Here is a 144,179-nt window from a genome sequence, read left to right on the forward strand (position 1 = left end):
CATCTTGGATATACATGTGTACACCACATAGGGTGGTATGGAAGTCCAGCCAAGCTACCTTGAAGCAAATGCCAGATGTCGGTCACATGAGCAGACTGCACATTGCAGGTGGCGTTAAGCATCCATCCATCCATCCATCCATCCATCCATCCATCCATCCATCCATCCACAGCCCCTTTTTCCCATTTTTGCATATGGGATCAGGGTGTCACTTCAGCAGTGGCAATCATCTAGAGCCAAGGTTTACATCACCGGGTGGCTAGTGCTACCAAGGTGCAAGTGGCATTAAGCATGGCCATGTACAAATCACACACAAACAGCAATGTGCAATCATCAAGCAGCAACAGTCATAGGTACATAAAATACGAGTCAGTATCATATACGCATATATACTGTCATGCCAACGTACTACAAAAGGCACAAAAACACCTGTAGTGGTATATATCACTGACCATGGGCAAAGGACAGTCCTGTGAACAACAGTACACCACAGGAACATGGATTAAATGAATGTACACAGTCCAAAAGTAGAATGGGGTTTCCGTATTTATTAGAAAATGTGCAGATACTCATACATATAAGTAAATCATTGCATATGTACACCAATTGCTGAAATATGGACATGTATGTCAATATATTCATGCATGGTGTAATGTAACAGAAGGACAAAGAAGACATTCAGGAACATTGCTAAATAAAGCAGCAATTCCGTGTTGTATACACGAACATTAGAGTGGCAGTCTATGCAGTATGTGAAGGATGACTGCCCATGTATATCAGCCACAGTAATATGATATAACATGGCACCATTGTGGCCATTACATGCCACATACAAAACCAGTATGGCAGTGTGACGGCATGACAGAACAGTATCATAGAAAGCACAGGGGTAAGGACACATCATGAAGAATAGTCATGAAACAGCAACCTAAAAAACTTACCCATCTCACTGTGTTATATGTGAACTATGAGGACAATGCTGTTTGTGAGTTGTAATTCTACTATATATGTATGCATTGGAACTCTATTATCATTAGCAGCATGTTAACTGCAAAATTCATAAGTGTGACATACAGGGTCACAGTGTATTGGGCATAACAAGACTATGCTGCACTGCATGCAGAGGAGGACACACATACATAGAGATGTAAGGAGTAGCACATCTGCCCTCATGCAGCATTGTATGCACCAAGTACAGCATTTCATGGGCATCAACATGAGTACTGCATGTTTAATATGGCAATGTCTGTCATGCTTCTGGTGCAACATAATGCAAAATGTCACATGACATCTGCATTGTACGGTCGGATGTGTATAAGCATGGTGGAAATATGCTATGTATGTGCAATTGTGCCTACACAGTACAATTGGCTATATTGCAAACATCATGGTTGTAGCAGTACACAGTTGGATCACACAGGCAATACTAATGGTCCTGATGGGGCTGAACATCACAAATGATCTCACAGGCTATTTCTCTGAAGGATTCACCCATTACCCTCGCAATGTCCTGAAAGAATTCCCCATCAAGTTCCTCATCTGAGTTTGAAAGACATCAGTCATAACCTCCCAGATCTGGTCCCAAAAATCATCTGCATGTGGTGATGGTTGATGCCTCCAACTGGGAGCCGCAGGGATGATGGGACATGCAGGTTCAGGTCTGTTCTCATCATCATCATCAGTCCCATCATCATCATTGTCCTCAGACTCTGATTACTCATGCAGTAGTCTTGCAAGTTCTCATCTCCGGCACCTGATAGGAGAGCAGCCATAGGTCCTATGTTCTGTCAAAATGAAACACATAAAATGAAAGAAAGAACATAATACACATTTCAGCAACTATATGAGTACATAACATACCCACCAGTACAGTAAAGGTATGCCCATAGGCAACTCTAACCCCATATGTGATCTAAGGCATGAACCCAAAGCATAATAAGGAAGAGAACATCTTTAACAGTCTGCATATTTCTGCTCAAAACATGGCTGTCATAAATCACAAGCTGATGTGCACAGAAATAATGTTCTAGACAATATTTAGTATGTCGATATTATGATCCCCACATAATGGACACTGGTATACCACAATACATTACAGACATCATTAAAACCTACTTCTCACATGATATGGCCTATAAGGAGTATGCATAATGTGTATAATAAAAAATGAGGCTAGCAGGTGGAAAGTCATGCACACAGTACATTCCTAGTGTCCTATTATCAATACATAGAGATCAATAGAGGCCTATGTCTGAAGCACTGCATTCATCATAGAATGTCAGCATTTCACTCCAGTACATGACAAGGCATGTAATACACAACTTATCCAAGGAAATCCTGCTATTACCTGACCAATTAGGAACTAACCATCGCTACTCATAACAAAACAAGCTTGTACACAACCAGCACACACATACACACCATGACACTATGGCATACAACACAGACCTATAGCAACATTTCAAAACTTGATTGACTTTTTGCACAACAATACTAGAACACAGAATACAAATGTATTTTAACCAAAACAGCACCCTTCTTGTAGGTATAGGTAGTAGCCATGTTAAACTGAAAAACATGTCAGACACAGTCTAACAACAGCAACCCAAACACTAGGATACGAACACCCATCCAGTATGAAAACAGACAAGGTAGCCACCACAGAAGAGTCACTGAATACTAAAAGCAACATACACACATGAAACCTCATGACTGCCAGCACTGTGACAGTTAGACAAAACTGTCTGTCATCTAAGTTGTGATATACAAAGAAAAACACTACCATCAGCAGGCATGCTCTGCTCCTAACTGAGCAGTAAACTTATTAATTAACTATATACTGGTAAGCATAGGAAATGTATGGCTGTTGCAATTACCTTGCAGATGCATGATGGGTAGTTCTGCATTAATATTAGCATGCATGGAGCTGTAAGCCAAACCACTCCTCTAACAATGTTATGATCTATTCTAGGGAAAATAAAGTGTAAATGTGTAACACATACCTCTCTCCCACTGCTGACCTTTCGAGCCTGTGCATACACTCAATGCACAGTGCCCAGTTTCTGGCACAATCCGTATCACCTGCAAAAGATGCAAAGCACATATGAATACCATAAACTGATTGTGCAAGATCGATATATTATAATAAGATATGATCTTCATTACCTGCAAAAGGTACAAAACATGTATGAATGCCATTAACTGATTGTATAAGGTCAATATATGATAACAGGTATGTATAATATAATAGTGAAAAGCACATCTTTTCTATCCTTGACATTGGAACATCAATACAGATTCTGGCTATTAATTTATTGTTGTGTCACACTCAATACTTTACAGAGTGAAAGAGTACTAAACACAAATTGGAGAATATGAGATTCAAACTTGACTCTCAACTATGCTCACACTATAACCCAGACAATTGCCTTGGTAATCCATCCAGCTTGAGATTGCATATAGTAACTGCAGTTAAACAGCTCAAAGGTATCATGGTGCAGGGAATGAGATAAAACATGGATCAAGGCTTCCACATTACAAGATGGGTAACTGCAGTCCAACGTGCACTATGTGCTGTGCATTTCTAAATAAAAACATGTGAGCCTTACTACATGTCAACATATTGGCTACATCAATAATACACAACAGTAATATTTCATAGTTCAGAGTCTCAGTCCTTGCAATAGAACACATCACTGCACTGAACAGAAAATACACAGGACCAGGAGTGTAGTCAGGATTTTCAAATTTGTACACAGCTCCCATACTGCTGCCCAACAAGCCACACCCACATTAATACTACAGATCAGGCCATGACTCCTTCATATTACTGATCTCTGAACAGGTCACTGGCTGGTATAAACCAGGGTAATAATTACTTACATGTTGAAGCAGCATGAACATTTCATTCCTAAAGTTCATCTTCCTTGAGTCAAAAAACAAAATACCTTTTCATTTACACGTGGGTAGAGTGACTAGTTTGCACCCCAAGATTCTTCTTCTTCATCTTTGCAGCTCCCAACCCATGTAGTAGCTCATTAGAGCTCCAATAATGCTACCCAAATAAAGGGCTGGCAGCCTCTAAGTAGCACATGGTCCACAGTGTTGTGGTCTGTAAGTACAGCATATAGTATCCCCCCAGGTGACACCCAAGCTGTGAGTCACAACTACCTCCCTTCCACTTGTATGAGTCACCTGGCAATGGTTGCTCACTCCTATGGCCTACACTTACACTAAGCATTTTGGAATGGTAACCTTACATTCCCATGCTGGTTCGTTTTTGGATTGCTTTTTCAGGCAATTGGTTGAACCTTGCCCTCAGACTCACGTGCGTGCTTTTGGTTTTGGTCTGACTGTATTCCTTACATGCTGGGGACACCTGGTATGATGGCAGCATTTTTTGTGGCTCTACATCTATCTGGGATTTTTTGCCTTCTGTGAGTTTTGTTATTTGATTCGTGATGATGGTCTGACTGTTTTGGGTGTCGTGAACAATATCTAGTATCGTTTTCTTTCAAATTCCAACACTTACAGCCAGCATTGAGACTTGAGACAATTGGGCCTAACCTGCGGATACCGCCTTTCGTTTTACAATCAGTGCAACAGGAGCATTTAATCTACCTTTCCTGTGGACGCCACCTTTTGCTTTATAATCAGTGCAACAGGAGGATTTATTCATGCATTTATGGACACTAAGTTTTATCTAAAGTGCTTATTTGGATCTCTTTATGGTTAAACTGATTATTATTAAGCGACTGTGCAACTTGAAGCCACGGGATTAGAATTATACACAACAAGTACTGTCGATTGACTTTAAGCCTCGCTAGGAAGTCCATTTTGGGTCTACGCATATATTTGATTCATGACTCTGTTTACTTACCCTATTTTTTCTACCATTGGATCACTTATCAGGGGTCGGTTGGACTTGTGTTTTATTTTACATATAACTCTATAGTTCAAGTTGTGGCAACAGTCAATAAGGATATTCTATTTATGTTGTTTTACAAGTTTATACAATAAGTAGGAGGAATGAGGTAGCTTTCCTACGGTGCTACTATATACTGGTTTGGTGAACTATGGACTTTGGTTACCATTGACAGGTCAATTAACAGATTATAAACAAGTTTTCTATCATTTTTTGGTCATATTTGTCATATGAATGGTTGTTTAGCCTCGCTGGCCATTATTTAGTTTTATGATCTGTCTGATACCTCTTACAGCTGCTTGCTATATGTACATTTTCTAGGGAGTTTAATTGAGATAATATGTGTTTTATAGTGATGTTACTTTTACAATTTAACTAAACTCTAATGGCTGATGTCTTTGTAGGCATATTAAAACAACAATTTTGGATATAAGCTTTACTATTATGTAATTTTGATCCCTATTTATCAGGCCTCTTTTAATGTACTATCTGGGTGAATGTTTCAGAGATAATATTTTTTTGTAATCATATTCAAAAAGGTTCATAAGGCTGGCTCTACATTTTTGATAGCCACGTGGAATATGGTGTTTGTTTTCGATCTGACAAGATAGTATATTGTCTCTAGCTTTATATTCGGGTTTCAATACTAGTATAAGTTTCTTCTGAAAGTTGATTTAACATGTGAGTTAACAGCTAAGTATTACAATTTTCGACCATAAACATGGGCATAATAACAATAATATAATTTGGTTCATATTGATCCATTATTTGTGGAGTTTAATCTTTCAACTGTTTTTTATGAATCCTTTTTTTCCCACCTTATAATCATTCTTGACATCTAATGATGTTTCAGGATACTCTATGATATCTGGTGATTTGAGAGGTTAACATATTGGTCGGGATGTATGTCCATTAACAGTATATACCAAACTTTGGATATACAAGTTGGGGCTGATTTTTAGCAGAGACGAATAGTCGGCTATGAGAAAAAAATATATATATATATGAAGATTGTTTGGCTTATATCTGATACAATTATCAGTTGGTTAGGTCTTAGTCCATCAACCATATATAACTATGCCCCAGCTTGAATGGTTTGGCGTATGAGTAAATATATAGTAGTGGAGACGAATGGTCAACTACTAGAGATTATATTACTTGATATTTTCAGTCAGCTAATTCGGTTATATAATTACCTCTATGGGCCAACTTAGAATTTAAATCTTGATGGTTTCACTGCACACTATTGGATCAATATAACAGATTAAAAATATATATATATATATATATATATATATATATATATATATATATATATATATATATTTTATATATATATATATATATATATATATATTTTTTTTCCATCTTGTTATATAAGTTCTGTGTATGTTTATATATTAGCCTGTATTTTTGGTCCATATTGTATTTGGATATATTTCTAGTGACCAGTATTATGGATTTAAAGGGCATTCTGTCAGGATTATCAGCTGATAAAGACAATTTAGAGGTCTTTGGTCTCAATGCAGCAGGGACCATGAGTTCTAACAATGTGGAGGTTGATTCCAAGCATCGATGTGGGATAATTTTTAAAAAATTGACAAGGCACATGAAAACCCTTAGGTCTAACATTTGGCACTTAAAATTATTTAAGGCCTATAAACTTAAAGATATTACATGCAGAGGGTTAAGGATTCGCCTTCAACTCTTGGTAGGAGTAATTGACCCTCAGTTGTCACAGGACTGGGCACATGCACAGCATCAGGCATCGATGTTATTTGTTAATGCCCTGATCAGCTATTATGAACAAATTATTGAGTTGCAAGTGGTAGATATTCACAAGGTCTGTCTTGAGGCCCAAAGTTTTGAAACAGAAGAATTTTATAGGGATTACATTACCAATTTGGCCAAGGAATTAGCCATTCTTGAACAACAGCTGGAAAAGAGGAAAACACATAAATTTCCGAGGGATCTATCGGATTATGACAAGGGTAAACCATTTGTTACACAAAAGTATGTTAGGTTTACTGACCCTAATAACAAAAACAATTATGGTAGAAAACGACCAAGGTCAATACTGAGAAGGAAGGATTCTGTTGTCAGTGGTACTTCGGAAGATGATACATCCTCCGCCACAGAGTATGATGTTCCTTCCTACCAGGGGTCCCCAGGTGCTAAAAGGAAACAATCAGACCCTTTAGGTGTCAGAGATGGAGGGGTGGTAGAAAGCATAGAAACAGGCACACAAAGCTTACAACTTCTCCTACAGAATATTGTGAAACAGTGAACAATGTACACAACATATCCTCTTTTGAACTATCTCCTATACACTATAAAGTATTGAACAAAGGACTCAATTTTGTCCCGACTTCATCTGTTCCTGAACACAGTTTGGTAAAGGATATTCGTGACTTTTGTAGATTGGTTAATCTCAAGAAATTTTTTTCAGATAATGATTTTTCTCAAAGAGCTTCTGGTTTTAAATTTGGTAAGTCGGAATTTCAACCACCAATGGACAAACATGTTGCTATTTTTAAGGAATGTATCATCAAAGATTTAAATTTTTCGACCAGATACCAACCTACTACTACATACAATCTCACCCAAGCAAAAAAACTAGTGTTACAAGAACTTCAACAGAATCATGATATTGTTATCACTCCAGCTTATAAGGGAGGTGGTATTGTTGTTATGGATCATCAAATGTATCAAGCGGAAGCTTTGAAGCAACTATCTGATGCTCGATTTTATATCAAGATGGTTGTGGATCCGATACCTAACTTTAAAATACATATAGATTCTTTTTTGGATCTAGTTATGAATGAAGGTATCATTAGTAAACATGTTTGTAAACAACTTAAAGTGGCTGAGCCTATTGCTCAATATTTATATCTTCTTCCAAAAATTCACAAACATCCTACCAACCCCCCTGGGAGGCCTATTGTTTCTGGGAGAAGCTCTTTAACCGAACCATTATCTGCTTTCCTTACTTATTATCTTAAACCTTTATTGCCTAATGTTAGATCTAGGCTACAGGACACAAACGAATTTTTAAACATCATTCAGGATTCACAGTTGGAAGCAGATTGGTGGTTATGCACACTAGATGTCTCATCCCTTTACACGAGCATTCCCCATGACGCTGGTATTTCTGCAATCTCTTATTGGTTGGATAAGTTGCATTTTTATACTACTGGTTTCAATAATTTCCTTTTGACACTTACTGATTATGTATTAAGAAAAAACATTTTTTACTTTGAGGGACAAGCCTATTGGCAGATCAGAGGCATGGCTATGGGGGCATCTTTTGCCCCCATATATGCTGATTTATTTATGGGATTTTTTGAGCAATCATTCATATATGATTCTGATTACAACTTGTATATCAACAGCTTGGATATCTGGAGAAGATATTTAGATGATTTTTGGATGGTGTGGCGGGGCGATAAGACACAAGTATTTGATTTTGTTAAATATTTAAACAACAATCCATGGGAGATTCAATTTACTTTAAACATACAATATCAAGAAATTGTGTTTCTGGATGTAGTAGTTTCTAGACAGGAAGATCACACACTTGCTACTAGGGTACATAGGAAGTTCCCGCAATATAATACATTATTACATGCATCCAGTTTTCATCCCCGCCACATCACCCGAAACATCCCGAAATCCCAATTTTTACACATCAAACGCATTTGCTCATCTGATGAGGATTACAAAGTATGTGCACAAGATCTGTCTAATAGGCTTGTGAGTCATGGATATTCCAAATATCATATTTCCAAAACTTTTGACCAGACCAAGGAGACATCTCGCTCCACTTTATTACAATATAAACAACATAGGAATGAGGACAAACTTAATATTACTCAGCCAATCAGGCTTGTTGCTACTTTTGGGAATAATACAATCAGATTCAGGGAGATTATTAATAAACATTGGGACATTTTGAAGGCTGATGAATATCTTAATGAGATTTTACCAGAGAAATGTGCTTTCTCATATCGCAGGGGTCACACTATTCATTTTGAATTGACTCATTATAAAAGGTATAAACCTGCCACAACAGTTCAAACGACACTTTTTGGTGACCATTTGGTTGGATGCTTCCCATGCGGACACTGCAGTGCCTGTGAACATATCTTGAAAACTAAGGAATTTTCTAGTAAAACACCTCTAAGGTATATCAGATTAACATTTTTGGCAACTGCAGTTCAGATTGGGTCATCTATTTAGCGATATGCACCTGTTCTTCATTTTATGTTGGTCAGACATCTAGACTGTTAAAATTGAGAATTAGTGAACATCTTAGTGCTATTAGAAACCGCAGGTTGTCCAATGCTTTATACAAACATACTATCAGTCACCCCACTTCACAATTTAAATTTATTATTATTGACAAGATTTCTATGCATAGAAACTTAAGCAGGCTGGCAAGATAGACTTAACAATATGGAATCAACTTGGATTACCAGGTTAGGGAGTCTTTTCAAACCTGGATTAAATGAATTGGAATAAGCGTCAGCCTACTTTTCTACGCATTATAATATGCATATTTCCTATATATTATAGGATGCACCTTTTATGTATTATAATATGAATATTATCACATATCTAATATTGCATATATCATTCTATATGAATATAATACTGTTTTCAGCACCACTTGTGAATTATAATACTATTTTAACATAACTCTGGCTTTTGATATATGCATATTGAATATGTTTCAATTTAGGGGATATGCCTTTAAGACATCTTGTTATATCAAAACGTTTTTCTATATAAAGGCCATACCAGGATGGAGCTGTTGTTCATTATTGTAATTATTTACACTGAAGAAGGCTCAATACAGCCGAAACCGGTATGTTTTTGGATTAATAAATGATAATATAGCCGTATTCTACCTTGTGCTGGTTCATTTTTGGATCGTTTTTTCGGGCAATTGGTTGAACCTTGCACTCAGTCTCACGTGCGTGCTTTTGGTTTTGGTCCAACCTTACATTCCCAATAAAAAATACATTTTGGCTTGACTCTGTCATACTACCACTGACAATAAATGAAGATGTGTACCCATGGGAGTCAATCAAGCAAAAACTAAAGCTGTTGAAAGTTACACCCTTACTACCTTACTTACATTCTGTGAATCTCAAGGAACTTGGTTAAAGCATGATAAATGGCCTAAGCCTCAGACCCAATGGGACTATAAATGCCCTGAGGTGGTTTTCTGGAGCTTTGTCCAGTCTTATGATTCAGTGATAGTCTGAACATAATTATTAAGAAAACGAAAAGAAATGCAGTCTTATACATTTTTTTCCAAGGAAAAAATATGTTTTGCCTAAGGCTTAGTGTTCAAAGCTGACACAATACTACCCAATATCTTGAGAAGACAACTGCTTGTAAAGACAAAGCACATCTGCAAATGCAGCCTGCCTCCCTACCCTCCCATAAAATGAAAACATAGTCACCTTATGTATACCCCAGTGCTGTTACATGCTTTAGGAACAAATGAAGACACTCATAGGTTTGATTGTGAAAATGTTAAAAAAAATAATTAGCACACTCTTCCCAGTCTCCTTGTAAGCTAGTGTTAAGTGATCTTCTGTGCATATATCTGAGTAGTGCTGGTTTCTTACTATGTTGGGTACAAAGAATTAATTGGAGATGTGCTTCCCCTACAAATCCTGTTTCAAAGTTCCACTGTACAGAATAATTTACTGCCAAACTCTATGCATATGTAAATAGTTGCATAGACACATTTGTCCCTAACTGAAATAAATCCATCCCCAAATTCAAAAATAACCCCCACATAGGCAGCATAATAAAAGAAAAAATACTGATTGCATGCAAAAATAAATCTAACTCTCAAAAAGTCAGAAACACTCTTGCTAAACTAAACAAGGAACTCTGGATTGTGACTAAATCAACCAAAGCTGGATATGAGGTAAATATATAAACCCAGGTGAAAGATAAACACAAAGCATTTTAACTGTGTTAGAAATCTCAGAAACAGTGACTGGCACTAGAGTGAGCAGGTAACAAATGATTTCACATACTTGGACCAGAGGACACAGCCAATCCACTGGCCGACTAATTCAGCTCAAACGTCACCCCCCCATCATACAATATTCTCAGATCAAATACATGCTTCTATAACCCTTTCAACTCTCTCAACAATTTCTCACTACCCAAGGCCAAGAACATACTGTCTGTTGGGAGTGGAAAACAGTTGACTACAGGTTAGTCTGAAGCATGACTTATCGAACTCCCGACAAAGGCTATTCAATACTAATTTCAAAATAGGTTTCTGCTGAATGAATGAACTGCAACAGACACTTCCCTGATTGAAAATCGAACTTCAATGGGCCCAGAGAATTATAGATAAACAAGCCTAACCAGTCTCATCTGGGAACCTATGTCAAGAATGGACTGTCCCTTGGTCACCACATATTCACAAATGTAAGGAAATCCTTTTTCATTGTACAGCTTATAGTTAAAAGTATAACATGCAGATCCTGGCACAATTGTTCCACTCTAGTTGGCACTCATTAAACCAATCACTGCGTATAATGCCCCTTTTGGTATGTACCTGTCCAAACACCAGTCACAAGTAGATGCCATCTAACTCTCAAACATTTAGGAATTATTCCAAAGCAAACCTCCTACTACTGAGTTATACCATGGTAAAATTTCTATCCCCCAAACCATGCAAACTCAACTACCAATATGGAATTGTTCACAGAAACCCTATACCATCATGTAAACAGCTGCATTGAGGCAGCTATTCCTTATAGGTACAGCTGCATTGAGGCAGCTGTACCCACAAGGAATAATCAGATGACTAACTCAAACAACAAGACACCCTGGTGAAATCCCAATATCAACAAGTTGTATAATAAAAGGAAGAAAATCATGAGGAAAACTAGGAAGCGCAATACCCAACAAGGTGAGAAACCCTTTAAACTAAATAAGCAAATCAGAAAACTTATCAAGTCCAGCAAAGTCAAGTTTGAGGTAAAAATAGTCTCAAAGGCAAAGGATAGCCACAAGGCCTTCATCAGCTTTGTCCACAACCACAAAGGTAACACAGAACAGTGTGCTGAATCAGTTGTGAATGGAACCACCTAGAAGGAATCAGGGGATATAGCAAACCTACTGGCTGATAAATTAAGTCCCAATTTTACCCTTTCTCCCCCACAATACCTTTCAAGAGATACTGTTGATCTTAACTCCCCTTGTTATCACTGGTGAACAAGTCTTCAATGCAGTCTCCAAGGTAAAGAATACTGCATCAGTGGGCCCTGATAATATCCTGGGATGCCTGTTAAATAGCATGAAACATGAGCTATCAAGCCCTCTAAAATCACTGTTCAACATTAGCCTCTTAAATGGCTTCATGCCCAGTAAATAGAAGACCGCAACAGTTAATCCTCAGCACAAGTACTGACCTGGATAACTACTGACCCAGATAACTACAGACACATAAGCCTGACTAGTCTTGTATGTAAATCCATCGGAAGAATTATCATGGATATTTTAAAAAAAGACATAGGAAACCTTCATACGTTGATGAAACCAAATCATGCTGGATCCAAAGACAAACTGTGCATAATCAACCTGTTAGATATATATATTTTTTTGAGAAAGTGAAAGCTATGGACGAAGGCAAATTGGTACACACTGCCTGTCCTCACCTGTTCAAATCCTTCAACATTATTATCTATTAAGGAACTGTAAATAAAATCATGAAATTAAGAGTAATCCTATATGGCTCGGTATTTATCACAGAGAATAACACTCCTACTGAGCCGTCTTTCACACCATGTAAAGCAGATCACTTATTTTACTCTATTCAAATGTAATCTGGATGTGTGGATGAGTATCTGCAAATTCACCTCCAGTTTAGCACCACTGGCCCTCATGGATATGAGAAATATGTAATTACCCCAACATACACTTGCTGCCATCTTTGAATGGTCCTATCAGATAATTATAATAGGAATGCATAGCTAAGTTTCTTAAGATCCTCAAAGATCAATAACTTAGTAGGTACTTATAAATCTTTAATGACTATGTTGCAACAGTGGTCATGAAACTCCTCTATCTGGCACAGCTGACTCTACAGGGTATTTCCTTTAGCTCCAAGGAAGTCCTTACCACTTTATATTCTGTACTAATGAGACCCTAAAGATTCCTGACAAAAAAAGGCCATTGGCCTAAAGGACCTGAGCTAGCAAGAGAGATGAGACAGTTGTCTTAAATTATGGCTTAAAATACAAAAACAGTGGTTGGTTTTTAATACTGATTTTATATATTTAAAAAGTTGCTGGAATAACATATTTTGTGAAGTATATGCCATCCAAAATTGAAATATGTCTTTATTTAGTGACTGCAATCTACAACAAATTTTCTAGAAAGCCAAAAAGTTTAAGAAAAAAACGGAAATACAATGTGCAGTAACATTCTACAAGAAAGTTCAGTGTCTGTGGAGAGAAATGGGACAAAGCAAAAAAAAAATGGAGTACAAATGAGCAGTATCGAGGATAGATGTTAGATAGGGAACTTATGTATTACACTTGCTAGGGCAACAGGTTTTGCATTTGCATGTTTCCTGAAGGATATAAACTTTGATACTGTCTTGTTTGTCATCATTTAGTCAATAGTTTAGTCCTGAACACTTTACCAGAAAACCTCACATTTAACAAACATACCAAAATATGAGGCAAAGTCTTAGACAGTTGAAAGCCATAGGACAAAGCCCAAAAGGTACTGTTGGTCAAAGTTTCAAAATCAGATACATTTGAAATGTGTTCTTATCTTATGTAACAAAGTTCCATGCTGAATAATAAGTTTTGTATTACAGTACATTTTATGAAGGTTGTAAACTCTGGAACTCAAATATCTGCCAGAGTATTACTACACCCAACAGTTTGACATAACGTCATACATTTTTATAAGATACAGAACAAAAACATGATGCAAAACTATGCACATTGCCCCTCCCGCAGAAACCCCTACCCCTCCAGCACAGCCCCCTCCCCAGCCATTCCAATGTTCCATTACTTGGTTATTTCTTCCCAGTTACCATAAACACTGTTCAAACCTATGAGTGTGCATGGTGTTTTCTTATTTAGTCCTACAGTGATTACAGATATTGCAATAAAATAGTACAAACACTAAGCCATTTGCTAAACAAACAATAAATCTCACAATGAAAAGAGACTTAGCATGACCAGTAAACTTCTCTGTCCTTGAAATTCACATTCATTGAAATGGCATAAAAAAAACAAGATTCAAAGAAAATGCATTTGGCCAAAGGAGGATTAAGTTTACCTTTGGGCTATTTTCAAACCATAGGCTCCTTGCACACATTTTTAGGGCCATGCATACATGTATGTGTTTCTTTGATTCACCTTCTTGATTGTATTAAATTATATTCCTTGTATAATACAGTACCACTTGCTAGAAGGGTGTTTTAAATTTGTAGTTATGAGTATTCTTCTACTAAGCAATGAAACAAAATGTATGAATCAATAATGACAAAACTACCCATTTCAGAAAATTTCAACCATAAAAAGCCACTCAAACCTCTGTCAGTATCAATATCACTCAATAAACACAATCTCTGCAGAAGTAAAAGTCATCCAAATAAGTCTGCATTAAAGAGATCTGTAACTAATAAAGAGATTGCTACTGGCAAACAACTTTACATTTCAATGTTTCATCTACAAATTCAGTGCCTGCTGCCCTTGAAAAATTAAGTGTCTATGTTACATTGAAAAATGGTAAGCTGGTAATATTGCTACAGGGAATGACTGACAAACCAACAAGTTCATAGTTACTAGGCATCTCATACAAAGGAGGATGCACTCAGGGGTGTAGAACCCCTATCCCCCATAAAATTTATTTATTATTTATTTATTTTACATTTGTTGACCGGGCTAGTATAGCTGGATATATGTTCATTTTCAGTAGAGGCCCGGGGAGAAAAGCTCCAAACAGGAATAATGACAAAGTTAACAATGTACAGAACCAGTAATAATCACAATACAGAGGTAGTATTGGTCTACTGAACAGTTGTAATAATAAATTTGTATATTAAATAATTATAGTAAAAATTAAACTAAACAATTCTACAAAAAATTAAACTAAACAATTTTTACAAATCACACTAGAAAGTATGAGTAAGTCTTATGTAAGGGAAATGATATATATGTTATTCTCAATATAACAGAGTAGGAGTTGTGAGTAGAATTGAAGGCAAAGGTTACAGGAGTAGGGATAGGGTTAAGAATATAAAGTGGAAAAAAAGATGTCAGTGAGGGTTAGTACATGGACAAAAAAAAAAAAAAAATGCACCAAATAATCGGCAATCAAAATGTCACAGTAATATTAGCACTCCATCAACATTGTGTGAGAGTAGAATCTACAGCCTTCTGCAGTCTGCACCAAAGGCAATTATGCTACTAACACTGCTTTCAATTTCTACATCACAAACAGTGACTGCTGTTTGATAAACAAAACAGTAAATTGCACATTGAAAACAGGCTTAGCATGAGCAACACTAGATTTATCTTCCCTTGAAACTCACAATTCCATGAAAATTAAATAAAACTTAGTTCCTTGAAAATGCAATGAAACTCACAATGCCCTGCACATGTGCTGAAATTCAAACTTACAATTCTGTAGGCAGTCTGGTAGTTGGTGTAAAGGATCCAGGCTCTTGTCTCCACTGGAACTCACAATTCCTTCAGCAGTCTGGTAGTTAGTACAGAGGTTTCAGGCTCTTGTCTCCTGTAAACAAGTTACAGGGTCAAGCCTGATCAAGTTAATTGATTTACCTGCCCTCCCCCTAACTAGGGCATTATATACCGTGCCTGCATACCTTTCAACCTCTTAGCATAAGAAATCTGGACAAAGCTTAAAATAATGGGGGGACAAGGACCCCAAAATATGGACAGATTTTAAATATTCCTCTTACAGACTTAGTAAGTTGCTAGAATAACAGCATTTGTCCGTATGCATTTTTTAAAGGAAAAGGTCTGAAACTGAAATGTATGATGTTACTTAGTTATTTCAATTCTCTGAGATTTGCCAGTAAACCACAAATATTGAGGAATATGACAAAAGTATGAGGCAGAAATCAGGACATTCTGCAAAAATCTGGACAGTTGAGAGTTATGCACATCTCTCAATCTCTTAGTGCAAGAAATCTGGATAAAGTCTGAAATAATAGAGATATAATAGACCAAAATAGGGATAGATTTTAAATATTGCTCTTTTTAACTTAGAAAGTTGCTAGAATAACAACATTTGTGTTGGCATGTATTTTTTGAAGGATTTGAAGTCTGAAACTCATATATATGTCATTATATACTGACTTCAGTCCTCAGTGATTTCCTAGAAAATCACAAATTTTATGAGAAACAGACCAAAACTATGAGGCTAAATCTGGACAGTTGAGAAGCATGTCACACACACACACACACACACACACACACACACACACACACACACACACACACACACACACACACACACACACACACACACCATTTGTCTCTCATACAGAAACAAATATAACCACTAGTCTAAATTACACACAGACACACAGACACAAACACAGACACACACAGACATACACGCACACACACACACACACACACACACACACACACACACACACACACACAATCACACACACACACACACACACACACACACACACACACACACACACACACACACACACACACACACACACACACCATTTACTTACTTACCATCTCTCTCAACTGAAAGGCTATTATAAATTCATTGCACGATTGCAAAATACTTTTACACCCAGGAACTGAGAGCCCCCCCACACACACACACACACACTACTGCAGGGGTGTTAAAACTGTCACTGCACTGACAGACCCTTGCAGAATCAATTCCTATTAGACTACAAAAGAAAACACTGAACAAAGGCCAGCAATTTTGCTACTTTTCTGGCTATAGCTGTTTAACTTCTAAGTATAGTGTAAAACAAGGTCTGAACCAAACATGAATGAGGGTGATTAGAGAGAGAAAAGAAGCAGTCTTTTTACAGAAGGTAAAGAAAATAACAGTAACCCTCCGAAATCCCATTATATGTCAATGGCATGGGAATTCAAAGTTACTTCCTTATGTCTGACATGAACCATACAAAGTGTTATGGGAAAGAGACAGGATTTAGAGAGAACAGGATCATGTTGATACATCAAGCCTCATTGGTAGCCATGTTGTGGAAAACAGGCTTACATTACAAATAAAGCACTAAAGTGATTTTGAGGTGTTAAAATATGTCAGGAAACAAAGATAGAGTGAAAAAACATTTTTTTTAGTTCTAGGGTGGAGTTTTCCATTAACATTGTCTAGGACCTTAGTCTTGTAATACCCTTCACAGTAGTGGGTGAATTGTGAGTTGTTGCAGGATCTGTGCGTTTGTTGCACTTCTACTGCTTTTTACTTATTCTATTATACTTGGTCTGAGGGTCTTAATCTTGTAGTATAACTCACAATAGTGAGATAATTGTGAATTGCTGCAGGACATGAGTCCCATTTATTATATTTCTACTGCATTTGTCTTCTTGCATTTTACTTGTTCTGAGACCTTAGTCTTACAGTATGACCCACGAAAGTGAGAGAATTGAGAAGCTCTTGAGGATCTGAGCCTCATTTATTACAGTTCTGCTGCATTTTTTTTCTGTTTGCATTTTACTTAGTCTTGGAACTTTAGTCTTGTAGTATAACTTACAATAGTGAGAGAATTGTGAATTGCTGCAGAATCTGAGCCCCACTTATTGTATCTCTACTTGCAGTTTTCTTGGTCTGGGGACCTTAGTCTAGTCTTATAGTATCAGTCACAATAGTCAGAGCATTGGATCTGCACCTCATTTTAATATCTTTCTACTGCATTCTTTTCTGTTTGCATTTTACTTAGTATGTGAACCATAGTCTTGTAGTACCACTCACAATAGTGACAGAATTGTGAAATACTGCAGGATCTCAACCTTATTTTATACTGCATTGTTATGGTTTACTGATTGGATTCCTCTCTAACTCATCTCCCACAACCTCTGCTGATTTGTGCAGCAGTGGTTTACAGTGTCCTATACAGAAGCAGGTACTTAGAGTTGTAATTACTTATATAAAACTTCCTTTGCTATTTTCTCAGGTAGCCAGCTGAGTGTAGAGCAGCGAGTTTACCAAGTGAGGAACAATACCCAAGGGTGTTGCTTTAGACCAATCCTAGACCTTTACTCCCAATCCAACAACTCTAAACCCCAATTACACCACCTCTCATAGATCACAATAAGAGGACCCACAATCGTGGATGTACAATTTCCTACTGCCTCTGTAGCCAAACTGGTGGAAATGGGCATCTTGTGACAATGAAACAATTGGTTCATGTTTACCGACAGCCACCTTATTCTTAAGTAAACTGACACAGTATGCAAGAGATATAATTACACTATGTCTTTTCAGGCAAAGCTGTTGCATACAGACAATGATATCGCCAAACAGAACAGCTAATAACACACACTACACCTACTATGGATCAGCCACATAAACTCACATATGCTGAGGCTCTTAAATACAATTTACCCAAACCTCAAAGGCCACCATATGCTGCCTCAACAACCTCCTAAACACCCTACAAGGACAGCACTCCACAGGACATATACAGCCATATCTTACAATGTTTCAGCCTCTAAGCCCTTAAGGCAAACTGCCACACAACCCAATATATTTGTCACATGAGACTCTGTTGTAAGATACACTGATGCCATACTCAAAAGGCTGAGCAAGGAGACAGTCATAGTCAGTTGCCTAGTAAGGATCCACCAGATCACACATGCACTCAAGACATTGAGCCACAAGTACTAGTATGACTCATAGACCATGTCAGTTTTAATGACATAAGATGTACCTCCCTGGACTATATGAAGAAAGACATGATAAAGATTTCAGACTGTGTTCCAGGCAGATATATACCTAGTACTGAGTAGCATTCTACCTTCTCCCAGAATGATACCTCAATATAAACAGAAGATGAGTGAATTTAACAATTGGTTTAGTTACTGGTGTCATTCTAAGGGGATCCAATATTTGTCAGCTTGGAAGGACATGATCAATAGACCACACTGTTATGTCAGTGATGGTCTGCGCCTGTCCCCACTACATTTTCAGATATTGACCAAAATGTTATCCACCCATGTACTGCCTTTTTTTAGGCAATGCCAATATGATAAATTTTCCAGCTTCCATCAACTCTATGCAAGATAAGCTAAAGGTGTTACTGCTCAGTGTTAGGAGTCTCAACAAGAAGTTCCACTCCCTGGAAGTGCTCATCACACTGGAGCATGTTGACATCTGTGCAGTTACTCAGGCATGGTTTATAGCCATGGAAGGCACTCTGGCACTACAAGGCTATAATGCCTTCAGCACATTTAGACCAGCTACCACACAAGAAGGGACAAAAGGTGGAGGTGCATCACTCTACATAAAAAGTAAGCACACCTCAAGACTGGTCAAACAATATAACATGCTTGAACTACTCCATATCCAACTAACCTAAGGTAAAGTCAAATAATATATTCTTGCTAGTTACAGGTCCTTATCTATTACCCAGGATAACCATTCAACATACTTGAATTTACTAGAGTCACTTCCAATTCACCCTACCACCATATTCATGGGTGATTTTAACTATGACACCATAAACTAAGATACATACACAACCACTTACATGCAGGCTGAAAGATTATTTTATCAATACAAACACACTAGCACAGCTAATCAGCACATTTACTAAGGATGCAAATATCCTGGATCTTGTACTCACATATACAAGGGAACGTTGCGCATCCCCATTGTGTAATGTCCTCACTAGTCAGATCAGATCACAAAGTGTTAACCCTTGAAATATACATAAAAGCTGAACTCCCAGTAAAGCCCAGAACATTTAATAACTTTTCCAAGATTAACTACCTTCTATTATGTGAAGGCAGAACTAAATTCCAAGCCCCATAAATTCAGATAACACAGTGGCCTACTGGAAGTGTTTACAGAAACCCTGTACAAGCATGTAAGTAACTGAATAGAAACAGCAATTTCATACCAAAATAAACTTAGGACAAACTCCAAAAACAAGCCCCCCTTAGGTGGACACCCAGTATAAACAGGATATACAACAAAATAAAGAAAATCCTCTCCAAAAGTAGGAAGGGCTATGCCCAAAAGACAAAAAAAAGCTTCCTCATCGTTCTCAACAAGCTACTCGGAGGAGTGACAAAGGCCAGTAAAGCCAACTTTGAGGGAAAAATAGCCTTCCTGGCTGAGGATACCATAATACATTTTTCAGTTATGTATGCAATATTGAAAGGAACACACAACAGTTTTGGTATTGGAACATCCAATACCAAACCAGGGGATACAGCAAATTTGCTGGCTAATAAATATAACTCCAATTTTTCCCCCTATTACCCCCAGTTCCCCCAGGAAATACCCTGTACCATTTATTCCTCAACTATCACTTAAGAACAGATCCTCACTGCACTCTCCAGAGCTAAAGCACTGCATTAGTGGATCATGATAATATCTCGGGATCTCTCCTAAAAAGCTTAAAAACATGACCTGTCAGGCCCACTAGAATCTCTGCTTAGCTGCAGTCTCCAGACAAGCTTCATCCTTTGGAAAAGGAGGACTGCAACTGTCATCCCTGTACACAAAGCCAGATCATCAGAAGTCCCAGGAAACTAAATACCCAAAAGTTTGACTAGTCCTGTGTGCAAGGTCATGGAAAGAATTATTGTGGACCTAATAAACAAAGACAGAGGAAATATTCACACTCTGGACCCAACCCAGTTTGGTTTCAACTAGGGCAGGTCATACCTACTACACTTGATGGATGTCTTTGAGAAAGTCACTAGAGCCATGGACAAGGGCAAAATAGTACATACTGCCTACCTTGACTTGGCAAAAGCATTAGACACAGTACCTCACTCATGTATTATAGACAAACTTTCAAATTTAGGCATAAATCCCTGTGCCATAAAATGGAAAGCCAAATGGCTCACAAATAGGTTGGAGAATCGACCCCCACCAAGTGGCCTATTACTAGTGGCATCCCACGGGGCTTGTTACTGGCACCTTTTCTGTTTGGAATATACTTCTCTGTAGTCGAGGCAAATGTAGAAGGCCTTTGGTTGACCAAATTCTGAAGACTGCAAGCTGAGTGCAATCATAGAATCCTCCAAGAATGTAGATATCCTCCATGAAATTCCAATAGACACAAATAACTGGTGCAAGAACCTTGGCCTAAAACTCAATACAAAAAAAAGCATAATCATACCCTTTGAAAAGAGGACTACCCATGCAAATTACAGCATTGATAACAATATAAGAGTAGACTCAGTGTTAAGGGACTTGGGAACTCAGATTGACAGTGACCTGAACTATGATCTCCATGCATCCATGGTAGTGAGAAAATCTTTCTATGTGGCTCAACTTACAAGTAAGGGTATATCATCCAGATCTAAGGAGATCATAGTTTCACTATAGCCAGCCTTCATTAGGTCAATAATCAAGTACAATGCACCCTTTGCCATGTACCTGACAAGGCATTTGAAAAACCTGAAGCGACTATAGAGGTTTCTCAGTAAAATAATCTTCTTCTTCTTTCAGCTTTTTCTCGGTAAGGGGTCGCCACAGCAGATCACCTGTCCGCTCATGATTGGCAGTGGAGTTTTACAGTGTCAAGTTGCCAGGCCGGCACCCAACCTTCCACAGAATGCACACACATGCACACACTCACACCTAGGACCAATTTAGAGCATCCAATCCACCTACAGCATGTCTTGGGGATGTGGGAGGAAACCGGAGCACCCGGAGAAAACCCACGCGACCACAGGGAAGACATGCAGACTCCACACAGAAGGCACCCCAGCCGAGGATTGAAATGGAGAACCTCTTGCTGTGAGGCAGCAATGCTAACCACTGCACCACCGTGGCCACCCGTTTCTCAGTAAAATAATACAGGGTGTAAATTATATGTTCTATGTGGATTAACTCAAAGCGCCATTATGTAAAAAATGTACTGTGACATTTATGACATTTGCAACCCTACAACACAGTTACAGGGAATGAGACATTTTTTCAATATTTTTATTGTTATGAGGGAATCCAATGATGTCATGCTGAGCAATGATTAGACAGCAATACAGAAAGGTTGCCATCTGCCTAATCCCCAAAGATATGTGGCAGCAGTCATGGTAAAACATTTGATGTAAATTTAATATGAAACCTTTTCATGGTAAAAGATTTACTGCATGACATAGGGAAGAAACCATGTGAGGAGACTTTTTCAGAAATGTCTGGTTGTAGTTAAAAAAAATTAGAAGTTTTCAGACTTCTTTAAAATGTACTGCTGGTTTTGACTGGTATCATTTTTGAAAGTGTCAGTTGTAGATATGAGTCCATGAGTAAGTTTTCTTTTCCCTCATTTTGGTTAACATTCCTATCTTGTAACTTTTAAGGAATTGGGATAATGATTTTGGCAGAGAAGAATTATCACAGCCTGTAGCTTTAAGAAGATGCTATGAGCCTTTGTAGCAGAATGCATTAAATCTAAAGTCTAACAAGTATTATGGTGGTCTAAGATCACCATACAACTAAGAATTATATGGGAGATTATAAGAACCAGAAGACTCATTTTTTTTGTTTTATATAATTGTATTTACCAAATCAAGGAAATGAGTATGTGGACTTTAGGTAGAAAGGCTTTTTATGGGGTAAAATAACACAGTATTTGTTTTTAGATTAGAAAACATATTACCCCTCCTGAGATGTTTCAGTAATATAAAATTATATTAGCATTACATTTTATGCAAGAAAGAACATTTAATGAGCTTTTTAAATACACTGGTTTGTTGGAATTGTGGACAAATAAATGCTGATGTAATTCATTTTGGTGAGATTTTGTTCAGGCTAGGAGATGGCAGGTTAAATTTACATATATAACAGAATAAACTCTTCATGAATCTTTTTGGATTCAGCAAACACTATTATGTTGGAAAGAGCAACTCAAACTGGAATTCATCTTTTGCAACTTTTACCATACAAAAAGGTTTATTTATTTAATGGAGATCCAAGACACGTCTTTCAATTATCTGCAAGAATAATAACAGTTCAAATGTTTACTAAATTATTACTTGTGCAAAATAATTCTTGCATCACATCATACTTGTTAATCTGAAACAGTGTTATAACATACTATATAGTATATGAGGTTTCTGAGCCAGAAATTCATCCCTGGTTTGGCACCTGTGTCTCTAATGGACACAGGTCACCTGTAAATGGTTCATCTCCCAAGCCCATGCTTACACTTATCAAGGGTATCAGAACTTGTCAGAGGTTTGGGATGTATGCCTAGGCTTAAAAAGGTCCTTGTGGTTGTTAGCCTAGTAAACACGTATAAACTTATGAACTCCTCTGCATTTCCTTCTTTTGGTCATAACTGGTGCTAATCTACATTCTTTGTGCTTTTTTTTTCTTTTTACTTATTTCTTCATATTTACTCTGATACCCTTTTGCTTTCTTTTTTCCCTAAGTTAAAATGTTAGTTGTCATCATTGACCTAGTATTTTAATATTCATTAAAAAATAAGTGACAATAAAAGAGAAAATATATAGAAAGTATTATTAGGGGAACAACAGACAGCTCAGACTTTGTTAGCATGCTCTTAAGGCTGCTATTCTCAGTCCAGTAATTCGCAAATGTGCCACTATTATTTGCAGGTAGAGCCACTAGACATGTATGCAAATACACCGAGTAAGTTGTTTGCAATGAATAAGGAACAACAAAGCTATTTGTAAAAGCATGGCCCTTTAAGGAAAAAGAATAAAGTATGTAAAAGTCAGCATTAGCAACTTGTGAGTTAATAAGAAAAAGCCCGTGGATTCGTATTACTTTTTATATTTTCAAGTATTGTGGATAAGCATGGCTAAGTGCAGTCATGCTTGAAAGGTATAAAGTAACGTCAGACTGTGCAAAGTATATAATCAAAAATTAAAAAAAATAAAGGTGTTTATAATGTATTATATGGGAGTATTATTATGTGAACAGCCTAATGGTTTTACTAAAGGATAAAAAAGGGAAGAAATGAAAGATAAAAAAGGGCAGACAGAAGAAAAAGTCAAGAGGGTTTGTGATGGAGGAGGTGGGAGAGGAGGAACATGCTTTTGTCTGGGGACAGACCTCCCCATTTTTCATTTTTTTTTATACGAGAGGGTAGTGTGGGTGGGATATAGGCAAGAGGGTGATGGACAAACGATAAGGGAAGAAGAACTGAGTAGGAGATGGTGCAGGAGTTCCCAGGGCACATGGCATCAAACACTTCCATTGGCAGATGCTGGTGCAGTGGAGGTTCCCGATATTGATGGGGTAAGGGACTGTTGTAGTGCAGTGATCTGCACCAAATGGAGAGCGTGTCAAGAGCGCATAGAAGAGAGGCTTCAGCTGACTGAATACAAATGTCCACTACATGCTCCAGTATGTCATCTATCATTATCTTAAGCCCCCTTTCAGTGAAGCTTGCCAGGCTACAATGTACTGGGGTGACCAGTGCTACCACCCCAACCCAGCGAAGACATTCACAGGCAGGTAGTGGGTGAGTGCTCCCTAACTTGGAAGGTATGTGCCTGGGCCACACCAGAAGGATTTGAATCTGTAGAAAAAAGTTAAACAAACAGGAGAGAAACAAAGTAATAAAGGAGTAAGTAATGTACAGTAAACACAGAAGAAAATGGGGGGGGGGGGTAGAGGGTGAGTGCTCCCTAACTTGGAAGGTATGTGCCTGGGCCACACCAGAAGGATTTGAATCTGTAGAAAAAAGTTAAACAAACAGGAGAGAAACAAAGTAATAAAGGAGTAAGTAATGTACAGTAAACACAATAAACACAGAAGAAAACGGGGGGGGGGCAAAAGGGAAAATGCACAATAAATCCATACATCATGTTACATGTTATTTATTTTCTTAAAACAATTTTACATAATAATTCTTTATTGAATTAAAACTTGTGTATTGGAAGTGTTTTTACATACAATGGGAGTACTCATTTGTGAAATGGTAGTGCATTTGAATAGAAGGATATTAGCAGTGCTTATGCATAATTCAGATGATGCCGTTATATGTCTGATGAAGTGTCCCAGCAGGACACGAAAGCGCTTACAATATTAAAATAAGTTTTTACTCTCCAGTGGCTGTGGTGTGTTCTCTCTGCATCATTATACTGTTTGTTGGATTTTTATCAGAGGGACCCTTTATTCTCTGACCATTGTATGTTGTTACTACATAATTCAGATGAGTTCATATGGTAAGTGCTTGTGAGTTCTTGGAAGGGGAGTGTATTCCTCTCAAGTAATGTACATTTCATTATCTAATATTCAATGCAATACTAAAACTACCCTTTCTAAATATTAAAAATGATTATTTAAATACAAAATATTGCCATATGTATTGATATCTTTGTTACATTTGCTTGAAGTGTAATGGTTTCACTGCAGTTATTTAATATATAATGCTATAAAAATATTTGCATATAGCCATTAAAGAAAACAGTTTTAGACAGAGTACAGTAATTATACAATGACACATTTCTCACTCTTGTTTACAATAATGGAATGATTTCACTGTATTTGTTTAAGTTAAGTGGTATAAAGATTTCACAGGCATTAAAAATAGTTTTTAAGACAGAATAATGCACTGATTTAGTTAAGAGTAATAAAATAATAATTATATACATCTATGTCTATCTATATATATCTATCTATATATCTATACATATATATATATATATATATATATATATATATATGTGTATATATATCTATATATCTATCTATGTATCTATATATATCTATCTATATATCTATATATATATATATATATATAGAGAGAGAGAGAGAGAGTTTTATATATATATATATATATATATATATATGTATCTATCTATCTATATATATATATATATATATATATATATATATATATATATATATACATGCACACACACATGGTTTCACTTCATATCGTCAAAAGCTCATTTCATCGAATTTCAAAACAGTGAGACCAAATCATCGAAAACTCAAATTGTCGAAAACCCATAACATCGAGTCTCAAATCATTAAAAACTACAAAGCAACTAGAAATAACATCCCAGACACTGTTTACTACGCTTATGCAGGGGGCAAGACCCCCTGCACCCCCCACACTCCCCAAAATTAAATATACCAACTCCAAGGTCGCACTACAGTGGGGGGAAAAGGTAATTTCCTAACCACACTGTAGTGTGACCTTGGAGTTGGTATATTTAATGTATGAGGGATGTGGGGTGCAGGGTGGCTTGTCCCCCTGCATAAATGTAGTAAAACCTCTGTGGGATGTTATTTCTATTTGCTTTGCAGTTTTCAGTGATTTGAGATTTGATGTTATGAGCTTTCGACAATATGAAGTGAAACCACACATACACACACACACATATATATATATATATATATATATATATATATATATATATATATATATTTATATATAGTAATTAAATTAGTTACAAAAATTATTAAATGAGCAGTCCAAGAAATATCACTCCCCACAGGACTAATGCTACCTGTGCCAAACTCAGTCCAAGCACATAAACTAACATAAAAGGCACAGTAGCGATGCAGGCAGTAAACACAGCACTAACCAAAATGCAGGAAACAAAGCTGAAAAAAAACGCTGCTTCATGAACTTTAAAACTCAGATTTATTGTGATACAAACAGAAGACGTGGTAAGCGCTTTCACCTGGATAGGCTTCTTCAGACCAAAAGAACCCCCCCTCTTATACACCCTTATATGGCAAAAAAGGCACCAAAAACAGATAAATCATTAAAGGCACAGTACAACTATCATGGTATACAACATAAATGAAGTGCTTACTCTAAAATACATTAACCATAGTAAAATAAAAACACCTATACACACTCATAAAACATGAATGGAAATGTATAAAAACAAAAAACTGAATAAATTCATACTAATTGCACAACACTAAATCCTCTCATAAAAATTCTCTCATAAAAATGCTGTCATAATATATGCAAAAAGCACAGTCATACATATCACTTCAATCTCCTGGACTTCAGGAAAGGTCTCAATGGTACATTCTCATTCAGTCCAGGAAAAACATCTGCTCTAAGTCTAACAATCCATTTAGATTCTATACTCTCAGTTCTACCCCTCACACCCCCCTCCCCAAAACTAGTGTGTGAGATCTAGTACTTTAAAACGAAAAAAGTGTGTGGAATCATTAGACAAGACATGTTTGGACAGAGCATTGACAGTGGAATGAATCCTGATGTGGTAGAGATGTTCCCTTATTCTGTCCCTCAGCCTGCTCTCTGTCTTGCCTACATAAAACGCAGCACAGGCTCCACAGGAGGCCAAATAAACAACATGTGTAGATTCACAGTTTGCATGAACTCTAACTTCATGGTTAGTGCCATAGACAGGGTGATAGAAATGGACATCAGTGTCTATGGAACAACAATAGTTGCAACTACCACAGGGTACAGTACCAGCAACCCTATCACCTCCACCATCCATAACAGGATAACACAGCAATTTCTTTAGATTCGATCTATTCTTATAGACAAAACCTGGGGCAGCACCCACAATTTCCCTCACATTCGGGTCCAGTGTTAACACACCTCAGTGTGATCTAATCACATCCTTCAACCTACCTACATCCTTAGTATAATATAAGGGCACTCTGAAACCATGGTTTCTACTCCCTGCCAGAACACCCTGAGAGGGACCATCATGGTCCACTACAGTCTCAGAAAAAAAGGGTGCAGCAGCTTGTTCCCTCAAATTAATGAGGTCTGCCAATCCTCTCTCCATATCAGATGTCTGATATTCCCTGCTCTTAAACCTCTCACATAAATCCCTAACATCTGCCTCAAAGCCATCCTGACTGGGATTATACCATGACGTCCTATATACCTGACCCCTCGTAATATTACCAAAGATGTAACCTGGATGCACACTGTGTCTATGGATATAGGAATTGCATTGACACTCCTTTCTATACACTCCTGTGTTCAATAGGCCACTTTCCAATCTCTGAACATAGACATCCAAAAAGGAAATCCAATTCTCAGAAAGGGCACGAAAGATGAGTTATCTCTCTTCTTGGAGAGAGTTAATGGTCTAACGCAAAATCTGAAATTTACCCATGAGGTTTCTAAAAATTGGATTTCCTTTATGGATGTCTACGTTCAGAGATTGGAAAGTGGATTTGGAAAAATACCATGATAGATGTACTGTGCCTTTAATGGTTTATCTGTTTTTGGCATGTTTTTTGCCATATAAGGGTGTACAATGGGGGGGGGGTTATTTTGGTCTGAAGAAGCCTATCCAGGTGAAAGCGCTTACCACGTCTTCTGTTTGTATCACAATAAATCCGAATTTTAAAGTTCATGAAGCAGCGTTTTTTTCAGCTTTGTTTCCTGCATTTTGGTTAGTGCTGTGTTTACTGCCTGCATCGCTACTGTGCCTTTTATGTTATTTTATATTATTAAATGAGACCACTCATTCTTACCAGTGGATTCAAACAGCCTGGCTGCTCTTCTTTCCTGCTGCCTAATGTTGTGCCTTATGTCTTCCTCTGTAAATAGAATACATAAGAAAATTGTCTGTATTTCGAATTCTTATATATATATTCATATATATATATATATATATATATATATATATATATATATATATATATATATATATATATGTCTTTACTGCAGTGCTTTCTTAAATGTTCTTTTGCTTTATATATGCATAACTATATGAATTCTTACAAAAACGTGTGCAGATATTTCCTGTCATGCAACTGAAAAATAAATGTAGGTAGAACGTTGTTTTCAAAATTCTAAAGTGTGTGTGACTATGTTCATGTAGAACTTATTCATAAACAGACAAATACAGAAATTCATGGAAGTTTGCATTTCCTTTGCTGTACTAATGTGTCTGATTTGATAGGTAATGCAGAAGTAAGACAAAATTGGTCATTTCTCAGTAAAGTTTGTCCTCATCATTCGCTTGGCACAATAATCCCCACCTCCTCTCACCCAACCTGCACTCTAAGGTGTGGTGTCTGACTGAGACTTCAGCCATGTTGTATGTGCAGTTAAAATACGTTTGAGCAAACAACTGTTAAACAATTGTTATAAGAAATATGTCTGTGGCCTACACAAAACTGGCTTCGTGTAATTATCATATTAAGTTTATGCAACACTAATAAATTAAATTAGAATGTATAATTTCAAATGTTTTTGAGTCTTTATAAATAAATGAACAACTGCTTTTTGTAATCCAGCACATGTATAATGTTTTTGATTTATAGAAGTTCTTGACTAGAAGGAATGAAAGCGCTTAATCAATTATTTTGGTTTTAATTTTCAGTGCTATTTTTGTTGCAGCTGTGTGTTTCAAAGTTTTCAGGTCTACATATATAGATTATTTTAGTAAATATATGTCACATTTGCATTTACTAAGAAAATTATATCAAAATTATGCCAACCCATATCTTCTTTTTTTCAAAATATGCTTTTATGGGTATAGACATTTCATTAATAGCATTACAGGTAGTATTTGCAGTTACACAAATCTTTTTCAGGAAATACCTCAATCTGTGCAAAGTTGTTATACTTTTAAATGTTTAATATGACGCAATTAAATAGTGGCTATTCAGAAACAATGTTTTGCACTTAATGTAGAACACTGCAAATGCATGCTATAGCATTGCTAGATTTGCCACCGGAAACCCATTTGGAACTCACCACTGTCAGAATCTACAACAACTAGACTGGCTAGAACTAAAAAATACACAATTACTCTCCCAACTTGCCTTTGTTCATAGGATATTTTACCAACCAAAAAATACTCCTATACTTTCTGACCTTATTTCTCCCTATTCTAACCTAAATTCTTTACGCTCCTCTAATAAACTTCTTGTGAAGTTAAGCAAGTCCAATAACATAGCAGGTGACTCACTTTTCTCCAACACCATAGGTAAATACTGGAATCTTCTACCGACCACTCTAACTTCTACCTCGTCACCCTTCCTCTTTAAACAAAAGCTCAAACAACATCTAAAAACACTCTGGCTATGCCCATGCATCAAACCTGACTAATCTTATGATTCTACTAATTACTCTTCTCTGAATCACCCTCTCTCATCTCTTTCTACTCACTCTCCTTGAGTAGACATTCTCTAAATCACCCTTGTTAATTAGCCTCTGTTATGAATTTATATAGAACTCTCTATGGTTTATACTTACTTAATTAATTAGACTCTTCATTGAATGTTTTACTAAAGTATAACTCCCCTATCTTGTACTGTAAAGAAAATTAGAGTAAGTGTCCTTCCTAATATATATTTTCAACTACTATAATCTAGATTAAACCTTATTTCTGTTGGTATTTTACTAACTACTTACTTTTCTTTATGTAAATGACTTGTTTGTATTGACTTCAATGTGGAGCTTTTCTCCCCGGGCCTCTGCTGAAAATGGAAATGTATCCAGTTGGACTAGCCCGGTAAACAAATGTAAAATAAAATAAAAAAATAAATAAAATAAAAATGTAGAACACTGGCCTTTTATCCACTAACTGGTCTACCCACTCAGCCATCCAGTCAGAGCTGTGCTTCTGCAAATCATGATAACAGTGACGGCACTGCTGGCCAGAGCAGGTGATACCTGTCAGGGATGACAGCTAATATCCAACACCTGCCAAATATTGATGTTTTTCCATATACTGCAACATGCACATATCTTGATTTTATTCTGGTATGAATCATTGAGAAAATAGAGCATGGTAAGGGAGCATGGCCTTGTGCCTTCCCAGGTAATGCCGCGACGTGAAGTGCCAGAACTAGAATGAAGCAATTATGAGCAGGGCTGTTGTTCACAACCACTCTCAATGGGCTATGGGTCACTTTAACCACACCCAGTTAATTAGCAGGGACATTAGACCAGGTACTGAAATTATTGGAAAGTTTGGTTTAATTAAACATTTGTCATATACTTTTTTTAAAGGAAACCAGTCAAATTCCACTTACATGCTGGATAAAAAAAGTGAAATATAGTGAATAATTGTTAGGCCTATGCTTTACATCTATTACTACAGCTGGCCATTTCAATTTTTTGGAGTATTACACCTGAATGCCAATTATACATGCCTCATGTAGTACAGCAATATTATACTTTTAAATTTTTTTTACTTTTTTTGGGGGGGTTGAATATTATTGTGTGCTATGTACAAGCTTTAGGAAATAATTAGTTTTTTGAAGTGCTAACGTATGGCAGATGACATTAGATGGGCAGGAATTCCATTTCACATTGGTGGAAATTGTCATTCAAAGGACTCCATTTTTTTAAAATATATTTTGATTTAGGTTCATCTAGGGTCACTTGTGCATTACCGTGGCAAGCTTGGGACTGCTAGGATGTGCTGCGGACTGCAGAGCTGCCTGCAGCATGTTCATGTCAGTCTGGGCCTGGATTCATGTTCACCCATTACTGATGTACACCCATATGTCTCTGTACACATTTGTGTATTACTCTGATTCATAGAGGTACATGGAAAAAGGCTTCATTTGCATAAAATATGTCTAAGTGGCTCTGAATTGTATGTGGAAAAGTTGAACATCACCATATAAATTTCTAACACTCAAGTTAGGTGGCAAATGTTAAAGGATACTGCAGACTTCTTAAATTAAGAAAATATTTTTTAAAATTTAATTTAATAAGAAACACTTAAAATAAGTGGAATTACTGAGTTAAATTTAAGAAACATTGCTTTTACACACACATGTATGTGTATATATATATATATATATATATATATATATATATATATATATATATATATATATATATATGGGTCTACTTTGTTTTATTGAATCTCATTTCACTGAATTTCATTTCACCGCGACTACTTCGCTGAAAACACAAATGACTGAAAACTCATTTCACTGAATCTCATTTCACTGAACTGCAGTTATTATATATGGCACTGTGTAGAGCACTGCAAGGCAAGTAAAAGGTATATGCCCCTTTCCCTACTGTAGTGCAATCCTGGAGTTAGTATATATAGTTGTGGGGGTGTGGGGGAGTAGGGGGCATAGCCCCACACCTTGTTTGTTTTATATTGTATTTTACCAAAAATGTCAAAGCAATACATTTTAAACAATAGACATGCATAGTTGTAACACCAGTGACTACTCTCTCCAGAAGACAATATGCATTCAAACTAAGTGGGGGGCTGAGCCCCCACACACACCTTAACTATATATACTAACTCCAGGATTGCACTACACTGGGGGAAAAGGAATATCCCTTTTACTTGCCTTACAGTAGTCTACACAGTGCCACATATACTAACTGCAGTTCAGTGAGATTCAGTGAAATGACTTTTCAGTAATTTGAGTTTTCAGTGAAGTGGTCGGGGTGAAATGAAATTCAGTAAAATGAGATTCAACGAAACAATGTAGACCCATATATATATATATATATATATATATATATATATATATATATATATATATATATATATATATATATAATATGGATTTACCTCACTTTCAATATGTCAACAATCAAAATATCGAACCCCCACTCCATTGAAACAGTGGAACTATGAAGATCTTCCCAGGGTAAGTAACTGCTTACCAAAAAATAAACAAAATCCAAACTACACCATCCCTAACCCACCCAAGTTAGGGGGCTATGGCCCCCAATGTGGGGGACTGCACCCAACCTAACTAAATATACCAACTTCAAGATTGCACTACAATTCAGAAAAGGGCAAAGTTCACTGTCTCGCACAACAGGTTACTTACCTTGGAAAGATCTTTGTTGTTCCACTGCTTCAATGAAGTGGGAGTTCAATATAGGTTCATAGGTAAGTACTAGGCTATCTGCACGAGGGCATCTATAAGCCTAGCCAGCATGCGTTGGCTTTCGCCGCCCCCTTAGATTAGTTCCCTGTGCCTCTGTCCAGCAGAGCCATTAGTTCCCTGTGCCTCTGTCCAGCAGAGCCACTGCAGTGATCCCCGGGGTAAATATTCTGTTTCCCATCCACTCATCAAGGTTTCTCTTGAAGAGTGTTAGTGAGGGGCTCTGCCTAATGTAGATTGGAATCCTGTTCCAAAGCATGGGGAGTTTCTGGGACAGGAATCTATCCCTTCAGCACATCCTATTTATCATTGTGGTGAGGTTTAGATCCCTAGAGCGTGTGGCTCTTGGGGATTTGTTTTTTTTTTAGGTGGAGCATGTCCATCAATTCTGGATTGGTCATGGCCTTGTATGTCAGGCAGAGATCACCTCTGAGTAAGCAATATGCAACTGAGTACAGCTGGAGTTTCTTCAGTCGGGCTGCATAGGGCATCTGTTTGAGGTCAGTAATCCTCTTGGTGAGGTACTTCTGTGGTCTTTCCAGCTGTCGCAGGTGTCTTGTAAGGTACATCCCAAATGGGGTGTTGTACTCTATGATGGGTCTGATGAGTGATGAGTATAGGGGCACAATAACCTCTTTTGTTCTAGATGCAAACCTTTTTGTGATTAGGTGGGCCATATAGAAGGATTTTCTAACCACCTTGGCAATACGATTATCAAAGGAGAGATTACCATCTACTTGGGTCCCCAGATCCCTTACTACATTTTCAGTATTTTGGGGACTACCATGTATGTGGTAGTTCATGGGTACTTTGTTTTTTCCAAAGGGGATGACTATGCACTTTTTGGCATTTAGTTTGAGGCCATGATTTTGACACCAGGTATCTGTTTCAGTGAGACCATTCTGGAGTATGTCTGTATCAGCTGGAGAGTCATTTATGGCCCCCAATTTGCAGTCGTCTGTGAACTTGGTCAGCCATAGTCCTCCTGTGCTTGCTTATACCTCTGAGAAGTATATACCGAGCAGGATGGGTCCAAGGACTGAGCCCTGGGGGATGCCACTTGTAACCGGTTTAGAGTCGGACCTAGAGCCTGCAACTCTCACCATGTGGGTTCTGTCCGTGAGCCAGATGGGAACACATCTTGTGACATAGGGGTTTATGTTCAGGCTGGTGAGCTTGTCTATAATACCAGAATGGGGAATGGTATTGAAAGCCTTTGCGAGGTCTAGGTAGGCTGTGTGGACCTCTTTTCCCTCATCTAAAGCCTTGGTAACTGTCTCAAAGAAGTCCACCAGGTTTAGGAGGCATGATCTGCCCTTAAGAAAGCCAAACTGGGTAGGGTCCAATGTTTGGAGGTTCCCAATATCTCTGTTTAATGAGTTCCATGATGATGTGCTCCATAGCCTTGCTGACCAGGCTAGTCAGGCTTATAGAGCGATAGTTCCTGGGGTCCGTTGTGGCTCCACCCTTGTGACAATGGTGTGTGTAGAGGAAAGATGCATTTTGTAATAAAACATTGTCATAAAAGTAATTGCTTTAATGCCCTAAATGCACTGCAAGTGATATTTTATATTTTATTTGGCAAGGATGAGATGTCTGTATAATTATGCTGCTTGTGTTAGCTAACATTTTCTTATGAGGGTGGCAGGCACACTTGGCCAGTGTTTTGTAATGCAAAAGCTGATTACATCAAACATTTTTCACTATGTGACTATGGCCGTTTTTTTAACATGGAATAATGATGAAAAATAAGGGAGAAAAGCAGAGAAAAGATAATTTCAGCCATAAAGATCATGCTGTCATGGCAGCCATTCAGACATATCGGAAATGTCTGTTTGATAAAGGAGGGCCAAATAAGCCAAGAGGACCAAAGCCTGGAATCAGTGCATCTTAACATTAATGCAATGGGTGGCAGAAATTGAGCATTAGCATAGTGCAAGAAGAGGGCAAATAAATGGTAGGATGTGCTAGAAGCAAGGCCAGGCAGAATGCAATTTCCATACCAGTGGGTGGACACTGACAACTATTCAATTAAGACCAGATGAAGAATAAACTTTGTATCTTTCCATGGGTATGACTATGACACAGAAGATGGTGGAACAGGAATAATCAGAGATGGTGTGGACACTGGGTATTATCAATGTCTGCAGCAGCAGCAGCACTTCTCTACTCATGAAGGTTGGCCTAAAAACAGTAGCATGTATTTATATAGACAACTGAATGCTGAGAAGGAATGATCACATTAAAAACGTGACAATTAATTGTTAATAGGTGAACTTTGTACATCAACACAGAATGACAATGAAAGCAGTGAGCATGGTAAATGTCCCACGCTCCCCTTTTTAAGCATACAGTACTGTATGCTATTTCATTATTAGAATTGTTTTCAAAAATGTTTTTACAGGGTCAGCATCAGAAATGAACAGTTCCACTATCCCAATACATTTGGAGGATAGCAGCAGAATGGGTGTTGGTGGTGGTGCTGATGATGATGATATAGCTACATTTAAGAGGAAACCTGTGGAAAGTGGCAGGCAGTCCCAAAGTTTTTAGTAGGATCTCAGACCCCACAATATATTAGTAACTCTGCAGGAAGTGTCAGTACATCAAAAAGTCACAGACATGAAGACATTACCCTCACCCTTTTACAGAAAGAACAACCATGCCCCTCAACAGTAGTATCTCCAAACTGAGAGGAACACTTTCAGGACAATGGAAGACATTTAGAAGTAACAGTTTCCAAAGAGACACATATACAAAGGGCAGCTAGGTGCAGGAATTTGTTACAGCTACCTCACAAAACACATAAAATGTGCTGTGGCATTCTTAGGGCTCAGAGCACTGCCACAGAGAGTCAGCTGGAAATGGGCAGAATCCTCCAGGGTGTATGTGAGGATTTTCAGCACTACTTGGAAAGGGCACAGAGTAAGGATGATGCCATGATCACACTCATGCATAGTATGGTGGCACACCAGGCATTAGTGGCCATCTCCATTCATACACTCGTTAGGACATACAATTGTTAAGCTTGAGTTGGTTTTGCAAGGAGAAGAGGACAGGATGCTGTCCAGACACATGTGAGGAGATCACACGAGAATATAACTGCTTCTCAGAAAAGTGCAGTAAGTAGTTTAGGTGAAGAAGTATAACAGACTTCATGCCGGTCACATCAGCATTCATGACCACCTAGCACAATCTACCATTCAATGTCACCATCATGGTCTTGCAGCACTGTCAAATCAGTGTCTGTGGGATAACCCACATCAAGTAGGTCACAACACACCTTACAGTTTTCATGGTAGCCCTTCTTCAAAATGACTTGCACCATCACCTAGTCTATCATTAGAAGATATGTATGTCTCAATTGATCTTTAACTACTGTGAATCATGTTTGACAATTCTGTAACTTTGCACTTTCACATTCAAAGACATGTCTGAATGTTTAACTTGAAAGAGAATACCATAACTCTCTCTCTCTCTCGCTCTATATACATATATATATATATATATATATATATATATATATATATATATATATATATATATATATAAAATATCTTGGTGGGGGAGGGACCAACTTTGCAAATTTATGCATTTCATCCCTTTAAACCTACTACATAATCCATCAAAGAAAGATAAAAAAATCAATGCTATATATGTATTGCCATTGTTACAGGTGGCAATTATCTACAAAATAAAAGTATTAACACAAAATGTTTCATGAGAAATATAATAAGAGAATTATAGATTAAAATGAGTATCTTGCGATGTAAACTTACACTACTGCCTCTTCACCCTGCTCACTGCACAAATTATATTTTTTATGTCCCTGAAGTCGCAAATTATTGTATATTATTGTGTATTATGGCATAAAAATAATCTGATGTGCAAGACTGCAATAAACAGAATTTGAGAAAATATTACATAATATAAAAACAGTATAATGCATTTTCATTCAATCGCAATGCATTAACTCATGAAGTATTGAAATCCCAAGGACATTCAGTGCTTCCATATGTAAATAAAAAACTATAGGAGAATTTATTTATCAAAACAGAGAAAATATGATTATTATTTATATTATGTCTTACGACATTACTGAACATGAGTCGGTGCTTACTCAGGCTTGATTTTAACCAACAATAATATGAGTAACTTTTGTAAAGGAAAAACAAACATTTTAAGCTGAGAGAGAATGTCAGACAAATAGTGACAGCAGACCATGCACTACACAGTATTGCCCACAGATATCACTGCATGCAACAATTATTATCTACATTTTTTTTGACAAGAAAAAAACACTAACCTGAATGTCATGGTCCTGGACTAGACACTGCCTCTTTACCTGAGCAGCCATATGCCATGCATGAGCCTATTGCATGTGGTCCCTTACTACTGCTGCTGGCTGGCTATCATTATCCAGTCAGAGTGGGACTGGAACTGGATGCTGCAGTGACAGTAAGGGTCACTTCACCACCAGACTGGCACATGATCATGTTTTGCAGAATGCAGCATGCAGTAAATATTCCTGCACACAGTAGCTGGGTCATACTTTAGGATGCTACCAGCTTCATCAAGGCACCTGAAATGGCTTTTCAGGAGGTTGAAGACCGTCTCAAAGACAATATGAGTGTGGGACAGGGATGTGTTGTTGGTGTTTTCTGCAGCTCCACTTGAATTTCTCACTGGTGTCACAAACCATGGCTCCAGTGGATATCCAGCATCATCTGAAAAAAGAAAGATTGAAAAGGTGTGGGGAGAGACAAGGCAACAAACATTGTTTAGGCTTCAGCAATGCATTGCATTTTAATATGAACAACTACTTAACTACAATATAAAAAGAAAATTATTTTGCTGCTTATGAACAAGATGACCATTGGGCATCCTACCATGCAAGAAGAGGTAGTAGAGTGATCCAGATAGGGGGATCATGTGCACTGACAGGCCACTGGGCAGAGATATTGGTGATGCATCACCATGCATCACGCACTATCTGGAAATTGATGGAGTAGTACCCATTCCTATGGCAGTAGTGTTCACCCTGTGGAAAAGGAGGGGCCCTAATTGCAACACTAGTGCAATTTATCAGACTGAGTACCTCAGAGAAACATGCCACCCTATAAAAGGCATGCATTTTCCTGGATCTATCCTGAGCTGACATTTGGAAATAGATCTGCTGATCCATACATGCTAAGAGTGCATCCAGGAACTGCTACAGTATTCTTGGGACAGAAGCCTGTGAGATCCCCAAAGTGTATGCATTCTGCTTCTGGAAGTTCCCCAAGGCCAAGTATAGAGAGGGCTCTACATACCTTAGTGTCCACATGGATAGGTAGTCCAGACATTCCTCCAGTACCTCTATGAGAGTAATACATACCCACAAAGACCCTTATTATGTCCATATCCATTCTGAAACTATCAAGGATTTCCTGATTATCAAAATTATATTGAATTATACTTTGTTTATATTTTCACCTCCTTAGACTGTGAGCACTGCACCCTAGTGTCCCCAATCTATATCTGGATGGTCCCCAAGACAAGTATAGTGAGGGCTATACATATATGAGTGTCCACAGGGATTGGAAATCTGCACATTCCAGAAGTTCCCCTATTGGGGGGTCATGCATGCACACTAAGACCCTTATAATGTCCCTGTCCACTTTGAACCTATCAAGGATTTCCTGATTATCAAAGTTATAATGAGTTATCTCTTACTTATATGTTTGACTTCTTGGCAGGAGAGCACTGCTAGGTGTAAGTGGTTTTTTTTCCCATATATAATGTTTATCGATTTTTTGATAGAAATAGATAATACAAAAAAAAAAAACATGATCAAAGGGAAAAAAAAAACTCACACACATTATGTGCATATACAATGAGATATGAATACAGTTGAACTGTTGTAATACAGGTGAATAAGAAAAACATTGAGAAAGATACACTAAACACATTAAACTGTATTGATATTCCTAGTTACAGGTTTAGTTACAGATAACCAATAAAAATAATTTTAAGATTTGAGGTGCACAGTATATTTTTTGTTTGTCAAAGAGATGCTGTAAGATTAACATGTGTTACCTCTCTAATCACTAACATCTTGTGGGTTATCCTTATTTCTGATGTTCCCTAGGAAGCCTGAAATTATCCATATTGATGCTAGTATCATGTGACATGAGTAATAAAACTAAAACATCAAAACACAAAACTATGTACATCTATTTACACTTAGATGCCACACTTTATTTTGCATCACCACAGAACAAAATGTGAGGGTATATGAAAAAAATAAGTGAAATAATCAAAGGCGAGTTATTCTAAAAAGCTAAATATAATATGATTAGTAAAACTGGATACTTTGGGTTTATATACGGTCTTCATTTGTGATGGTGATAGACTATTAGTATACGAATACGAAAGAAAAAAAAGTTTTGTTAGTGTGGGGGAGATTAGTTAGAAAAAGAGAAAGTTTGAGGTTATATGTTCTGTAGTTTCATCTATAGTTAAAAAAATATTTAGCTTTAGTCTTTTAGTATAGTATCTAAGAGACAGCTCCAGTATTTTTGAAAATATATAATTTTGTTTGGATTTTTGTTTGCTAGTTTATTCGATGATATGAATTTTATGGCCATGGTTTAAAGTTTTCCCAAGAGATCTTAGATTTATCTAACCAGTTTTCACATTGTAATAAGGACATACTGATGTATACTAAGTAAGTTTTTTTGGTGTAATGTGCAGAATTGCTGTTTCCCATGAAAAAGTAGTTTTCTCATATCCCATTTTATCAAGTTTAACTTTTAATGAACACCATAGTTTAAATACTTTCTTGCAGCTCCAAAAGATGTGCAATATGTTGACTTTTTCCTTAGGGAAGAAAGGACATGATGGTGAATACTTATAATCAAATTTGTTAAGGACAGTGGGCTTGTAATATGCATTGTTATTAATCATGAGCTGGGTATAGATTAAGCTTTTGAAGGGGGTTAGTTTAAGCATATTTCTTATTGCTTGAAATTTTTGATCAATAGTGATATTTTATTTTTTTTCTTGCCGTTAGGTTGAATATAAAAGAGCATTTTGGGATTTAATTGCTAGTATTAATTTGTAGATTTCGAAATCATTTTGTCCTGGTCCGCTTCAATAAACACACAACACTGAATGACATTTGATGACCTTTATTACACTTCCATAAACATGATTGTTAATCAATAGCTTAATCAATAATTATTAATTTCCACCAAAACATGACACAGGTGATAACATCCATGAACGAAAACATAAAATAAATAACCATAAAGGCAGCATAACCCCTCACACTTGAATAAGCAGCTTCCACCACTTGCTCACTTATCCTTGCACTAACAAGGCAGCATACCGCTCACCTTCAATTTATTGAATTACACCAACCAAATAAGCAGCTCTGCTTGCTTATTAACTTATCCACAGAGCAATCGCTCACTTTCCTTCCCAACTTATTGAATTGTACATCCAACACCAGAAGGGGAACAGAAGAGGGCAAACCTGCCTCTCTTTTCCACCCACCAGCCTGACCAGGCTGTTCCCTCTCTCTCCGACCAAACTTCCAGCAATTTAACCACCAGTAAGGCAGTAGGTCAAACATCATTTGGTATACCCATCCTCCCTAACCAAGCTGTATCAAAGTCATTACCTCCTAACCTAACCAATCTGTATCAAAGTCATTACCTCCTAACCCTATACAACTTTTTTTCTTTTTTTTTTTGTTTTGACCAATGAATGTAATACCCCTCTTAGATCTCTTTTACATTCCATGTAATAAAATGCTTCTGTCATACCCTTTACCCATTATAAACCATAAGACACTTAAACCACCATCATGGCCAGTAATAGTACAACCTCAAAAACACCACCATCATGGCCAGTAGCAGTATGACCCAAAAAAACACCACCAACAATAGGCCTAGCCAGGCCAAACTAACCATCACAATATACAAACAAACTAGATAATGCCTGATACTACCAGGTCACACAATGTCCATGACATGCTATTTATCGACCAGAATATAGTGAAGCAACCCAGCCCAATCCATCCTGAAATTGCAGTAACTCAAAAAGCTAAATCCTCCCATCAAAACCTCCCATCTAGCTCAAAAGCCTAAATTATGCAATGCAACCCACTAAACCCCTACCCTGGGTGTCTGCAATAATATCTGACCCATTACAAAGAAGACCCCCCCCACTACCCATAAAATAGTGTAACAGTCATCTTTGATGGTCCCCATACAAAATCAAACCAAGACAAGACATTACCTTGTGGCTGCAGGAAGAAAACACAACAAACCAACAACTCCATCTTCAACCACACTGCTCGCAACCCATGGCCTCCTTTCATCCTGCCCCATCAGCCGAAAACCTTCCACATCTTCTTCTCTCACCTGTCAAGTCCACCTTCTTCAGTCTCCAACATACCAACTCTGCATGTCCCAATCAGCATTCAGAGTGATCTGTAAAAGAAAAGACTGTAAATACTCCACACACACATAAACCAATTTCTTAATGACCAATACACACCAACAAGGGCATATCTCATTTATCAACTGCATAAAATGCAGACACTAGCAGATGCAAAACAAACCTCAAAATTATATGTCCTGTCAAAGATCTCATAAATTTATCTCTTACCTCCCCTAGCAGTGGTACAACAGATACCCCTGCAAAACAAAACAAGGTCTTATTTTATAGATACAATTATCACACTTCTAGCAACACAGGAGATCTCAATGAAATTAATGACTAGACAAAGAAAATTAAAACCATCCAAAAACCTGCTGTATCATTCGGTGTACCTGTCCACTGTAGACCAGACCAAAATGGATCCCAGTCAACCAAAACCCCCATCCTTTAATTAACAAAGACACCAGTTGACTAACAGTTAAAATAATCCAATAATCCTTCCTGCCATCCAACCACCAAACCAACCCCCCAACTTATACCCCCACAACCCAACACCCCAGCCACAGTTATAGCAAATGCAAATCCCAATGAACCCTCCTTACAATGCACTGCCTAACCCTTCCCTTAATCATAAAGAGAAAGCCGATCATATACATCCTTCTGACCACCAGCCCCCTCCCCCAGATGCCACATCCAATCAAATTAACACTGGCCACTGAGCAAACCCTCTGCTTAACCTTTCCACAAAAATATCAGTCCAACTATCATGCCCCCAACATCCAACCCATAAACCATATCATTACTCCACTCCCCTTGTGGACAATTCCAAACTCCCCTAAACAACCCCATCTATCCCCTCTACTCTGCCCTTAACTCATCTCAACCTCACTTGCCTCCATACTGCTCCCTACCACAGCAAGCCTAACATAGTATAATGAGTACCTAATGGTAATTCACTGGTGCCCTTCTTGTAAAACCACAATTCAAACATCCTGGTAAAAAATGTACAGTGAAAGTATACACCTTTCACCCAAGTCCCCCATGAAGTAGGTCCTGAAAACTCACCTATGATGTGCAGCCAAGAACTCCTCCAACATATTATCCCTGAAGGGTAAAACTAGATGGGTAACTGTAAATGCACCCCAAGAATTCCACCCAATTCTGAGAAGCCTAACTGTGTACTTACCAAAGTAGTATTACCTGAAGCCCCATTACTCACCACTCTAGAGGCCAAAAATTCCCTCTCACCTGATCTCTGAATTTCCATTTCTCTATACCAGTGACTGCTGCTTACTCCACAAACTGCCATCTGTGATCTCATCATGACCACTCGGGTGACTTCCACAGCAAAGCCACCGTCACCTCTCGCACCCATTTCCTTCAGCCACCAACTGCTGCCCACTCTGTGCTTCCCCACCTGCTAAAGAGAGGGAAATGTAAATTCTCAGCAGAAGTGTAAGCAACTCTTATCAATGGCAACAGTACACACTACCAAGGGCCTACCTCGTTCCTCACTGCACAGCCGCTACACTAGCCCACAACCCCCTTCCCCAAGAGAGTGCATCCTTGGCAGCTTCACCACATACCTTGCTCTATAAGCATCTGAAACCCAGCTGGCACACAATAATGACCAGGTAAGTTGCCTGAAACAACAAGTGAAATACCACCAAGAACATGCCCATACCACGCTGGTGCACTGCATACCAAAATTTATCATTTAGAGTCATAGCAGTGCCTGTTCAACTGAATCATTGTTTCCTAAAATACCTCCCTAACATACCCAGCCACATACCTATACTGCATCCTTAGCATATATAAAAGGCATTGTTCTGAAAAGAACTGTGTTCTGCAGACTCTAAGACCCCCCCCCCCATGACCTCTAACCAATTATGGAAATGAAGTCCTTCACCCTCTGTGAATGAGCAGCCTTATCCTACCCACCTCCTACCATCTGGATTAAGGTAGCTATCAGGTTTTGGGACTCACCCTGCAGAACTCTGCAGAGTTTGTAAACTGGCCCCTCAGGAAATCGAAAATACATTCCTGGTTTGACCTATGTCTCCGATGTAACCAAGGGTAACATGTAAATGGTTCAAGCCTGGAAAGCTGAGAAGCCACAGAGAATCATAATTTCCATGATCACCCCCCCCCCATGCTCTGCTCCTTTAGATTTCCACTTCTTCTATTAAGTACAACCCCAACTAAATTCTGGACCTTCTAAAGGGTCCATAAATTTGCACCATATGTACTCAAACTGCACCACAATTCAGCAGTTATGCGACTGGCTATTCATGCACGACACCGAGCTGCTACTTGCACCGCTTCCAGTCTAAGCAGTCCCAGCAACTGCTGCTTATTCAAGTGCTCCATATCTAACAAGGGTAGGAACAAACTGTACCATTCTGAAAACTCAGATCAATGCTAAATAAATATATATATATATATTTTTTTTTGTTAACAAACTTTTGAATCAAGTATTAAAATGTGAATTACAATGGCCCCATCTAGAGACAGATCAAACACTGCACCTTGTGGCTGTAAGGTAAACATCTTAACCATTATGCTAACCTCTCCCCAAATATTATTCAGAACTCTGTACTCACATGTCTGTCATTATTTATTATTGCCTCTTCTCTGGTATGCCAACCGGAAAATAGCTAGTGTACCAGGTAGAAAATTTGTTATAAGCCAATGATAATTTTGACAGTGCCAATGATTTTAAGAGGCAAAAAACTGAGTCATGTGAAGCAGGCCTGCTGTTGTTGTACCTGCAGCTTGCCCAATAATGTTGTGAAGTGGTGACTTTAATGACAACAATATTCTGTCCATTGTTATTACTAGCTCTAACTATTAACTCCAACTATTAAACCTTGATTGTGTGTAAATAATACTTATGAATGGAGCTGCCAATGTGGGGCACTTGAAATTACGGTGTAGTTATCGTGCACAACACTGTCTGTGTGTGGTATATTGGTTCCTACTATGGCATAATTGGCTCGTGGCACCACAGTATGCTGATGAGAAGTTCCACACAGAGAAGCACAAGGAGTAACTGTCAAGCAACCTTTAATGTAACTTGAAATAGTTAGCAGTGATTAAAGCAGCCGGACACCAAAACTTCCCCATTGCAAATCCTAGTAAAAGCTACCATGGGACAAAATAGTCAAGACCTAAATTAGAGTGCAACTACCACAAAGAGGTATATTGCCCCTGTCAGAATAAGCATAACTAGCATTACCTGGTGACAATCTGTCAACAGAAACGGCATGCTCGTAACATTCATGTATGCCCTTTGAACCCTCTATGGTATGCAACCAATTTGCAGAAGCAAAAGTGAATTCTCAACTTTTTTTTTTTAATATATATATATAATGTATGATACAAAGCAATATGTATACACAAGTTACAGCCCCCAAACTGGCCTAGAATACCACAGCACACATCCGCACAATACCACCACCTCCTGCAGCTGTCAATACCATATTGCACCACCCATTAGCTGCAACAATTTCACAGCTTGCAAAACCTACCTCTGACATTAGAACATTGTCCAGGCTTAGTGTAAAATGCCACCTTGTCCCCAAACATCACTATTTAAGAGTGACTGAGCTAAAATTTTATGCCAAACCACTATCTGGAGCTTTTCTCCCTGGCCCTCCATTGAAAATGGGCCAATTGCTCAGTTGCACTAACCCAGTTAACAAATGACAGCTAAGTAAAATCAAGTCAAGAATGTCTCAGAAATCAAAGCCAGTTGATAAGTATGCCAGATACCCAGGGAAAACCTTTCCAGTACATGTTAGCAACTCCACCGCCAACCGTTGATCACACTATGCGCATGCGTGGCCAACCACCCTCACTTGTGGTCATCTCACTGCCAGCAACACCTACTACTACCACTACTGACTTGGAAAACCTCCCAGCTACAAACAAATCCTATTTGTCTTTACTGCACCAACACCACCACCGACGTGACTGATCAAACCCAGTGATTCAAAACAAACCAGCTGTTCACCATTCCCAAGTACTGTTCTTACCATTCAGAAAGTTGGTATAATGGGTATTGCATTAGCCTAGCTTGACTGCATTGTCTGAGCAGGAAACTGAAAATATCCATCGCTACTTCCTCCTTTAATCTGTAATGAGTTAACCTTTCTTAGCCGGCACCACAGGTGAATTAAAATCGGGCTAAATTATAATGCAAAATTACCTTCTGTAAAATCAGTGCAGTTAAACTGGTATGATGCCTACCTTACATGCTGAACCTCATCACCTTCCAGCACACACACATAAACTTTGAGCAGCCAGACATGTGCTCCATTGCAAGAACTCCCCCAAGCAAGTCAAGTGAACCCACAACAAGCGCACCCAACAAAAACCTGCAAAATCCTTCCAGCCACCACAACTGCTCCAGCAAGCAGAATCTAGCTCCACATGGCCAGGATCACACAAATTCCCACTGACTTACCTCCATGACCACCTCTGACCAGTGGGGAAATGAAAAATCTCCAACAAACCACAGCATCCTTTAAATGACTGCTAATCGGCCGACAATTAGAGAAAAAAAAATGTAGCACCTGGACACAGTATCTTCCCCAGCAACTCAAGTGAACCCACAGCAGCATCACACTTAATTCCAGTGCAGCAAGCATGCCCCCCACCACCAACAAAAGCCACAGAAACCTTGATTATTAAAATGGGAGTAGCACTGGCCCAATGCAAATCTAAGCACTACTGACCAAATGCAAAGTTAACAATCCCACAACCTAAAACAGCCCTTAAATCACCTCAAAACCTTAAGTACCTTGTGTCTATACTGTACCACATACACAGAGATAAAAATAAACAAATACATAAATTACTACATACCCTAGCATTAACCAAGGCCTACCTGTCCACCATAATATCTACAGGTCATCAGGATATAAGCTTGCAGTAGCAAGTTCACATCAAAATGTGACTCCTACCTCAGTTACACTTGACAAAATCCTATAAGCCCCTCCCTACCCTTACCTCATTTTCTCCTAAACATCCCTCCATCCCATTTCACCTTATCCCCCCTTATTAATTTAATTCCTGCTGCTCTATGTATCTAACCCACTTGAAGATGTCCCTGGACAAAATGGTCTGTTCCAAACCTGATTTACCTTTGTAAGATAAGATTCTTATTATTGATTGGGTTATTTTGATTTTTTGTTCTTTTATAGTTTTTGCAGAGAATTTTGCATTTATGAGTAATATGAGTGGTCTGAGCATAACATCATATTTTTTGGTATTCCCAATTTAGTTCTTATTTCAGCTATAATATATTGGTTTAGTCAATATATTTCCCAGATCATATTTTTTTATTAAGAGATATATTGTTAAGTGTATTGTTTGGTCATTCCGTTTCAAGTTTGGATTAAGGTGAATAGGTTGCAGGAAATCCAGTGTATTTATTAGGTGAAGTGATGTTAATAAGTTTTAGAATAGATTAATTTTATTTTTAATCATAGGATGAACTTTTAATGTATTAAGGTTTTTTAAGTTTATAAAAGGGAAGCTTTTAGGGTTGATATTGAGAGAGTTTATCTGATTGTACCTGATTTTTGTCCATAGTGGGGACCAGGTTTGGGTAGTTGTGTCATGGTTTGCTATTTGAATTATTCTACTGGAATTTATAATATCATAATAGAGTTTAAAGTCTGGTAACCCCAAGCCACCCTTTTCTTTTGGTAATAAAAGTTTGTCGTAGCTGATTTTTGTAGATTTCAGATGCCGGATGAAGTTAGAGAGAGCAGCTTTCATTTTTTGGAAAAAATTTTGGAGAATAGATATGTTTACGGCATTTAGTTGATACAAAATTCTAGGTAGAATATTAATTTTTATAATGCTTGTTCCAGATAGGAGAGAGAGAGGTTTATGTTTTTCCACCTAGATATTTCACGTTCAATGTTTTCCCATGATTTTTGAAGATTTGCTTTCAACATTTCATTGTGTGTGAGTATAATTTATGTCTAGATATTTTAGTTGGTATTTGAGTTTTATTTCACTTTTGGGAAAATAAAATTATTTGTGGCCAATAGGGTTTATTGGGAAAATATAGGATTTCTTAAGACTGATACTATAGTTCGATATATTGGAGAACTTATCTATTGAATTTAATATTTGCATAAATCGGTATTGGGGAGCTCAAAATAGATATTGAGATCATCTGCAAATATTGCAAATTTGAGGTCAATGTTTTGTAACTTAGGTATACGATGGAATGTTTTTTGGGCTATGTAGAGGAGTAAAGGTTCAAGGTAGAGATTAAAGAGGTAGGGAGATAAGGGACACCCTTGTCTCATCCCATTGCTTATATTCAAAGATTTAGATTTAACTTTGTTTATACATATAGTGTCATAGATGCATTTTTGTAAAGTGTTTTTACTTTGTTTATGGAATCTTGTGGTATACTGAAGCAAGATAATATTTTAAATAGGAAGTTTAAATCCGTCATCTCAAAGGCTTTGCTACCATCTACCGTTGGTGTATATTTAGGGTATTTTTTTTTTTTACAGGAGTTGCATCATAGTATCTAGAGCTAGGGTGTTATCACTTATCTGTCTGTGTTGCATGAATCCAAGTTGCTCTTTGGATAATATATATGGTAGTACCTTTTGCAGTCTGTTTGCTAATATATGTGCTAGTATTTTGATATCAGTATGTATAAGGGCTATTGGTCTATAGTTATAGGGGTTAGTTAGATCAGAATTGGGTTTGGGGATTACAATAGTTTTTAAGTTATTCATATATAGATCAGTTATGCCATATGTGATAATAGTATTAAAGACTCTTAACAGTACATTAGAAACTGGTGTGGAGAATGTTTTATAAAATTCAGCAATTAACCCATCTGGATCAGAGGCTTTATTCACTTTCAGTTTGTTTATAGCAAGTTTTATCTCTTCTAGTTTGAGGGGTGCCTTTAAAAATTTTTGTTGTGTTTCATTTAACTGAGGAAATGTTAAGTTTTTTATGAAATCCTCATATTGCTCATAATGTATATGCTTATGAGAGTTATAGATATTGTTGTATATTTCCACAAAGGAATTTATTATGTCAGAGTCTTTAAGCAATAATTTCCCTTTGTAGTTTAGTTCAACTATTTTGGGGGTTCCATTTTTTTTTACATTTATTAGTCTGGCTAGCATTTTGGAGGGTATTTGCGCCCATTCTGCATATTTGTGTAGTAATCTGAGCTCAATAAGAGAGTGATTTTCTTTTAAATGTAAATTATATAGTTGCTTTTGTAAGTTTGTCATAATTTCTTCAAGTTCTGCAGAGTATCGATTCTGGAGTTCTTTTTCTACTCCTTTTAAATGCATATCCAGTTTAGCTTTTGTATCATTTTCTTGTTTTTTTAAACCATGAGGCTTTTTGAATGAAAATACCTCTGATACGTGCTTTTGTTGACACCCATTGTATGTCATAGGGGATGATACTTTCTGTAATGTCCTTCTCAAACTGGACAAAGATGTTATGTATTTCTAATATTACTTCTTCTTTTTGGATTATGTTAGCGTTTAAGGTCCACTTAGTGTAAGTAGTATTTATTTTGTTACTTCTCAAGGTGTTGATTTTGATTTGTAGTCTTGAATGATCTGAGATAGAGCTGGGAGGTACTTTACAGTCTATCTCAAAATTTAAGTTTTCAGAAACTAGAAAGAAATCAATTCTTGACCATGCCTTGTGTCTTGGTGAGAAAAATCTGAACTTATTTATTGATCTGTCATATTGGTGTAGTGTATAAGGGTCTGTCAGACTAAAATTATTTATTAGATCTTCTAATGCTAGCGAGACCTGTGGAGATTGTTTATTTTCCTTATGTGATCTATCTTTGTTGGGGTTTAATAGGGCATTCCAGTCACTGCCAAAAATGTAATAGTAGTTATGAAATTGTATTAATATATTAACGATTTTGTAAATAAAAAGGTACTGATTGGAACATGGACTATAAATATTTAGGAAAATGATAGGTTTATCTAGTGAGGAGTGGGAACTAATAAAAAAACACCATCTGCCATTTTATTAGATTTATAATGTAGAATTTCTCCTTGAAAAGATTTACTGATTATAGTTGCTGTCCCTTTAGAAAAAGATGTATTATTTTCTGATGTTATGATTTGTTTCACCCATTTTCTATTTCGGTCATTATTCCACTGCTCATTTGTCATATGTGTCTCTTGGAGGTATGTTACGCTACATTTGTTTGGTATGTTAAGTGCATGACTAAGTTATTTATTTATTTATTTATTTATCCTGAAGACCATTAATATTCTATGAATTTATTGTAATCATTTCGCTGTATCATTCCTTTCTTCTCTATTCGGTTTAAATGCAGTTGCATAAAGCTTCATGGTTAAAATAATTGTGTAATGAGTTATGTGCATATTAAGTAGAGTGGCGTCTATTCCCCTTAATCCTACCTTGGTGCATAACCATCTATCCCTCTGATTGAAGAGTGAGAAGTGTGGAGTATCCAGGGGGTAATGATATTGCATTATCCCTGATGAGGTTTTGCTACATAACAGAGGGATATAAAAAAAGTCTTACATTCTTTCCAAATGTTGACAATCATTATCTAACACATGCATGTTGCAACACTCCTGATCACAAGTTAATTTGAATGAGGTTAAATCTAGTCACTTATCTCCCATTGTATAAGTTTGAGTTAAAATCTTATGATGTAACTTTAGATTTTCTGCTATGGTTAGTTTTAACATCAGTATTGCACAGGTTGATTTCATTTCAGGTAAAACTACAGGTACTATATATATAAGAGGTCCATGCATGTTTTTATATTGTGTATGTAACTGGTCACATATAGCTATGAACATTCATACACATATGCCATGTAGTTAGCTTAGTCAATAAGACTAGTGAAGGAGGTGTAAGGGATTGTTTCTGATAAGCAGTGTTAAGTATCCAAGCATTTACACCTCAAAACAGCAAGAAAAAATAGTTAAATAGTCTACTTCTGATTTAACAGACAAAAATTGCTAGGTGTATGTGCTTGTAACTGCTTGTAATATAAGATAACATCAACAGTCCATAGATCCATTAGTAGATTATTGTATAAATTTCAAATAGTACAAAGGGAAAAAACCCTTAAAAAGTATTAGCTTATATACAATGAAAGTAGCTTGTACTATTAAGTACCCGTGGAAATGGTTAATTCACAATTCTGGTGTCAATCTTTCTTTTCTCTGAGTTACCTATCTTTTTCAGTCATATCATAGAAAGCCACATAAGTAAAAGTCACTATCCATTATGTAAAAGCATCTGTTTCCTTTAGTTAACTGTTTATTCCTGACCTTCTCTTGGTTTAAGTTGGCAAACCCCTATTCACACTTTTAAAAAACAGTTGAAAACATTCTTGTCACATATGTTTGCCTTCAAGACATCTGAATAGGGCTGCATTTAGGTAGTTGCTTTAGAATTCTACATTTAACAGAATTTGTTACATTGTTTTATTTCATCTTTTGAAATGATCTCCATCACCTTTAAAATTTTTCCATACATTTTATTATTTTCATTGTTTTATTCCTGTACTCTTTCTTCTACATTGTTCCTGGAGTATAGTTATTATTAATAACTCGCCCCGTTTTTTTTTTTTTTCTCCAGAAGACTGCAAGTGTAAGAGAAAAGTCCCCACATCCATTGATTACACTATAGTTGTGCAGGGATTGTTCAGAAGTTTCATATTTACCTGGTAGTTACTGCCTTTGCTTTTTTCTTTTGTTTTGCACTTCCGATCCACAAAGAAAACGTAGCGGAGTTGTGTGATATGGCTTAGTTTTATTTAGCCAGGTTTTTGGGTTGTTAGCCGTGTCTGGGTACAATATAGCCACTATGCTTTTTATGGCTTAAAAAACAGCAGTTTTATCGAAACAAAGTGGTATTCCTTACCTCTATTTTGCGCTGCTAGTAAGACAAATTGGTTTGGATCATTTTTTTCAAAATTTTTTTCAAATAAATCATGGTTTGGGTGTAAGTGATTTTGACCCAGCCAAGACAAGCAACTCACACCTGGAAATAACCAACAGCAAGTGGCAGCAGGATCATGGATTCTAGCACAGATAGATTTGGTGAGACTTCTCTTTATATAACTTATCTGCCAACAGTGAGAACAAGTAGGACAATTTCTCTATGAATTGCAAAAGGTATAGGGAACACTTCATTGCAAGTTATATTGTCCTCATTTACATCTCATTATCATAGGCACACTGGAAGTCATCACACTTTGAGTAAATGGCATCTATGAATCACAGCTTAGCTGTGATCATTTGTGGAATTCACAGATAGCCTAAATGTAAATAAATAAATGACTCTGAATACTGTCCTTAGTCTTAAGCTGTACCTGCTTTGATTTATTTATTTATTTTTAAAACAATGGTGGACATTGCTAATGGCTAGTTAACCACTCCTCATTTTTCATTGGGTGCTTCCCAGTGTCATTTACTATAGAAACTGCAGACAAATAAAAAAGCACACTGATTATAATGTGCACTTAGTATAATATTATTATAATGTTCTGTGCAATAAAGGTTGAATGGTGGACACTATAAATGTAGTTTCATTAAATGACATCACTAAAATGAACGCATTGAAAGAATACAGCACATTTTATTTTGTTCTATAACCTGTTTAATAACTTCTATTTAATATGAGCATTCTAAAGTCTGTAAATCTACCTAACTGATAATATGCAATAAAACTTAAATAAAATGTGTCACAAAAACATAGGATACCTTGAATGTAACTATTACAGACTGAATTTTAGTACGTCTACATAATATACAAGAGAAGTTAAATGCATCATCCAATGGAGTCACTTGCTGAAAGCATCAACAAGGCAGTTTTGTTTTATGTTGCTGCTTATTTTCTTTGAAGTAATCAGTGACAAAAACTGCCTAAATGCTTGATCAGTATTATATTAGTTTAATATTTCACAATGTTGATTAGGATTGTATAGACTGGATATGTATGTAAATATTTTCCTATACTTGTAAAGTCAAAGCTTGGTTCACAATATTAAAATAATAATAAAAAAAAACAAATGGCTATCTACTGGGAAAAAAAATGATCAGCGAGTCCCAATTAAAATGTTATTTTTTGCTGTTGTTTGTGACTGCCTCTTAAACAGTAAACTTTAGTTTTTGACCCAGATGCTAAACAAGGAGGGACAGTAGTGATTTGATCACAGTGAAATTGCCCAATGTTTCCAAAAAATGACAATGGTTTATATTCTTTACATTTAGAAAAGAAATATAAATACCTACATTTATTTTAATTTCATATTATTTATTTATTAACTAGGAAGTCAGCTGGTCATTTGCATACTTCTTCAGCCATGATCTGGACCACAAGTTCAAGGGTAATGGAACATACATAGGAGGGAGTGTGTGTGTGTGTGTGTGTGTGTGTGTGTGTGTGTGTGTGTGTGTGTGTGTGTGTGTGTGTGTGTGTGTGTGTGTGTGTCTTAGCATGCATGCATGGAAAAAGTCCTCTTCTTCAACCAGCAAGTTGGTCAAAATGATCAATGTGTTTTGGTGACTCACATGCTAATCAGTACAGTACAATGTAGAAAGTTTCTGTTTTTTTCCATTGTACAGTTTTGGAGCTAGTATGTATGCAGTTACAGGGAATGCAGGAGCACCTGATAAAACACTTTATTTAGGAAGTTAGTGTACCTTCACTGGTATTCTTAAGTTCAACTGAGGTCTTATGATCAACAAATAAGGATCTGATGACAAAAGACCATTTGAGTACTTGAGATACACACACACACACACACACACACATATATATATATATATATATATATATATATATATATATATATATATACATATGTATGTATACTAATTCTGAGCTCACACAATCTGTGGAGAAAGTGAGAAAGTGAATATTCCCTCACCCAGGGATTGTCGATTTGTCGATCTAGGACAGCTGTTGACCTTCTACATATGTTAACCTTTCACAGTAAAACCATATACAAAAAAATAAATAAATGACGGCACCCTGTATGGCTGTAGTTGCTTCAGCTCGTGAATGCACTGCTCACTCTAGCTCCTCTTCATCGATCATTTTTCAAGAAAATGCAATTTTCCCAATTTTTTGAATGTAGGAAGGATATATGAAAGATTTATCTTCCTGAGTCTACTAGAATCTGGCTTACCTTGTGAATTATTTGCAGGGCTGCTGTGTGCAGTCCCTGTCATGCCTGAAACACTCTGTGAGCCTGCAATAATGACTCAGATTCATCCAGTGTGCTGCACTTGTTTTGTTTCCTGGATTAACTGCAAAAAAATAAATGAATAAAATGCAGGAGATGTGACAGACCAAAGAAAAGAGAAAAAAGAGCAGGTATTAGTGTCAGAGTACGAAACACACCACACAGGCCTGCAGTTCTATCCATACTGCTGGCAAATGATTGATCTCTGGACAGCAAAATGGATACATCAGGATGGACTTAAACAAAAATCACAAGGTAAGAAACAGCTGTTTAATCATTTTTACAAAGCCTTGGCTAAATTCAAATATTAGCGACTACGCTGTGGGAATACAGGATTATACCTTATTCAGAGCAGCCAGGATACAGGCCATCAGTGGTAAAGCCAGAGGTGGGAGAGTTTGCATATATGTAAACATCTGCTGGTGTAATAACAATGATACTGCCTTCAGCCATTGCTCAGCAGACATTGTATAGCTTGTGCTTAAATGTCATCCATTCTATCTGCCTAGGGAATTTGCAGCCATTTATATCACAGCAGTCTCTATGGGTCTATACTATATCATCGACAGGTGAAAATGTTGACTCTGACTTGTTTCCATTGGAAAGAAATCAGTGATTTCGCCGTTCGCTAATTTTGTAGTTCGACATTTTGGTGTCAAACAAGTCAGAGTCGACATTTTCACCTGCCGACAATATAATATAGACCCGTCTATACACCTCCAAGTGAAAACACTAAAAATTTACCTGCTAGCCTGTACAGGCTATCCTGTCAACTACAAAACAAAACACCTGAGTATGTGAATATTATGGCTGAAAACAATACTACCACACTACTATCACTATGTGAACTTTGCCACAAGGGGAGCAAATACATTAGACCAAGTGTATGCAATGTGTTGAGGACATGACCACCTTGAAGGATGTAACTATAAAGGCAAACCAAAAACCATGGCTCACTAGCGAAGTCTATGAGCTACTAAGAGCATATAATGCTGCCTTCAAGTCTGGAAACAAAGCTGCCCTGAAAGATGCCAGGGCCAACCTGAACAAGGGAGTAAGGGCAGCAAAACATGTTCATGGACTAACAATACAAGTAGATCAAAAGGACCCCAGGCAGCTGTGGAAGGGCATCCAGTGCATTACTGATTGCAAACCTCCATCTGCACAGTGTGTAGATAACACAAACTTTCCAGACAAACTTAACACCTTCTTCAGTGGATTTGAGGAGACAAACTACCCATGGATGGGGATGTCACACCACTATGTCTCAGCCTGGAGGCAGTCTAAAATGACCTAAGAAAAGTCCACCCAGGTAAGGCAGCAGGTTTTGACATTATTCCGGATCTTCTACTCAAGGACCGTGCAGACCAGCTGGCACCTGTCTTCAATGACATTTTCAACACATATCTTATACAGGCCAGTGTGACAAGATGCTTCAAGTCTGCCATTGTCATTCCTCAGCCAAAGAAGTCATCCCTAATTATATTAAATGACTACCGACCCATAGCAATCACACCAGTGCTGATGAAATGCTTTGAAAGGATGATCAAAGAGCATATATCATCTTGTCTCCCTGCATATATTGATCCTTTACAGTTTGCTTACAGACCAAATTACTCCACTGCGGATGCTATATCCCTGACACTACATCACACCTTGAACCATCTTGAAGACAAAAATTGCTACGTACGTGTGCTGTTCATAGACTTCAGCTCAGCCTTCACCACTGTAATACCACAGCAGCTGTTGTCTAAACTAAGTCAACTAGGCATAGAAATAAACTCTGAAAATGGATCTTTGACTTTCTGACCCACAAGCCCCAAACCATACGAGTTGGCAAGAACCACTCATGATGCATCACCTTGAACACAGGGGAGCCACAAGACTGCACACTAAGCCCACTTCTCTTCACAATACTGACCTATGATTGCCCTGCAAAATATCAGACAAATTACATCATCAAGTTTGCCAGTGATACCACCATGATCAGCCTCATCAGAAATGACAATGAGGGGACGTACGGAGAAGAAGTGAACCAACTCACCAGATGGTGCACCAACAACAATCTAGCACTAAATGTTGACAAAAGAAACAAAATCATTGTTGACTACAGGACGAAGCAAGGGTCCCACGCACTCATCACTGTTAGTGGTACGACAGTGGAAATAGTAAAAAGCACCAAATTCCTTGGGTTGCTCAACTCAGATGATCTAAGCTGGGCAACGAATACCTCCAGCCTTGTAAAGAGAGCCCAACAATGTCTCCACTTCCTCTGGAGACTACAAAGAGCAAAACTCCCCTCCCATATCCTCATAATCTTCTACAGGGGCATGATCAAAAACATACTGACTAACAACATCACAGTCTGGTATGGAAACTGCTCATAAGCAAATCGCAAGGCATTAGAGAAGGTTGTAAAGTAGGCCAGGAGAATCACAGGATCAAACTTCCAGTCCTTACAGGACCTTTACTCTTGCAGATGCTGCGGCAGAGTCGTGAAGCTGACAAGGGACAAGTATCATCTGGAACATGGACTCTTCCACCTCCTGTCTTCAGGGAAATGATACAGAAGCATCATGTGTAGAACATCAAGATTCAGGAATAGTTTTTTACACAAGCAATCAGACTGTTGAACAACCAACCTTAACAATGTCAACACTCCCTCGGTTCATGAGAAGATCGTAAGTGCAATATGATTATCTTTACTATCGTAGAATTAAATTATTATATTTATCTAAGTTATGCAATCTGAACTAAATTATTACTTGCTGCTATCCTATCATAAAAATGGCGGTGGGTAAGTTATCTATGTGTGTATTTATATCTGTACTGTCAAGTATTTCTTCCGTTATATGTTTCCTTCACCCTATTGTGAAAACTGTTTTCAATGCACCCAAGGCTGAAGTAACAAAATTTCATCCAGTGATAAATTGCATTTGTTGATCTGAATGACGATAAAGTTTACTTTTACTTTTATATATTTTTGCAATGCATGCTAAACGTAAACATGCACTAAGCCATAATACACTTTCTGTAACAGTATCATTATAGATTTGATTTTTCTGCTGCACCTTACCAATGTATGCAACCGTAACCCTGCCATAACCCTAGCCATACATTATATTATACAACGACCCCCATGAATATTCTAAAACGTGCATGCTGATTAGTCAGCATGCATGTTGTAAATGAGAGTTATACTTATGGAAAAAGGTCCGGTCGCCCGGACTTTTTCCATTAGTATAACTCTTTTTTTAAAGCAACGGAGAACGCAAGATCTCCGTTGCTTTTTACACACTGTCTCACTATGTTAAACGAGTTTAACATAGTGTGACAGCTTTAAAAAAAGTAACAGAGATCTTCCTATCTCCATTGCTTTTTTTAAAGGTGTCTCTCTATGTTAAACTCCTTTAACATAGCGAGACACTTTGTAAAATGCAACGGAGATCTTGCTTTCTCCATTGCTTTTGCCCACAGCTTTGATGTACTGCGTAAGCATACGCATGTGCAGTACATCAGAACTGCCGCAGAATACCAGACAGCTGCGGAATGGCAGCAAGGAGGCATTATACAATGCCATTATTTAAGAAAAGTAATCATTTTTTTTCTTAAATAATGTCATTGTATAATAGCAATAACCCACTTCTGGGTGTGGGTAATGCTGGATTTACCCACGGTTTTCTTTGTATGGCCACCGGGCTTCGCCCTCGTGACCAAACCACACCAACCGTGGGTAAATCCAGCATTACCCACACCCAGGCATGAGTTATTGCTATATTAACAAACCTTTCTGTAACACTATTATTACACTAGACAGCTCAGACACACACCTAGCACACATATAAACATGCACACACCCAAATATGCCCACAGGACACTAACTCTATCCACTTAACTACAGTAACCCTCACTGACACACACTCACACATAAACTAAATTTGTCACCTCACCTGACCCTAACTCTAACCCTAACCCATATACATGCACATACATACAGCAAACCTATCTTCTTTTATCTAGCCCTTGCTCTAGCCCTAAAACGCAAACACCTGCACACAAATTTCCAGCTCTACCACATAGCCACTTATCCCGTATCAACCAACCCAGAAGTTGCCCATTCTGTCATTCACACAAATTGCCCTTTGCACAAAATGCTCCATAATTCAAGTTGTTTCACATGAGTATTTCACCAAGTAAGTTGTAACTATATATGTAAATATTGAGAAAAAGAAAGAAAGAAAGAAAGATGGGGGTCTGGTAGAAGTGAAAGAAAGAGAAGAGGAAAAAGATTTTAGAAAGCAGTCACTCAAACACTATGATATTTGAAATGTGGGAGCCGGAATTATAGTGCCTACAGAAACTCCATGCTGACATGAAGAGAATATACAAAATTTTAGGCAGACAATGACCAAAGTTTAGATTTGAATCAAAGTATTCTGGTGCTGGGATCCTCGAATGGGATAAACAACTTTAAATAAACACTTTAAAATAGGATTTATTACACTGCTGATAAGCTGATGATTTGTTGGATATACAAGAGTCAATATAATTAAGACTCCTACTTATTAATTGTTTTTAAATCCAGTTGTCATCACTACTGACTGAGCAGATTATTAAAAGCACTCAAATGAATGGCCAAGGCATTGATTTTTTTAATATATTTTGTAAACTGAACACTGTAGTTGTGCTTTAAACAGAAGATGGTTGTCTTTATTTTGGGTAGACATTGCAGGACTAGACATTCTGTGGTAATGCTAAACTACTAAGCTATTGCTGGAGGGCTGGTTTCTTCCTTAATACCTCATAAATAATGTAGAGCTAGGCATGAGCAGGATTTCTGTAGGGATGGTATTCTTACATCCCTCCTCAAACTTCCTGCATTGAGTGAGTTGTGCACATTAATGTCACAGACTCTCTCTGATGAATAGACATGCTGACAACTGTTACATGCAAATGTACCTTTTGCAAGACTGGGACACTAAGATTTGCATTCATGTTTTTTCCTGACAATCCAATATGTTTTTGACATCAACTTATCATACGTGATAAAGTATTGTGTCAACAACAGATTGGTTCCAACAGCTGATCATCTACTAGTGCAGGGTAAGCAATGATGGAAAATTAATCACTAGGCATCTGCTTAAAAGGCAGCTCTTGAGAAATATTCATAGGTTCATAGGTAGGTACTAGGCTATCGGCCCTGGGGCCTATACAAGCCCAGCCAAAAAGGTACCCTGGCTTTTGCCACCCAAGAAAATTATTTTCCTGTGCCACTGTCGAGCAGAGCCACAGAGGTCATTTTGGCAGCAACTTATTGTGGCTGCCTCAGCCTTGTGATTTAAATTTTAAACAAGCTAGCAATTGCATTTTCCTGTCTTGTAGTTCATTAGCAGATTTTTTTTATATATTTAAGTAACACTGCTCAATGTGCATTCTCCACCCACTGTTGTAAATGCATTAGTACTACTCAATATTCATGTATGATATTCTCAGAAAAAAATTACAAATTAATTTCAGGTGTTGTTATACCATCTAATAGAGAGTATACTCAAAAAAATGTCATATGTTTTTTATTCTAGACCAAGTGTTTTCTCAAATATCATTGTAATAACTATTTTGTCTAAATTGTGCTTTTATCCACATGGAAGAATAATCTAGTAGCAATGCACTAATAAAAAAAAAATACTTTACATCCAAAACAGACATCCTTCTTCAACTTACCACTTACTCCATCAAATCTCAATAACCCTTTCTGCATTTATCTGAGACTCCTCCAAATGTCCACCCCATTCTTATTGTTATATAAAAAGAAGTTATGTCTTACCATAACATTCCATCTGTGCTGTTCATCTTCAATTACTCATCACTGGTGGGTTTCAGTTCAATCCTCAGAACAGACTTGGTCATTGTAACAAGCTTGCACCAGCCAGAAAACTCTCAAGCTAAGCTTTACCCATAGTTCCCCTCAACACATTACCTCAGATCGAGTTTGCCCGTAAGGACAGGACAGAATACAAATAGAAAGTGGAAGCTTTCTCTGAGCAATTTCCTTAGGAAAGGACTATAGCTGAACATCCAAGAGGCTTTAGGAAGGGGATGGTGGGGTGGTTGTAATGAGTGAAAGAAGATGAACCACACTGATGGAACGTTATGGTAAGACATAACTTCTTTATCTGATGTTGTTAATCTTCATTCATTCCTTACTGATGGGGCAGAGTCCCTCGCTACCTTGTTTCCTGGGAGGCCTTATGGAAGAATGTTCCTGAGCACCATTGAACCAAAGCAGGCTCTCCCCTGGAGACCAAATCCAATTTGTAATGCGTGATAAAAGTATGAGGTGAGGCCCATGTTGCTGCTGCACAAATGTCATGCATGGGGCCTTTGCATGGAAAGCCACAGAAGTTGTCACTGATCTTGTGGAATGTGCTTTGATCTTAGATGGGACTGAGAATTTGTTAGTACAATACACAAAGGAAATACAATCTCTCAACCATTTAGATATGCTAACTTTGGATACTGATTTTCCCATTTTTGGACCAGAGTAGTATATAAACAGTTGGTCAGATTTCCGTATGGATTTCGTTCTGCAAGGTAAAAACTTAGGTGTCTCTGAAGATTGAGCAAATGTAAGGTATACTCACCCTTATTAGAGTAGTTTGGGAAGAAGACTGGTAGATCAATTGTTTGGTTAATAGTTAGATCAGAAATAACCTTAGGCAAAAAGGAGGGATTAGTCCGAAGTGATACTCTGTAACAATGGAAGATCAGGTAGGGACATTTTGTGCACAAAGCTTGCAATTCCGAGATTCGTGTAGCTGAATTAATGGCCACCAAGAACATAGTTTTCCCACGACAAGAATTTTAAGTCACAGTCGGCCACAGGTTCAAATGGGGAGCTGATTAAGGGTTGGAGTACCAGGGTCAAGTCCCATGGCTCAATTGGCTGTTTAAAAGGTGGCCTGATATGTACAACACCCTTTAAAAATGTTTTACAGAGCTGGTGAGAGATTAAGGAGGAGCCTTCAACCTCATTATGGAAATTGGAGATTGCTGAGAGGTGGACTCGAATGGAAGAGGCTACAGCTCCAGATTCAAGGCGATTTGATAGATAATCCAAAATTATTGGTATTGGTGCTGACAAAGGATTAATTCCCTTTATATGAGACCAATAAATGAATTGTTTCCATTTACTGAGGTAAAGATTCCTGGTGGATAGTTTATGAGAAGCCAGAAGAATGTGATGGACTGGAGAGGATAGGTTGCTTTGCCTGGCAATCAATGGTAGTGGAGAAACCAAACCAAGCTATCAGCCTGAGACACGACACATTCAGATGCATCAAATCCTGTGGATGTGACAGGAATTCCAGAGTTGGATCCAGAATCCAGGGTTGATGTACTAAGTGAGGCCATAAGAAGGGAAACCAAATTTGTTGAAGCTAGTAGGGTGCAATTAGGATTACTCTGCTTCTCAATCAAAGAGCCTTCTTTGAGAATTGGGGAAACAGAGGAAGGGGAGGATAAGCATAAAGAAGACCCGTGGGCCAATCATGTAAAAGAGTGTCCCTCGGGGACTCCCCCAAGGGGGAATTAGGGTAAAGTAGCTGCTGCATTTGTGATTTGCGGGGGTTGCGAATAGATCACAGCAAGGCTGACCCCAGCGGCTGAAAATCTTCGCCGCTATGACAGGATTGAGGGACCACTCATGAGGCAGGAGAATGCATCTGTTCAACTTGTCTGCAGTTAAGTTGGGATCCCTGGGAATGTGCGTTGCTATCAGAAAGCGGTCGGAAGCTATTGCCCATTGCCAAATTCTCATGGCTTTGACATAATGGATAGGACCTGGTTCTGCCTTGTTTGTTGATATACCAGACTACTGACATGTTGTTGGACTGGATGGCAATTGTTCCGGAAGGGAGAACAGACTGAAATGCTTGCAATGCTAGAAGCACTGTCCTCCATTCTAGAACATTGATATGCAAATTGGCCTCCATGGATGACCAAGTGCCTTGGACCATCTTTCCCTGAAGGTGCCTCCCCACCCGATCAGGGAGGCATCTGTGGTCACTACAGCCCTGGGCTGGGAAGGGGAAAAGGGTCGGCTCCATAAAATTTGTTCTGGCCTTATCCACCAAATTAGGTCTTGCTTGCATCGGTTGGTTATCCTGATCTGGAATGACATGGGTAGGTGTAAGGGGGACCACTGTGTTAGCAGTAGCCACTGAAGAAGCCTCATGTGTAATCTTGTCAATGGAGCCATCATAATGGATGCCACCATGGACCCTAATAGCTGGAGAACAGCTCAGGCCAGTACTTTGTTTTGGTTGAGTATCACTTGGAGCTGCAGTCTGAGTCTCTGTAGTCTGTGAAAGGGAAGGTAGACTCGACAAGACTGGGTGTCGAACTCCATCTCTATGAATTCCAGTCTTTGAGGAGGAGTAAGCTTGCATTTGCCCTCATTCACTGTTATCCCTAGGTGATTCAGAAGCTGCCAGGTGTAGTGAATCACTGAAAAGAGTTGATGCTTGGTTGGGGTGGTGAGGAGCCAATCATCTAGATATGGAAACACCCGGAATGCTTGCAGTCTCAGCTGGGCTGTCATCACTGTCATGCATTTGGTGAACACAATGGGGGCTGTAGAGAGGCCAGAGGGCAGTGCTCAAAATTGGTAGTGATTGGCTCCCAGCCAGAAGCGGAGAAATATTCTGGAGTGTTTGTCCATTTTTATATGGTAATACGCGTTCTGAATGTCTATAGAGCACATCCAATTCTCCTTTCCCAAGAAAGGAAGAATAGACTGTACTGTGACCATATGGAACTTTGCTTACTTGACAAATTTGTTTAGGATACTGAGATCCAGAATTGGCCTTTAGTCCCCTGTTTTCTTTGGCACTAAAAAGAATCTTGAGTAAAAGCCAGATTCTACTTGGTCTGGGGGGGACTGTTTGGATGACCTTTTTTTGAAGCAGCTTTTGAATTTCTATAGCTGTGAATTCCCTATGACTGGGTGGAACCTTGGGAATATGCCTTAAAGGCCTTGGAATAATATGGAATGGGATGTAATATCCTCTGGTCATAATTCTCTGCACCCAAGAGTCTGTGGTTATTTCTTGCCAGGCAAAGTGTTGCAGAGAGAAATGTCTCCCAACTGCTTCCAGAGGTAAGCAATCAGGCTGCTCTTCAGGAGTGCTGATAGGGCTGTCCAGGGAAAGAATCTCTGGAGCCCTGGTTACATGGACCCCCTCTGCCTCTGAAGGGACATCTTCCAGATGAATTTCCCCCTCTACCCTGGGGGGAAAACTTGCCACTTGTGTAATGGAAAGGACCTTGGGATTTTTTGTACCACATTTTTCCACTCCTTTGATTCCTGGAATAGGATCGATGATGTGTAGAAAAACATACACTTACAGCAGACAAGGTCTTACCATCCTTCTCACACCTGGCTAAGGTATCTTTAACCTTTGGGCCAAAGAGGGATGCTGCCTCTATGGGGGCATTTAGTAAGGAAGACTTGAAAGGGTCTACAAAATCACTTAGATGCATCCAGGCATGGAGTCTAGCTACAACACCATTGCCTGCTGCTCTTGCCACCCCTTTGTTTGAGTGCAAAATCAAAGTCATGGACGAATTTGAGATGGACTCTAGGTTAGCAAGCTGTGAGGTGACTTTCTCCCGTACCTCAGCAAAGACTGCTCCTGCAAGGGTTTCTGAGAGTTCTGAAATTATGTCTCTCTGAAGCAGAGTAAAATGTGCCAGATAGCTCAGGGACTGAATAGCAAAGGTTGCTGCAGACAATATCTGCTTCCCTAGTCTGTCGATCACTTGAGAGTCCCTGTTAGGGGGATGCACAGCAGTGCTCTCTTCAGTGAGCTCTTTCTTAGTGGCCACCTCCACAACCATAGCTTCCACAGGAAGGACCTTGGACCAGTGTGGGTTGTCCTCCTGTGGTGAAAGAATCTTATCTGGTCTATAGGGATATGTTCAATGGCATCAGGACTCTTCCATGTGCACTGCACAATCAGCTGAATGAGCTCATCTGCAGGTGGGGTCACTTGGAGGCAGAGAGCCACCTGGAAAGCTTGCAAGAACATGGACTCCTCAGAGGAAGGGGTGCTGGACTTCCAATCACCCCCACTGTTTCAGGATCTCCAAGATGTCTGCAAAGGAGACATCATCAAGGGGCAACCATGGGGACCATTCCCCCTCATCGTAATCTGTATCTTCTGTCAAGGATTCCTCTGGGGAATCAACGTGCTTCTTCTTGCATGATCTCTTGCGAGGAACCTCTTTGAGGGGAGCATCAGAATTTGAAACTGCAAATGGGGAGCCTTGTTGAAGGGTCTTGTGGCTCCCGAGCCCAATGTGCATGAATAGAGGGCTGTGACAGCTGTGGTTCAGAGGAAGGGGAGGGGCCAATCTCTGACACCAGAGGGACCAACTGAGAGCCTGCAGAGACCAGTGCCCTTTCCATCACCTGGAAAGCATGTCTTCCCAAAGAGGGTGGGAGCCTGGAAATGAAGGGGACAAATTCAGATTTGGGGTCACACCCTGCCCCAAAGGAACAGTCACCAAGGAAGGAGCCACAGGCAGAGATGGCTCCATCAAAGCTACCAGAACCAAGGCAGATGTATGAAAGGGTGATGTTGTACCAGGGAACACTGTGCCGACAGGCCAGTTTCATTCCTGAGGATGGCCTGGCTCTGAAGATGCCGTAGGCCAAAGGGTAGTCCTCGGTACCATGGGAAACTCTACCACCGGTGCCAAAGAAGTTGGAACTGGGGTTGGTGTCAGTGATGAATGCTCCAAAACCTGTAAGGAGGTCAAAGGAGGAAAACGCTATGGAGTCCTTGGAGCAGAACCCTTGGCTCCAAATGGGAAGGAAGGGTTTAGATGGCATCGAAAAACCTCAGGCCAGTAACAGCTGATCCACTAGCCTTACTACATCTAGTTCAGAAAGACTCTTAGAGGAACGCTTGGACATCCCCGAAGGTAAAGTTGGATGTTTTAAAAAGGGTCTGTATTGTTGGCCATAAAAGGGATCCACCGAAGGAGAGTACCTTGTCCTAGGGTGTATATCACCATTCTGTACTGAGGTTGAAGGACCAGAATGAAGTACAGGGAAGGGGGAAGCATCCAGATCTTAGATAACTATTGCTGGCACAGAAAGGATCAGTGCCGAGGTTGAAATTGTAGTTGTTGGTGCCGTGGCCAATGCAGTTAGCACTATCGGCACCAAAAAATCAGAGGATGGCGCTGATGTAGCTGGTTGAGTGTAGCTGATTTAGACCTTGGAGCCGGTGTATGTGACAATTTCAGGATCTTAGGTTTCAGCTCTGATAGTTTAGACTCATGAGGAAATGAGGGGAAGGACTTGCTCCTCTTTTTATGTTCTGTCCTCTGAGATGGTGAGGCTTCTTACTCAGAAATAGCCTCCATGAATGGAGATTTCGACATGCCAGCTAGCATTAATTTATTTTTGCACTCTGCAAGTGTGCAGGAGCTGAAACCTTTATAGATTTCACAACAGGGTTTCTCAGAAAGGTGAGGCACCCCTAAGCAGTAAACACAAAATACATGGTTATCAACACTAGGCATTTTCCTGTCACATTTGTCACATCTCTTGAAACCTATAGTTCCCTTCTTATGTGACATATTTAAAAATTCAAGCAATCACCAATAAAGAAGATAATCGTTTTTTTTTTAAATAAAAAATGAGTGTAAAGGAAAAAAATTACCAGCAATGGTAATAAGAATACCCAAAGGGGTACCAACAATAGTATGAAGAATACCCACTTGGTAGAAAATTTCAGAAAAGAGAAACAGGGATACAAAAATAAACTAAGGATACCCGGTATACTTATAGAAGGAATAACTACTAAAGATTTGCACTAGAAAAGAGAAATTTAGTAATAATTTTTGTCACTTAGCTGAGAGCCTGGTCTGACACGTCTTGTTTTCACATGTGGCAAATGAGATCTGAGGTAATGTGGAGAGGGGCACTATGGGGAAAGGTTAGCTTGAAAGTTTTCTGGCTGGCTTGAGCTTGTTACAATGGCTGAATCGGATCCGAGGGCGGAACCGAAACCCATCAATAAGGAATGAATGAAGATTACAACATCAGATCAATGTTTCTCAGATCTTTCTGGATGGTGGTAGTAACTTGTTATTATAGGAATGGGTAATTGTTTTCTGACATTAATAAATCCCTGTCTGTCCTAGCATGGCTATGAGTAGTTAAATGTATTTCCCGTTTTCTCCTTTTGTTGTACTCTGATATGTCTGTAGTTTGCAGAGACATATTACTGTACATCAGCTGTGTTAAAAATTCACAGAGTAGTCATTTTTTGTGGTAGATAATTAGGCTTTACATACACGGTGCAGTGTGGTATATGCATGTTGGTATACAGAGCAAGGGATTTGCTAAATGCTGTGCATAGAACTGTAGCATAGAGTGCTTGCAAAAGAATTGTATTTTCAACTGTGTACCCTGAGAAAATTAATTTGTGTTTGTCAGATTTATCTTATCACAGTGCAGTAAATATAGTCTAGTGGTATATCTGAAAGAAGGTTGTACAGCTATTAGCACTAAAAAGGCAAGATATTGTGAACTGCATAAAGTACACAATAATATAAATATAGTAACATGGAAATTACATGATCATTCTGGAAAGGAGGAATAACAAAGACAAGAAAAGAAATCATTATCACAGTATGGAGACAGCTGATTAGACCTTATCTAGAGTTCTGGCAGTTAACTTCATTGCTGTAATGATATTGATAGCACTGACACATTTTAAGAGAGAACAAAAATTATGTGGTACAGTCTGCATTAGGAGTTACATATAGAGATGTCAGGCCAACTTAGCACGCACAGTCTGGGACAAAGAATGCAGAGGTGGAACATAAGAAAACAATGTATGTATCTTGAGGCATGACATGCAAATACATTTTATTTCAGCTCAAAAAGCGAAAGCCATATGAGGCAAAAATGGGCCACAATTTGCATATGCGTGGTTCATTGCCTACAGAACCTATGAAGAGGCATTATTTCACTGGAAGGTTGAGAAATGAGAGGAACCACCATCCTAAACAGAGATTTAGATGAAAAACAGCTATAGGATTCAAATGTTTATTGAACAGTTCTAAGAATATTCTTGTGATGGACAGGAATAAAGAAATAAGCTTTTACCTTGGCAGATAATGTAGTTTATATTTTTGGAACTGGCAATGATAGAGAATGGAATATTTTCTGTGTGTCTCTCAGTAAAGATATAAAAGGATTGAATTCATGGCTTAGACTTTCATATCTTCTTTCCAATCCTGGAGATAGTCTAGGACCCTTTAACAGAATTCCATTGCATGCTTGTATTACCAGAACTACTTTGAATTTTGTTTAAGAAATGCATTGTTTGTTTTTACTTTTAATTTATGGATGACAGTAATAGCTCAAACTGGATTAAACAATTGCTATTTCTGGATGACTTGAATTTGTTTAGTCATGCACTCATTTAACATGCTACACATTTTACCAAACCTTTTTAAGATGTTATTTTTTTCTTGTAACAGATAAATCATTTGTATGCCACTGCCTTAGTCTAAGCATAGACTGATGATATGAAATATGTTTACAAGTAACCCACATCATTTAACCTTATAATTTCTTGTTTCACATTTGCCCTTTTCCCTGAATTTCTCAAGATTTAAGCATTTAAATAAAAATAAATTTGGTTTAAATTATGTTCTTGGCTTTCACCCCACCCCCAAAGTCTTTCACCAAGCCACAAGAGCTTATTATTTTCAAACATTTTTATAGTCATTGAATGAGTAAGAGTTGTCCAGAGGAAGTATGCTTTACACACACCCTCAAATTAAGGCAGCTGTTGGATTTTCTCTTAGGAAATGTTGCAGCTAAGGGACTTTAAATTCAAAGTGTACCACAGAGCAGTGGAACATTCATAGAACAATGACACATAAGCTAGCAGTATGTCTTGTACTAAAATAATCTAGTTATAATTTATGTTTATATGTCAGTGAGTTCTCTAAACTGATGCTTTAGCCTGAAACTCCACATTTTCAGATTGTATCAGATCATTCACAATCTATTACTTTGTTTTTAAGGTAATCATGTGCAGATATACTGAAAAGGTATTTGTTTATAGATTAGTCTATGATCTAGCTATTTTCTGTAGACATATGTAAAGAAAAGTACAAGTCTCAATGCAAATTATGCATGTGTGTGTGTGTGTGTGTGTGTGTGTGTGTGTGTGTGTGTGTGTGTGTGTGTGTGTGTGTGTGCACCTGTGTCTCTGTTTGTGTATGTGTGTGTGCGTGTGTCTGTATGAAGGCACTAGTTTGTCCAAGAGGTGAAATGTTACCCTTAGTAATCCAGCATGATATAATTTGTATGAATATACCTTACTATAAATGTTTATGCAGCGTATTAAACGTGCAGCCAAGTAGTAAAAATGTTGTCCAGTGAAGATGAGATACCACTGTTCATCTGTTGTCAATATCCCCTTTAATTCAATTTCATGGGGAGTTGGATCATATACTGGTGCAAAACAGGCATGAGACAATGAATTGTGCAATGGATGCCAGGCCACCCAAGGAGACATGCAGAGCACTTTCATACTATTTCATACACAGCCAGCTAGTGATAACTTAAACTATATGAACTCTTCAATTCACATGTCTTTGGGATAAGGGAGGAAGTCAGATCCCTAAGCCAAAGCCTACTTATACACAGAAGTAGGGGTGGCACATGAAACTCTGCAGTGCCCCCCCAGCTTTGCTTGCCACCCACCTACTTTATACAGGGCAATCCCAGTTTGAAGATGTTTGTCCCATGCACTGACAACAATGAAGAGGGACTGAAATATTCCAGATAAGAGGCTTTTTCTGTTTTGTTTTGATCACAGTGAAATATTGGAGGTATATTCATATTATGAGTTGTGACTTGTGACTCCCCGAAGTGAATACCAATTCATCATCACATCTACTTCCCCCTTCCCTCATTGTTATCTTCTCACCACTCATGTAGCTATCTCTATCCTAATTTTGGAATCCTTTAGTTTATCCTCCGCTGTCACCTATTGCATTGCCTTTATCCTTTCCTGCAAACATTTTAACCTATCCTCCGTTTGCTTTGTCTTGTTATCCTTCCCCATTCTTGCTGCCTCCCTATTTGCCATTATTCTTCCACTTCGTGGTGCCTTAATATCCTACTCCTGAATAACAGCGTTTACTTCTACCCGAGATTTTCATTCATTACTCAAACAACATACTCTGCAACCATCCTGCCTGCCTATAGCTGACCAATACTTGGATTCCATCTACATCTTGTCTCAACCTCCATCATTGTCTCTTCATCCATCATAAACATCTTGGGATCTGAAGGATCCCTTTCCATAACCCTATTTCTTCTGATCCCCCATTGTTATCATACCTACCAATATACAGCCCAGTCTGGCCATTCTTCTCTAGAAAAAAATATATCCCTCTTCCTTTCCTAATGCACCCAGGCATACACCAAATCCAGCTTCTTCGCTCTTATTCTTTGAGATTCCCAGTGCTCTGCATAAAATTCTCTCCTTCCAAAAAATTATCCTTATTCAGCTAAAATGATACATTGAAATCTCTCCCCAAAATTATTTGGTTGCCTTCCACTCTATACTAGTTAGACATTCTACATTTTCATTTGTCTCTCCTACCCTATCCTAATTAGGTTCAGAAAATACAACAGCAACTATCTTACTCAGTCCTCTCTTTCCCATCTATCCAACACCCACCTAACCTCACTGTGCTACCCTATCAACTTATTTTCTCACATCCCTCTGCCCTTTTCCCAAACTTTCTTCTTAACCACAATTTCTACTCCTCTCTTTCTATCTCCCTTTACCTCATCTTTTCCTCTAACTGCACATATCCTTTCTTCACCGTATTCATTACTTTTGATCTTCACCACTTCAAATACTACAAGAGGGCCACATCTGTGAAAAGCTCTCTCTCTCTCTCTCTCTCTCTCTTAATAGTGTTCCCTCTGTTCACTGCATTACAGGTATCATCCCTAGTAACCCCCACTTCCCCTCTGCTTTTTCCTGCTATTCCTATGAAACTATGTTAAAAGGACCCTTAGGTAGTAGGATAACCCCCCCCCCCACTTATGTCATTCCCATGTGAGAAGAATGCCATTCCTTGCAAGCCATCTCTAAAGATGATCTGTCATAAACAGTCCCTAGCTTTGTGCAGCCCACTCATGCTCTTTGTTACCTTACTATAATACCTCCTACACCTCCCACCCTCACTCTCCTTCTGTAAATACCTTAACCCTAAGCTTCATAATAGCTTATCCACTATTAAGTTCTGCCTAATCCTCCCTTTTCTCTTTCTCCATAAGGAATTCCACCCTCCTCTCATTGCCAGTATCAACCCTCCTCTCATTGCCAGTATCAAATATTTTCCTGCATGACTAAGAATCAATTATCTATGAACTTATGTTTATAATCATGAATGAAAGTTTAGAAACTAGGATATTATTTAACAGTTACTGATGAATATTTTTTTATTGTCAGGATAACTGGTTTTGACCAGACAAAGTGCTACAACCAATGCAGTAAATACTCTGCAGACAACACAGAGCTAAACATAAACTGATCATTCAGCAGGGAAGAGAACAGGAAAAGTGATTAAAACACGTATCTTTACTGCATATAAAAAATAATAAAAACGCTAAGCACTTTCACAACACTCTTTGTTGCTTCATCAGACCAATTAAATAGTTCTAAAACACTTATTTTATACTTATCTCATTAAAATCCCCCAAACAAACTCTGTTCAGACTTGGGCCCAAATTAACCTATCATGAAACATATATCAAAACATTGTTTTCATTTAGTTTGCAGTAAATGTATAGCAGCAAGCATTGTTTACATTTAGTTCATAAAAAATCGGAACATTACTTGTGCCTTCTTACTTTCAGATGAGGTTTGATAGGAATCCTGTCATTGATACCACTGCCTTCCATTGCCTATACTTTAATAATCCATTCTGATTCATTAATCTCCATTTTATTACTTATGTTCCCTTACCTCATGGTGATTTTTGTTTTATCTACTACAATGAACTTAAAGCAGTGTGACTCATTAGTACCTTTAAGGCGTTATTTGGTGTTCCAGTCCTAATACTATAAATATGTTCACATATTCTACTGCGCAGGTCTCTGTTTTTCCTACATAAAATTTACTGCTTATTTGGCATCATGCTACAGACATTATGTGACTGCTGCCACAATCTGCTATTAGCTTAAAGAAATACCACCTCCCTGTGTTTGGATGTATAAATACTCCTCCTGTTTGTATAAAACTGCAGTAATTGTGGCGTCCATAGGGACTTAACTGTTTTCTTATACATACTTGCACTGCTTATAATGTTTATCTGTGCTTGCATAAAATACTTCTATAATTTTATATCAATGGTATAATTTATGATACTAGATACCTTAATCGGACAACTGTTCCATGAGAAGCATTATTAGTTTGTATGCTTAATAAGGTTTTCTTTTTTGTCCAGACCCCCTTTGCACAAAACAGACCACACCATTTAGGATATAATGACCAGTTATTAATAATAACCTAGGATAAATTCCATAATACTCGAATGTCACGAATTCCAACAAAACAAATACGGTAGGCAGTATTACCCACACACCTTCATCCAGTTATTACCGCAAAGCAGTATTAAACAATCTACTCCACTTAAATCCAACTTCCTATAGAAGCAAAGTGATACTGCTCAGTTCTATACCAAAACCAGATAAAAACCCAAAGCACCGAAACAGAAGGGGGAACACAGAAAGGGTTCATCAGAGCTCCTCTTCTCTGCCTTCACTCCCCTCCAGTATTCTATCAAAATACAACAACTGGTAAAGCAGAATAAAGAAAACTGAGAGTTCGGAGGGAGGGCTCAGCTAGCTCACACCAAAATCTGCTCCAGCCAAGCTATCTGCATTGTATAACCCAACTGACTCCTCCTTTACCTTACTTCCTGCCTATCCCTCCTTTCCCTTCACATAATTAACCCTTATCTCCTCATCACTCACCCTTACAACCTACCCCCTGCCTAACTTCACATAATCCAAACAATTCCCATCGTCTCATCCTGCAGTGTCTCTGGACAAATTAGTCTGTGCCCAAACTGCATTGCTGTAGACCCCCCTTGAACAAAACAGATCACACCATTTAGGATAAGATGACCATTTATTAACAGCATCTGATCAATAATAAAATATGATGAATTCCATAACACTCGAATGTCACAAATTCCAACAAAACAAATACAGTAGGCAGTGTTACCCACTCACCTTCATCCAGTTATTAACAAAAAGCAGCGCTAAACAACCTGCTCACTTATACTCAACTTCCGTTAGAAGCAGCATGATATCGCTCACTATAACAACCCAAACCAACTAACGAGAAGGGGGAACAGAAGATGGGTTCATCACAGACCTTCTTCTCTGCTAACCAGCCTGCAGACAGGCTCCTTCGCTTGACAAAACTTGAATTACCTAATCAAATTCTGCAGAAACAATGAAAGATGCACATTAAACAGGTCCAAACATAGATCACTTAAATGCACCTCATCCCCTCAGAACCAAATCAGATCTCTATCATCAAAAACTCATTGATCAACAGCATATACCCCAGCTACCCCAAGACCCTCACAAGCTGATGATTGACAAAATGGTGAGCCCACTCAATACTTATAAACTTAACAGCATGCCTCCAGATGAAGCGTCACACTATCTCTGACCAAACTGTAATCATAGAAAGAATCTACTTCTAAGACTTATCAACTCCCTCACTATCATAGCTAACAACTACCTCTCTGGAACTTTTCCCAAATAATTACCTGCCAAATAAATGACCAAAATGCATGGTATACCAATCCTAAATCACGTCTTCAATCCTGTCCATGAGTTGATGCCACCTTAAACCTCTAAAACCTTGCCAATTGACCACCCACCCATATTGTCTTAAACCCAACTCTTTTCCATCCAATCTAACTGCTGCTCACTTTGCCACCGAATATATAAAGGAATGGCCCAATATCACAACAACCCATCCTAAAAAAAATAATATCCAACTATAAACCCACACTTCATCTAATATAAGATAAAAATGCTATTAACCAAGAAAAGGCACCACAAAGACCACCAGGTTGCAAAATCTGGAAATCCAGTTTATTCCAAGAAGGTTAAGACCAAACAGAATGACAAACAATGAACATATACATAAATGCATTAAAATCCCTGCATTTTCATCCCTGTGGACTTCTTCAGATGTTTAATGACCAGCTATACAGAACAAAGTTATCCACCATAATAAAGTTATACCCATGTCCAAATTCTTTTTGGTTAAAAGAGGGAATCACAAGAAGACACTGTTAATCATTCTGCATGTGCAGGATAAAGTGTATCTGCAAGATAAAAATGCTCCTGATCACTCATGTCCCATCCTCTTTATTACCTCTACTGACCTCCCTTCTTTTGCCAAATCATATGGCCTCTCTATTTAAAATGAATGCATGGAAACTCTGTCAACTGGGAAACTCAATCATTAAAAGGCCTTCAGCATTAACCATAGAAACTTATCAACTTCTACCACCTTCCCACTTTGCATATGAAAAACTAACTCCTGAGGCCTACCTCTGTGCAACAGCTGCATTTTCTTACCCCAAACAACTGAACAAAGAAGTTCCTCCACACAACCCCACAGTATAACCTGCATACCCCTACTGACCTGATTAGTTTTAAATCTCTGCAACCAGATCACCACTGTAGTAGAAACAATAAACACATCTTTCCACAACAATGTACCCAACAGCTCATGCACTCTAAATGCCCCTCTGTAAATCCACACCACCAATGTACCCCAAAGCAGGTAGTCAACCAAATTTCCCAACAATATTCGCAGTCCTGACAATACTCCAAGGACCTGCTTCATCATGGGGAACTTCACATCACTCGTCCTACTACAAACCCACTCCCATCCTTTCAACATCTGCACTATTGGCCATAATTTGGTTAAGTGCTCAAGCCCCAATACCCAAGAAAACATGCTAAGGGCTGCTAACATTACACTAACTAATTTCACCACCTGTCCCTCCAACCTTATGCTAGCCAAATAATGCAACAATAATTTCAAAGACCATACTCTGTCATCATCCAGCAGCCCTGCTACAAATTTACCAAAGGCAGACAATGCCCTATAATAAGCCTTCCATGTCGATACTCCCCATGATTGCTGAACAAGCCACCTTACTACAGCTTATGCCACACCTCTGCCAGCAGAAACACTGGTTCGAACTGCACCTTCAGTGACAATTGCCAAAACCTGACAAATTGAAAATGAGAAAGGCTGTTAGCTATCACATTCTTTATACCTGGTAAATATACACCTGAAAAGGAAAAATTAATCAATAAACTTTGTAAAACACGCTTTCTCAAAACTAACAAGAGCAACTTTGATTTAGAAGTTTTTGACTTTAGAACCTGTACCACATATCCCAGTTATCTGAACTGAAAATCACCTCCCTGTCCATAACCTATCTTGACAAACCAGTGAGGCTGCCCAAATAGGTATCAACTCCAAAAATGCCATGTCCCTCTTCCACTCTTTGACCCAGTCATCTGGCCATGGAACTGAAAACCATTCTCAATTAAAATATGCACCCATTCCCAGTCCGACACAGCATCAGTGAAAAAAATGCAATTCATCCTGAGTCATCCAATCTTTCTGCCAAAAAGAAATTCCATTCAATTTGTCAAGAAATGTCATCCACAAACTCAAATCTGCTCATACTAGCGTAGTAACCTGTCCCACACCCATTGGTGCTTGTATTTCCCTCCTTATAGCAAAAATGCCACTGATCTACAAAAAGACCTGCTTGGACTAACTGCTCGACATGCAAAGTTCAAAAGACCCAAAAGCTCCATAACATCCTTGATGCACACCTTATCTTATCCTTAGTGTGAAAGTACCCAATCTTGTCCTTTACCAGCTCCAGCTTCTCTCCCAGGAGACAAAACAAACCTCAACTCATGTTCACCTTCAAACCTAAAAAACATAAACCCTTAGTCGGTCCTTCTAGCTTCTTACCAAAAGGAACCCCCGACTTGGTACACAGCTGAATAAAATCCTGCATTCTTTCATGAGCTCCCTCATGGCCCTCATCTGCAAAAGGAAATCATCCACATAATGAATGGCCCTTTCACTACCCATTCTTTTTTGCCATATCCAGTGAAGAGCAGAGCTGAATTTCTCAAAAGTGGCACAAATCACAGCACAACCCATAGGCATGACCTTATCAAAATAAAACTTATCGTCTACCACCATGCCCAATAACTGACATTCCTTTGCCCATACTGTCAACAAGCAAATGCCAACTCAATATCGACCTTTACTAACCAAAGATCCACAAATCCCCAGTCACTTCCACTGCATCATCCAAGGATGCATAGCTGGCCTGAGAGTCCTCCTTGCAAATAAAGTTATTAACAGATTCACCTCGTGGAAAGGATAAGTGATGAATCATACGAAATTCCCTGGGTGCCTCCTTGGGAACTAAATCTAAGGGGGATACCTTAAAAGTAACAAAAGGAGGGGAATCAAAAGAGCCTCATTAACCTACCAGCCCACAACTCCATGTCAATCAAGCTTCACAAAATATCTACCTTATCACAAACAGGTTGCAAATTCTTATAAAACACCTCATCCTCTACCACTCCCAGTTTGATTGAAAACTCTGTCAGGAAACAGATCACCAATTACTGAGCATCTTCAACATTCAGAAAGCTTTCCAAACAACAAAGTAATGCTTGTACTTTAACAGATGAATGGGGAAGCTGACATAGCCCCTCTGACCTTAAATGGATGTCACACCTGTCTGTCCCAGAAAGGTAACATGTCTGCTAACACCAGTTAGTCCTTGGAGACCAAGTGACCCCCCCCCATCACTCATTGCCATCACAGGTTGCATCTGCTTCCTCCTGGTGGCACATACATTGTGAAGGCACGTGTCCCCCAGCACAAATTGAACATATTTGTGAAAATGTATATGATGGCTAAACACGCTTACCAGAATTAAATGCCCAACAAACACTGCCATTCTTGCCCCCAACCCTATTCAGCTTAGACTGACCAGTCACACTATCCAATATCATAGCTGGCCAAATATCTGCATACCTGACCTCCCATTTTAAGGATAGATCAACAGCCCTCCATTTACAGAACCGCTGATCATACCATAACCATGCATTACCAGACCGCAACCTCTGCCTTCCTGACCTGTCAAAAAATAAACTAACAAAGACAGAGACTGAGAGCTATCATTCTCCAAACAGATCGCCATGTAATAGACAAAACCTAGCAGCCAATTCTTCCACATCCTGGCTGTAAACTTACTGGTGATATGCCCCTCCTCATGCCGCTAGCACTGCCAACAGATTCTTATTCCCCGCTGTGTCCACTTCAACCAGTCTCTGCAGCCCATCCATGTCAGTCAGCTCAAAAATGTCAATATACTCCCCTTTCTATATCTTTTCTTTCACTGAACTAGGAATAAGAGGTTCATAGGTTGGAACTAGGCTATCAGCCCTAGGGCCTATACAAGCCTAGCCATAACAATTTCCTGGCTATTTCTTCCCACACTATTTACTTCCCTGGACCCCTGTCTAGCAGGGTGACTGACGTGATCCCCGGGGTGAATTTCCTTTCTCCCATCCAATCATCAATGTTCCTTTTAAAGAGGGCCAAAGAGGCACTCTGCTTGACATGTATGGGCAATCTATTCCAGAATCTGGGGAGTCTCTGGGTCAGGAACCTATCCCTCCAGCATGTTTTGTTTACTGTGATGACAAGGTTTAGATCCCTGGAGCGTGTGGCTCTGAGGGATTGGGATTTCTTTAAGTGTAGCATGTCCAACAGCTCTGGGTTTGACATGGCCTTGTATGTTAAGCAGAGATCACCTCTGAGTAGACGATATGCAACAGAGTATAGCTGGAGTTTTTTAAGGTGGTCAGCATAGGGCATCTGCTTTAGGCCTGTGACTCTTTTAGTGAGGTATTTCTGCGGCCTTTCCATTAGTTGCAGATGTCTTGAGAGGTACATACCAAAGGGGGCATTGTATTCTATAATGGGTCTAATGAGGGATGAGTACAGTGGGACAAAGACCTCCTTTTTTCTGGATGAAAAGCCCTTAGTGATGAGGTGTGCCACATAGAAGGATTTCCTGACTGTTGTGGCGATGTGGTTATCGAAGGTGAGACCACTGTCCACCTGTGTCCCTAAGTCTCTTATCACAATTTCGGTGTTTAGTGTACTGCCACCTATATGGTAATTCACGGGAACATGTTTTTTCCCAAAGGGGATAACTATAAATTTCTTGGCATTGAGCTTGAGCCAATGGCTCTGGCACCAAGCATCTGGTTCTGTAAGGCCCTTTTATAGAATATCCACATCATGTAAGAAAACCACCCTTCAGCTAACCAGTCCCCTGACTGAACTCAAAAATCAGAACCCACCTCCTGTTGAAGCTGCTGTGACACTGACCCTCCACTAACCAACAACAGGAGCCCTTCTTCATCCCCCAGTACCAACATGTTGCCCTGTACATGCTGACCCCTCCAAGTGACTCCCAACTACCAGCACAGTCTCCAATCATCAAGCTCTGCAACACATCACCTAAACTATCCAAAACTCCCTAAACCAATCAAGCTAACATTAACACTACCTACCCTTGACACATTATCTTTACCTGCTGACATGTTCATATTTGCCCGTTCTACAGAATACACTCATTAACTGAGCCCATCTCTGACTTCGTGGCATGCTTCCCCCTGTGCTTGCCATCCATTTTGCTGTCTGCACTCATCTCTTGCCTTGGGCCCCACTGGCTTTTTCCATCACAGGTGGATCCCCTGGAGATACATCCCTGAATATTTCCTCTGCCTGGGCCACAATAGCTGCCCACCTCTCCTGCAAGCTGCAGATCACTGTCAGTTGCAAAGAAGCAAGAACAGAAACCATAAGAGATGTGAAAAATAAAATTGTTAATTACACATCCCACATGAGCAACTCTGCACCATTAAGTAACGTTCCAACATCTCCCTTTCACAGCACAACTTGTACAACCCCCCCAGAGAAAAGTCACCAGTCAATCACCAGCCCTCAACATGAAAAACTGTCTCTGAATTCCCCCCTGCAGTTATAAGTCAAGTTATGACAGCATAATTTTGCACTTTGCTTAAGGCATCCTTGGAATATTCCAATACTTAAGGAGCATGACAATATTGCTGTCTTGCTCTTGCAGTAGACGGAATGCCTGGCTAACACAAGCCTGAAGGTCAAAAAGTGTACATTTTGATTGTTAATAAGTTACAACATTACAATTACATATTGACTGGTAACAATAAACAAATATGAACACCCCATAGCTCTCAACCTCTTGGCATAAGAAATGTGTCAAAGCCTAACATAATGAGAGAACAGAGAACCCAAAAATAGGGATAGATTTTGAAAACTGCTCTTTTCATAGGTTGACTGCATCTCACAAGTTGTGTATTCTAGTTGTGCCTGTAACTTGCTTCTTTCTGAGTTCATTTGAGCACCATTCACCATTGTGGTTACTATGCAATAACAGTCCTCCTAGAGAGAAAGAAAACAAAACTGTCACTATCCTTTCCTGCTGTAAACACACATGCATGACACCACCTGCAATACAGAAAAAAAAAAAACAACAAGGCTCCAGGCTCAACAAAACCACCCCATTGACCGAAAAGGCTCCACAAATAACAAACCCAACCAGCATCAAAACGGGGAAGCAATATGAAATCCCATCACCTCCACCAACTCACCATGGACTAGAAGACAAGATGAAAAGCATAGATGTGCATGAAGGAAACCATCTTACCAATGATGCATGAGGCAGCAGATGCTTTCAGCAATCTAAACTCATTTATGAATTAAGACCTTATATAGATATGCCTTCTGTCTAATGAACTATTACAGTAAGTATAGTTTTATAAGTTTACAAACTGACCAGTTTATATTGGATTTTATTAATTTATTAGCCAGCTAAGACTACTGGCACAATTCCCTTTTAGACTGGTGGCATGAAAAAAATGCATAGTTATAGGACATGTTCAGATTCATGGAAGCTTCGGGGTCAAGCCAGAAATACAGGATGACAATACAGACATTTTCCAATTGTATATAATTAATAATGTGTTCTACATTATCTTAATAGTTATTCATTTCAGCTTGCCTAAAATATAAATGAGGATGCTTATCATTTAAGATAACACAAACTTCATAATTTATATTACGGAGATAAATAAATGACACCATGGAAGAGTGGAAATACCCAGAGCACAAAGCAACACCACCACAACATGAAAGAAAGCAAAGTCAGGCCAGAAGGTACCACCAGCACAAAATACCTTCAGCCAGTCCCACAACATGAAAGGCCTTCCTACCACATCAAAACCCCATCACTGATCCACACAGGAGAAAAAAAAAACTTGTGTGACTCCCTTACTTTCACTCACACTGCACTAATCCGAAGCCTGCTGTAACCCAATACCTGGAGCTTGGTTGTCTTGGGCATAGGCTTGATACCTTAGCTAGCCCAAACCAAAATCTGCTTCACCCAAGCTAAATGTACTGTATAACCCAACTAACTCCTCCCTACCCCTTACCTCACTTCCTGCCTATCCCTCCTCTCCCTTTACATAGTTAACCTTTATCTCCCCATCACTCACCCTTACTCCCTACCTCCTGCCTAACCTCACATAATACAAACAATTCCCGTCCTCTCATCCTGCAGTGTCTCTGGACAAATTAATCTGTTTCCAAACCACATTTCATATATAAATGCAGCAGGAAATTCCAGTAAAATGAATTGAATAATAAAAGGAAAATAATGAGTGGCAGGAAATGATGGTCACCAAGAGAGATTACAACATACTGCTGAGACACGTGATGGAAAAATTGTATGGCAAAATTAGTTTATTGGGACATATAAAAGTGCATTAGCAAAATGAATGAACTCCAGTGACTTTATGGATGCATAGAGGCTTAGTAAACAAGGAATGAAAGTTTGTGGATTACAAGTGAGGGCACTAAATAGGGATGGATTAGTTCCTTTATTATGTTATATAAAACACACAGGGAAACAAAGAGTAAAAATGTTTTCAAGTCTGGGGTACTGGAACTAGAGAAGGAAGGCAGAGTAGTGAATGTGTTGGTAAAATATCTGGAAGTGGAGAGAAGAAGGTATTAGAGATTTGTTAAAGGAAATGGCATAGTAGTTGGCAAAAAGTAGGACATTGTGTGTGGGGTAACAGAAAAGATGGAATAGGCTTAATGTGGCATGGTGGGAAATGGTTGTAGAAGAGAGTGGGCAGATTTATAAAGATAAGGTGGCAAGATTCATAACTGTGTTGAGGCAGTTAAAAAAGGCACAGGGTAGTGTGTGCTAGGACACAAAAGAAAAGCAGACACAAGGTCACAAGATGCAATAGCAGCAAGGACAAGACATTCGTGATGTGCCCAGAGAGAATGTGTGTCATGCATAATAACTGTGGAAACTGAAGAAAGAATACAAGGGAGCAAAACAGAAAATAATTACAAAGAAGGCAGGAAAAGTAGTGGGGGTGCTTGAGTAAGAGGGCTTTTGTAAGTCAAGTAATGTGAAGGGACAGGGGGTTCTGGGGCCCAAAATGCAAATGAGGTTACTGAATAGGACTGACAAAAAGAAAATGAAAAAGGCAACTGTAAGATGGAATTAAGAAATAAGTAGAGTCAAATGTGATATGACTGCAGAATAGATGAAGGTCAGAGGGGAAGTATGAATTTACAAATAAATTTTATTAAATATTCCAGAACCAAAAGACATATCTGAGGCAATAATAAGACATAAAAATGTAGCTTTTTATGTTTCATAAAAGTGGTTTGATTGAAACTTTTTATATAAACCTGGTAAAACAACAGTTCATAGATAAGGTATCCATTTATATTCTACTAATTCAGTCAGGAAAAAATCCTTTAATCATGGGATATATTTTCTGTAGCACTCCAAAATGGAATTTATTTTCACTAGCATTCTCTGAAATATGTCTAAACAGCACATTTGTGTCAATGCTTCTTTGTAGATTTGAATATGTTATGAAAGTCTTTCCCCCAGATACATGAAGCTTGGCGCAAGGACGGCGGTAGGCTTGCGCCGACAGTGCGGCGTGAAGATGGTGCAGTAGCGCCAAATGCATGTTAATGAAGGTGTGCTGCCGACACAGCCACATGCACAGGAAAGGAGCACGAGTGCATAGGGCATGTCGAAGTGCCGCACGGAGGCATGGAAATGGCAGCTGTCAACGTGCAACCTAAAATGCTTGCATATAACAAGTTGCAAGATAGTAATCACATCTGTCAGTGTCCGTGGATACTGAAAGGTATGCAAAGCATGCAAGAAAGTACCTGCAAACACAAAGTGAAGAAGCAAACACAAATGCACGGTAGAGAATAACGGGTCCCTATCCCGTGAACAAATGACATGGAAGACCATGTGGCCGCAGTCCAATGCAGTGTAGATAGCCATACCAAGTGGAAGTGAAATGCATCATATGTTAGCGAGCCGCCAGTAGGTACGTCCAGCCCAATGGTGAGGGTCACCAGCTGACCCATAATGTGAGGGAGGGTACACAGCTGGGCAGATGTGTCCATAACAAAATACACGAGAAATGTAGATATCTAGCGACCGTATGTCCGAATCATATCCTACAAGGCATGTAATAGTCACATAAAAAAGGTATGTCCGTATGTCACATACCAAATGTGATAGGAAATAGAATAAGCATGTAAACGAAACAGAAGGAGCATATAAACAGCTACAATAATAAGGACACATGTAGGCTGAAAGGAACAGTATTATCCGTACCGTTGATTAGGATTACCACCTGTCCCACTTTGCGAGCGACAGTCCCTCTTTGGGCAGTTGTGTCCTGACAAAAACTTGTAAAAATGGCAAATGTCCTGAGATTATAGGACAAAATTATTCCCTATACGTTATGTAATAGTTGCATTAAACAGTTTTTCTGTATCTAAATTACATAAATGTTGTAAGAAACAGAATAAGCAACTAAAATGCTACAAGAATAAGCTTTTATATAGGCAATAATTTTAAGTTCTATCCTGTGTACTGACCGTGGGTATGTGTCGGCCTGTAAAATGTGATGTTTGTACCAAGAATGTCCCACTTTGGCCAATTGAAAAGGTGGCAACCCTACCGTTGACTGTGGGGAGGTGTTGTCCACTACAGTCAGATATGAGTACGGAAGATATCCCATCCTGGACATAGGAAAAGGTGGCATCCAACCAATGAGTACAACAGGCTGCCAAAATCCGGAAGTCAGCAGTACAAGCCGAACTTGTCAGGATGTGTCACAGTCAAATGGGTAGTACCCAGGTATACCAACCATGTAATGAAAGTTATGTATGGGCGTGTACCTATGTGCGTGAGGTATAGCATGTGGAAAGCAAACATGGCAGGGTAGTCCACACAACCATACAGGTACCTGACAAATGTAGGGTATTCAATGTGTTACTCTGGCCGTGTCATGGGCCAACAACCAAAGCAGTGATGTATGGGGTGTGAGGAATCTGTGTGTGTGGGGTGGATGGGTAATGGTACAATCCTCCAAGGCGATACTGTGTCGTATGCAGAATAGGTGAACCGGAGGTGTATGAGGGAGCAGCGGGTGAAGCTGAAAGAAACACAAACACATGTATAAACAGCTGCAATACAAGCAGACAGGCCATACTGTAGAACAAAATCCCACAGACATATGAATATTGAAATGTGCGATACAAATGTATAGATATGTCACCGGCACATACCCACATATTGGTCCTGATGGAACTGGCAATAACAAATGCAACACACCTGGATGCATAATGGACTACCCAGCACCCCCTCCACATCACACAACCCCCTCCCGTAGCTGAACGTCCACCAAATCCAGCCGTACTTGGCCTACTGGTTTGGTGCAGCCACAGCTACACATAGTGACCACTACACATATGCAGTAGGTAGTGTCACCCTAGGCGGTTGCAGGATTGCACACTATGTATCCCTTGCATGTAAGGCCCTCAGCACATTTTCGTAACTCCAAAAAGATGTTCGTTATTTCGCTTGTTGTGGATCGGTCCAATTTTTGGATATCCCTCATGGGATATGTAGCCTGTGTAAACATTAGAATGGAAGACGCGAAGTCCAGTCCTGTAGATATCTGGACAGAAGTTGGAATGTGCATTAGAGGTGCATGACACTGTCCAGTCCTAAGTGGTCATGTATAACCCACTACCCAGGATCAAACACCTGCCCGTGACGCACGTGTCCCGACACGAATAAGCGGGAGAATATATTGCACACATTCGCATAGTGGCAAATGGTATAAGGGTGATGAAGGCACTGACGTAAACAGGATTACCCTGATCTACTGTGTGAGGGACAAGTAATGTGCGTATAGGTGTGACCGACCATACCTGTCAACCTCTGAGAGCAAGATAGCTGGACAAAGCCGTGAATAAAAGTGGGGCAAAGGCCCAAAAATAGGTACAATTTGTAAAGATTGCTCTTAGAAACTTGGAAAGTTTGTACATTGGCATTAATTTCCTGAAGAGTATGAAGTCTGAAACTCAACTGTCTGTCATCATGTTCTGACTTCAGTCTTTAATGATTGACTACTGATTTGTCAGAAAACAACAGTGTATTACAGAGGTCCGTACATATTTACAGTAACAAACCTTCACATTTGTTTACTGTACTGCTGCATACCTGTAGTTAATTCATGTCCAAAATAATAATCCTTGTATGAATGCATACAGGAAATAGTCAAATGTGAATGAGAACACCCCTCACCGTGAATTATGTATTGTAACCACCCCCACCCACATTATGTATTGCCAACATAAAAAGCTGCTGACAGGTGCTGAAACACCTGTGTCTGTAACCACAGGTAAATATTTATAAAATGGACAAATTCTGTACATGTGCTTTGTCTGACATTTGAACTTGGTCAGGACAGTTCCATTCACCAGGCGGACAAGCCTAAACCCAGATCACCACATGAACACCCTGATAATCAAAGAGTTGTATGTGCCAGGACTATAAGCCTTGGAGTTCTGCATATCCTTGGAGTGATTAAATATGCAGCTTGGGTCCAGAGCAGTAGGGAATAGGGAATGTGTAATATGTAGTACCACGTTTTTCCCAGCAGGAGAATGGATGCCTGTGTTGTAAGTGAAGCGGTGAGGCGTATGTTAATGTAGCTATGTACTATGGGTATGCATATAAATGAGTCAGAACACCAATAGTATAGTGGTTACAGCATCCGGTCAACGTGAATGCAGTCCCGGTTCAACTACGACTACAGCACATATAATTTTAAAGTGTAATGAATGCGTCTATGCTGTAAAGACATTTAAATATGTAAAGGTGAATGTGTGTTTCGCATATGTCCGTTAACCGGATTACAGATATTTTACTGCTACCGTCACAATTAATAAAGCCCACGTAAGCACAAAGACTTAGTAAACATATGTAACCCACAATAAGGATATGCAAGTGTGCCTGCACGTGTGTAATCTGCTCACAGCATAGCAAATGAATGCTGTTTTCTACACGTTATTTATATATCTATATATGGATATATATATTTGTGTATAGATATATATCCACAGACTTAAACTAAATAAATATATGAAATAAAGAATGTACAGACATATATATATATATATATATATATATATATATATATATATATATATATATATACACACACACAATACATTAATTGATATATACATAAAACATATAAACATATATCCTTGTAGATATAACACATGTACATAAATAGGTTACGTCATAGCTATTATGGATAGACATACAGACATGCAAGAAAGGTAAATACACTGCTGCTTTCCAAACCATTGCCTGGAAAGTACCAGTGTGCCAGATCTGCAAGTTCTACTCTTTAAACATGGATATAGGTGTCCTTTGCAGGACCCCAAAAACTGGTCCACTACAGGCACCGTCCTGTAATGATCGAAGCAAAGAAAGTCACATCCGCAGCTACAGTATAGCTGTACATGCAACAGTAGCTTGTGCAAGGGTAATAACACATGGGTTTACAGAATGTATGACATATGTCCCGATACGCGAAGAGTGGATAGTGCTTAGAAGTGTCTTCATACTTTATTATCACTCACATTAAATATGTCTTATGACTACTGTGGAGGGGTGTCAGGTATGGGAATCATGGGTATGCAATAATGGGCCTAGGTGCCTAGGTGTTGGTTGGCACAGATTTATTAGGTCCACCCCATGGGAGTGATTAATATTCCTATGTGGGTATAGCACACACCTATATCTTCCAAAAATGAAGAACCCATCTACTGGATATTGTGTAAACCACTGGGGGAAGATGTAGGGACTTATATCAGTGTCATGTAAGCGATTATCATGGATGTACATGCGCATTTAATAAGATGGTAACCATACCTCTCAACCTTTCAGAATAACACATCTGGACAAAGGCATATTTAAATAAGTACAAATCGGGACTATTTTAAATATTCCTCTGACAAAGTTAGAACGTTGATAGAATAATGGATAATTCATTAGTATGAATGTTTTGAGGGTTATTAGTTATAAATTACTAATGTCTGTCATTATTATCTAACCTCACAGTCCTTAATGACCTGCCACTAATTTACCAGAAAGGCACAATATTATGAAAAAAGGAACAAAATTATAACTCTAAGTTTGGGACATTTACCCAAAATGTGTGCAGTTGAGAGGTATGAAGGTAACCCTGTCCTAAATAAATGTACAGAACTAGTGATATTAGGTGGACAGGTGTGAAGAAAGATGTGATGACAAATGACAAAACATGTATAAGTCAAAAGCATGTACCTCGATAACTGTGAATGAATACTTATGCCCTGTGATAGTCAATGTGGAAGGTTAATAGAAACAAAATAAATGTGTCTCTCAGGGTGTTATGCAGTGTCCCCAATACAGTGTTCAGTCTCCCACACTCGCATGTGAGTTCTGCCACTGACAGAAAGCGCAAATACCAGCGAACACATAAGGTAGATGATAGCATAATATGTTTTGATTAGCACCTGTTGGCTTTTGTGAGGAACACAACACTCTGGGTGGGTGTGTCCTGCAAAAGGATTGTAATGGCATCTGGCCTGTGATTTCTTCTTGTGTGTAGTGGTGCAATAAAATGATATATCTTGTATCAGATACATGTTATAGGAAACAGTATTATCGACTATACTACTACAAGAAAAATCTGAAGGTATGAAAAGTGCTGAAGTAGTCAGTTTAGTATTGACCGCAGGTATGTGTTGACTTGTCAAATGTCACAACTGTATATATAGTACCTATAGGGCTGTCGCCTTTACAAATGATGAAAGTGGGTGCTGCTCTGCAGAAATGTCAGACATAACAGGTCAAAACATACCTACAGCCATGCATACTCCACAAATAGACATATAAGCACACAGCAAAGCTTAGGCCAGGTTTCATGGAGCCTTGGCCAGCATGTACAAGTAGAGTAAGAGTAGAGCAAGGCAAGATGTCTGCCGAGCTATTCAGCCATATCCTGTAGGGGCGTGTAAGACAGCCCCTAAAATGAACGTTGCACGGACAATGTTAGGATATGCAAATTACCCCATTTGTAGGAGAAAGCTATGCAAATTATGTAAATTTGCGATACATGAAACAGTAAGCTGTCCATGCAAGAGTAGAGTTATGTGCAGAAATGTACCTGGATGTTAACCAAGTTACGTTCTATAAGTAGCTAAACGGAGCAATGTCAGCTGCAAATAAAGGATGCATTTAGTTGAAGAAGCATGCCAATGGCCAAATATAAGACCAGTGGCATTTTTTCCATTGGAATTAATAAAACTCTATTTGTCCTCCCCCGATCTCCGGTGTTTAAGCGTAGCGCAATGGCGCAAAAACACGCTGCGCTGTCAAAACAAGAAAAATATTTTTTAGTTAAAAGTTACTTCGCCATGCAGGTGACTGGCAAGCTGAAGACAACATGGCTACTGAGTACTGGTTGCTATGTGTGGAAGTGCTCTGTCAGAGATGTAACCAAGCATTAGTAGGCAATCCGATGCACTTGAGGCTGAGGATAGCGAATCACAATTTGTCATGCCATATGGGCCAAGCCACTACAGTGTAAGAGTAGGTTAAGGGGACTATCAGAGTAGAAGATAGGTGACATCATGAGTGTGTATGTATAAAACACTGTAATCTTATCGGAGCAGTGTGTCACATGTTTGCTGTCAGTTACTCATCAGTGGAAGAGGCGTGTTATGATTTATCCTAGGTAAGGTCAGAAAACTGACGGTGTATGCCATGGATATCACTGAAGTTTCTTGCAAACCTGCTTACAGTGTGTTCGCGCCTGTGCGTGCCTGTAAGCCCAAGTAAACATGTGTGCTCGCGTGTCAGCCCATGTGCACGCGTTGAAGAACGAGTAAGCTAGTGTAAGAATGTTGAAGCCCGTGTAATGTTGTGTAAGCCAGTGTACGCGTTTGTAAGCATGTATAAATCTGTACTACACACATCACACACATACTGCACATTCTGAAATACATGCTGCCAATACTACACACGTCAGTCAAATGGCACATGGATGGATAATAAATCTTCAGAATTAACAGTGCTGCAAGCTATACTACATTGATGGTCATAGCTGCAATGCATCATGCCTGCTTACATACACCTAGAAGGATTTCACACTTTGTGTTAACAACATTTTAACATTAATACAGTGCTATAAAGCCACCCTGTGCATCAGCACTATGTTAGTCTGTTCCTGCATCAATGTTACACATTACAGGTGGTGGCACAGGTGTCATCATATGCACAGGGTATGGTGTTTCTTTTCCAGAGCTTGTCATTGAGCCATCCAATCAACATGTAAGTATGTGTGTGTGTGTGAGGGACAACAGTGTTTGCATGGCCCAATGTTGATGCAATGTCTGTGTGTATGTGTTAGCCCTAGCTGTTTGTTTTATGTGTGTGTCTGCATGTACACAGTTTCAGCATGTGTCAGCCATATACAGGAGGTTGTGGGACAGTTATAGACCGTACCTGCCAGGCTGTACAAATCGCCACTACTGGCCATGGACACCCCTCCATGCATTCAACAATATTCCAGTCCTGCACCTTTCAATGTATACACATACATTCTTGGGATCTGTATCACAACCTGTGGATAAACAGGAGTCAGTAATGTTAACCTGATTTGCATAGTAGTGTCAGTTAATACATAGTTATATGAGCCATACTCATCCTCCAAAGTAATAACCACTGCTGACTGTTGCTGAGATGTGCACACAACCATTTAAAGGTGCTATACTATCATTGTTTTCAATGTCCCTTGTAATACCCAGCAACAAAATAACTGGTGACTACACAACTATAACCCAGGATCACTACAGCACACAGTATGTGCATTATCACAGAGCCATAGCAGATTTACATACATCAAAGATGATCACGTACAGATAATGCAGCACATTCAATAGTGCTAATATCCACATACATATCTATATCTATCTACATTACATACATATATATATATATATATATATATATATATATATATATATATACACACACACACACACACACACACACACACACACACTTGGCAGGGTTGGGATCAGAACACAGACCTAACTACCTTATCACACTACAGCATTACGCATTTGCAGAATGTGCTACCGTAATTACTAGATCACAGCATTACCACAGGCATACGTCTAGCTTGCTGGCATCAACATCAAAGGCAAAGACGCCTTACGGATTCTATGGAGAGTGAAAAGTGTAAAAGCAATGTACTGTTGTCATGCAGCGGCAAACTCACACACACACATACACACGTGGCAGGATTGGGATTAGAACACAGACCTAACTACCTTATCCCACTACAGCATTACGCATTTACAGAATGCGCTACCGAGATTACTGAACACAGCGCTGCCAGAGGCATACTTCTAAGTGGGTGACATCATCCGCAAAGGCAAAGGCACCGATAGGGAATGTATGTGGTGTGAGGCATCTAAAAGCATTACTGTGTCCCTAGGCAGCTGGAAACACACACACACATACACACGGAGGCACACACTTTTCAGGGCTGGGAGTCGAACATACACCTAACTACCTTACCACACTACAGCAATACGCATTTACAGAATGCACTACCGAGATTACTGAGCACAGCACTCCCAGAGGCATACTTCTAGGTGGGTGACATCATCCGCAAAGGCAAAGATGCCGATAGGGAATGTATGTGGTGTGAGGCATCTAAAAGCATTACTGTGTCCCCAGGCAGCTGGAAACACACACACACACAGAGGCACCCACTTGGCAGGGCTGGGAGTCCAACATACACCTAACTACCTTATCACACTGTAGCAATACGCATTTACAGAACGCGTTACTGAGATTACTGAATACAGCACTCCCAGAGGCACACTTCTAGGTGGGTGACATCATCCGCAAAGGCAAAGACACCGATAGGGAATGTATGTGGTGTGAGGCATCTAAAAGCATTACTGTGTCCCCAGGCAGCTGGAAACACACACACACACAGAGGCACACACTTGGCAGGGCTGGGAGTTGAATATACACCTAACTACCTTATCACACTATAGCATTACGCATTTACAGAACACGCTACTGAGATTACTGAACACAGCACTCCAAGAGGCATACTTCTAGGTGGGTGACATCATCCTCAAAGGCAAAGACGCCGATAGGGAATGTATGTGGTGTGAGACGGCTAAAAGCATTACTGTGTTCCAAGGCAGCTGGAAACACACACACACACACACACACACACAGGCACACACTTGGCAGGGCTGGGAGTCGAACATACACCTAACTACCTTATCACACTACAGCATTACGCATTTACAGAATGTGCTACTGAGATTACTGAACAGAGCACTCCCAGAGGCATACTTCTAGGGGGGTAACATCATCCGCAAAGGTAAAGACGCCGATAGGGAATGTATGTGGTGTGAGGCATCTAAAAGCATTACTGTGTCCCCAGGCAGCTGGAAACACACACACACACACACACACACACACACACACACACACACACACACACACACACACACACAGGCACACACTTGGCAGGGCTGGGAGTCGAACATACACCTGACTACTTTATCACACTACAGCATTATGCATTTACAGAACGCGCTACCGAGAATATTGAACACAGCACTCCCAGAGGCATATTTGTAGGTGGGTGACATCATCCGCAAAGGCAAGGATGCTGATAGGGAATGTATAGAGAGTGAGCAGTCTGAAAGCATATTACTGTCCCAAGGTAGATGTAGAGAAACACACAGCAGTGGTGTGATCGGGGCAACTAAATATCTATGGAGCACTACAACAACACTACATAGATACGGGACGCGCCACAGACAGTACACCCTGCAAGACAGTCAACCAGTGTGTTCAATGTAGGCATCCATCGTGATGTTGAAAATGGACATCTGTTGCCTAGATGTCCACCATCGCTATACAGGATGTCAATGGCCATGCCCATACAAAGAGGCACATCACCGACGCAAGGTGTCACTGGCCATGCCCACATGCTTAGTATCACACGTCCGTTTGGAATGTACTGTGTGTCCATCTACACAACGGCGTACTGGGCATGCTCACACACTTAGCAGTTTCAAAGGGCCATCTTGCATGCACACGGATTCTAAACATGTAAGGGTGCAGTTTGGAATATAGTGTGTGTCCAACTACACAACGGCATACTGGGCATGCTCACACAGTTAGCAGTTGCAAAGGGCCGTCTTGCATGCACACTGATTCTAAACATGTAAGGGCGCAGTTTGGAATCTACTGTGTGTCCAACTACACAACGGCGTACTGGGCATGCTCACACACTTAGCAGTTGCAAAGGGCCGTCTTGCATGCACACGGATTCTAAACATGTAAGGGCGCAGTTTGGAATGTACTGCGTGTCCAAATACACAACCGCGTACTGGGCATGCTCACACACTTAGCAGTTGCAAAAGGCCGTCTCGCATACACACGGATACTAAACACGGAAGGGCACAGTATGGTATTACTGTCCCCACATACATGAAGGCCACTCACATGTATCGACCAGTACACACTCAGGAGCCATCACAGATGTCTGAGATGCAGATCACAGAAGTACACACTGCAGTCTACAATGTAGCCCTCAGACATCACCATGTCGTTGGACCAGCAATACACAGCCATACATCAACACAACACCGTGTGACTCATGACCAGTGGGCTGTACATAGGTGTACAGCAACTGTGCAGACTACACATCTACCGACAGGGTTCAGTCATGTGTTATGCATTGCAATGATACCACTGTACATAAGCAGGTGGGCTTTACACATTCTAGGGGCCCTGGGTCTTACACAGCTGTGACAGATGACTGTCGCTGTACACCAACTAACACACATGTTTGGATATGTCATACATGTAATTGCAGTGAATATGTGCATGGACCACACACACAGCACATATGTACATAGCATAGCTTTTGCTGTCCTCCATGCAGACAAGTGGCTACAGCAATCATACGCATGCAAATGGAAGGTGGGTCCATGGCTGTTGAATGCTAACAGTACATGAAGTAGCAATGTTGACCGAGGACACATTCCCTCTGTGCTAGTTACCCATGACACCCATCATATCATACAACAGTCCATGTGTTATGTATGTCAACACACATGTCCACCAATTGCAATGCATACAAACATGACTACATGACAGGCATGTAGGACCAACACACATGTACAAACTGTAGTGTGCATGCAGCTACCATGCATGTGCAGTAGCTGATGTAAGTAACTCATCTGTGCCTAACTACAACATGCAGTTGCAATGCAGCCCCATCATTGACACCTTTATATGGTGACATACTGGCAGTACGGTAGGATGTACATCAGGTATGGATGGATGTGTGTACATAAAGTGGTGATCCACCTGTGTAGATGGATATTCGCTGGGGATGGCTCACAGGTGTGTCACACGCCATCCTACCATTACATGTGAAAACAGTACTCTATGTTACTGTTACTTGACGGTGAAGACATAAACCTACACAGTTGTCAGGTGGTACTGACTGTACATCACTTGACACCTGTAACACTTACATCCTCCCATGTGCATATAGCAGCACAATTGCTGGACATAGCGTTGGTACACATAATGAGGACAATACTGCTGCATGTCTGTCAGACGTATCATCATATAGCGGGTGTAATATTCACAGTACTGCCATGTGTGTTTGCATGTGTGACCATATATGCCACATATGGTGGGGAATACATCCCAATTGTTACACACCCCTGTACACTGTTGTAGACATCTGTACATACTGCAGTGTGGAAAGCATGACGTAGGCAGGTGTGGTGTGTGTATCACACACATCAGCTATCCGTATGTGCATGGCATTTGTGGTCTCCACAGTGTGTGTGTGTGTGTGTGTGTGTGTGTGTGTGTGTGTGTGTGTGTGTGTATATATGTATGGCTGACTGGTGCATGGAGTGAGGGTGTATGCTACTATACAGAACACACAGGATCCCTAACCCCTCATGGTGATGCAGTCTACTACCCTGTTGATGCCATCGGTCTCAGCCGTACTGGCTACCTGTACATGTCCTTTCTCTGTGTCGTGTCATGTGGGTGCACAGTACTGTGAGGGTGATGACCACATAGGCAAGTGTCCTCACCTCAACATTATGGGGTGTGCGTTATAGTGTTATTGACCCCGTGAGTGTGGGCATGTTCCTGTAATGTGACAGGGTATTACTGCTACACAGTGAGGCCTCATGCTATCAAGTGGCCTCTAACATTATCATTGGCCAAACCGCTGTGTACAACCCCTGCACCATGTCAACATACCTGTGATGTGACCTGTTATGGATGTCATGTCTCTAGCCACTGTAGCCTATTAAACTGCACACATGCTGCTGGATTTGTGGTATGTTAGACTTTCCAGCAGTCCGGTTGAGGCTACGTATAGCATGCTGATATTGCCATACGTGCATGTGAGCACTCCACAGTTACACATGGGAGACTGCAAACACTGCTACCTTTAGGCACATGCAAGTAGACCATAAGGATGGAACCAGGGCATCATTACCAACATACTGTTACTGTTGTTACCGAGACACATGCTGTGAACATATAACAATGCATGCTACACCTGTACTACATGGTATGTCTGGTACGTGTCAACAGTACACAACTAATGTAATATACACATCTCTCACTATTCTTACACAACTAATGTAATATACACTTACCTCACTAGTCGTACACAACTAATGTAGTATACACTTCTCACTATTCTGTTCACCCTGTGCATCAGACCATTTGAGCATGTCCCTGCACCGATGGTGTGGATGACAGGGATGTGGCACAGGCTTTATCATATGCACAGGGTGATAATGCCTGCCAGGGGCATAGGCTGCACCAATGGGTGACATCATGTGTGTGGGTAAGGGCCGGTAAAATGATTGGACATGTCTGTTCAGTATGCATGTGGGTGTTGTGGTGCCCTACAGATGTGTTTGCTGTGTGTGTGTATGTGTGCACACAGTTCTGCCTTTTGTGAGGCCTACACAGGGGTATTATTGACAGCTCCAGATTGTACAGACCAGGTTGTACAGCTCACTGTGCCCATCCACGGCCACATGACCTGTGCCTGCCAGGGGTTGCACGGGCACTACCAGGCAGAGGTACAGATTGGCTACTGTCTGATGACACATGTCTACTGGAACCGTGTCCCCACTGGGAATGTCCAGGGCCATGTCCACTTGGCCTGCTGTGGCCTGGTGTGGACAGCACAGCACCAGCTGCACTGCTACTGCTACCGGCACTATGGGAGCAGGTATGTGAGGTGGCATGCTCACGTTGACCTGCACTAGGTGGTGTAGCTGGCCTACATCCACGTGGCCTACGCCTCACTCCTACCAGATGTTCCAGCACAGACAGCTCACTATCGTGGACTGCCATGCCACGGTCAAGGATTCTGACCATGTCACCCAATCGCCTGTCCAGAACATCAGCAATCTGCTGTTGAGCATTTGCCAATGCCTGGATGTTGTCATTTAGGGTATGGATAGCAGCCCTCTGCAGCCTCTGCCCTTCTCTGTTCTGCCATTCAGCACGTGCCTGTGCCGCCATTACAGTCTGGAACATGCGTCTGATGATACCAGCTGCTGCGCTCTGTCCTGCAGGTGCATGTCTGCCAGAGGTCCTCCTACGAGCAGCACCGGCCACATGCCTGTGTGGCACATCTGCAGACATTACACTGACATCATGGTGTGGAGACACACCTTCTGTAGCCACCACATGTTCCTGTTCCACACTAACAGAAGCTGACTGTCCTTCCTCTATGGCCACTGGTGATGCGGTATGTGTTGGCAGCAGAACTGTGTGCGGGGAAGAGGGGGACATAGCTGAGATGGCAACCATTGGCACAGATTCAGCCCCTGACAACCCTGCCTGTACCTCATGCATATGTTCATCACTGCTAGTATCTGTGGGGACACTAACATCAGATGGACCGCAGGAGGGTAATGCACCTACATCACCTGTGAATGCAAAGAAAGACTCTAAATTACAATAGACACACACACAGACAGACAGACACACACACACACACACACACACACACACACACACACACAGACACACAGAGACAGACAGACACACACACATAGACAGACACACGCACACACACACACACACACACACACACACACACACACACACACACACACACACAGACACACACAGACACACACACACACACACACACACACACACACACACACACACACACACACACACACACACACACACACACACACACACACAGACACACACACACAGACACACACCATGCATGTGATTTGACAGAAGGCATGCAGCATGCCTGTGATACAGCAGATGGCATGCAGCTCAGATATTAATAGTGTAAGTAAGCATACCCCCCTGGGGTGCACACTACAGCATGCAGGTGTCATATCAGTAGCCATGCAGTTCACACAATCATGGTAGTATGCATGTATCCCCGTGATACACCATGTGGACCAGAACAGGATAACAGTACACATGGCTGACGTGACCTTGACATGTAATCTGCTGACGTGTGCATTAACATGCATACATGTCTGACACAATGGTATCCTGACACATGTACAGCGTTGTAATGGGCATCACACTGCAGTGTTGTCTGCATGCCCTACAGATAGAATGCATGTTTAGCAAATGTGCATGTGCATGGAAGGGTAGTGTGAGCCATCTACATTGCTCTACAGTGTGAAGTACAGACACGTGCCATCACATGGCATCATGAGGTGTCTGTATTGCTATACAGTGCATAATATGTACACATTGCATAGCCATAACTGCATGCATACCCATGACATAACTGTGGATTGTGACCCACGATGCTGAGGTGTATACATACCAAACAATGCTGTGTCATGTGACAGGTCACTGGAGGACCTACAAATGATGCCCCTGCACAACAACTACAGAGTCTTAGCTGCCTGGCAACCATGTCCACACATAGCGGACTTGTCAATTCACCATGTCCCACATGACATTGATGTACCACATACACGAGGTGCACAGCTAATGGTGATGTCCTACAACAGCAAGGGAAATGTACTGTATCTGTGGCCTGATGTGGTGTCAATGTCTGTGGAAGCTGTAGAGGTGACTACTGTCATGCTATGACACATGCGTGATGTTCAACACATCTTATATGGTAGACGTCAGTGACACCTCCACTAGCTGTGCCCAGGCTTTTAGGATGTCCAGTGTACTACATCAACTGTATAATCGGTCAACTAAGGCTATAATTGCACCATGTGTGGACAATGTGAAACAGGGTGTATACACATCACATCTATTGTGTGGCTACGTATCTCTGGCCATCCCCCATGGTCATGTGTGCACATGTGTTGGACAAATGTGTGTGATGGCCGTCTATCACACATGTCTGTGTTGTCCCATATAACATGCACCCATAGATGTCAGATATGTCACCATCCACAGGGCTATGCAGACAACAGGTTGTATGTGTGGTATGTGGGGTATGGGTTTTGGGATAGTGTGACATTATTGCAGCCAATACACTACATGTCTGGGACATGTCAGATGGCACATCACAATGTGTGCACCCATTGCAGGGGCATATAACACAATGGTGACTCCTGTGGGCTGCCCATATCACAGCCCACTGTGTGGTACTGTTTACGTACCACACATGTTGTTCAAATGTATAGTACATAAGCCTCCATTGTAGAACACCTCCACCGTTGTATGCACAGCTGACCACACATGTAGCAATGACAAATACTGTAGTTTCATGTCGGTGTATCATTTCATTTGTATATATTGCACATGGGTGGCCTGTGTGAATGATGAGTGATGTGACCTGTATATCATGAATGGAAGGAACATCAAATGTACAAGGGTTAACTGGCCACATGGCAAATAGATCTATGCTTTAATATGCCTGATACTGATGACAGTCTCACCTGCAACGGACTCATGTCTGTGCGGCATGCCAGAGGTACCTGTATTGGGGTGACACAGCAGTATGAACATTATCCATGACTGTATGACAGCCACAGGGTGCACTGTGCATGTTAACACATTCGCCTGTACAATAGCATATAGTATGCACATGTGTGCATACACAGGGTAGCATACTGTAGTATGCAACATGTGTGTCCACATGCCATGCATATGTTGTTACATTACATAATGTACAGTGACACATGCACATAAATGGGATATAGTAGCCATATGTGCAGTACTGACTTAGCAGGAAACTCCAGGCTCATTGGTTGGGAAACACCCACCTCCACGATGGCAGCTAGTGTTTGTGGATGCTGTTCTGAGGCTGTCCCCAGACTGGCCAGTAGCTCCTCAGTGTGTGTGAGTGGGGGCTGGGTTGGTGGCCCACCACCTGTTCCACCTTGTTCCCTGGCAATTGCAGTGGCATGCTGTTTTGCATGTCATATCAAGTCCTTGCAGTGTCTGTGCACCTGCTGGTAGGTGCGGTTATGGCCACCCACATCATTCACCCTCCTGCAAAGATCCTGCCACAGGTCATCCCGCTGCTGGGCATGCTGTGGCAAATGGCTGAACAACACCTCGTAGTTCTCATGGAGGTACGGGATGAGGACATCATCCTCCTGGCGGCTGTATGCTGGAAGGCGTGTACGAGGCATTATCTGTAAGACATAATTATGGTGACAGGTCACAGTTTCAGACATGTACAGAGATACTGCTGCACATACATTTCTATGACATATAGTACATCTGCACAGTTATCTTTGCAAATCATCATGACACTGACACGACTGACATGTTTGTGTCACACACATGTAACACCCGTTATGCATTGGATATCATCATCATATATGTGTGTCACCTCATTACTGTGTCCATACTCCATGTGAATGCTGTCTTGATGTGGGTCTGTTTGCCTGCACTGGTGTTTTTACCTATCTGCACATGCCTGGATGTGTCCACGGTAATGCTGTTGACCTTGATGCTGTGTATATGTCACATATCAACACAGACACAGCCTTAATGGACTTGAGCAGTGACAATGCACACATACACATGGAAACCTATACACGCATGTGTTTTGCCATATACATCTACACAGCACTGTACAGCTGTTCAACATCCTGCCACGGATCGCCTGTGTTGCACATGTGATAGACATGGGACAATGGCTAGTCGGACGTCATTCGCAGGAATGGTTATCAACTATAGCATGTATGGGCAAGGTTTCCTAGCTGTATCCGACAGCCATTATGCCACCACGAGGTGCATCAGTGCCACATTACTGATCCAGACAGGTGATACTACATCTACCATACGGCCATCACACCATGTACGACAGGGATGACATGTGCAGCTTTGATGGACAGGTTTGCATGATATGGCGGGAGTATGTCACATGTATAGCACAGGGATCTGTCCAGCATGTGGCGATCCTAGTATTAGGATGGTGGCTGTCCATGACGTATGTCTTTCAGATCAGGATATGGACATGTAGCATGTCCAACATCATAGTGTAGCAAATGTCTTTATGCAAGGTAGACAGCATGCTGCATAGTGGAGGTGAGGATTGTGAAAGCTGGTATCGCCCATCCATGCATGGCCATTACCCCTTAAAGGTGATATGTGATCCAATATTGGCCACCCGAGTGCTGTGTATGCCTGTCTAATGATCTCCGTGCTCATGGATGGCACTCTGTCATGACATGGGTACCTCGTATGACTACCTAAGTGGCCTGGAGACGTCATCAAGTCAGGGAGGTGTACTGCACAGCACCATCCCTTACACAGTGTCCATAATGTTGACCACAGCCTAGGTGGTAGTTAATGGGTACAGGGATGTTCATCTAGCTGTGACAATGCTGATATCATCCATCAGAATGTGCACATATGTCACACACCTCACCCACACAGCCCATTCTGTATGTTGTTCACAACACTGAGACAGCTATTGCTCATAGGTCATGGCCATTCACATCTTACATACACAGATGCCTGACATTTGTCTGTGTGGTATGGGCTACAATGAGGGTGGAGTACAACACATTAACCCTGTTTTACTGTAGCTGGCTCTGGTGTGATATGCACATGTCACTCTGGCACCTTTTGTAGTCATGAGTCTGTCAGCAGGCCACTGGTAGAACACTCCTGTGACATACAAAGGTATTTGTAATCAAACATCCGTACTGTCTTGTACATCTGTACTGCTAACATCTACATTAATAATGGTTCATGGACATGCAGACCATACTCAGCAGGGTTATAGTGCGGTGCCACCAATTATGACTGTCGTCACCACTTGTGGGTTGATATTATCCAACACCCTATCTGTACTGTATGTTCATGCTCAGCACTTGTTCAGAACTTGTGAGCATGTCATGAGCTACTGATTAATATAGCACCCATTCCACACCATTTCTCACAGGTACACTGACTGTCCTCACATTTCCAGCTTGCTTACAGTACAACAGCTGTTGTACACATGTAACTTACATATCCTGTGAGACATGGTTGTATATACAGGCATGTCCAACTGTCACATAACAGTGCTATTGCCTGTCTATATGATGGATATGTCGTACATGTGGCAATAGAGCAATTGTCTCATGTACACAGTCAATGCTCACCTCCCAACATACGACACTACAGCCTGTGGGGGATGCACATATGCAGCCCTGCTGGGGGTAATGCTGTCACCAACCCTGACTGCACCTGACAGTCATGTGGGGATGTGTAACATTCGCAACACACCCCACTCATCACATAGTCTCACATGATCACCACCACAGGCCACACATATGAGGACAGCTTGTGCAGTACCTCTCCATACTCTATGTAGGCACAAAAGGCAGCTCCCATCACCAAACACAACAACACCAACTTATAGCCCACAGACTCATGTGTGCCCATCATATACAGCCAATAGGGTGTTATAACATACACAACACACCAGTCATAGGTGACTCTGTAGGCGGTCACACTGCTGTTCCACTCAGCAGGCTACACAAGGCGATAGTCACTTACATCTTGCTGTCGGGTAACTGGTTCTGCAACATAACCTATGCACCCATGTTTTCAAAGAATGGTGCTTTCCTCCCTGGCTACTGCTGTTAAAATTCTTGTTAAGACACTTCTCCTTGTTTCTTCTTTAAAAGAACTTTTATTAAAATGATTTAAAACAAAAAACAAAATAAAAGCTACAACCTAACCATTTGAAAGTTAGCGTTGTAATGCAAAAAAAGAGATGAGCGCTTTTGGTTTATCAACCTTCTTCAGATCTATGCACCCATGCCACACCTCACCAGGTACGATGTGACTGTCATTCTCCATGTTAGTGTGACTGCCCTGAGATGCAACTTCACAGACTACGTTTGCAGGGACATGCAATAGCTCACCAGTCTTGCAGCCCTGAAGGTGTGGGCCAAGCCCTAGGGAGCATTATGCATTCATCCGGACCTGATACCACTGTACAATGACTGACTGTGTCACATCAACAATTTCCTATGCTTCTGATGTCATTCCACAGGCATCTGGTATCTGTCCGCTTTGACTGACCTGGTCAAATGACACAATGCTTTGGCACAGATGACCTGCACCTGTCAGCCCTGGGAGTACAGATCACATGTAAGGCTCTTGCTGCTTCTATACTGCCTGTCTTGCACAGTTTCTAATAACAGTCACCACCAGAACGGGAACTGGCAAGCAAAACATGGGGTCATGTGATGCAATGCTTGACATCTTCCTCTGTGACGCACGCAGGCAAGGCACACCTTATAATGCACCACTTCAATAACTCTGCAGTGACTGGGACCTGCCTCTAGGCTCTGCAGAGCACACCTGCAATGACAGGTTTTAGACAGACCATACCTTTCAGGCACGTACCTGGACCGGCACACCCACGGCTGAGGTGTTCCCATATTCCACTATGTTGTACACACATCCTAGCTAGTTACTTAGCACAATGCAGTAGAGGTGCTCCACATGCAGCTAACTGTGTCCAGAACCACTATACATGATGTAACAAGCTATGGATTCAACAACATACCCCATGGTTACCAGACCTCATTTGTTGGTGTACTGGACAGTAGGGCTCAGACAGCTACTACTGATGTGAGACTGACACTACCCCACACTTACCTGGGATAGCCACTCATGTACCGACACATTAGGCCAATGCTGTCCGTGAGTCATAACCTCCACTCGGCTGAATCAACCCATACACACCACCTCCATGACCAACATTATCCTTGACATGAACACTACCAACATGTGATTGGTGTTCCTCACCTGGGGTTATCCACTTATTGGTGGATTCCAAACATATGCTAATCATCCTTGTTAGCCACATCCTGGCACCACACCCTTCATGGCATACACAGTACATGAGTACTACAACAACTACTACAAACGTCATATGACAGCGGTAGTTAACGTCATGACACCCATGCAGATGGACAATGCACATACCCCAGTGCACTTCATTATCACATACACGACTGCATGGATCAGCTATTCCACACAGAGCCATGATGGTACCCACCAGATAACAGACGCCACTCTGGGGGTCAAGTTCCATGGACATAATTTACAACAACAGGTGGAGGCTGTTGCACAGTGGTGTACAATCCCATGGGTGGGGTAGCTCACTGGTCAGCATCGGTAGGGCCACAAGATCCCTCATCACATACTTCAAAACTAGCTACGTAAACATTACTGTGACACATTCCGAGGTGTACCACAAGGCATTATGGTGGTATGTCAGTAGTCAATGGCAATACCCACATCTGCTCTCACATACAACAGTCACTCAGGAACATTACAGAACCAGGTGATGTTGGCAACATGCTGGCGGATGGATTCAATGCTAACATTACACTCTGTCACTCACTACAGGGCCACAATCCATGCAGGAACATTGTGGTGTCACTGCGGTCACACCTGCACAGTACTGACCTGCACTCTATATGTCCTGGTACACTGGCCCCGTGTCTCCTTCCAAAATCCCAGGCTGTGATGTCCACAAACCTCTAAACAACATGTCTCCCCAATAGGCCACCATATTCAGTAATAGCCTTGTATCAGACATTGTGACCCCTGAATGGCACACAGCAAAAGTTATCACACTCCACACAGGTGGCGCCACAATGCACAAGTGGGACTATTGCCCTACACACCTGACTGGACTGTTCTGCATGGCTATGGGGCACATCATCATGGACGTCATTCACAGAGACATTGTTGGGCTCCGGTCCTTTGATGCCACCCAGGTAGGACTTGTTAGGGCCAGAGCATGGCTCCTACACCTGGTGGACTCTTTTCATACAGTTACCAGGGTAGTTGATGATGGTACGGAGGTCCACACAGCCTACATTGTCCTCTCATTGCCTTTCAGCACCATTCTCCATTCTGGTATTGACAACATACACATCCACCTGCACATCGTACCCTATGTCTCAGGATGTTATGCAACGTGGCTCATGGACAGGACACACACAATGAGGGTAGCATACCGTAGTACCTACTGCATTTCAGTTACACTTAGCATACCACAGTCCTCAGTCATAGGGCCCCTCATGTTCGGTATATGCTTCCCTGAGGTACAGGCTAGCACAGAGGGACTTTCTCTGCCTAGCTTTACAAACCACTGCATACAAAGTGCCATGATTGATCCACCAGCTGATACTGACTCCATCCATATGGGTGTCACTGTGACGGATGCCTGATATGAATATCATGGCCTCAAGCTGCATGACACAAGGTGCATGAACATCACCTTTGCATTATACCATTCACCCACTGACTATCACATAGGTGGTAGTCACCTACATACATGTCACATTGTACATGTTCGTAGTACACACGTATGTCGCACCCACTCCTGTGATTACCATATTGTCACTGTGGCATGGGTATCCTTCTATGTGGCCACACTTATCTGTACTGGGTGTATAACTGGTACATAGGCACCCATTGTACTTCTGAACTCCAGACTTCTACACACATTCAAGGGTACAACACCCCATTTAGGGTGTACCTTACACAACAGATACAGCTTTACATACCACAACATTAACACGCCATGACGTTTATTGAGCTCTGACAGTTAAAGTATGCAGCTGAACTACGGACACCACGTCTGTACACATTTGCATACTACATACTCAGGGGTGGCCTCTGCTGAACAGACAGGGCCCATGTCCACAACAATATTAATGGATATACTCCACATACGCGACATAAGCAAAAGCCACTGTGAGCAACATGCTCATGGATATGTGCACACACGCAATGATGAGTGGGATGTGCTGGAGGGTTACATTCCCAAACAGGACACTCACCATGCTTTGGAACATGATTCCTATGTACATCACGCAGGGACACTCAGTAGCACTGTTCATGTGATACCTCACTTGGTGGATGGGAGACACATGTATGCCAGGGATCACTGCAGTGGCTGTACTGTGCAGAGGTGCAGGTAACACATGGCTCTGCTGTTCAAAGGACACTACCCTAGAGAGATGCCACTGGTGTGAACACTGTAGTTGTGCTTACACATAGACTTGCCAGACTGTATAGTACCCCACTGTGAACCTGTGAAGCTATTACATGTCCTTTGTGCATGGTTACTTGGTAGCCCTTCCATTTAGATTAGCTATCATGCTATTACAATGTCCCGTGACTACAAGCCATATGTATCCTGTTATTGTACATGCCAGTAGATGATACATTTGGTATGCATGATATGCCTGTTATGCTGTGTAGCATATCTGACATATCTACCTACAATACTATACATTACACATATTTTACATAGTATCCCATAATGCAAAGCATACTTGCACAGCGGGACCACCTTAGACATGTCATTGTCGTTATATGCCCATACACATGCCTACTGTGACAGTATATCAACATATACTATCCCCTGTTATGGCACGTACTTGTTGGACATACCCTACCACTGACGGCAGGTGGTATGGAATTGTTCTGTTTAAAGCCCTCAGGTAGCATCCCTTGTGGTGTCTGTGATGTTTACCTAGTGGACCACTGCTGGACGCACAATTTCTACAAGCGTTAGTATGCTCAGCAAGACATCACTACATAAATACCTTTTCCCACTTTATGCATTGCGGACACTTTTAATTAATGCAAACCAGGCTATACATACTCACACTAACATAATTAATACAAAACATGCTATACATACACTTACATCAAATGTTCTACATACCTTGTTATCATTCAGGACTTTCATCTCTCTTACACTGTTTAAACAGTTATATGGTATGAGCATACGGTTTGAATGTCTGGCAAGTCATCCTTATATACGTCGATACCTGTAACATGTGGTTTCCTGCCGCCAATTGGTGTTCCTGAGTGACTAATTACTTGCACATCAGCTGTGCAGCTACTCCATTCGCCAATTACATGGCAACAGTGGGGTATAATTGAATTCTGCACTTGGGCGTTGCCCATTTGCCCTACCTTCGGGGAGACGGCCTGTATTGTGTTTTGTTGTGTGTAATTGCAACTGCTATGTGTAGAGACAAGTATAGTTTGGATTCATGTCCCCCGTGGATTGTGTGTGACGGCTAGAGTATGTGGTTCAACATGTGGGTGTACCTGTCATCCCAACCGTCTGATAACGGACTATTGCAAACAAAACCTGTAACATCGCCATTTGTTCCATTATACAACGGCTACAATTTTGCATGGTGCCTTTAATTGTGTCTCTCACAAGGTATGTTAACGGTTCTGCAGATGTAATTGACTGACTGGATGTTTGTGCTGTAATTACAGTCTGTATTGCTATAGTTTCTAGTGTGGGGGATGTCGGTGGGTGTACATAGCATATACAGGTTTGTGGGGCTTGCATTTCTACATATTCCATATATATGTGTGTGGGCTCCTTCCCTAATTAAAGAGCTATCAGTTAATAGACTTATGTTACGGGATTTTACATTGGGCCATTGTTAATTGGTTTCTATATAGTATGCAGGTAAGGTTGATACTTCCATACCTCCAGAATTGCAGCGATATGTAAAGGGATATTTCTAAATGACAGCTATCCCGTGTATTTCTGTCCCAGATATTTGCAGTCATTGCAGTTGTGTTGGTGACAGAACCTCTTTGCCATGGGTTGCCACCTTTTCATATGGCCATTGCTGTACACTTGCGGGACACACAGCGGTGTTTACAGGCCGACACATAGCCATCGTCAGTACACAGGATAGCACATACTTTTATCCTCAATACATACCTATTGTTGTGGGACTTTGGCTACTTATCATATTGCATGTAACATTTACATTTCTTACATACAGGCATAACTATTTCATGCAACTATTACATAATATATGGGACATAATAATGTCCTACAATCTCGGACAGTTGCCCTTTGTAATGTTTTATGTCAGGACACACCTGCCCAGGGAGGGGCTGTCCCCCCTAATGTGGGACAGATGGTAACCGTATGCCTATGGCTAGCTATACCCACACCTACCGTAATGATCTACCTCTGAGTTGGCACTAACAGACACACGATGCGGACACACACACACATTACAGTCACACGGAAACACACACGGCACCCTCAACACACACATACACAGACTACGGCACTCACAAACAAAGTTGAACACAGTACCTACGTGGACCGCAACACCGGCAGCGGTAACTAAATGTCCCTTCATATCGTCATACTATTACTCGCGGTTCTACTGTTCCGGTACTGTGTTCTTTCAGTCTTTCAGCCTCGTGGTTACGCGTGTCGGTATGTGACACATTCCATAGTTGGCGGTATCCTATTTATTTGTACCTTCAAGGTGTTATGAATGTCATTGACCTATCAATATATTAGCAGATATCGGTGAATCCGTATATATCAACATATATCACTCTATCACCCTTTCTATCTGTATTTTATATATATATATATATATATATATATATATATATATATATATATATATATATATATATATATATATATATATATATCTGACAGGGTAAGTGACAGGCAAGCTATACCTTTCATTGTGTACTTGTCGGTGTATACTGTTTCCTGGACTCCGCACATTTGTGTCTGTACCTGTCACATTACACACCTGCCATAGGTTAGGGTTACCACCTTTCCCACTTTGTGAGTGGCAGTCCCTCTTTGGGCAGTTGTGTCCTGCAAAATATTTGTAAACATGACAAATGTCCTGAGATTTTAGGACAAACTTATTTCCTATAGTTTATGTAATAGTTGCATAAAACAGTTATTCTGTATCTGAACCACCTATATGTTATAAGAAACAGAATAAGTAACTAAAACATTACAAGAATAAACTTTTATCTAGGCAAAACAGTGAAGTTCTGATTTTCGTACTGGCTGGGTGTATGTGTCGGCCTGCAGACATCTGACGTATGTCCCACATTGGTCATTTGAAGAGGTGGCAACCCTACCGTAGGTACATCTTGGCTAGCAATAGTGTTAGGTGATTGTATACATGATTGCGTGTTCTACTCCTGGCAGTGGTTGTTTTACCCTTCAGAGCAGGTGCTATTAGTACAGGGGTGAATAATGCTGGTTTCACCTGTTCTGGACATCATTGACCGTGATCTGCGCGATATTCAGAGAAGCTTAGCCCTGTTTCGCGCATATCCATATAGTCATATTTAAACGTTGCTTACCAGCACTGGGCAATGCATATTCCCACTAACGTGTGCTAAACATGATCTGATGACCTGCATTCGACAATGCATTACTCATGCCTTCGGGATTACATTACATCCCTTGCAGGACATGGGACCGGGAACATGCACAACGGTCACTGCATTTAACACTTGGACATCTGGGATTTGTACACGTGTTATGTCATATTGTATGTGAAGTATACTACGGCTATTACTCCATACTGCACTCACATAGGTAACTCAGTTAGTTTACATACTGATGAGTCCAGTTAATGGTATGTCCATGTGATGTTTACTGGATGTGCTCCGGCATTGGGTATGTATATCACAGTGAGCCACACACAATACTGTGCTACATCTTCAAACGACCGTAGGTGGAGCATGTTGGGGTGACGAATACCTGTCATGGGTACACCCCATGCCTTGACACAACATGCATGATTACATTATGTGGAGCCCCTCATTAACGCAGCAGGGAATCCCTGCTGAGTGTGTGCAGAACAGTGCTTACACACATGTGCTCCCGCGGTTGCCTCTGCTCCACTAAGTGACAGTTGGTTACTCGATGTTGTGGCAACAGCAGACACTGTTTGCCCCGTTTGGTGTATGGCCTCTGACAATCGGGCATGTACCTACCGATGTACCTGGGAATACACAGCACCAACATATGCTGATAGGCGCATGTACTGTTCAGGTGTTGACATTCCGTGTTCCAATAGCTGTTGTGTGTACAATGTTTGAGGGCTGCCTATGTAGGATTCACACAGTGGGCCACCTATACATTGCAATTTACAGGTGGTCATGTTTGTGTGCCATCCATTTTACTGTGTGTGCAGGTGGAGACGTGTGTTAGTCCGTAGGGGCCTTCACTGTCAGAGTATGTGCTATACATTCCCTCTTTGCCAAGGCGTAGGCATATTGGGCATGCCTCCGTCTGCCTACTGGGACTGGCACAGTGTGTTCGTGGTCTGAATCCCTCTGTGCCTGTGATGGCCTTGGCAACTGCGGTGGGCTATGAGGGTCTTCACCATTTTGTCCCTGCTGCAGCTGTTTCCGCAGGATCATATTATGTAGCATGGCACATACTATGAAGATGTGGGCACACGTACCTGGAGAGTACTGCAAGGCTCCACCAGATGTGTCCAAGCACCGGAACCGTGATTTCAGCAGCCCAAACACATGCTCTATGATGATTCTGGTTTGTGCGTGTGCCTCATTATGGTGTTCTTGCATGGATGTGTGTGCATTTCTGATGGGAGTCATCATCCATGGCTCCAGTGCATAGCCAGCATCCCCCACAAGGTGGCCATGTGGGGTGTCCCCCCTGACAAATACCTGATACAGCTGTGAGGCATGCCAGATATGGGAGTCATGGTAGCTTCCAGGGCTGCCAGCACACACATCCATGATAATGCCTTGGGCATTGCACACAACCTGGTAGTTGATGGAGTGGAATCCCTTGCAGTTTATGTAGCGCCTACCATGCTCACTGCATGGTGACTTGATATGTATGTGCATGCAGTCTATCGCACCCAGTACCTCTGGGTAGTGTGCCACATGGTGGAAGTGACACATATTGCTGGCCAACTCCTCCTGAGTTTCGGAGAAGTATATATGCTCATTGGCATGTGGTAACATGGCATCCAGGAAATGGTGTAGTACCCTGGATGCTGATGCCTGTGAGATCCCCATTATATCTCCAGTTGGCCTTTGAAAGGTACCTGTGGCTAGTATTCGCAAGCTTACACATACCTTCGTGTCCACTGGGATGGGTTCCCCTCTGTTGTTTCTGGTTCTCAGGCGTGGCCGGCACAGCTCCACTATTTGCTGTAAGATGTCCCTGTCCACCCTGTAATGCTCTACTATCTCCAGGTCATGTAGCCCCTGGTAGGTTACCCTTGGTCTGAACACTCTTCTGCTCCTCTGGGGCCTGTGGTGGTTGTCGGCATCATCCTCCACAACACCATCAGTCTCTAACACATGCTGATGAATCACAGCTATGGCAGCTCCCAACATGTACATTTTAAAAGTTCCCCATGTGTTTACACCTATGGTGCAGTGTTTCAGAATACACAGGTGTGTGTAGGGTGCTTTCACACTTTATACTATTGTGCTGTAAATACCGATGATGTCATAGGGTGTGTATGTATGATCGTAGCTACAGGGTATCTTATGTGTTTTACTACCGGAACTACTATTGTGGTGCCTTTGGTGTTGAATTACATTTGGCTGCCGTGGATTACATCTTGACCTTCCCTTTACATTTCTGCACATTTCACCTACCATTTTCTGGCATGCATCCAGCAGCCTGCTTTCATTTGTACTTTCCTAGACCTGGATTATCTTGCGTAATGTGTTCTATTGCCAGTATACTGTAGGTTTGCTTTGCTCTGCTATGACAGATCTCCTGTCTTTGCAATCCAATGCCTCCCCTCCTTTCTTTGCAATCCAATGCCTCCCTTATCCTGTTTTGCAGGTTTCTGTGAGCAGACTTGTCAGCTGCCGTCGATTAGCCGCCTTGAGTTGATTGGTGTTAATTGCTCAGTAGTACTCCAATTACCCTACTTTGACATTTCCTTCTTTTCTTCCCCTGACCTTCCTGTTTGTGCTATTGTTCATGGTGCGTGCATCCGCTTACTGGGTTTCGGGCACGTTTTCATCCCTGTACACATGCGCTTTTGGGCACCATATGTGCTCTCAGCTAAACGATTCTATACCTTCCTCCCCACCCCTTTCCTGCAGCTTTGCTTAGCAATGGCCAGGCCACATTTCCATTGCTCCAATGTGCTTACTGCTATGGTGGCACACCCCTCTGCTGATGTCATGTATCTCCTCTGAGCCACTCCTCGGTGTTGTAGCGCTGCACTGTATGGTACATCCTTCATCCGGCGGTACGTTTGGGATTCAGTATTACCTGCCTCATTTGCATGGCATTGACTACTAATTCATAGTTACCGTGCCGAATACTGTCGCAGGCCCTTAGCAACCCTTGTATTTTGGTTGTGGTGTACCATGCCTACCATTGCGTATTATGGTGAAATCCTGATTTGTATTACATTGCGATTTTATGACATTTGTATATATTTTTTTTGTGTTCCTGTTTGCGCACACATGTCCTGTGGTTGTACTGTGCGTTACTGTGGACATGACATTAAATGTTGTTTTTTAAGTGTTGTGCATCTTTTCTTATGCCATTGGCTGTGTATTTAGCCATTGGCATATATTAACTTTGTAATACATGAGTCTGGTCCACTTCCATAGCTCCGATGTTCTGTTTGGGAAAATGTAAACCGTGTTTTTTGGTTTACAATTCCGTGGGCTTACGCTACGCCTGCACCACTTCATGAATTGCTATATGCCTTCATTTGCATGGTGCGACACTGTGCATGGGGTGATTAGCATACCTATGCCGAGGGCTGTGCAGTTCTGGCGTACACCGGTAGTGCACGTGGAAGTGGATCGTACCTGAATCGCTCGACGGCCATATTTGGTGTTATTCTGCCTACGCTACACCTGTGCCTGGTGCAAGCTTCATGAATCCCGGGGTTTCTTTAGTTTTATGTTAGTTTTCTCTGTATAAAATCCATAACAATGTGTACAGTTAGTTAAATACAATATATTATCTGTATTCAGCTGTGGTGACTACTGTGAATCTGCATAACAAGAATGTACAGATGACCCTGTTGAATAATTCCAATAATGCTGTCATCCCAAGGCAAACATTTGTTAGGACATACAACAATGATGTGGATAATTACTTGGCTTCAATTTTGCATAACTTGAGTTACAAGTGAAGATCATCAGCCTTGAATAAATCAGGTTAAGAAGACAGGAGGAAGGATGATGTAGGGATACTGTATGCCCACACTAGAGTGAATTATGGTATAGGGAGAAGAGTTGGTAATATGGATGAAGTAATTACCTGCATAAAACAGAAAAAATAACAAATGGCTAAAAAAGTCTGAAGTCTAAAAATATGACAAAATTAAAGTTTGAATTGTTAGACTAGGACAAACTTATATGTAAATTTATGAAGACATGATAAGGTTTGGAGGAAGGCTAGTATATATGCTTGATATGTAAAAGCGGGTAGTGTCATAGGACAGCTTGAAGCAAGCTTGTACAATATAAGAGAAGTGTAATACAAGTGAAGGTAAATGGATAGACATAGAACACATAAGTTCTGGACTAAAAGTTTTGCTTTAGTCTGCGACCAACAGATGAGAACTATGCCACCAACATAAGCACATAAGATCCTAGTTTAATAGCTCATCTGAGGGATGACATAATTAGGAATGCAACATCCCCCATGTGGCACTACGGTGTCAGCAGTCAAATCATCTGGAGTAGGAGTATAACCCATAGCCTTCTGAGCATTTATCTCCAAAGGCACATGCTACCTGTTGTGTCACTGACACTATGGGAAACAATCCCTAACCTGCAAGTCAAATATTTGCTGAGCTTTCTCTTATTCTGTTAATTTTCCTTCTCAGTGCATCAGTTCCCAATAACATGGTTCATTTGCTAATGTCCTTCAGTTACTTCCAGTCACATCATTTGTGTGTCCTTACTACTGCTTATTCCTACTGGAAGAAATTCTTTGCTCGAGCTCCAGTTCCACACTGCTTCAGTCATTGTTAAGATAGGTGAAGGCTGCCAGCCTAGCTAGATATAATTTTGTAGATAATTCTGTCATTTGTAAATATTAATGTAAGCCACAGGCTTGTTCTCTTAAATGTGAAAAGACTGTATTTGATGTTGAACTGGATAAAATGTAACAACAGTGCACTCTTCTGTAGTTAAACTGCTAAGTCAAGCATTGTGAAATGTTTTGATCTAAAACATGGAGCCGAGATGTATAGAGGGAGTCATTCTGCCTATTGTTTTCAGGCCAGAGTTAATGGCTAGAATTTACATATATAATTTCTTTTATTGCTCTGGCTTCCTCACCAGCTGCATGATCAAAAGGGCTATTAACCTCTGAGTTTCTGCTAGCCTGGGAACCAGAAAGAAATGATGTTATCTGAAATGAATCAATGGTACTGTGTTATCAATTTAAGGCTAGAAAGAATGAGGGCATTTAGCATTTTTCTTGAGAACATCCAACTCACTAGCCCTTTGCTGTGTTCTATATGTAAGTTTATTTTAGAACTGTGTTTTCTCTTAGATATAGCTAGGAACTAGGACAATTAGATTAGTTTTTTTCTGTATTGATGTCAGAACATTTCTATTGTATTATTTTAAGTATTTCTGTGTGATCTCTGGACTCTAGACTAGCACAGTGTAGGAAGAAGTATTGTCTTGAGTTTTGATTATGTAGTATTAAATATTTTTAAACTTTTCAATTGTGGCTGTTTTGTGTAGAGATAATGTAAGCAGTAAGAGTACATTGCATGTATTTAGTGATATTGTACAAAGCTACTCCAATAGCTTGCTGTTCAGTCACACTTAGCATTTGGATAATAATATTGCACATTATAAATGGACATCCTTTCATAAGGGCCTTTTAGTAGCTGATAAATATTAGTGGGTGGTGGCAAGTGGTACTACCATATAGTCTGGGTAAAAGGGGCACAGCTGGAGAACCTGTGCCAGCCTTCCCCAGGAGTGTCTGTGTGGTTGTATATAACTCTTATCTCAAAGTGTGTGCGTGTGGGTGTGCATGTGTGCATGTGTGTGTGTGTGTGTGTGTGTGTGTGTGTGTGTGTGTGTGTGTGTGTGTGTGTGTGTGTCAGCTACTTATGCAGGGACACGAAGCACTGGTTGGACAGAGAGGGTGCTGGAGGTTTTAGCTTGCCTACTAGGCTGAGATCTATACCCTATATCTGTGCCAGTGGGCAGTCTTTTTGTGGATCTGGAGAGAAAGGAAAAAAACAGCCCCAGTCTGACTATGATCTCTGTGTACTCTTAAGGGACACTGTACTTTACTTTGTGCATATTTATTATCCTTTCTCTATATGGACACCCCTCACCGGTGTGAGGACTGAGGTTCTTTGATTGCTGGGCAAGTGCACAGGCATCACATATTAATTGTTTGGCAGTGGTGGGATAGCCGCACCACATATTAATTGGTTGGCAAATACTAATTGGCTTGTAGTGGTGTGGACAGTGAATTCCTGTAGCTTGTGTACAATGATCTCTGAAGGTGGTTTCATACTCTAAATCAGCCATGCATAAATACTTAGAGTTCAGATCACAATTGTTTTATTTCTTTTGTTAGCTTATTTAGTCAGGGAGAGCAGGCAGCATGTCAGCAAAGGAGTACAGAAAGCTGACAAGGAGCCAGCTGGCTGAGATGTGCCAGGCTAGGGGACTGGTGCATGGAAACCTGACTAAGGCTGACATGATTGCAGCTTTGCTCACAGCTGCATCAGAAAACAGCAACCAAGAAGATGGTCAAATGGGCCGTGGAGATGTACAACACTCAGGAAATGGACAGCTCAACCTTTGTGCAGAGGACTTAAAAATCCATCTGGAGCTAAACAGACTTGAGTTGGAGGCCAGGTGTTTGGAAATGGAAGCTGTGGAAAAGGAACAGCAGAGGCAACACAAAAAGGAGATGCTGACTCTTTGCCAGAGTCATGGAGATAATGGGGAAGGGAGTAACTGGATCCTAGAAGCACAAAAGGTCAGTAACTTTCTTCTGTAGTTTAAATAGGGAGATAATTTTGATAGTTTCATTCAAATGTTTGAGAGGGTATGTAAACAATATGATGTTGACCAAAGGCTCTGGGTACAGTTCCTGGCATCCTTACTCAATGGTAAAGCTGTAACTGTGTTGTCTAAAATTTCTGATTAGGAATGTTTTGATTATACTACTGTTAAGAACTGCTTGTTATAATTTTTTAAACTAACACCTGAAACATTTAGAAAAAAGTTTTGTGAGCATAGACGCAAGGCAGATGAAAGTGTGTGTGAATATGTTGCTGAACTGAGCACTTATTTTCATAGGTGGGTGAGTGGATGTCAGGTAACCACTTTTGAAGGGCTGGCAGACCTTCTGGTGAGGGAACAAGCCCTTAGTACTTTGCCTGAGGACATGAGGATCTGGTTAGCTGATAGACAACATCCTACTTCAGATGAGTTGGAGAAGACGGGAGACCTATACCTAGCAAGAAGAGCATCCCTGCACAGGAAAGGGACCCTCAGTACTGCACATGGGTCTAAAGGAACCCATGTTCTGCAGCACAGACTGCCCCATCAGAATCTGCCAGTAGCAGGGGAAGCCACTAGTCCAGGTACACAGCCAGGACCTAGGACTAAATGTTTTGAATACAACCAGTGGAGCCATATGACATACAGATGTCCACGGAGGCAAGGTGGGGGACAAAAGCTGAGGGAGTGTTATTTAGAGTAATAAAGTCTTGAATTTCTGATAGAAGGAGTTCTTTAAAGTCTTTTAGTTTTGTGATGTATGCAAGGATTCGTTTAATCTGAACATTATGGGTTGTTTTAATTATTAACTCAAAGGTTATAGAATTGTGATCGGATAAAGGGCAGGATATAAACTTTGTTTTTGACAAACTATTAGTCAATTCGTTAGATACAAGAACTCTATTCTAGAATGAGTATTATGTCTATGAGAGGAGAAGGTATAAAATAATGAGTTCGATTCAGCAAAATTATTGATATTTTCAAAAGATATAAATCAAAAAAATCCCTTAACAATTTAGGTGAAGCAGAAATCCTCATTTTACCTTTATTATTAGTGCCTGTGTCATTTAATATACAGTTAAAATCCCCTGCTATTATAATATTACCTTTAAATATGTTGACAATCTGATTTAAATGTTGTTTGACTGTAATCATGCCAATACCTGCTAGCCAACAAATATTTATAAGTGTGAATATTTTTTTTAATTAGCTCTATTGTAATAGAGCAAAACATTCCTTTATCATCGTTATATACCTCTATTATCTTAGGGAAGCTATTATTTTGCTTCATAATATGGCTACTCCTCTAATAGATAGTGTTCTGAACTTGATATTACAGTATAAGATTTGGTATTAAGTTTGGTTATATCATCAGATATTAAGTGTGTTTCTTGTAAAAAAGAAAACTAGATGTGATTTATGTAATTTAAGGTATCTGAATAAACTTCCCCTCTTACAAGGATTATTTAAACCATTAATATTAATTGAGATGCCTTTCAGAAGAAACATATATAATTGTTTATGTGGTTTGAATTTAAGCTGACCAATAATACTTTACATATATAATGACACATGAGGAATACCATCATATACAAGATAATTGATAGGAAACAAAAAAATCAAATGATGATCAATCAGTAATATTTTTAAACACAAAGATATAGTGAATGTCTGTGAAGATTGAAATAACCAATGAGTATATAAATGTAAAAAATTAACTTTACCCACACCCTTTCTAGAGTTACAAACTCCTAATTTGATTAGCATAGACTACTCAAATTAACCACCGACCTAACAGCAATAACTAATCAAGTACTGCCAACATAGGTTCAGAGGTTCATAGGTGTGTACTAGGCTAATGGCCCTGGAGCCTTTACAAGCCTAGCCCATAGGATTACCCTGGCGTCATACCACCTGAACTTAGTTCCCAGTGCATCTGTCGAGTAAAGCAACTAGAGTGATCACCGGGGTGAATTTTCTATTTCCCATCCACTCATCAAGATTTCTCTTGAAGAGGGACAGCAAGGTGCTCTGTTTGACATGTATGGGAAGTCTATTCCATAGCATGGGTAGTCTCTGGGTTATGAACCTGTCCCTCCAGCATGCTCTGTTGATTGTGGTAATGAGGTTGAGGTCTCTGGAGTGTGTGGTGCAGAGGAATTGGGATTTCTTTAGATGTAGAATTTCTAACAGAGCTGGGTCAGACATGGCTGTGTAAGTCAAGCAGAGATTGCCTCTAAGTAGGTAATATGAGACAGAGAATAGTTGGATTCTTTTGAGCCTATCCATATAGGAGAAATGTTTAAGGCTTAGGATCCTCTTTGTGAGGTACTTTTGTGGCCTCTCCAGTTGTTGCAGGTGTTTAGTGAGGTACATGCCAAATGGGGCCTTGTACTCAATGATTGGCCTAATGAGGGAAGAGTAGAGGGAGACAATGATCTCTCTCTTCCTTGATGCAAAACCCTTAGTAATGAGATGTGCCACATAGAAGGACTTTCTGACCACAGTGCCAATGTGGTAGTCAAAAGAGAGGTTGCTGTCAACCTGTGTTCCCAGATCTCTTATAATGCCTTCTGTGTTCAGTGGACTACCATTAACGTGGTAATTCATGGGAACTGGGTTTTTCCCAAAGGGGATGATGACACATTTTTTGGCATTGAGCTTAAGGCCATGGTTCTGACACCAGTTATTGGTCTCAGTGAGGCCTTTCTTTAGTATGTCAACATCACTTGGGGAGTTAATAATAGCTCCCAACTTGGCAATTGTTTGCAAACCTTGTCAGCCAGAGTTCTTTCATGTTGGTCTGGACTTCAGAGAAGTATATATAAAACAGGAGAGGACCCAGGACCGAACACTGTGGGTCTCCACTCATGACTGGTTGGGAGTCTGACATATACTGCCAACATAGATAGTATCTTTTAATGTGTTTATATGTGTACAACAGAAATTCTCATCACCTTTATAATACACTAACCTTCTAAATAAAACCCAGTTTAAGTATAATTATCTTACTTTGTATGTTTATATAAATATTTAAGTAACTCTGACAAGGATTTTATATATTGAATCATTTTGCATTAAGATCAAACAAATTAATTAATCTATGTAAACAGTATAATAATAATATTTCAATAGGCAAAGCAAACTCAATAACATTTATAAACCAAAAAGTAGTTATCAGATAGTAATTGTAACTTAAGGAAACTACCTTAAACTACCATAATTATGCTTAGCTAATATATTGTAATATATTGTAATATACAATTAGAAATTTCCAATGAATGTAAGCTATATTTCCACACATCCTTTTCAGTACTTCTCATTGTATGTACTATATTAAATACTTTCATAAATATTTACTTATATTAATGTCAATCAAGTATAAAATATATTATTGACGATACCAATATAACATATTGTTCAAATAACAGGAATATAATGTGATTAGTGTTAAATAAAATTGTGGTCTGAAAATGTTATATGAAAGCACTTGCATATACTCTAGTGCTCTGATTTCAAATGAGGAATATACCTTACTACACTATGTACAATCTAGTATGAGCCCTAACTAAATAAAAAGGAATTGTTTTAAATATGTACAAGCACAGAAGTAAAAGATAAATACTATGGGTAAAACAGATTAATGTAGACATAGGAAAACAAATATTAGGTATCTAAAAGTTTTATATATCTTATGGTAAGTATCATTAAGCTTTTGACTTCACTGACAAAATAACTATATTATGGCCCACAGATTTAGAGTTAGACTATACAAACCAATAATATATAGTATAAACCGAGGACCTGTATGTCATACTGTGATAATGTATACCAAAATACATTTAATAAGGCATTGTATTATTTGATGCAATAATCTATTTTTGTAATTAAATTCTATTAAGTTTGTGTATATTAATCAAACTGCACAATTAAATGACGGTAATAGCAAAATTCAATGCTCTGCTTGAACTAATGAGGAATAAATCAATCACAGTTAAAAATGCTTGCAATAATAGCAAATGTCTCTACTTAACTCAATATTTAAAGATGGCTAATTTAGAAGTAATTTGTAATATATCAATATATCAATATACTAATGTATTAAATCCATTCCTGTCTCAGAGACTTCCCATACTCTGGAACAAACTACCTATCTATATCAAACAAAGCTTCTCATTAGCACTCTTCAAGAAAAATCTTGATGATTGGATGGGAGATAGGAAATTCACCCCGTGGATCACTTCTGTGGCTCTGCTTGATAGGGGCAAAGGAAAATAATTTTCTTGGGTGGCAAAAGCCAGGGTACCGTTTGGCTAGGCTTATATAGGCCCTAGGGCCAATAGCTTAGTACCTACCTATGAACCTATATGAAGAAAAGCAAAAGATATGCTGTGACACACTGCAAGATGTTCAGGATATTGTGTCAATAGTTATACCATTTTTAACACCATAAAACAAAATCACGTAAGTCTGTATTAGTTTACCTATTCTTGTAATTAAGATACTGTTGCTTCTGATGTTAATAGAGATTAAGTCCTTTTAAATGGCCCTAAATCTGTTTGGATTTTCATCAGCATTTCAACATTCCATCCCGGTTGTGTGACATTCAGAGTTCAGAGTTCAAAGTTTATGTTACATTTTGTCACGCACTAATGATGCCTAAAGAAGTGATGCAGTCATTTAATGGTTCAAAATAAAGTCTCACGAGCTCAAAGTGTAGAAAAAGGAAGCTTAAAAGCCATAGTGAGAAACTGTAAGTATTTTAAATGTTTTTGAACACCAGTATGGCTCGTGCTGCTGCAGAAAGCTTGGAGAAAGCCATCTTGCCACCCAAGCACCAAAATATGTGCATTAGCAAGTCACCATATAACATCACTGAATTAAGAATTAAACCACATAAATGAACATACAAATTTATAATGTAAAAATATAATGTGAAAAGCGAACTACTATATAAACTAGCATTTTCCCAAGCTTGGATAAAGCCCCTCTGTCATTCAAGTGCTGAAACAGAAGCACTGATAAGTCCCTTATATAAAAGTCTATACTAACTATCAAACCATATTACAATATTTATAAATAGTTAATCTAGATGAATAACAAGTCAAAATTGAACCACTACATTAAGCAAATAATTCTTTGAACATCGCCAGCTTTCTTTTTCTATTCCCATTTTAAACACAAAAGAACACCATTTGCTCTCCACTTTAAGTCCATGAGTCTGTGTTATAAAAGAAGTAACCGGAAGACTATTTATAACTTACATTAAGCAACTGAGAAGCAACATAAAATAAAAAGACAGATAATTGTTCATTTTTTCACCTTTTTCTTTTCAGAAGTTTTCCAAGTACCATTTTCTACTAGTCTTTTTAAGCTTGCATTGGCCTGTTCCATTTTATCAAGAAGTTTCTTTGTTCTAATAAATGAGAGAGCAGTATCCATGTCTTCAAATGTTCTGGAATCATCTTGTAAAAAGATTTTCAGTCCTGCAGGGAACAACATATGCATTTTTATTTGACATTTTTTTAAGTTCTTTTATTAAGGGCAACAAAAAGTTTTCTTTTAGCCATGACTAATGGTGAGTAATCATTGTCAAAACAAATAATGTCATCATTTATTTTAATGGGGGCTTTAACCCATGCTGTTTTTAAAATCATTTCTTTATCATGTGAAGACAGAAATCTCATAATCACTAACTTAAAAGAATTGTTCTTACTTGTTTTAGATGATACTAGATCTGTGCGCCCTTTCAATACCATAGGATAAAGCTTCAGGGAGATACAGGACTTAATGTAGCCAAGATGTTAAAAAATTTGTCAAGTTGTTACCTTCTATGTTATCAGGTAATCCAAAAATTCTGATGTTGTTTCTGCATGACCAGTTTTCTAAATCATCCACTTTTGATTGAAGTAATGTATTTTGTTTTAATAAAAGTGCTATGTTGTTTTCTCCTTCTTGTAACCTGCAGTCCATATCATTCAGAGAGTGTTCGATTCCTGAGATTTGTGTTTTCTTTTTGAGATCTTCATGTATAATTTCCATTTGTCTGGAGCATTTCTCCTTGAAATTATCTAGTTTTATGTCCATTTTGTCAATTCTCACTGACAATTCCTGGATATTAGAGTAGAGACTGTAGTTCCTTTTTGAGGAATGTTTCTTAATGGTTAGCTTTAGGAGAGCTCCTTCTGAAGACCAGTGAAGACAGAAATTATCAAGTTTATTTCTGACAGGAAAAAAAAAAAAATCTTTAAAAATGTTATATACACTCCTAGATTCTATTTAGTAGAATCTATTAGTGAAGAAAAAACATTTCTAGGATAGTTTTTGTCAAAAAAATCCTGTCATACAAATATTGAACTGACAGAGCTGAAAAAACTGCTGCTATTCAGAGCACATCTTGGCCATGCCCCTCCCTAAGTTGCACATCTTGAGAGATAGCCACTATTATTTGTTTTACTAATTAAGCATATGTTTTCCCACTTCTGCAAATATCTCAGTAAACATGCACTTATAGAGGAATTTCTTGTTGTCATGTGAAAGCTTATGTCTGGTTATCAGAAATGACCTAACAATATATACTTAGGTTGTACAGTTTTCAAGATATGAAAATTTGTTTGTGAAAGTTTACAAAAATATAATTTGGGGGTTGTGTGCATTATATTACAACTTATGAGAGAGACTAAAATGTACTGACCATGATTGCTGTAAAGAAGACTTAAAACTGTATAAATAGCAATGTTATCAGTAATAATAGTTTTTATTGATAACAAAATGTCCACAGTTATTTATCTCAAGTTCTTAAGTTTCTTTTTCAGAAAATGTTCTGTAATGCAAGATTTGTGTAGGCTGCTAGAGTTGTAACATTTCATACCTTATAGGTGCTAATGAGTTAATCAATACTGACAATTTAATAGCCATATTTTTCACTCAATCTTATGCAAATTGCAATTAAAATCGTGTTCCATTACTATACCCTTATGTATACTTAAATGCCTTAATATCATCAAACACTCCCCACTCTCTACAATCGTAGGTAAAGTACAGGACAAAATAACTGTAAATATCTCTTTTTTACTGTAATATTATCCAGCATCATACTCAGTCTTCTCAAACTCTTAGATCAAGAAATCTGGACAAAGCCATAAATAATGGGGAGACAAAGGCCCAAAAAAAGGGACAATATTAAATATTGTTCTTATAAACATAGGAAGTAGAACAGCAGGTTTTGTATTAGCATGCATTTTCTGAAGGGTATGAAGTCTGAGACTCAAATGTCTGTCATTATCTTCTGACTTAAATCTTCAATAATTTGCCAACAATTTACTAGAAAACATAATTTTATGAAGAATGGGCCAAAAATATGAGGCAAAATTCTGGACATTCTGCAAAAATCTAGGAATCAGAGAGGTATGATCATGCTTCCTATTTGCAATATAAACATAGCCTTTGCAAGGTTAAACTAACATGCTGGAGGTATAGGTATGTATCAAAGAGAAAACTACATATATGGAACAGCTTCCCTTACACATGAGTACTTCTGTTGCTCAATTCAAATGTAACTTGGACAATTTGATGGGTAACTACAGACTCAAACCTTGCTTAGCTCCAGTGGCCCTCATGGACAGAAGAAGCATGTAAGTTGCCAACATGTATTTGTGCAGCCTTTCCTTGGAGATTCATTTTGCAAACAACACACATTTGTATCAAATTCTACAAAACTTTCCTCCCACAAAGCCTGAAGTTATCTTTTTTCTAAACTAATAAATAATACTGTTTTCTATTTATCACTCCATTTACTGTCAAAACCTTCCTTAAGTAAGTTTAAGCTATCAGCATTAAAAGAACCAACAAGCAATTTATCCTTTATGTTTTTTTTTTTATTTTCCCAGTTTTCTTCTCCTTTTCCTTCATTTTATCTTTTCCTCATTAACATTTAAGCATTCATTCTTTCTCATCAGGTAACTGTTTGCCCATAAATTCCTTATGTTTCCAACACCTAAAATGTATTATATTGCACTTTATCTCTACTTATGGTATCAATTACTAACAATGTAGTATCATACTCTGTGCCATCCCTTTACATTCCACTCATATTCATTTCCACAATAATACTTTCATCAAGAAAATTCCCATTAATATCATCATATAAGATTTAATTTTTATTTTTGTTCAGCATTGCTCTTATTTATGTCAGTCACATTATTTTTATCAACCTTACTTGCGCCATTAATTTGTATATAGTCAAACCTAAAACTGTTCTTTGCCAGATTTCCCTTAGCCAATATGAACATTGCTTTCATTCTCTCCTCCAAAAAGCTAGTAGAACCTAACATGGTAACCAAAAGATAAATGTAGGTAGTATGTATGTATGTGTGTATATATATATATATATATATATATATATATATATGCATGCATTTATATATTAATACAATGGAGCTTGAGAGATTCATCTGCATTTCATGAAAACAGAGAAACATGATTCAGTAATTCAAATGATTCAAGGAAGTAACATTTGGTATTGAAGTATTGAAAACATGTTTAGTGTAATGTGCAACAGGGAGATAACATAGCACTATGCATTAATCATAAACAGTATGCTGTGCTGCTGGTTTTGGGGTGTCTGTAAAACAGCATATAGAGGTTTTACTAAATGTCCTCCATTAATAGTAATCTTTGCCTCAGCTATGTTTTGCAAAATACAGTGAAAGTAGCACCATTTTGCACAATAAATATTATTGCACAGAGGGAAGGAAAATATTTTTCCAAGTGGTGTGGTGAGGAATTATATTGCACGTGATGATAATGGGACTGTAATATACAACATTTTAAAATGACTATGGAAATCAAAATATAGGTACTAGAAATGCCACTTCACTAGCATTGCAATTACCTTGCATAGCAGTAATGACATATAGTATTAGTCTGAAAAGATTGCCTAATTATGCTAGTATGTTGTATTCTTTTACCAGTGGCGGCTGATGACTTCAAATCAAAGGGGGAGGCTGCAGGAGACAAGCTGAATGGTTGGGGTCAATGGAAAGGGGTGCGGCCAACTACAAAGGGGAGGAGCTATGCTCAAAACCACAAAAACTAACTTTAATTAAATACGCTGCCCTGGGTGCCAAACCGTCATTATGAGAGTCCAATCAAGACAAAATTAAGTGTAGAAGAATAAAAATATTTCAATGCATTGGTTGCATGACAGTTTACTTAATATCTAGATGGAAACAAAAAGGTTGTGAGGCATGACAAAATAAATTACTTTTTAAATACATTACTGGAATGCCAGTCAAAATCAAGTATAAGAAAAACAAGCAACACTCAATTCAAACAACTTCTCCTTGCACTGCAGTTCTAATTATAATTTATATTCAGCTTTATTAAAGTACCAAGTAACATGCTGAAAGTAGCAATCTCTGTGATGCCCCCACTTGTAAAAATGTTTCTTAAGACCTGATGTTTGACAACTATCTACTTGTTTCATGGGGAAAACATGATCAAAGTAAAAAATGAAAAGGAAACAAGAAACAAGCTCAAGATTCATTGCTTAAAGGATTACTATACAGGTTTTGGACCACACATGATAGATTGGCATTCTGTTTAGTTTATGGGTAAAGCCTGCAGAGATGTCTGGAAGTCTCCAAAAAGTGTAATGAGCTTCTTAAAATAATGTAATCCTGTCCTTTATTACAAATACTGCCATATGCATTTCAATACCCAAGGCTTATACATTATCTAGATAAGTATTCTCTGCATGGCAACAACAGAAAGACTTTCAGTGCTGGCAATTCATTAACAGTATGCTTATTAAAGCTTACTTGCATCTTACGATCTCAGACAAGCTTACCTGATGGTCATTAAAGCATTGCTACTTAAACACAGAGCAACAGGCAATTTCTGAGTAATAAGCATAAATCAACAGTACAAAAATATGACAGAAACCAGACCAATGACAGATGAAAAGCCACTATAGTACTTGTGTCTACCTTGGATGGGGGGATACTCTGCACATTTACACTGCATAACTGCTCCTTGCCTTGCTTGGACACATCCAGAGTCACTACATGGGGGAGTGGGGTGCAACAAGCATGTCACAATTTGAAATGTCTCTGGCTGACTGTGATGGCCCTGACACATTTGTCATACCTCTCAACTTCAGAGCAAGAAATCTGGACAAAGCCATACATAGAAGTAGGACAAAGGCCCAAAAATAAGGACAATTTTTAAATATTGCTCTTATAAACTTAGAAAGATAATAGAATAGTAGGTATTGCGTTAGTATGAATTTTCTGAAGGGTATGAAATCTGAAACTCAAATGTATGTCATTATTTTCTAACTTCAGTCTTTAATGATTTGCCACTAATTTGCCAAAAAAAACACAATTTTATGAAAAATGGACCAAAAATGTGATGCAAAAATATAAAATAGCCACACAATACAGCTGGGAACCTGTCAAAGAAGGGACACTTTTTTAATATTAGTACTGCTAACTTGAGCAGCTGACAAAATAAAAGAATCTACATGCATTTCTGAAATAAAAGTAATCTATAACTCTGATTATTACAGTTATTTCTTAATTGTAAACCCTCCATGTTTTCTTCCAAAATTGTTATTTTGCATAGGGATTATTAGGGGAAGAGCAACATTTTGAGCCAAAATTAGGGACAGTTGAGAGGTTTGGCTATGCCTAATTCTATAAAGCAATTTATTTGCATGTACCTCTCAACCTGTTAATGCAATAAATGGACAAGACCAAATATATTGGGAGAACATATAAACAGTACTAAAAATTGCTCTTGTATAAACTGAGACAGTTGATAGAATAATAGGTCTTACTTTAGCATGCATTTGTCTGAAGGTTATGAAGTCTGAAACTCAGTGTCTGTCATTATTTAGTGACTTAATTCCTAAATGATTTGCCAGAAAACCACAATTTTTATGAGAAACAAACCAAAAATAAGAAACAAAAATCTATCAATTCTGTGAAAATCTGGACAGTTGGGAGGTATAGTTCAGCTGGGGCTGTCTTTGAGTTTGCTGCCCTTCCCCCTCACAAAATCATGGTCGAATGGAGCCTCCCCCCTGCAGCCATTCCAATGATCCATTACTTGGCTATTTCACTCCATTTACCATAAACACTAATGTACATACTGCTTTACTTCTATTATGATTTAGACTTCATTTGAAAGTTTTATTTTGCATTTTACAGCACAAACACTTAAGAAATCTGTTAAGCAAAGCAATGCAGTCTCACAATGAAAACAGACTTAACATTAAAACTTCTCTGCCCTTGAAACTCACATTCATTGAAACAGCATTGAAACCCACATTCAAAGAAAATACATTTTGCCAGTGGCAGATAAAGATTAACTATGGGCTGTTTTCAAATCATAGGCCCCTTGCACATGAAACATACATGTGCTTTTTGATACACCTTCCTGATTGTGCTAAATTATATTCCTTGTACAATACAGTACAGTTGTTAGAGGGCATTTTAAATTTATTGTTTTGAACATTTTTCCAGTAAACAATGAAACAAAACGCATGCACCAATAATGACAAAACTGCCCAATTCAAAACATTTTTCCAGTAAATAATGAAACAAAATGCATGCACCAATAATGACAAAACTGCCTAGTTCAGAACATTTCCATCATAAAAGTCTACTCAAACTTCTACAGTCCACCATTATCAGTAAATATGCACAATCTCTGAAGAAGTAAAAGTCATCTAAATAATTCCACATTAAAGAAATCTGTAACTAATGAAGAGGTTGCTGCTAGCAAACACCTTTATATTTCATGGTTTCATCGAAAAATAAAGTGTCTGTTGCCCCTGAGGAATAAATTGCCTATATTACATTAAAAAAATGATAAGCTAGTATTATTGCAATAGGAAATGGATGGCAAACTGATAACAGGATCATAGTTAGTATCTTTGCCAAAGAGGACATTCTTATTACAGCAGCATCCATCGCTTGTGGGAGTAGAGCCCACTGCCTTCTGCATTGTAAGCAAGTACACAACCTGTTGTGCTATTAACAATGCAAGCAGACTCAGCATAAGCAGCACTAAACTTATCTTCCCCTGCAGCTCTCAGCTCCTTGTAAAATCTATTCAATACTCAACTGCATCTCAACTTCACAGCACAAGAAATCTGAAAAAAGCCAACATATATTGGGTGGGGGGGGCTCAAAAGCCCAAAAACCAGGGACACATTAAACTTTGCTTGTATAATCTTGGAAAGTTGCTAGAATAAAATGCTGTGTTACCACCATACATTTTAATGACAAGGTCCCCCTGTGCAAAACAGTCAGAGCAACATACCATTACTCCAAATCAGCTGCTTTGTGAAAGAGAGGAAGACTGAAACTTAAATGGCTATCATTTAATGAATTCAGTTCTCACCATAGCGGTCAACCTCTTAGCACAAAACACCTGGACAAACCCAGTAATGAGGGAATACAGCCCTCAAACATATTCAGTGAATTTAGTTCTTACCATAGCTGTCAACCTTAGCACAAAAAACCTGGACGAAGCCAATCATGGGGGAATATAGTCCCAAAAATAGGGATAAATTTCAAATATTCATCTTATAAACTTAGAAAATAGCTACAATAAAAGGTTTTGTGTTACTATGTATTTTCTGAAGAATATGAAGTCTGAAATTCAAATGCCTGTCAGTTTTACTTATTTAACATTTGTTAACCAGGAAAGTCTGACAGAACAAACGGAACAAAAACTATTTTCAGCAGAGGCCCAGGGAGAAATACTGCAGACATGTCTTTGTAAAATGGCAGGACACCAGAGCAAATCCACACAAACACAGGGAGGAGATGCAGACTCCACACAGAAGGCACCCCAGCCAAGAATCAAACCAGAGAACCTATAGCTGTGAGGAAGCAATGCTACCACTGCACCATCAAATATTTAAGGACTTGCACATTCAGAAACCTGAAGTCTGAAATTCAAATGCCTGTCAATTTTATTTAACATTTGTTAACCAGGACAGTCTGACTTGAAACAAAAAAAAACAATTTTCAGCAGAGGCCCAGGAAGAAGTAATGTAGACACATGTCTTTGTAACATGGGAGAACATAAAAGCAAACCCACACAAACACAGGGAGAAGATGCAGACCCCACACAGAAGGCAACCCAGCCAAGAATCAAACTGGAGAACCTGCAGCTGTGAGGCAACAATGCTACCACTGCACCATCAAATATTTAAGCATTTGAATATTTAGAAACCACAGATATTATGAGGTACAGAACAAATCAAATATGAGGCAAAAATCTGCAAATATTGTACAAATGGTGGTGGGTAGGGAATTCAGGCCTTTGCCACCTGCATACAAGGTACAGGGTTCAAGCCTGAGGTATTCCCTACCACACCACCATGAGTTTGCTCTAGCCACCAGTATATAGCAACTTGGGTATTTCACACACACACACCTGGCTGACAAGCCAAATCCACCCTTTGCCTAGATAACTGCTCACCATGCCACCGCCGATATCCAAACAGTCACTTTGCTGCCACTGAGCAACCTTAGATATCCAAACAGTCCAAATCCTCCTCGCGATTGGTCCAGAGCACCTCATTAGCTGCATCTTGATTGGTCCAGTCTGCTGCTGCTGCAGTCTGGAGTGCCTCCATTCTGTGATGTCACCACCACACAGACTGCTGGGCATCTTGGGGGCTGAGATGCCTTTCCCCCTATCTAGACTACTGAGAAAGCAGTCTGAGAGTGTTCCCGTGTATCTAGAGCATGCGTGCATGCGCAGACTTCTGGGAATTACATTGGTTCTTAGCTTTATTTGTATTTGTTTTCTAGGTGGGAGGGCTGCAGTCCTGCAGTCCTATATCACGAGCTGCCCCTGGCTTTTACCATGCTAAGAAAAAGTGTTGTGGTTAAATAGATGCCGAGATGGGAAAATTGTTTAGTTCCCTTTCTAAACATGCCACAACCCTGTCTTTTTTTCTCACTTCATATTGCAACTCCTTTTTGTATTATACTAACATACCTTTAATTTCTCTATAAAATGTCTAAAATGTCAGTAAATGGTAAATTATTGTTATATAAGCTGTAACTATTCTTAACCAATGTTTTCACATTTTACATAATTTTTCTATAATTATTTAAATTCTAGATGTTTTTGTGTTATCTTTGAAGATTTTAAAATTATTGTTCTTAAAATGTTTTTGTAATACTTTAGAACATTTATCCCCAAGCCTCCACTGAGAATGAGCACCTAATGAGTCAGACTTTCCCAGTAATCAAATATGAGTAAACAGATAAATAAATTCACAGTGTAATGGGGAGACATGCTGCCATTCTGTAATTAATTAATTGAAAAAAGTTAGGTTTTTCAAAACGGCATGTAGTGATTACAATAAATGCATTATGCAAATAGAAACCTGTAGTATAACTGTATTTATACAAGAGACCTTGAACGCATATGATCACTTTTCACAATCCAGGGATGGAGCATGTATTTTTCTGAGTGAAACTTTTAATACTTTTATTTGCAAATTGATGATGATTGAGAATCACAATGCAGCATTCTAAAGTAAATCTAGAAAGTAATATTTGCTATACTATTAATTAGAAAAATAAAAACAAGTAGGCATTTGTTGGCGAGGAAGAGAATAACTATGATTTTGGTTTCAGGTTGCTGCCACAAGTAATTTCACTACTTAAGGATAAATACATTGTAGCTGCATTGTTCAACCTGTAGCTCTATTGTGCTGAAGACAGTGAAAGTAGCATTATGTTGTGCAATGCATAGTAATCCATACAGGAAGAGGAAGCATATATTCCTAAGTGTTGATGTAACATGTTACTTTGAATTTTATGGCATTATGGGAGCAAATTACAGTATTTTAAAAGGACCCCAAAGCAACATTTGTCACTGTACTGATAAATAGAAAGACATTGTTACTGAAGAAGACATAAAAATGGATAGTGGCATAAAGAATGGGAGGTGCTATCACAATAACAGCAAACAAACACTGGCAAGCTAAAACAGGTACTGTTGCTGTACTATTCCTAGCGCATTAATGTTTTGCATGATCTTATCAAGCTAATGGAGAAAGCAAAGAAATGAAAATGCGAACAATCCCAAACTGATAAAAAACAAAATCCAAGGTAAAACGGGCACAGGAACCAGCAAATAATGTTCAAAAAAACTTCTTTATTTGGATAAAAGCGTTAGCCAAATCAGCCCACAAAAAGAAATAATAAAAGTTGAGAGCGCTTTCACTTTGTTCAATACAAAGTTTCCTCAGAACAACCATACTTAAAAAACTGCCATACTTATATATGCCATCCAAATTGAATTCATTGAATAATTGGCTCATTATGTTTACCCATAATAATATTAAAGATATACTACTCCAAATGTTAGCAGTGTTACAAAGATTTGTTGCATCTCTTACATCCCCTAGATGCACCACATGTAAACAACAATGCCAATTACATTCAAGTCTGAATACATAAATTTAAACATTCTAAAAAATGGAAGTTTACTTGTTTATGATACATAACTAAAAACATTCACTGTTGTTGTTCAGATGTTAAAAACAACCCCAACCAAAGAATGAACGAATGTAAAAATATACTTAAAACCCTTAATGTTCATAAATTGCAATAATCGCTCAATAAATGTTGACAACTAAAAAAATGTTAAACATTATTAAATGGAAAATCCATATACATGTGTATATAATAGAAAGAGGAAAGGAAAAAGAAAAAAGAAGAAAAAAGGGAAATCCGTAGCCAATAAGGAAGTTCATAGTAATAGTATACAATTCTAATTACCCTTCCTATAAAATTTGGTTACCAAATTTCTTCCAATATGTTTGATAACCTTTCCTATAATAACTTACAGTTTTGCTTGTCTTAATTTCAAGACACTGTGAATACTAATGTTATCATTAAGACCTGGGGGTCTACTGGCATCAGTTTTCAACTGCCAAAATAACTCCCTAAACTCCACTCTAGATTCCCAGTTGCCCCCCCCCCTTGGATCTATCATTACTTGCTCTATAGCTGCAAATTTAATATTCATGTTCCTACACCCTAAAGAATGTTTATAAAAGGCATTGGATTATTTTCCTTTACTAATATCGTACATGTGTTCATAAATTCTTTTTCTTAAAGTACGTGTGGATTTCCCTATACAAAAACTACTGCAGCTTACGCATACACCAATATACACACTTCCTCTTGTGCTGCAATTATAATGTCTTGATGCTATAAGTTTAATACCTCTGGAGGGAATATAAATCTCTTGTTGATGCAAAATGTATTCACATTGTTGGCATGACCCACATTTCTAAGTGCCCTTTTTAGCATTAATATTACCCATCATTTGAATTTCTTTCTTCTCAAATATATCTTTTAAATTCATCCCCCTTTTTCTAATGAAGGATGGTTGAGTGGGAATATATTTTCCCGTGTCGTTGTTCACTTTCAATAAGGGCCAATATTTCTTAATAATATCTTCCACTGTTTTGGATGTAGCAGAAAACTTATGCACGAATGCTTGGTCAAAATTCTCCACCTTCCCACCCCCTGAATTCATTACATTTTCACTAAATCCTAACAGTAGAAAATACTTGCTCTTTCTATTAATCATCTCGTTCACTAAACTCTGTATCAAGGAGTTAGGATACCCTCTTTCCAAAAAAAGGGAACTGATATATTTGACCTCCTGTGCAAATGCCACATCTTCACTAGTCATTCTAGATGCCCTTATTAGTTGCCCTTTAATGATACCCTTTTTCTGATAAAAAGGATGTCCACTTTCAAAATGCAAATACATATTCAAAAAAGTGGATTTCCTATACAACTTCGAATGTAAGCAATTCTTAGATAAATCTTTGTATAAAGTTACATCTAAATAATTGATACTAGAATCATCAAAATTACATGTAAATTTCAAGAAATCTGTACAAAGATTTAAATACTCAAAAAATTCCTTGAATACTTCCCTAGACCCTCAACATAAAAATACAAATGTCGTCCAGGAAATGCGTATAAAATGAAATATATTTCTGCCAAGCAGTGTTGAAAACGAACTTACGTTCCCAAAAATATAAAACACAATTAGCATAAATGGGGGTGCACACTGCCACCCTGGCCACACCCCTTTTTTGCTGAAAATGATCACCATTGAAATACACAAAATTATTTTTTAAAACCGTCTCAGTGAAATCCACAATTAAATTAGTCATATTTCCATCTAAGCCAGAATCAGAACTTAAAATTTCACGGAACCATTCCAGGCCTTTGGTGTGTGGAATACTAGGGAATAACTCAACCACGTCTATGGTAACAAAGCATGTCTCAACATCATATTTATCTGTGGGAATTCTTCTCAAAAAACCCCAAGAGTCTTTAGTAATGTGCGGTACAGAGTTAATGAACTGCTTCAATTGTGTGTCTACAAATATAGCTAGTGGTTCAGTAATACTCCTGGCCCCTGCTACAATAGGTCTGAATTTGAGTGCCTCAATCCCTTTATGCACCTTTGGTATCCCAGATATAACAGGGAGCCTGGGATTCTCAACATACAAAAAATTATATAATTTTTCATCAATACTTCCTTGAAGCAAATGGTCACTCGATTGTTATGTTTTCACTTTCTGCATTATTTCTTTATTTATGTATTTTACATTCGTTAACTGGGAAAGTCCGACTTGGAATGAAGCCAATTTTCAGTGGAGGCCTGGGGAGAAAGGCACCAGATGCATGTCTTTGTAACGTGGTAGGAAACTGGAGGAAACCCACACGAATGCAGAGTGGACATGCAGACTCTGCACAAAAGGCACCACAGCTGAGAATCAAACTGGAGAACATCTTGCTGTGAGGCAACAATGCTACCGCTGCACCACTGTGCTGTCCAATGGCATATCAAGATTATCAAACATCAGGTATTTGTATAGGTGAACAAATTTTGTGCAAAAGTGTAAACTGATATGCTGTTAACATATGGCTAATAGCATTGAGGTAAAATATAGTACTGTGACTATTTTATTCTTTCATTTTCATCCTAATCTAACAACAACAAATGAGTACATAGATGGTGACTATCTTTCTTTTAGGCACAGTAGGAAAGCAGGCACTATTTTCAGATATGATTTATACCATCTCACAAGCATACATACTCTCAGGTTATTGGCAACTACAACTTAATCAGCTTTGAGCATTCAGCTCTGGAAACAACGTATTTCTTCCTTGAATAAAAAAAATAAGACTGAATATCTTTCCTTACTCTTGATTTTTGTTCAGGCCATCATTGGATCAAAGCACTGGAAATAAACTCTAAAATATACTTCAGAGCATCTATAAGCCCATGACTTTTGGGGCCTAGTGACCTACAAAACCACAACTTTTATTTTGATTTTAATGTATTTATTTATCCTTTTTGACTGGTTTCATCCAACTAGGTTAGTGGCCGCTTTTCAGGGGAGACCTGAGGTGGTATTTAGTCTACCAGTGGAAATTTGGCTAAATTATTTGGAGACTTTCCAGACTCTTTTTGATAGGTGCCATGGGATTTTCTACATTTTCTACATCCACCTGAGTTACCACCAACTCAAACGGATTGATTAACTGAATGTAACTCCAGTATTTCCTCCACAATTAGAATGCAGTTTTGACCAGTTAGGGTGTTTTATAAGAACTGATAAAAAAACGAGAATAAGACAAAGTGCAAAACATAAGAAAGAAGAGTTTTGCCTAGATGGAGTGGAAGGCCAGGATAAGGGGAAGCAGCTGGGATAGTAGGGGGTGCCATGGGGAATTGGTGTGCAGCAGAGCGGTCCCAGAAAGTTGTTGTCTAGGACTCCATTTTATTTGATGCCAGATCTGATGATCACAATTGGACATCTAAGGTGTATATAGTCAATAAAGTGGCTAGAATAAGTAGGCAGTATAACAGTATGTGAACAAAGGTGACTGAGTGAGCTTTTGTTTGATCACAGATAAACCAGTCATTGGCCTGCAGTAATATAAACCCCATCCCACCATTCACTTGCTCCCTGCAGCCAATCCCCTGCACTAGCCATTACTGGCAAGAAACACCAAGGGTATTTATACCACCTCTGCTCAGAGGCCTGCAACTCCCATCCATCCATGGATTAAGGTAATTCTACTGCTGACTTCATTTTTTGAATGCTAGTTCATCTTACCTGTTAGAATAATATTTGTCTGGTGCCTTCTACATCAGTTAAGGCCATGATCTGCTTATGATTTTATATATATTATTAGCAGCTATGACATAATTAGATATGTATAATTTTACTCTAGTCACCTGTGTGAGATTACTGTGCTTTACGTGACACATGGTATGACTCTACAGTATGTGTTAAGTATTGTTGTGTAAATTGAGCGTACCATAACAGTAGATGTTTGAATGGTCAGTATTGCAGTATACATAGCTACATGGTTATATCCTGCCAAGGATATAACAGTCATCCAGCTTCAAAAGCTACCAGGCATCTTCCATGTGCCGAAACTGTCAAGCAGCTCCAGCTGAGTTGACAAAAAGACAAGTTTGGGTGCAAAGCACTTTCTAGATTTCCAGCTAGCAAAGAGAGGGAGGTTGAGTCCTAAAAGGACAATGGTAGGATCAACAAGAAATAACTGTTCACATTCTGGCATATAAAGAAAAAAAAACACCAAAAACCAAAAGGTTTTGGAGGAAGGGAGCAGCTACTGCATCAGTGATCATTTGAACATCTACTGTTTTGTTAAGTTCAACTTACACGACAGTACTATGTTGATCATATTGATAATTGCTGTAGTAGACTTAGCTATATGGGTAGAGTGCCATAGCTAACTATGTTTGGGAGGTAGAAGGAGAAGAGTCCAGAAACCCCTGGAGAATGATATTAGCAAAGCTTGATCTGGACTTTAAGAAGGAATCAGGCTTATAATGTTTTGTAAAAATATGTACAAAGGATAAAGTAACAACTTCTATAATACTTTTAGAATCAGACTATAATACTTCTAGAATACAACTCTTTCCAAAAGCTATAGATGTCACCAAGGACCTGGTAGAGTGAGCCTTGACCCTGGCTGGAATAGTTTTGTTACAGTGAGTATAGCAAAGGCTAAGAGCATTAGACAATGATTTGGAAATATTCTGTTTTGACACAGGTTGTCCCTTCTTCTTACTTTAACAAGAAATGAACAATGAATCCAAAGATCTGAAAGATTTAGATCTGTCAAGATAGTATCTGAATTGTCTGTGGATATCTAAGACATGGAGTATCCTTTCTCCCTCATTTGTAGGTTCAAAAAAGAAGATAATGATGAATAGTTTGGCTTAAAGTTAACTTGGATACCACTTTAGGCATAAAAGAAGGATTAGTTCTCTAAGAAACTGTATCCCTATGTAAAATGAAGTAGGGCTGACTCAACGTAAGAGTTTGCAACTTGGATACCCTTCTTGCAGAGGTCAGAGCAATCAATAAAACTGTTTTCCATGTTTAAGTCAACTAGATTACCTATTTCAAATAGAACAAGTGTTAGCTTCTTTGACACAAAATTAAGATCCCTAGGAGGTACCACTGGTTTATTTGGAGGCCTCTTATACAAAACCCCTCACAAGACCATTATGATATGAGACTGCATTGAAAATGGGGAATTCATGGGCAGACATGATGAAATAGCTGATAAATGACTCTTGATAGGGGAATAAGAAAGGCCACAGGACAGTAACTCACACAAATATTGTAAAACCAGAGAACAACCAGCCCTGAATGGGTTCTGGTTATGTTGTTGGCATCAACTAGAAAGCATTTTCCATTTGCTAATGTGTGATTTTCTAGCAGCAAGTTTTCTTGCCTCCATTTGCATCTGCTGCACATCCTGAGTAAACAGGTTGATAAAAGGAAGTAAGAATCAACCAGGCAGTCAATTGAAGATGATAATGTCAAGGTGCATCAAACACCCCTGTTCTTGTTTGAGTAGATCCAGTCTGTGAGGAAGAACCAAAAGAGGGAATAACCATGGTTACCTCGGCCAGAATGGAATTATCACAATGATCTTGGGGTATTCCTTCTGAATCTTCAGAAGTACATTGGATATTAGTGGAAATGGTAGAAAAGCATACAGGAACATTCCTGTCCAAAGAAAAGAAAAGCCATCTGTCTTCCAGGCCTTTTTGCAAGTTGTCCTAGCAAAGAAACTTCCAGTCGATTGTTCAGTGAGAAGGCAAACAGGTCTATTCAAGGAACTTCCCACAGATGGTACAAATCTTGGAAGACATGGCTGATCTGATTTTCATTCATGAGGGTCTTTCCTGGTCACGCTCATCTTGTCTGTGACACAGTTTGGCTCTGGTGGAATGTAGGATGCCTGTAATGTAACACTGTATTGTGAAGCTATATCCCAAGCTAGCATGGATTGTCTGCAAAGGGAGCACAACCTGGATCTCCCTTACTCATTGATGTAAAACATGACTGTGGTACTGTCTGTAAGAACATGAAGAGGTCCAGGGGACCAAAGATGGTTCTGGGAGTTGAGTGCCTAAATAAGGACAAGCATCTTTTTGATATGTTTGTGTTTGCATTTGTCTATAGTGTCCATACCCCCTGCACTTTTGTCCCTCCAGAAACTATTTGTCAACCAAAGTCTCAAGCATCTGTAGTGACTGACTGTTTTGGAATAGGGAGGGAGAAAGGGAAACCTGGACTTACGGGTATCTGTTGTCTCCACCAAAATATTTTTCTTCTGACAAACCCCAGCAATAGGATTTGAAAAGAAAAAAAGTGTGTTAATCCTGGGGCCAAACTGATTTCAGATACCACAGTACCTTTCTCATGTGGAGTCTAGCTAGGGTTATCATGAAATCACCGATGCCATGACTCCCAAACTCCTGAAGTATTCCCTTGCAGCGACAAACGTCTGAGTGAAAAACCTTAGAAACAGATCTAAATAAAGATATAGTTTTTTTTCTGTGGAAGAAAGAACTGACATGTCTAGTTGACATCCCAGGAACACAATCCTTTGTGAAGGAATCAAGAAATATTTTTGACTCTTCTTTTGGAATCCCAGCTTGTATAAGAGGTCTCTCATCCAAGAGAAAAATTCCTGACACTTTGTAAAGGACCCTGTAATAATAGCCAAGTCATCTAAATGTAAAAAAATGGGGATACCCTGTAGCCTGCAATAACTGGTACTAGATACTTTGTGAACACTTGGCGCAGTAGATAACTGAAACTGTAAGGCAGAGAACTGATAATGTGATCCAGACACACAAAACCTTAAGAAACATCTGAATGAAGAAGGATGTGATGATAAGCATCCTATTATGTCTAGTGTTGACAGAAAACTTAAAAGAGGAAGAAGAGGTAACAGTTGTTAAGTGACATTGTTTTGAATTAGGGCACTATCACAAACAGGTTTAGGAAATAAATATCCAGAAATTCAGGACACATTTCATATGCCTAAACTGTCAAGAAACATGAGCTAAGTTGACTAAAAGACAAATTTGCATGCCAAGTCCTTCAGAGCTTTTCTGCCACCAAAGATACCTTCTTTCGATGCTTTTGAAGCTCAACGGTCAGATTGTGATTTACTTTGCTGGGCTTTGAAAGCTGGCCAACTGTTCTGTTCTTGGCAGTAGATAACCTATATAGCTAAGACTACTGAAGAAGTCATCAGTATGATGAACATCATCAGAATATGGTGCAGCACAAAATATAAGTCTAGTTTGAAATCTACCAGTTTACCATATCTAGCATCCACCATATTATCAGATGAGTGAATACTGCTTAGTTTTGCATTTCTGCTTATTTATTTATTCATTCATTTATTGACATTTGATTACTGGGAAAGTCCAACTGGGTAGGTGCCCACTTTTAGAAGATGCCCGGGAGAAAAGCTCCAAACTATTACAAAAACAGTTTAAGAACAGCAATTTTATAATTTTCAAAAATAATACAGTTTAAACAAGTATACTAAATTTGATGTAATTTGAAAACAATGGTTAAGAATATATTTAGAGAGATTTTAGCCAGTTTATTGTAATTATAGGTAAGTTGGTATAATACAAATAGGAATTGCAGTACAAAGTGGGAGAAGAAATATGAGTTATGGCATATTTAGATAGAGTCAGAGGAGAAAAAATGATTGAAGTGAGGAAGTGAGCGTAAAATGGGGAGTAAGGAGGTGTAAAGTATGAACAGGTACTTGTTAATTTTTAGGGATATAGTTTATTCTGGGATTGAATAAGAACACCGACCTAGCTTGGCTAGGAAGTCTTTCAGGATGGTCTGGGTGATATTTTAATGCAATTTTGTATGTGCAGGTTGAATTTAAGATTATCATTCCTAATAATTTGCTTGTACTATTAAACAAGGATTTTTTTCATTAGAGGGGGATTTGGGGAAAAAAGTAGTAGTTTTTTTTTTTTTTGGGGGGGGGGGTTGAGCATGAGTTGTGTTACAAAGACAGTACTATCAAAGCTGCATTTTTTTCTGTTGGTCTACCTTTTATTCTAGCCAGTGAATATAACGTTATCCATTTATCTTTTTTTAGAGTTATATAACTACTCTAATTTCTGTAACGGTTCATTGATTTCAAGAATGGTTTCAGACAGGTCATTTTAAACCGCCTGCAATTTGCAGTTGTCCGCATAATAAGAACTGAAACTGAAATTGATAGATTTAAGTAGTACCTGTGTCATATTCATCTAATGCTTATATACAAAGTTGTTATAATCATTTGGAATCTCTGATAGTCACACAAAATTTGTGTTTAGAATAATAATTACATCAGGTAGCACAGAATATGAGTCAGCTTTAAAAAATAATGTCTGTCAGCAAGCACTTGCTTCAAGGTTAAATACAGATCTCTTTAAACCCTTTATCAAGAAATCCATATAGATATTCAGTACTGAGAAGCAGTCTATCCAGGTGGATTTGTGCACAGAACAACCTGTTTTTTTTTTCTGAGAATAAAGAAAAAAGATTGCATTTTCATTCTTTACAGCTTAGTAGAGCTCTAGGGTCAGTTTCAGGCACAGTATGTTCTCAGGTTCTGTGAAATTTCATTTAGTACTCTTTGATAGTTCACTTATTATATACAACAGCTGTGATTTGAAGTTGTTGGCAGCTTCTCTTATGTATTCCCATTTGCAGTCTCACCTCAGCTGAACCCTTGTAACTGCTACAGCACAATAACAGAATGGTGACATAATTAAAAGTCACTGATTTACACAGTGAAGCTTTTATCTTTATCTAAAGTATGCTCTGTATTAATCTAGTTTATACAGCTTTGTAATTCTGTCCATGTGATAAAGTCAGAACTGTCATTTTTTTAAAAGATGTAGCCAAAATAGGTAATGTAAATGGTCTTCTTTTTGTCCATTATAATTCAGTGAATTAAATCCATCAACTACTGGCAAATTACATTGAATTTAAGGGTAGTCATTTTACTTTAATAAAACCCCTAACAATTTATAAATCCCAAATCCTATATCAACAGTAACAATACGCAAGCATAAATAAGAAGATTCTACTTAGTAATCCATCCATAAGCGAACACAGTTAAGAAACATTGTTAATACAACACTGTCCTTCTTAACCATAGGTCAGGTGATCCTCTTCTCGCTACTGCAAAAATCCTGCCCTAATACAAATCCTACAACAGACTATTACTGGTGGGACAAACTAAACATGCTAATGTTTCTGTCTTTGAAGTTTAGTGACCACCTTCATCCCAGTACATAGTAAAACACTGATTCCAGCCCACGCTGACATTTACCACATACAAGATAACTCTTCACCTCCACCTCTGTCACAACGTCAACCATTAAAAAATAATATAATGCACGTCCACTCAGGCTAAAATCACATTTCTTTGATTTGTCATTTGATTATCACACTAAAAAATAATATCCTGCTAAGAAACCACCTCGAAATAAATCATGTAACCCACATATTTTATTCAAAACAAGCATACACCTTTAGAAGTAGGATTTCTAAAGGCAAGTGGTATGCCACACAAACTAGGATAGGTGAAATCCTTTCTCTTCTTAAAGATCTCTGACATTATAATAATCATAGAATCCTGTGTAAAAGCAAATACCCCCCGCTTGACTTATTACCCCACAGGATATAAGTATACCTTTAATCCAAGACCTGGCAAAAGAATAGGCAGAAGACCTGAGTACTAATGAAACATTAGTAGTTAATCGATCTGGCAGTCCGCACAGTGGATATACCCTCCTTCATTTGCCTGCTGTATGCTTCTGAGCAAGTAATTTGCTTAGAAAGTGCTCCTGGGTTTCCATTGGAACAGAACAATTGTGACCAACAGGTTTACCTGGTTAACACATTGATAAAAAAAGAAACAAGCTAAACATTTTCCCACAAAACCCCCCAAAAACTCTGTAAAATAAAGAACTCATTCTGGATCTCAATAATGTCTCTTAGAAACACATAAAACCTCTTTCTTGCTGTAACATGCCTCCTTCCTACAAATAGTTTTGACAAGTCCAGCTCCCCTCAGAGACCAGATAGTCCCTCAAATTCCAGACCTTAAAAATAACATTGTTTAGGGGACTTTAATGTAAATCTTCTACACCATCCAAAATCACCATGTTTGGCTACCTTCGTGACTTAAGCCCTCATCTAGGTCATTAGAGATCCTACAAGACCTAATCTTGAATCAGTTAGCCAATCTGTATTTTACCTCTTCAACACCATCATCCTTAATGATTTCTAATACTTTTTCATACCTCTACCACCTAGCGATGACCAGTGCCCCATCACATTTCACCTTACATCAACCACTAGAAATGATTACCCCAGATTAATGATCCTTAGACTCAAACCAACAAAAATATCAGTGTTATATAAAGAACTCTCACAAGTAAACAGGATACCAACATCATAAATGCAACCCCCCCTCCTTAGAAGCAGAACTCATACTATTCCTTCACATTCTGCAAAAGAAATGCTTCCCTAAAGTTACACAATTAATAACAACCAAACAAAATCATTGTATTATCAAAGGATTAAAAGCACATTACACAACTAGAAACATAGATTAGAAACATTTCAAGTTACTTCAGCAGCAAATACTCATCATTTTAAGAAACTTAGATAAACAACCTACCAGAACACATAAATGCCATCTTCGTACACACATTAAACACACATGCAGTCAGTCAAAAAATGATTAATCATTATCATCTTCAGTCAACATTACTAAAGGTTGCTCTACTTTGCTATTCAGGAAACCTCTCCCAAGAACTATTTCCATAAAGAATTTCCAAAACTCCTTCACACCTCATTTCAAGAAGGGTACCCTCAACCAGATTTACCCAATCATCTTGCTTACTCCCAACCTTTCTATTTAAAAAGAAGAAAGAAAAAAATACAAATTTCTTTTTGATTAAAACTCTAAGGAACACCCATTGGAGTGGATGATCTTGATGCTTGATTCATCTGCCTATCCAAGGAACATGTAGTTACTCCTCTCTGTCATCTTTACACTCATTGCCAGTATAGGAATACAATGACAACATTCCAGAAACAAGTAATTGTCCATCTCATTCCCAAAGCTCCAAAGCCAGATTCTGCTAATGCGTTTAGATCTATATGCATTCTATGAACCTTAAGTAAAATCCCTGAATCGATAATGTGTTATTGACTGAAAGTGTATATAAACAAATATGCAATTATGTCTCACAAACACAATGACTGCTTTACACATATTAATAGATTACAGGACTATACACCAAAATATTCAATTCTGTCTCATAAACACAATGGCTGCTTTGTAACCCTAGCAGATGATGGCTCAAACAACATAGATAAAGGGAACTTACCAGGCTCTATTTGTGGTGATCAGAGAAGCCTTTGATATGGTAGATCACTCCCTACTGTGTAACCCCCACATTATAGCAGGTGTAACCAGACACATTCCTTTGATTCACAAATTGCATACACCATAGAAGTTTTAAAGTTCAAATAGAATCTACAAAGTCTTCTACAGTCCTTCTTACCAAAGAAGTTCCACAGGACTACATTTTATCTCCATATTATTCACGCACTCCATAAACAAGTTACCTGTCATCTCCTCTATGCCAGTGGCTCAATCATCTACAGATCAACAGATCAAGTCACTCATATGAGGTCACCATATCTATCATGGAGGAACCCTATGTCTGTGTAGCCATTGGTGTTGACCAGGAGCTTCACATATCATCTCAGGTTAAAACAGAGTGAATGTGACAATAGCCTGATGTCATTGTGCTCGTTATTCTTACAACTAGGGACCGTGACCAAATTTTCACATCCATGATGGCTTCCAACTCCCCAGGGCTAAGACTGAGTTACAGCTAGGGCAACATTCTAAGCAATGAGGAGGTCAAGCCAGTGCAAAATCAAGTTTAGTGGTATGTGCTTAAAAAGAAACAATGGGGACATCCGATGCTGAGTGAGTCTGGAAGCCAAGGCAGCAACTTCAGGCTAAGAGGCTACTCACTGGTCAGTTGAGGACAAATAAATGTTGAACCATTTTCAAAGCTCATACCTCAGCTAAGAAATTGATTGCCTAAGATACCTCCTGCACACGCTTGGAGTAACTAGAACAAATTAATTCAATTTATACCAAATCTTTACCTAGCCCCCAGTACATGGTCACCTCATAATAACAACTGAAATATATAACACTGTCTCAGTTGACTTGTACATCTTTCTCTGTTATCTCTATTCACCATTCCCTTTTCACCCTCCTACCCTGTTTCCAAATTTTTCTTGATTTGTCTCCAAACTCTGGACCTGTCTGTCTGTCCTCAGGGTATTGCTCTTTCTATCTTTTCCTAATCTACACTATAACGTATTTTACGTAATGTCAATATATTAATATGAAAACCTTTGCAACTGTAACAGTAAAGGTCCATGGATATAATGTGCCTCATGATGGTAGTAGCAGACAATCACTTGAAGTATCATCTTTATTGCCTTAATGCAAGTGAATTGTTATTGTTTGTTGCATTTTCTTTTCTTTCCTGGTTTGAGTCTAAAAGTAGTTTGCCAAAGTCATTGCACTACTCCAGTTAACAAACTAAAATACAAATCTAATCATTTACATGCTTCCTGCTGCCAGTGGCTTTTAGCTTTTTGAATTTGCCTGTGTTAGAAGCAGTTTTGCTATACAGCGCTCTGGAGTTTCTGCAATGTTTCTCAGTGCTTGTGCAGTTAATTGTGCTATCTCAAGGGCATGCTAAATAAATGTACTGATGCAATCACATTTAACTAAATTTTTGGTCTTCTTAGCCAGAGGTCTGGAGTGCATCTGACCGGAAATCCATGGCATCCACTGAATTCATCTAAAACTAAGTATAATTTAAGAGTGTATTGTGCTTTCGGAACTGTATTCTATTGAACTTCTTCTTCATTTTACTGTGTGTTTGCTGCTGTGACTGCTTCATTCTGCACTTTGTATCACTGCTACTTCTGCCATACATATCACAGGCTAGTTTCAGACTTGCTGAATCTAGACTGTTTGGTATCACTTGAGCACTAAAACCAGCCATCTTACATTAACAGAGCCTCCCTGCAACCTTGTTGCAGAAGTGTGCAGCTGAGGGCCCATCTGGGTTGAGGACTGCAGGAATAAGGTTCTGCATGGGGCTTTCCTGTTGGTAGTTTAGTCTGTATTTAAGCCTCACATTTGCGTGCAGCTGTGCACTTTGCAAAGGGGCTTAGCACTGCTGTGAAAAGATGCCAAAACCTAGGAAGACAATTATCCCTAGGTATCTGCTTCTGAACCTTCCCAAACTCCCCTGCTGCACTGCAAACAACTAAGTCGCACACTGAGAAGCATTATTGCAATTTTATAACCCTAACCTACTACAGATTAGACCTCTTGGTTAATCCTAGAGCAAAACCTGTTCTTTCTAGCCCGCTCCCTACTATTAATTAAAGTATAATCCTGCCATAATGGATGGTCAGTTTCCCCACCATTTCTCCAACTAGCCTGATTGACATGGGCTTCCTGAAGCAATGTAGTAACTGTCTCATTTTTGTTGATAACCACTTACTACTAAAACAAACAAATACAATATGTGAGAGATGTATGTACACTATAAATTTGGAATCAGTTATCTCTGTAACAACAACTCGGGCATCAAACATGTTGTCAGCAGACACACTTCACTTCCTGAACATCACAAGCACACAACACATAAATCCACATATGTTGAGGTTCTTACTAGAAGCCTACCAAAAGATCAGAGACTTCCCAAGCAAAAACAAATCACACATAATGGAACAAGAACAGATCCCAGTACTCATAACACATACAAATGTCTCAATAAATAAGCCACTAAGGCAAAAAAGCTCAAAACGTAATGTCCTTGTTCATAGGTTCATAGGTTTATAGGTAAGTACTAGGCTATTGGCCCTAGGGCCTATATAAGCCCAGCCAAACAGTACCCTGGCTTTTGCCACCCAAGAAAATTATTTTCCTGTGCCCCTGTCAAGCAAAGCCACAGAAGTGATCCCCGGGGTGAATTTCCTATCTCCCATCCAATCATCAAGATTTTTCTTGAAGAGTGCTAATGAGGAGCTTTGTTTGATATAGATAGGTAGTTTGTTCCAGAGTATGGGAAGTCTCTGAGACAGGAATCTATCCCTCCAGCATGTTCTGTTTATTGTGGTGACAAGGTTTATGTCCCTAGAGCATGTAGCTTGGAGGGATTGGAATTTCTTTAAGTGGAGCATGTCCAATAGCTCTGGGTTTGACATAGCTTTGTATGTTAGGCAGAGATCGCCTTTGAGTAGGCGATATGCGACAGAGTAAAGTTGGAGTTTTTTGAGACGGTCTGCGTAGGGCATCTGTTTGAGGCCGGTAATCCTCTTTGTGAGGTATTTCTGTGGCCTTTCCATTTGTTGTAGAGGTCTTGTAAGGTACATACCAAAAGGGGCATTGTACTCTATAATGGGTCTAATGAGTGATGAATAGTGGGGAACAATGACCTCTTTTTTCCTGGATGAGAAACCTTTTGGGATGAGGTGTGCCATGTAGAAGCATTTCCTGACTACTGTGGCGATGTGATTATCAATGGAGAGACTACTGTCCACCTGTGTCCCAAGGTCTCTTATCACACTTTCAGTGTTAAGTAGACTACCGCCTATGTGGTAATTCATGGGTACAGAGTTTTTACCAAAAGGGATGATAATGCACTTTTTGGCATTGACCATCGGGAAGGTCACAGTTAGCTGCCTATGAGGTGCCAGGATCTATCAAATCAGGCACCCACTCAAGTCACTCAACAACAATTATTGTTTTGACCATGTCATAATACATGCTGGGGTGAATGACTTGTGATGTATCTCTCTGGAGTATATGAAGAGAGACATGATGGAACTCTTTGATTATGTGTTCCAGGCAGGTATGTCCCTAGCATAAAGTAGCATTTTATCTTCAATCATGATGATGCCATAATACAGACAAAAATTGATTGACTTCAGCAATTGGTTTAGTGTTTGATGTCATTCCAGGAGGATACAGTATCTGTCAGCCTGGAAAAACATGGTCAACACACCACGCTGCTTTGCTAGAGATGGTCTTCACCTGTCTCCTCAAGGCTTTCAGATACTGGGAAAGATGCTTGCCTCCCCCATAGTGCCTTTTTTAGGCAATGCCAAAAAAACAAAATTCCTGATGTAAAGAAATCCACTGTAGGCAAATTCAAGGTTATGCTGCTTAATTCTTGGAGCCTAAACAGAAAATTGCACTCCCTGGAAGCACTCCTCACCTTGGAAGGTACTGACATTTGTGCAGTTACTGAGACACAGTTGAAGGCAGCAGACAGCACCCCAGCCATACAAGGTTACAACACATTCTACACATTCATAGTCCAAAAAAAAGATGAAATAACCAAAGGTGGAGATGTATCCATCTTCATTAAATCCAAATATCCCTCAAGACTGGTTAAACAGTATGACTCTCTGGAGCTACTCAAGGTCCAAATAACTATAGATAAAACACCTTACTGCATCATCGCTAGCTACAGGTCCTCCACCATGAACCAAGATAAGCACACTGCTTGCATCGACTTGCTAGAATCATTCGCTATATAACCAAACACTTTGGTCATGGGAGATTTCAACTATCCTTTCATTGAATGGGCAACACACTTGAGCCCAAACACAATCATCCTGAGGCTCCTGACTTTGTTAACTCAAATGCCTTGGAACAGTTAATCTGCACTCCTACAAGGGTCTCAAATGTCCTGGACTTGGTACTCACCAACATAAAGAGGCACTGCACTATCCCCCTGTGTGTTGGCTTCCCTGCTAAGGTCTGACCACAAATCTGTCTCCTTTGAAGTAAAGTTCAGACCTGACACCCACATTAGAGCAAACAAACTGAAAATTTCTCCAAAGCAAACTTTAGCAAGCAAAAG

The sequence above is a fragment of the Protopterus annectens genome, chromosome 1.part0, assembly GCF_019279795.1.
Source record: "Protopterus annectens isolate FY-2018-M chromosome 1.part0, PAN1.0, whole genome shotgun sequence".
Classification (NCBI taxonomy): domain Eukaryota; kingdom Metazoa; phylum Chordata; order Ceratodontiformes; family Protopteridae; genus Protopterus; species Protopterus annectens.